The following is a 144,179-nucleotide window of genomic DNA, read 5'->3' on the forward strand; positions in this document are numbered from 1 at the left end:
GTTTCTTAGGAAGTATGGAGCTATACTGTTCACTCGGTGTTGACAGTACAGTGGACGCTATGCTTGTTTTAAGCCAATTGGGTCTCCGGGTAGGATCACGTGACTACAGTCTCCAAGCTAGAGATAAGGCAGAGCACGGCACCTGCCTAAAGGCCAAGGCGAAGGATAGCATCCACTGCACTTTTAACTTGGGTCGATCTTTGAAGAGAATATAAGTGACAAATCCTCTCGTTGTGCTCATTGTTGGGTTGCCCCTGAAGATCAGCTTTTGCGAGGGCGCTCCCCTTTTCGCCTTGAAGGAGGTGCGATTTGCTTTTCCTTTCTCTCCCTAAGCTGAAAGCGTGGAAGAAGGTGCGCAGTTGCCGTACCAATGAACCGGAGGCTTTCTTATCCCTCGACATCGCTGTCTGGGTGCGGGTGACGGCAGGAGTGTGATCATATGGTAAAGGTTTCACGGGTGACGTAGAAGCTTTTTTTAGGACAATTCGTCATGAGGCTATTCGTCGCTAGGGCATCTAGTCGAAAAGCTGGATTTTCTTTTTCTAGTTTATTTTTTTTAAGAAAGTTTAGGGGAATCGGAAAGTTGGAGTGGGAGGGTATGGAATGTGTATGCATAAATATGAAGTTCCGAAGCCTTCCAAGAAAGGTTCGAACAATGCCTTGTTGTTCGCGTTCTTTTGGAGTTTCGGAAAGGTCGGAGGCTGTTCTTCTAAACACGCGTGCTGTCCTGTATCCTGTATGGATAGTTCACGATCCTTTGTCCGGTTTCGATACTCCATTCACCTTTAAGCCAACAGTGCGCGGGAGGCTGTATGTTCGCCGGGCAAACAGTTTGAGTGGTTCAGCAAGTGCGACCTTTTTGTTATTTCTTTGTTAATTAGATTTCGCTTATCTTTTTTTCGGAGAGTCCAGAACGAACTTTCAAGACTTACATGATAAAGTTTATAAAACGTCTTTGTCATCCACATCCTTTTAGTTCCGAGGGCACGTTCGTACACCAGCCAAATGCTATAAAATAACTGGTCTAAGCGTTTATTTTGTCAGTCGCTATGGAAGTCATCAGGACTGAAAGAGGAGGGGAGATGCTGGTTTGCGAAGGATTTTCATATACTGTTAACCGAAGGTCTGAGCAAAGCATATACTGGGTATGTCGAAGAAGAGACACCTACTAAGATCATGACTGACGTCTCTAAGCATCGCGTTGTTACAGTCACACATAATCACAGTCATTCGGGGTTATTTGTGAAAGCTATTTTAAGGTCACAAATGACCACAGACAACAGGAACATCCTCGAGGCTTGCGCCAGAAGCATAACATTGTAAACGCAGATGTATAGGTGACATTTATTTGACGTCACTCGCTAGGTGCTCTGGCATTGGCCACCACGGTCGCCATCTTCGAGGTCTCTTTCTATCCCACGTACGCGTCAGGTGTCATCCTGCCGGACCTTTCAGCGTCGGTTAGCAGCATCAAACATCTCTAAAGTGTCTTTTTGCCCGAAACAAGGGGTTATTCTCAGGTTTTGGTTTTTTTGAAGCGCCGTAGGAATATCTTTTGGGTGTGTTTTAGTTCGTGTTTGTCGCTATCAGACTTTTCCACCGCGGCCGCCTTGCTCCATGCAGAGCTCCGTGTCGCGCGCCGTGCCCACAGCGGTAGCTCTTCAGCGAGAACTGTGATTTTTTCTACTTTGGGGCTTTACTTTGGGGTAGCACGGTGTGATCACTCTGTTTTGTTTTGCTAGTTTGGTTATTGTTTTTTTCTCTACCGGATTTTCTGTACTACGGCCGTGTAACTGTGTTGCTCCATTGCCTCCGTGTCGTACGTCGTGCCTTCGGTGTTCGCTCCTGTGAAGAAACATAACGTGCGCCTCACGGAGCGCGCAGCTAATGAAAAATGTGCTGCATTTTTTATTACTCAAAACTATTTCAAAACCGCATGCAAAAGATTTGGGGAGCAACGAGACAAGCGACGGCGACACGCTTCGCTGTCGCTCGCGCGACTAGGCAAACCGCATGAAAGCGACGAACCACCAACGCGATGAGCGCTAAGTTTTCTAGAAGTTCAAAAACCGAGCTACGCGACCGTGAAGGGTGAACCGCATGTAAGCGATTTCGCGAGAACGGCGACAGCGACGGGAGTTGGCGACGAGGGACAGAGTTTCTCACGGTCGCACGTCGCGTCATTCGGTTTTTAGATTTCTAGAAATCATCACTCATCGCCTTGGTCGCCTGCTCCCGTCGCTTTCATGGGGTTTGCCTCGCCGCGCGAGTGACCGAGCGACAGCAAAGCGGGTAGTCGTCGCTCGACTCGTCACTCACTAAATGGCTTACGTGCGGTTGATCCTTTACACACGGTACTCGGCGGTAACAAAGAAATTAAAACGGCCCGCCCCCGGGATAAACTGTTTTCGATATTCTGTTCAACCAAGCTTCTTCAACGATACGAAAGTAGCACACACAACCAGCGGACGACCGTGTACCCAACGCAGTCAAACGTCAAACCGCGACATCGAAGATGGCGGATCGCCGGTGGAGCTCCCTGGCAAACTCGAACCTGCAGGCTCAGTGAATACCACCTATATGCAGAGTTTCCGATGCAAAAAAAAAAACACTTTTCGTGAACTGACACCAGTGTGGTAGTCCTATCAAAATTACTGAAACATATTTATAACTCGGTTGTGTCGTATACCCACAGAAGTAGACAGCGTCTACTGCGAAAGTAGAGCATTTAAGCCAAATCTTAAACATTATGCTACAAATCAAAACACCAAATGAGAAAGAACCTTCGTTCGTAAATAATGATTTTAAAACAATAAACTCGAAAAACTGCGAAAATTGAACACGTAATAAGCTATTAACAGCGTGACGAATCGTCATCTGGACAAATTACCCTATTACGAGTTGCCCTATAACGAATGGCACTATGCGACGAATCGCCCTGCTACGAGTTCTCCTGCTACGAATTGTCTTTATGATGACCTGATGACTTCCATAGCGACTGCCAAAATAAACGCTTAGACCAGTTATTTTATAGCATTTGGCTGGTGTACGAACGTGTCCTCGGAACTAAAAGGGTGTAGATGACAAAGACGTTTTATAAACTTTATCTTTTAAGTCTTGAAAATTCGTTCTGGACTTTCCGAAAAAAAGATAAGTGAAATCTAAATAAGAAAGAAATAACAGAAAAGTCACACGCTTGCCGAACCACTCAAACTGTTGGCTCGGCGAGCATACAACTTTTCGTGCATTGTCGGCTTAAAGGTGAATAGAGTATCGAAACCGGACAGAGGATCGTGAACTATTCAAACAGGATACAACACAGCACGCATGTTTAGAAGAACAGCCTCCGACCTTTCCGAAACTCCAAAAGAACGCGAACAACAAAGCATTGTTCGAACTTTTCTTGGAAGGCTTCTCAACTTGATATTTATACATACACGTCCCATAGCCTCCCCCTCCCCCTTTCCGAGTCCCCTAAACTCATAAAAAAAATAGATAAAGAAAACCCAGTCTTTGACTAGATGCCCTAGCGGCGAGTAGCCCTATGACGAATTGCCCTACGCGACAAATTGCCCTGCTACGAATTGTCTTTCGACAAACGGCCCGTAGCCCCCCCAAAAAAGCTTCTACGTCTCCCGTGAAACCTTTATTATATGATCACACTCCTGCCGTAACCCACGCCCAGACAGCGATGTCGAAAGATAAAAACCCGTCGGTTCTTTGGTCCGGCAACTGCGCACCTTCTTCCACACTTTCAGCTTAGAGAGAGAAAGAAAAGCAAATTGCAGCTCCTTCGAGGCCAAAGGGGGAGCGACCTCGCAAAGGCCTATCTTCAGGGGCCATCCAAAAATGAACACAATGAGAGGATTTGTCACTTATATCCTCTTCAAAGTTCAACCCAAGTTAAAAGCGCAGTGGATGCTATCCTTGGCCTTGGCCTTGAAGCAGGTGCCGTGCTCTGCCTTATCTCTAGCTTAGAGACTGCAGTCACGTGATCCTACCCGGAGACCCGATTGGCTTTAAACAAGCATAGCGTCTACTCTACTGTCAACACCGAATGAACAGGATAGCTCCATACTTCCTAAGAAACAGCCCAACCCAAAATGTGACCCCCAAGGGGGAATGCAGGCACAAGCTGATCGGGGCGCGTGGCTATCGGGGGGGGGGGGGGGGGGGGGGGGGGGGGTGCACTGGTGGAGGATGACCATTGTCGGTGTACAAGTACCCTTGTTGCGTAACGGAGGGCTCAAGGGGAGGAAGTGGCCGAGTGGGGTAACGCGTCTCAGCTCGGAGCGTGGAGCGAAAGCTTGCGCTGGGAACCTCCTGGGCTCGATCCCCGCCGCCCCCGCCTGTTTCGATCTGGATGAGTTTCGCACCGGCACGGGTTCGTGTGATCACTACTGCGTGATGCACGTTAAACACCCGAGGTTAGCGGTTGTACCACACTGGCCAAATTTCTCATCTACAGCTAAGAGACCGATTACCGGTTGAGGCGCATCTCCATCAAGGCTGTATACACATAAAGAGCAAGCCAATTTTTTTTCGGAGGGCTCATCTTTCAAGAAAAGGGTGCATGTGCGCCCGATGCACCCGACTACACCCTTTTTTTCTTGGAGGTATGACAGAAGCTTTTTAAAATGGACCCTGACGAGTTTTGGAAACTGCAGTCCCTCAGCCTGGAACAGTTTCTGCAGCTCCATTCGCGCGTGGAACTAAGAGCCGCGCCACAAACCAAACAGAACACAATGATTCGCCAATTTTGTTTTTCTCAAGAAAAAAAAAACACAAACAGTTTTTTACATGTATCACACTAAACGCTTTTCAAGTTGAAGGGAGACTGAAGCGGTTTTATACTTGAGAAAAACACCAAAATAATCTTCATTTGGCTTCCAAGATCACAAATATCGAGATTATTTTTCAATTTGGTGCCCGGAGGCTGCAGAAATTATTTATTATAGTTAATATCAAAGTGCACGGGGCGTGGCGTCATACTAGGAGTTATCGGAATCCTTGCTCTAGCGCCTCTTCAGCACCTGACATATGTATGCGCGTGCACTCTTGCTCTCTACGAAAAGGCCACAAATAGACGTCACGACTGACGTCAGTGCGGAAATATACACCTGGCAAGCTTGCGATTGCAGGCGCTGCCCACACGAGCGACACGCGCTTGGCGACCCAAAGATCCTAGTGTGACGTCACGACTGGTCGGAGGATTTTCGGGTTTTCTCACGTTTTGTATAAATCTTCGTGGAAAATGAACGTAATATTAAAATTCACAGGATAAAAATACTCAAGAATTCTCCTCTAACTCTTTTTTTTTAAGAATTGTTTTAACTTCTTTTAAAGGCTCTCAGTTATTCAGTCTTTTCACTCCGCGCGCCCGCCGACTGAAAAAAATATTTTATTCTATTGTAGTAATTTGTTCTGTCAAAAACATAAAATTTTCGTTGCTCCTAAATAAGAAGAAATATGAAATCTTTTTTAACAGCTTATGATCAAAAACGAGGACAAGCGGACTCCGTTCATTTCGACCAATCGCCCGACGTCCCTCAATTGATGTCACGGTCCACGTCATTCATAAGCTGAATTTTTCCCCAGTCTCGGGCGTCGCTCTCATCGATCCCGGTGTTATTGTTGCTGGTTCTATTCAATTAATATGAGCGGCGCGCAAGCGCAACATCGGTCTTAAACTTTGTAAAAATTACCTGCAACACACTTTGCGTTCATACCAATCGTTAAACTGAAGTTCTTTTTTTTTTTTTTTTTTTAACAGATTTGTGCTTGAGTAATGACGAATTCCACTCGTCGTTTTGGCGCGTTACGGGATCGACAATTTTGGAGGGCGCGTTCGCCACTGGTCGTTTCAGATCAACCCGGTTGTCTTTCGCACGTCCTTTTGGAGCAGTGCCGATTCTGATTTAGGGTTCGGAACGCCCAGACCTCGATCGGCTGATGTTCCCGGAGCCGAGTGGAAGCCGATCTCTGGGAGACGTAACTTCCTGCCTCGCCGAGCATGACAGGAACGGCGGTCGACCGACGCCTGATAGAGCTTTCCGAAAATGGCGATAGCCCAGCGCGATGGGGAATGCCGGGGCGACAGTTGATCACTCCCGGAGGCCTGTCGCCTTCCGCTGGTGGTGTCGGAGGCGCGGTGGCTCCGCACGAATCGGATGCTCCCTTGTGGATTTAGGCTAGTGATCCAGAACGACAAGGTGAATGGTCGTTTGGACAGGCCTGAGACCGCTTACAATGAGTGAACACAGCTTTGGATACCTCCCGGTCTCCCTACAGTTTTGGGTGTCATCCTTAGGCATTACTGTATTATCACGGATGAAAAAGTAGGTTCATTTAAGAACTGAAAATGAATGTACAATAAGGTGAACTCGCACTCCTAACTATAGCAAAAAGAACAGCGTGCATCCCGTGATGGTGACAAGGGACCAATGACCCATTGTTGCCAAATTCAGCTTCTTTTGTACATGCTCTGAATTCTAGAACATTCCGAACATGAACGAGCGATACGTTACAAGATGAGAAGGTTATAGAAGAGACGAGAAAGATAAAATGAGAAATTTGGCTGGTGGGGCCCTAGCCCCGTGCCTTCCCGTGGGAGATGCGCGCGATGCCAACTTGGTCGTGAAAATGTCAATACAAATCACTTCAGTAAACGTAGCCCTCGAGAGCTGTTCTGACCTTTCCTAGCAGCAAGTCAGATAGCGCTCATAAAGTACAAGATTGTTCAATCTCAGTTTTACGTGTCATCACTGTTATTGAGTGTATGGAATCACACTTTTTTTTCAATCGGATCGACGAGGGATTTGAGGAAGCCATACGTCCAAAACCCCTGGTGTATTTTTCCGCGTCTCCGACGGGCCGGCTTCGTGACATTAGCATGTCTCGTTAACCGCGGCGTTTATATGTGGCCGGCTTGTGACGTCATATTACATACTTGTTTTCATGCAGTCATGTAGAAGCCACGTGCTCAGCAAGCAATGGCCACCAGAATGGTCGCTTATGTGATGTCAGTGGAAGCCATGTTTAGTCTCCACCGGGATAATCAAACCGCTAACGTCCCCTTTTTGACACGCTTGAATGGACCCTTTTCAAAAGTTAGTGTACCTACCACGTGCAGAGCCAAACTCGACGCTCTAATGGCGGCGCTACGCAGCTTCTGCACCCTTGGAGAGGCGAGCGTCTTTGAAAGCATGCCAGAGAAGCGGAGAATCCATTCTAACAAGTTGGTCCTTGTAAGTCGCTTTTGATTCACAAAATCGGGAGTGTTTGAAGGTGGACGATCTTGACCTTCTATCACCGTCATTAGTGCGGAGAAATTGGAGCTATTGAGACTGCCACGAGATGGCTCCGACGTTTGGAAAGGGTGAGTTGCGGTGTTAGTGCTCGTCTCGTGCAAAAGCTGTCTTTAACAACATAACAAATGCAACTTGCTGTCTACGGCATTTGACGTATTGTTTTCACTATCTCGCATTTTGTGAAATGTTTAGAGGGCGCTAGAACTTTTCACCCTTTAAAAGGGTTTGTGACAAAGCCATTCTTACATTTTCAAGTGTTTTTCTCTCCTTTACGCACGTTTTTACGACGGAAAATGTATTCGGCGACACTCATTATTTTCAGCGTTGCTACTGCTCACGCCGGTGATGTATTGATTCTATTTATTTCGACGCTTCTGCATGGCATTTTTTTAAGTGACGTAAAATCGACTTTTACTTTTCTCTTGGGCTTAAACCTCCGAGCTTTTGGGCACAATAAACAGTTCTCATGGAAATTCCGCACGCAATATTGCAGACGAGAAATAATTTGTGTTACGGCATGCATTATACCCCGGAAAGGCGTAGGGTTTAAATAGGCTTGGGCAGAGCCATATATGTAGAGAGTTCGGCCATTCGTCGGGAAGTATAGGAGACAAATGCGGAGGTGCCATTGGCCGAGAGCGGGCTGGGCGTGTTCCAGGGCGTCTTCATAAATTCGAATGTGACCAACCAGAAGCCGGAAATAATACCCTGGCGGTGGTCGTGAGAAACAAACCTGATAATTGCATTGGAGTAACTCTCAATGGCTGAAAATATGGTGCACGTGATGTTTCAATCACGCTCATCCGAAATGATGGTGGAAGAGGGCGACAAGCGGAACGATCGACATAATCCGTACGCCAAGCGCCGAGGGCTGGGAATCTGCCGTCCGAGCGGTCACAATCTGTCCCCGCAAAACAGAGTTGAGCAGCGCTTTCGGTTTTTACATCTTTCTGCATGATCATGATCAAAGCAACACGTGCATCCTATTTTCAACCACGAATTGCTCCTCCATTTCACTCTTACGTTGTTATTAAAACCATATACGAACATAGACCTTCGATCAGAACTGTTTCTCGCTACCACCGCTGGGGATTCTTTTCGGCTTCTGGTTGGTCAAGAGACCATGCCAAGCCCTCTTTCCGAGTCAGATGCACGCCGTGGCTCTGCCCGCGCCTCCCATTGACCAAACTCTGTACATATACGGCTCTGGGCTTGGGTAGACACACTGCATTGATTGTATTCATAGATTCCTTCATAGTCGCTGACAAATAAGACACGCAGGGTGTGGCTTAATATTATAATCTTGATTCTTGCTTCGTGATTGCTTCTTCCGTGTTCTTATCTTCTAATACCGCAATCCTACTGGAATAGAAGAAATATTGAGATGCTCGTCAGTCAGCACATCCTTCACTTAGGTTGTCAATGATTGTAGGAGCGACCTCATATAAATATATGCCGCTATATCTCCCGATGCCAGGACGGGTTGATTCAGATACTTTAATACGTTGGTATTTTAACGGGTATCTCAAATCGCGGCCAGGCTATATAAAGGTACCGCAAAATTCGGTTTCTTAACCCATCGCGCTACGACTTTCTGCAGCGTTGCCTACGGGCGCGGCGTATTTTTCTATAAACTTTGCAAAGAGTGAACTTACCCGAGGAAAAGTAAAGGAAGCAATAGCCTTAACTCCTATGGAAACCCAGCGAAGCCACCGGTCTTCAATCAATAGAGCGCCCTATTGTTTGAAAACTGGTGACTTCGCTACGTTTCCAGGGAGTCAGGCCTTTCTTTTACATTTTCCTCAGGTAAGTTCGCTCACTGCAAATTTCACCAAAAAAAAAATGCACCACCTGTGGGTAAACCTGCAGAACATCGTAGCGCGATAGGTTAAGAAACCGAATTTCGCGGTCGATTTATAGAGTTTGGCCGCTACTAGTTGCACCCGGTACTACATCCAAATGTCTTCAAAAACACAGGAAAAATAAAATTGCGACTAGGTTAACGCAAACCTAGTGATTATATGTTTTTATATCTGTGACATAGAAGTGGCGACCGAAATTCTTGTACTCTTAACCAAATATGGTAATTCTTTTTTTTATAGCGATTTGTCAAGGCAACTTAGTTTAAGCAGCGTTCTTAAGTATTGCCGGCTCCAAAGAAGGGTTTGGAGCCAGCAGTACGTAAGCCACGTTCCGCGTTCTAAAAAAGTTGTCCGTCTTTATACGCACTTTGACGTCATATGAGTTCCATGCCGTCTGCCAGGATCCTGGCGGTGTCGCAGCGGTGGTTGTAGGAGCCAAAAGTATCAGCTTTCAATAGTAATTTTTGCCGGGAATTCTAGCACCAAGCGCAAGGGTTGCGACATCTAAGAGCATGACACCTTGGCTCCTGTGAGGTCGTTTCTGGACACTTCGGGATAACTTTTAAGGCATGGGTGCGATAGGATCCTAAACGCAGCAGTCACAGACGAGTTCTAAAGGCAAAGTACTCCAGAGTTCATCCAGCTAAGGGCGTCACAAATAGGTAGAAAGAGACACCGAGGTCATTATACCGGAAGCAGTTGTTCACGTATTCAACGTCTGAGGTACGTCAGGTCTACGTAAAGGCCATGCACTTGGTTCTTCCTATTACACCTACAAATTAAGAGAGGATACAAATGTAGCTTATTAATGCGGAACGCAATTGCATTGTACGTGCACCGAATGCACAATCACGTAATATGTGTGTTTTGCCGAGTTCCAAACTGCCAGAAATCTTTTCACGTTGTTGGGCATTTGAGAAAATTACTTCTCGCGCTTTTCTTAGCCACTGTTCAGATTACGTGTAGAATCGGAGTTACCAAATGTATGTGACCGTCCCAAAACGAGGTTCCATTTATCATGGTGCCGCACAATTAGAGCGCCGAAGAGCGAAAAGTTTGACGGATATCCAAAAGGTTTTCGCAAGAACAGGAACGTAGGCGCGGTACAAAAGATTAAGATTATAACCATAATTATTAAAAACTTGGCAACAAGGTAATCTAGATTCTTCAGTCCCTTTCTTTTACGTGGTATGGCACTCCAATAGCATTTTGAAGTCTAGCGAAGTAGCATATCTTCTCACAAGCTGCATATTAAGAAATGCATTTGAAAGAATGAATAGTGTTAACGAAACACGACTGCAAGATGCCCCCCCCCCCCCTTTCTCTCTCTCCCGATTATCCGAATTTGTTTCGTTTGAACTATTCACATGAGTATAGGCTTGCTTCCCGTGGTTTGCTTTTATTGCATTACATTTCCAACGCCTTGTCATTGCAGAAGGGCTTCCTTATTTTTGTTGAGTTAATTGTGCTTTGTTTGTGAAAGGGAACTTTGCTGGGAGATCTAGGTATGATTTTTTTTATTAGAAAAACACCGTGACTTGTGACCTACGTTTTGTTTCTTCCTCTTTACCGAGAAGTTTGTTGCGAGTATGGAACGGTCGGATAACAGGAGCGGTTACGTTCCAGGTGTTGCGTATCCGGTTCTGATTGAAAGCAGGAGCGGCAAATCAAGAGGCGCTGTTCGACTTTATAAAGACTACGTCATTGACTTGGAAGATTCCAGTGTTTTAGGGGACCGTCTGTATTTTTCCGACGCTAGGTATGGAGAGGTGAATCACGAATTGGTAAGGAAAGATTACCTTTCACAAGAAAGCATGCTTCCGCCTTATTGATTGAAATTCACATGATTCAACTGGAAAATAAGCATTCCACCTGTTTATTCGCTCAGAAGTTATTTGATGTGTCCGCTAGTGGCTCTGGAGGTTTTCGTACATACGAAAATAGCGTTCAAGCGGACTTGTCTCCGCTATTAATAACGCAAATAACGCACATTAGTTTAAATGATGAGCCGACTCCCACGATTTCTTTTTTGCATTCTTTGAGAAAGTTTTACTTCCTCGATGATTTATGCAACCATTCACCCCAAAATTCGTTCTGCGTCTCGGTGAAATTCATTGAATATAATCATTTACTGAGTTTTTATCAAATGCCATAGTTTGCAAAAAAACAAACATGAGCGATTCCAGTCTGTGAAGGTGGATGACCAGCGAAGCTGTTTAGCACATGACACAGACGTGTCAAACAATTTTGAACAAAGGTACGTCCAGATTTATTGTCTTGATCGGTGGTCACCGTGAGGAGCCGGAGGAAAAAAGACACCCGCGACGGGACCGCCAATTCGGGAGAGTGGAAGGAACGGAAACTAGGCTCACAAGCGTTTGGGGCGACTACAAGGAGAGGGCGGTGCGAGAATAGACATAGCTGACGCGGGTCGGACAGCGCCAAATCTTTGAGAAACATTTATTATCTACCTGAGAGTCTCCTGATCTTTAAAATGGAGCCTATTGATAGCTAATCTACCGAAAATGCATATCCAATTGATGAGACATAAGCTTTTGCATAAAATGAAGCGATTTTGCACCAAATTCGGGTACTGAGTTTTTGTTGACGCACACGAAAAACCCACGAAACCCTAGCCATAAATAGCTTGGCTATAAAAATACCCGCTTAGCATTTCAGCTGCTACTATTATGAAGATCGCTTCGCAGTTATTTTACTCATAATATGTTGTTTTCAGATGGATACTACAGACATACGTAATAGTGTTTATGAAAATTCGGAACACAAGGCTTCCTTTACAATTACTGAAACAAATGTCGGAATTGAAATGGTATGTACAAATATTTTTGAAGTATAAATTCGTAAAGGAAAAATAAATACGATTATACAAATGTACAGGAGGTTATGCAATCTTTATTTATAAATCCTCTATTTGTTAACCACATAGATTTTCGCGAACATTTTATAAACCGGCCGTGTTTTTTTTAGTTTCGTAAAAATGAAGGTGTATTAAGGATATTGAAAGTTCATATCGCCACCGCGTTTGAAGAACATTATTTATGAAAACTTTACAATTGATATTTAGAATACTTTCTCCATAAATTTCTTCCTAACCAATTAAATTTTTAGTAAGGATGAAATATTTGGTTAGCGATTCAAAAACAGTCTGCAACGGGCAATCCTTGCAATATTTAGAAATCTTTCACTTTTTTTTAACAGGAAGGATACCTAAACTTTACACATGGAATTGAGTCATTGCGAATACATGACAAATCCGGTCGAATCCCTCACAGAATATTTCCGCTCCCGACGCCTGAGGAGGCGATCCACTTGGAAAGTAAGTGACAGAATCAATCACTACATTAGATATTTGTTGAAAATTCGTCCTTTAAAGGCTAGACTTCCCGAAGCAAAATTGATTAGAAATTTTGAACGTACGACCGAATAATTCCTTCAGCGTTCGCTTCGCGTGCGGTGTCAATACTGGTACGCTCTCAGTTTTGCCATTTATTCACTCGATGAATTAATTCACTTCCCGTTCTTTTCTATAACACATTCTGTTTAATGGGTGGCGAAATGAGCGAATTAATTGATTATCATTGGAAAATAAAAGGAGAAGTGCTTGAAAAGGCGACAGCCCCTCAGTATTTCCTTATTTTTTTTTTACTTGCACCATTTCAACGGCTCTTGTATTAGTGATCTGAGTATGTAATCCGATGTTCAGAGTATTCACAGTATCACAGTATGTATGATCTCAAATCGTACCAATAATTAGCACTTTCTGAGTTAACGGAAGAGGTCAGTGGTTTGGCAATCGAAAAAAGTTCTTATATCCTTATACTCAGGTTAACACACCTTAAGTGCGTTCAAAGTTACCGTTCTATTTTTCTAAATAGTTTAATTGGTAGCACTTGAAATTCCCGAAAAAATATGTTTCACCAAATGATTTTTAGGACGCCGAATACACTGACAATTATAACGTCTCTTATATTTTTACTTAATAATACTTACCTTTTAGGTAACACATCAAAAATGCCACTTCGTCGTCTTTTCTTTCAAACAAAAAGAGTTATCTACTTCATTTCGGCATGGTTCGGTTTTGAGGTGATGGTATTTAGATAAACACACATGCGCTGACATCGGATATTGTAACAATTTGAGAAAATTATCTTGAAGATATCTTAACCACTAAAATCCGCGAAAATGGGCCAACAAAAAAAGAAAAGAAGCAAAAAACTAATTGACAGCAAAACACGAAGTTTTCCTCTGTAATTTTGCTGAAGAAGCATGCCTTTGAAAAGTTATAACCTTCGACTTCGATTACTTTTTATATTCAGCATCACTGTGATGTTTACAGTTCCCGTTGAAGAACGTTCCCATGAAAGTCTACCACCAAGAATTAAGCTTATTTTGTTTTTAAAACATTTAGCATTTCTCAGCAGTCCTCTCAACCAATTCTACAAACTCCAAGGAGCAGGCTACAATTCTAGTTACATGCGCGGCATACATACTGGCCATTTTGTAACTATGATGCAATTTTATCTTCTCAGTAGAATCCGTAGTTTTTTCTTTAGGTTTTTGGTTTGAAATAATTCAGTAGACGTCAGCACGTGCTGCGCGAGTAAGTACAATTCGAGACCGCACTTTGATGATATAATGAATTTGAAAACTTTCAATTGGAGAAACTGTTTCACTATAACGAAAATAATCCCTGGAGAAGGGGAACAAGATTCTTTTCCAGCTAGCTTGCACATTTGCATTTAATTGCATCATAGTCACACTGTTTCACTATCTTGCACAGAAAACAAGATAAACTTTTCTGGCATCTTGCATATTTAAAAAAAAATGATTACACAGTTAATTCTAAACTTGCAGAGCACTGAGGACATGTCATGATTTGAAACTTTCTAGGTCACACTGCAGAGCCACCCACCGTGTGGCGACCTGAAATGTATGTCATGTTTGACAGTGTAATACACAAGTCCCTCAATGAAAGCAAATATATACAGGCTCGATACATCATAAGGCTAATGAACATCGTGCGTATGCTTTATAATTCTTCATCTTTAAAAATAATATAATAATGGACGTTTTCACTGACCAAACAAAAAGTGCTTATTGAGGCTTTCGTGCTCCGATTACTGACACCCGTTTGAATGCCTTATTTCTTCGACGAAGGTGAATGCCATCTTCAAGACGGTTCGCAAGCCCCGAATAAACCTCCAGCTTGTTGGAATATTCCGGTTTCAGGTGCGTATTCATTGTCCAAACCCCACACATTGGTATCTTTAAATTTGAAAGTCCTGTTATTGCCGCAAAGAGTGCAACATTATTGTAAACTCAAAATTTTTAGAAGAAAACAAATATTTTTGTCATATAAAGTGGACTTTTTTATTTGAAACATTTTGGATCAGATCGCGCTTTGCCAAGGGGACTCGTGTGAGTGGAAAACAATAACTATTTGTTTAACTATAAATTATTGGATGCCTATGATTTAAATAAGATTCATTTGCGTTATACCAGATTAATATATTTTACATCAGTATAGCAATAAAATAGTGCATTTAATCACTAGCTGTATTTTTGAACATGACAGATTGAATAATAAGTTTATCCAAAAACTGGAAATAATGAGGAAGAAATAATTACTGTAAATTTAAAGTGTGGTTTAAGTGCCTTTTTTTAGTAAACTTTGACTTTGTAGTACAAAAAGTTGGTCAGACGCCTGCTTTATGCTTGATTTTAGTGCGTTATGAGATATTTTGTTTTGTTTAGCGTTTCGTTGATTTAAAAAGAAAACAATGAATATACAATGCATCGCATGATAGAAAAATGGTAGATTATAAAACTATTTTGGGATTCTTTTTGTGGAAATGTGTTTATTCAAACTATTGTAGTGAAACAGGTATGATTTAAAGCACTATTGAAATCATGATAAAAATAAAGGTTTAAATCGTCCTGAATTTTATTCTGCACCATGCTTTTAACGCTCATGTTTTCTAGGTTGGAAATTGGAATAATTTTTGTATTGGTCAGCTTGATACAATGTTTTGTTTTTGATATGATAGTGCTGCAGAGCAGGTTTACACAATTGTACCGGATGCAAATATATGTTCAGTATAGTAATAATAATAATAATAATAATAATAATCATAATTCTTTATTTTCTGTGCCCACAAACAACTTTTCAGTCTCCACTGTGGTGCACAATATACTAAAATACAAATACCGCCAAAACTAAAATACCCATTACAAATACCACACACAAAGAAAAATCTCACTTTGGGCGAAAGACATCCATTCACAAACAAGGAAGGTAAATTCTCGAAGACACGTGAGAATATCAAGGAGATGTTCCTTATTGAATGCCAATTGAATCCGTGACAAAGGAGATACAGGGTACAAGCAAAATGGATAAAACGTTAATATATTCCGGCTGGCTCTTGATGGAACATGGAAGTTAATTGATCGTAGTGAATCCATTGACCTGACCTGACCATGAACAGCTTTATCAAGAAAAACAAAATCTCTGAACTGCCTCCTCACGGCAAGTTTATATAACGCAAACCAGTGAAGTAGCCTTTCATAATGATAAAAAGACCTCCTTCCAATATAGCGGTCATACACAATTCTTATCAGCCGCTTTTGTACACTTCCGATTTCTGTTGCCTGACCAAGAGATAATGAATTCCAGATTACATAGCCAAATTCTAACCGTGATCTAACTAGTGACTTAAACAAATGCAACAAACAAGAGGGTGATAAGAACCGCCGACATAACCGAGAAATAATGCCTAACACTCTTAACGCAGCATTAACAGTTATACACATGTTCATTGAAAAAAATGAACTGTCAATACGGACACCAAGATCCCTTACAAAAGATACCCAGGGTATCAAGGCGCCTTCAAAGTTGTAAGAAAAAGAAATCAGTTCACGCTTTCTAGATAGTACAATATGTTTAGATTTCTCGGAATTAAACGACAAGCGGTTTTTAAAGCATCAATTTGAAACATGTTCTATGTCAGCTTGAAAACGAGTGCAATCTAAACTGTCCTCACACTTAAAAGTAGTTTAACATCATCGGCAAAGAGAAGAATTTTTGCGTCACGAACACAGGAAACAATATTATTTATAAACAAAATAAACAAAAGCGGTCCCAGGATGGACCCCTGGGGCACCCCGGATTTAGAAACAAACTCGTCGGAATGGCATTCTTCAACACGAACAGAGTTTCGACGACCTTTTATATGACTAGAAAAACCATGCGCACAGGTGTGGACTGAATCCATGCAGAGCGAGTTTTTGTAGAAGTAAATCATGACTAACACGGTCGAACGCTTTCGATATGTCGAAATAAATAGCATCTACCTGTCCCCTACTGGGCACAATTGGCACTGAGAAATTAAAAAATGAGCATAAGTTAGATTCTACCGATCTTTCCTTTAAAAATCCGTGCTGAGCTTCAGTTATCATTGGGCTCAGGTAAAAGTAAAGGCGCTTATAAACTACTTTTTCAAATACCTTTGCAAGTCCACATAACAGTGACACCGGCCGGTAATTGTTAACCAATGTAGAATCACCGGAATTAAAAATAGGCACAACTACGGAGCATTATCAAATTTGCAGCATTATCAAATTTGCAAAATTTGATAATGCTGACAGCCAAGCGCCATCTATCGTGAGGTGAACGAAGCTGAGAGCCAGCTTCGGTGCTGTCTGCTGTCTTACTCACTTTTTACGATTAAATCGCTATGGCCGACAGCTTCGCCTGGTCGCGACGACCAACGAACGTTTATTTTTTTACATGTTCTTCTCGCGCGTCCCGACTTCCCGACTTCAAGCAGCAAGAAAAAACTACTTGAAACAGACCACGACGAACAAGAACGCTGGATCCACAAACACCCGAGAAAAGCCACGACGGTCACGAATCCACCGACTGCGACCAAGCGAGCTGCGCAGAATATAGGCCTAGCAGGCACTCCGACTCGGCGCAGCGTTGCTTCGACGGTACTTGGCCACGACAGGCTGCCCACGACCGGCTGGCGTGCTGAATGGAATATGCCCGCGCGACCCTTATGGACCCTTCCCGTATTATAGTTTAATCGCTAACCTCAATTTTAGATTAAAAGCTGAGGTCAATCTCTTGCCCTTGTCATCTCCTTGTTTTCCGAGGCAGTGTTGACGAACACTGTTGTCGAAAAGGGTCTCTCGTCGATTCTATCTTCTTGTTTTGTGTGATATAGAGCTCGAATGAACGCCGTATGGATTACCTTCGTAACACGGTATGTGCATTTTGTTATTAGTATGCCATTTTTATTCTTACACAACTGCACGTCACTGTCGAGCTATAAACGTTCGTGGGAGCTACGTGCAATGCCGGCCAACTTTCCTTTGCCGAGTGCCACGTCAGTATTGAGTTCAAATCGTAAAAGATCGGTCCCGAAGCGCTCACCAACAGCGCGAATACAGCGCTACTATCAAACGCGCTCGTCCGCTCAGAGTGTGAAAAGGTATTTACGTGGCTCTTGCTGACGCTGTCGTAGTTCAAACGTATTTTTTTTAACGTCGGCTCGCTCCTGCATCTCCGAGGCTGCGAAAAACGCCGCGGCGATTTGTTTACAGCTACGTCGCTTTGCGAACGACTGACACGGGCCACCTTTTACCAACAATGACAGTTGGGTTGACTTCTGGAGTCTTCACCGGAAGACTCGCCGCACTTCCCAACAGGCATTCCGGCGTATGAGACTAGTCCCATGCTGTCGCTGTAGCGCAACATATCTCATTGAATTTCGCTCAGCTGCGATGTGTCCATGGCTGTCGCGCCGATGAGAGGCGCCGATTGAGAAAATACGTCGGTGACATCAGCGCAGTAAAACCTACCGGCGCACCCCAACTCGCATCCGCTAACGCTCCCATTCTCCTACTGCCGAGAGAACTTCCGGTTCCTGTCCCAGCGTACGTCACGACCGTCAAAATTACGCCGCAGCTTGTTTTGCGGTCATTTGGAGAGAAAGAAAAAGTCGACATTTCGTTAATTTTTTGTGTAGAAGTTAATAAACCAAGGCGAAAACGGATGCCTGTTCGGCATTCCGTGAACGTTGAAGGTTTAATGTAAAACTTATCTTGCAAAAGGAAACAGGTCATTTCATGGTCCCTTTAAGACATCCGACCAGTCATACGGCTCCATAAGTTTGCACAAGCCAAGATAATTCCCCCGAGAACAACAATACGCTGCAGAACTTTTATTAACACGAAACCTACATGACAAGCAGCATTTTGTTTTGAAAGGTGAGTGATAAGCATGTACTGCACTGTTAACAAAAGTCCCGTCTATTTGGCGAATATTTGGGGTGAAAAACACGCTATTTACACAAATTACCATAAATTTACACGATGAGTAACGAATAATTCGTTCAGAAATCATGCGAGGTTGTAAAAAACGTGTTTTGGTTCGGTCATACACGCATAACCGTGTAGCCGACCTCGATAACACGCATCGCCCCCGGCGACGACCGCGGCATTGCCGGCTATCGAAGCACCGGAATGCTTGGGGACACACTTAGAAAGGACCGTCGAGACAAATGCCGCGGAAAGAAACATGTCTCGGAGACAGATATGCACCAAAAGCAATTGCGCCATGTCGCAGGACGTTGGCGAAACCCGCGCTTACCGTGCTCGCCGCCATCTTCTGGTCGATGGCAATGCGGCTTCCCCCCTGTCGCCCATGTTTGTATTTAGTTTAGGGGTCCTGATAACAGTTTCTTAGACACCACAAATAAAGTCATGGGTCTAATTATTCGTTCCAAAAAGTTAAAATGGATATAAAAAGCGTGTCCTCGATGTGAACACGTGACATTGCAGTTGGTTTCGTTTTTGCTTCAACCTTCAACTGCAAGCGATCTGGCCACGGCGCAAGCGCAACGCCGATGTACGCTGGAAGCAAGCGCTGGTTGGCTTTCGTTGTTTTTGTTTGACCGGAGAAAATCTGGCAAGTACGCATGGCGCCGCTACTGTTTTGGTTTGACGGGACGCGAGAAGCTTCGCATAGAGCTTCGGAGTTTGCGAGCACATAGTGAAGACGTGACCGGAAAAGTGCCCCTGTGATGTTCCTGGAAGGCGGAAAGTAGCATTCCTAATCGTCGTGTGTGCTTCGAAAGTGAAGGGAGTCACAGGATCCACGAGTTCGCAACCACAAGCCAAGGTTCACGACAGCGCGGCGTTGACTTCGGCGATCTCGTTCTGTTTGGTGCAACCCGGCGATGCGAAAAAGAGCTGAAATATTCGTCGTATGTGGTGCGGTGCTTTGTATTCCGGGTCTGTTTGAACCACGCTTTTAACACGGAGCGCAAATTGTTGCGTGGTGGAGGTTCAACGGGTACAGTCCCGTCGTCGTCAGCTGATCCGGTCCAGCTGGTCCGGGAGGACGCAGCGAGCGTTTTTAAAAGAATCTTCCTTCGTTCCGTTCCAAACTGTGGCAGTATCCCGACAGATACCGTGAGTAAGAAGCAGCGGGCGTTTTCAACAAAATTACGTTGTTTTAATTGAATAATGGACTCCGCATTGTTGTCTTAAATCTGGCGTTTTTTATGCTTCGTGTTGGACTGCGTTTGCATAGCGACGCACACCGCTCGAGTAGATGATTCGGTCCTGCAACAAGTTTGTTGCGCCAATCATGCGGCGTGAATAAATTAGGGCAAGGTTTCCTATTTGCCCACAGATGCCTGTACTGAGACCATTTTTTATGTTGTGAACGTAGTGCTCTTTCTTTATTTTGGAAGACGCGTTGGTGCATTTATTATGATACAATCACTTGAGAGTTGAGAAATTGGAGAGCGAGCAAGCTTTCCCAACTTTGTCTCTTTCTCTCTGGCACTGCCCTGTTTCAGTTTCAGTAGGCATATCTACTAGCAGGTACAAACAGCTCTAAAGCAGGTAAAAAACGGGAAGCTTAGGACGGTGGGGACTCCGTGTTTCGCGCTTTTCGCAAGGTGACAGGGTAAATGCTTTTGTAAGATATGCGGAATATGCAAGCGATTTTGTTATGCCCATCGTTTGCGTCTCTCCAGCAAAACGAATAAGATGATCTACTACAAAGGCGCAATCACAAGCCAAGATTTAAGATAGCAGTCGTTTGCTCCGGTGATCCGTGTAGCTGTATTTTACCCTGCTCTCTGCAACACCGTGTCATGAAGAAGAGCTGAAACGATCACGGTTTGTGCTGGCCTCCCGGTTGACAGAAACCCGCGTCGCCCGCATCGGCACCGAGTGCGCTTGGGCTGTTGATGTTCAAGCCTTTCATCCGCGGCTTGTCGCCAGCTCATCCTGCTGCTCAACGGTGAGGAAGTGACGAGAGTAACTTCGGAAGTGAATGTAAATCCTCGTTCATTCAGTTACCTGGTGTCAAAGTGTGGAAGATGTCCAACGTGTACTGAGGGCGGGAACTACGAGCGTTTTGCCTTGCTTTTATAACCGAAACCAGACCAACGAGATAACTGCCATGCGTACTCTAAAATGACGGAAGCAATAAGTTTCAACATGTCGAGTACGTCACCGGGGATGTAGGCGAGACGGTGCACACTGTTTAAACGCTTGCAGTATCCACGAGTGGTACCAGGAAAGCGACGTCAACAGAGAAGGAGCTCGCGATTCAGCTTAATGCACTGCTACGGGCCCGTGTATCTTCAAAGTTCGGGGTGGTGGCAGTACAAAAAAAAAAGACGCATCAGCGCCCCACACCAGTGTTCACGAATAACACCGGTCACAAACTCCCAAGCCCCACCGCTCTTCTCGACACGACATGACATACGACAACAAACTGCATCAAAACGCCCCAAAAGTGAAGGCGTCTGCTCCCGTACTGCAACTACTGCAACTAGCGGAAGTGAAGTGTTGGGCGGATGTCCGGATGTCCTTCACAAAAATATATAAAAAATGGTTTGCGCAAGGAACATTTTCATTTATTATTGTATACGTAATGACAAAATCCCAATCATTTGTTTTCCTATCTGATTCAAGCTAGTCGGACTGCTCATAACACTGGTCAAGCAAGAAAATAACAAAAATTTGAACTTTTTCATGAGCGGTTTAAGATTTATTGTTAACATATCGTTATTTATTGCAACGGACTAACATTATAGATTTTGCCTCCATACTTTTTAAATGCAAACAGTTCTAACACACGGCTGTCCATTGCGCCGTGTTTTGTGTATTCTTCTATAAATCTGTAATGGTCAGCGACCAAAGAGCTCACCCGCACATGTCAAGCTTATATGCGCCGCGGGGAGAAATGGATATCGAGTAGGAAGTGTCGGGCGTAGTGTCGGTTGTTGTGTTTGTGTACATGTCGGTGCTGTGTAGCTGTGTGCTGTGTTGCCTGCGTTGTATGTAGGGTTGCTGTGTAGTCGTGGTCGTTCACAGTGTTAACAGACTCGTCTTTTTTTTAAAAACAGGCTGCTAGAAAGCTCGATAGGTGGCGGAAGTTACCGCCCGATTCTAAATAGTTTGCTCAAGTTATTTATTCATGTGAGTTCGGCATTCGTTTTTTTTTTTTTTTTGTTTTGTTTAGCGGTTTGTCGAAGCTACCGACGCCGCCGACCGCCGACAACGCACGTACGTACCTTTGCAAGTAGCTACGTCCGCCGCTTGGAGACTTTACTGTGTATAAAAGACATCGAACGAGAACTAACGCGCCCTGTGTGCTTTCAATTCGGCTGAAAGTCGCGCGGCTCGCTGGGCTCGTCTCTCGCCTGTTCTCGGCCGCTGGCCGCCATGTTTCATAAGGAACACTCTCGAAACGGTTTTGCGGAAGGCAGACACGGTGTAGCGTGTTAAGTTTACACAGCACCTCATGAGTAGACGAAAAACACAGATGGCCTCGTGTAAAACGAACACGTTTCGACGTGTCCGCTATGGGACAACGGTTTACACGTCTGGGCGTGTTATTTTTGCTAACAGTGTGGCACTAACGGATTCGCAGTCGGAATCGTAGGATCAAATGGAGCATTTGATAAACATAAATCTAGCACGTTTCCATGACTATTCGCAAATGCGTTATACTAATGAAAATTTAAAAAAAAAAATATATGAACAAAAGTAACCAAGAGGTTTTCCTAGAAGTCACACTTGATGAACAAGAAGCAACACCGGTTGACCAATCAATTCCGGGAGAGTTAAAGTCACCGTATATCAGAACACGAAATTTAGAAAAGTTAACGTTTTTCTGAACGGTTTCAAAATGTTCTACAAATTCTACATCATCAAAAGAAGAAGGGAAATAATAGTTACCAACTAAAAAGTTAAAACCATCACTGGTGGGTATTTCTGCCCAAACACACTCGGCATACGTTTCCAAATCCTTCCTCCGGCTGCACTGAACTGAAGACTTAACGGCCACCAGTACTCCTTCCCCCAATTTCATGCCCGTGTTAGCATAATCCCTGTTTCATCGAAACACATCATAGGCTGGAGGAAAATAGCTGCTGTCGGAAATGCCGGCACATAGCCATGCCTCGGTTAAACATATGATGTAAAAAAGCTCAGTAAAATAATCGACACAAACTCACTGGACTTGGAACGCAAGCCCCGTGTGTTTTGCTAATGTGCCTCCAATGACCTAAGCATTCACAGCAGTTTCAGATCCTACCACATAAGTTCGCGAAATGTCCAGTTTCTCAAAAAATGGATGGAAGATCGCTCCCTCTGGACAAAGTTCTGATTTGTTCAATATTTCGAAATCAGATTGATTACATGCGACGTGGAACGATGTATAGGAATGGTATTTCGGTTTTAACTTAGTGACGCTAACAAATTTACGTTCAAGAAAAGGGATTATCAGATCCTCAATATTCGGCACAGATGTGTTCGTATGTAACCTGGACACAAAGAGTGCCCTCATGGGCGGTTGGCGAAGCACCGCGTCTACCTTCTCAGACTTGGCTGTGCCGGTTGATGTCGGTGAACGTCGTTTCCGCAACACAGGAGTCGAAGACAAGGAACTTGAAAAGCAACAGTGGGAACATCGCCATCCGCCAAGCTATCGTTAGGCTCGAGCGTTGCACCCTCACCCGAAGATGGCCGCTGCACCGCCGCCGCGTTCAATGGAGGCCATCTTGCCGATGGTTCAGATGAACGCACGGCCGCCGCAAAAGATGTGTGAGGTCCTGCAGCCAGAGGCAGTCGCTCGAGCGCTCTTTTGTTCAGCAAGCCAATTTCCGAGCTTTAAAAGGTATTTTCTGACTTGAGGCTCTTCACCTCCAGCCGTCAGAACTTCCGATTTCGTAGATATGCTGTGCAGCAGATGAACCAGGTCAGCCGTTTCCCAAGGACCCGACCCATTAGCAGCGCTCTCCGAAGGCGCACTCATCGTGACACATTCGCTTGGTCATGCCGGTCATCGTCGGTGTCCGGATGGTCGTTCGACGATGTTCGGCGAAACCTGGTACACTCGGTGCATTTATAGCCACTCAAACCGCTTTGCATTAGCACTTCGTATTCTGCTTGGCGTACGCCAAAACATTTGCAGTGATATCGTCGATTGCATCTGGACCCGAACAAGCCAAAAAATGTTGCTTAGCGTAGAAGCGAACGGAGTACTCACCGCACACGTCCGTCGGCATCTCTGTCATTTGCCACGCGTACTTTATATCAACAGTAAATTGGGATATATATAATACATAAATAATGAAAATATTAATAGTTAACATAGAAACTACCACAGGTTTAGAAATTTGTGTAAAATGACAACGGGCATGGCAGTAAACTAGATAAAAATGTCCGGAAGTGATTTACCCTTCCCACTTAGACAACTTTTTTCCTGAATTCGTGTGTTGGTCACGTGTCACAAAGTCACGGGACGTCATTTCTTCTTCTAAATTTAGCGGAGAAACTGAATTGGTGTTGAGGTCACGTGGCGTAAATTTTCCTGCTAAATCTAGGGTGACCACCTTCCTGCCGGTGGAATGCGGGACACCCTGACCGGGGAGGGGGGGGGGGGGGGGTTTAGTAAGAGGAGGACAGTATTTTCACGACTCAAGAAATAAGTATTAAGGGAAATTCACCAACGCGCACACCCCGAAATCCTGTGCTGTCCGAAAGCGTATTATACACCTGAAAATTGTACGCGGCAAATAAACTAAGTTTCACCCACACTGATATACTTTTGTTTATTTGTAATGGTATATATTTTATTAAAAGTATCTAGTTGAAAACATAAAGATCGACTGCACCAGACCCCAGTATGCATCAAAAGGAAATAAAAAAACAGTAAACATTTTTCGGCTTATTGTTTCCTGTCGATACTTACTCGTATATTAACATGCTCCTACACAAATATAAAACCTTATGTTGTTGTTTTATTGACCGTTGTGAATTGCAGGTTTTTTGCCTTCTGTGGCTGTGTTCAAAAAAAAAAGAAAAAAGCTTTCCACAACAACCCTTTCGCATGATACAGTATGATTTGAAAATACAATAGTTCATTTTTCAGCTTTTGGCGAGCAATTTTCGCTTGCAATATTTTGCCATCAAGGGGAGAGGCACAACGGCGCATGTGCGTGAGTCTCTTGCAAGAACTACGGTTGCTTCCCGCAGTGCTTGGCAAGAAAATTATATAGCATCGATATTCACAGATTTATCAGTGACCTCCGCGGTTCCCCGTTCGGAAGCGCCATAATTTTCGCAGTGAAGTTTACAGCAGTGTGAAATGCGGGACATTTTGAAGATTTTGGAATTTCTTGCGGGACGCGGGACACGAGCCCTCAATGCGGGACAGACCCGCGAGTCGCGGGACGGGTGGTCATCCTAGCTAAATCTAGAAGGCAAATTGAAATTTCGTTTAGGTAACGTGACCAAGTCACATGACATCACTTCTTCCGCTATATTAGGCGGAGAGACAATATGTTTTATAGGTCACGTGACATAAAGTCATGTGACGTAATTTCCCCGCTAAATTCAGTGGGGAAATAGCAGAGGTCAAGCAAAAGTCGGGACTCGGAATTCAGTTGTTCTGTTTTCTGAGTTGCATCGTGGGCGCGGCAGCAGTATTGTAGGCGTTACCGAAATACGTTAATCATCACAGCAGATGATATCAAGGCCATACGAATCATAGCTGTCGTGCATCTGTTGTGTTCTCCTCTACTGCATATATGTAACACTGCATTAGCAACTAATACTTTTCCCCACGGCATGAAAATTCCAAGAGTTGCTGTTTTGCACAAAGCCCAGGTTCTTTTGAGAACATTAATAACTATAGGCTCATATCCGTACTTAATTTGTTTTTAAAAGTATTAGAACATCTGATAAACTAAACGCTTATGCAAATTTTTGAATGTTAGAGATGTCTTTGTTATGCAACAATACGGTTTTTGAGAAAAATGTCAAAAGAAATGGCGCTACACATTATCAAAGAAAAATTAATCAGCATATTGAAAATAAACTATTTACCACTGGAATATTTTTACACTACAGATAAGCGTTTGATTTCATTCAACATGCCATATTGTTTTATAAGCTACCGTTTTAAAGAATTCGAGGTGTTGCTTTAGACTTGGTGCATAGGTACTTACTCGTCCTGTCGGTCACAATATACGTGTTTTAATGGATACCGGTCCAAGCCAGAACAAATTTCGCATGGGGTTCCATAGGGGTTTATTTTAGGTCCTCTGTTTTTTTTAATTATTTATATTAATGATATTGGTGCCTATCCCAAAACAGTCCTGAAATAGTTTTGTACCCCGACGATACAAGCTTATTTTTTTCTGGTCCATTTTTACGTCATCTAGAAGTTACTGATAACACGTGGCTCATCGAGTTATCTGAGTGGTTTGACTCTAATCAACTTCAGTTAAATATTACAAAAACAAAATATTTAATTTTTAGGCCACAAGGTAAACCTGACGATTGTGAAATTTTTTTAAAATTTCAAGACTCTGTGATCCAGCGTGTAAACGTTTATAAATTGTTAGGAGAAATTTAAGCTGGACGCCTCATATAAATAAAATGCATGCAAGCATCTTAAAATCTGTGGTACTTTATACAAAATTAGATTGCTGGTTCCATGCTGGTTAAAGCGTCAGTTGTGCAATGCTTTAGTTGCTTTCATCTCCATTACTGTTTATTAGTTTGGGGTTCAACAACAACAAAAAACTATTGATAGGTTGTTTCTTTTGCAGAAACAAAAGCAATAGGTTGTACAGAAAACCTTCAGCATACTGACCACACAGCACCGTTCTTTTGGAGCGCCGATCTTAGGCGACTGTTTCTGGCTTAAGCGGCGTCGGCGTAATCGTGAGGTCACGTGACCACCGTGAGGTCACCTGACACCGGTGACGTCATGTGAATTTCGTGAGGTCAGGTAACCCCGTAATATCACGTGATCCTCGCGAGGTCACGTGACTTTAGTGAGGTCACGCGGCCCCGGCGACGTCACGTCACCCTTGTGAGGTGACACGACCCCGTGAGGTCACGAGAGTCACGTGACCTCAAAGTTACGACGATGGCGTCGCCGTCGCCATCGGCGTAACCGTGACGAGTAGCAGGCAGGATGAGGAGGTGAGGAGGAGGAAAGAGTATACGCTCTTCTCAGTACCCTTCCCTCCGCCTCCTCAAGAGCTGCGCTCTAATTCGGTTTTACAGGGAGCTACACACTCTAGCAACAATCCGTGAGTCTACTTTCCCGCACAACACTCGGATATCCAATCAGCGCAACTTACGGAGGCAGCTCAGCGAATGATGAGACCGAAACATATGTTTAGACCAAAAGACGCAGTCTCAGTTGCGATATTAAGCAATGCAAGCCTGACGTTTTGCATTGATTAATGTCACAACTCAGACACGTTTTTTGGTCTAAAATTATGTTTCGGCACCGTCATTCGCTAAACTGCCTCCGCAAGTTGCGGTGATTGGCTTTCCGAGTGTTGTGCGGGAAAGTAGACGTCCGGACTTTTTTTAGGGTGTAAGGGGCTTTCATATTTTAAGCACAGTTTTCTTACCACTCAAAATAATTAATGACCCCACCCGTTTTTTTTTTTTTAGGCACTTTTTCCTAGGAAAAGTTGCAGTCGATTCGTTGTACCAGTGTGTGATGTGTGAGAAATAAAACAAAGATATGTTTGTCGCAAACAGATGGTATCCCTCTAATCGAATGAAAAAAAAAATGGTTTCGAACAAGCCTGAAAGGAGGGAGGGGAGGGGGGGGGGGCGGTGCTCGTGCGTGCCTGCACACATATCTTATATCTGATGGTATGTTGTGGCCCCGAACAATGTAAGAAAGGAGCGTCGGTCTGTGTTGCGAAGAAGGGTTCCTATGATTCGGTGAGGGTAACAAAGAAACCACTGATTTCCTTCATGACCTTGCACTATTTTAATGGCGCGATTACATAACACCGTGTAAATGAATAAGAAAACGAAGACATATGCCTCAAAGTGATAGTGCCAATCAAGAGCAATTGGCGATTTATCTGTCTGAATCAAAGTTACGCAATCGCTTCTGTTCGCGCCGTCAAAGACGTCGGTTTTATTTCGAGGTCACCAATCCTTTTCTATTTCAATTTTGTACAATCTTTATTTTTTTCGTGACAGATGGCGCTGTCAAAACAAATCTAGTTCGTTTCTTTTTCGTTTTCGCAAAGGTGCGTATGTTTCATTTAGCTTAGTAGACTCAATGCCAAGTATCGCGCATTTTTATAAACAATTAGACCTAGAAACATTATTGCGTCTAGGAAGTGCTACTTTTCGATGATAACCAAGCACCTTTTTCAACGCCGGTCTAATTTGTAATTGAAAAAGTAATAAAATATAAATATTTTCGTTTAATTCTTCATGTTTACAGACGAAAGAAGATGAGTATTTTGTTGTGGAGGAAGATAATATAGTCTCAGCGGCTGAGTCAATAAACGGCTTTGGACAATTCACCAAAAACACCACGTTCAAAAGGCCTGCCGATTTCTACCTGATGCTCTTTGGGTAAGCAAGATCACTTAATCCAGCCTGAGGTTGAGTTGTGCCGTGAGGCAGAGATAACATATCCTAGTTCCTTATGGCGATGCAATGATCCCGAAGGATTTGTGATAGATTGAGGCGTTCGTGCGACAAATTGCGGGCTTACAATAAATTAAGCACTGCTTAGATCAAATCTTTGGCTTCCATAACCCCCGAAATACGGATTGGCTTTTATTTCAACACAAAAGCAAACTTAATTTTTTTTTTTTTTTTTTTTTTTTTTTTACAGTAACGAGCACAGTTAGCTTTCAACTCGTTGCCGGAACAAGTGGCCACATGATCTTCTATTACGTATTCTATTTAGGAAAGTGGCAAAACCTTGGCGGAGGCCGGAGGGGTATTACTGCAGGGTGATTCAATGAGAGGTCAGGCTCTTTAAATCGACCGCAAAATTTAATTTCTTAACCTATCGCTCTACGATTTTGTGCGGCGTTGCCCACAGATGGAGTTTTTTTTTTTTTTTTTTTTTTTGTGGAACTTGCAAAGAGCGAACTTACCTAAGGAAAGGGTAGTGAAAGAAAAAGGCTTACATCATATGGAAACGCAGCAAAGCCACCGGTCTTTAAACAACACGGCGCCGTTTCGCAAGGGAGACAAGAAATTGCGCAAGCGGTCGCAACCCCAAATGCCGTCAACGGACGAGCATACGACGTCTTTAGCAGACAATGAAATGCAGTTCCGTGTTGTTACCGCGCCTGTTTTTGTTCCTGCGTCTGAGGCCGCCTGCGGAACGCGCGCCGTTTTTTAGTCGATGAAATCGTCTGCTAAAAAAGACGCCGGCTCTCGGCGCCATATGCTCGTTCGATTTCGGCGTTCGTTGCGCCATCTCTTGTCTCCCGTGCGAAACGGCGCCGTGTTGTTTGAAGACCGGTGGCTTCGCTCAGTTTCCATAGGAGCTAAGCCTTTGTCTTTCCTCACTTTTTCCTCAGGTAAATTTGCTTTTTGCAAATGTTCTAAAAAAATACATCATTTGCGGGCAACGTTGCACAAAGTCGTAGCGCGATAGGTTAAGAAACCGAATTTTGCGGTCGATTTAAAGAGCCTGGCCTCTCCTTGAATTACCCTGTAGAGCTGGGCTATTCACTTCACCGCAGTGATTAGACGCAAACTACTACTCAAATGTTCGTCTCGCTGTTTTTTCTCACGAGCCTAACTCGAGTGATTACGCAGTGCTCGTGTGTAATACTCGAGCCGCCTTCGACACTTTACCCCATATGGTGTGATCCCCGTAACTACGTCGTTAATTTTTACCAAGCAGAATAACATTTTACCATGACAGGGAAGCTCCTGTGCTAGTAGCGTTTCCTGGGAGTACAGTAGGATATATCGAAACTTTTCCGAAATGAATATGAAATGAAAGGAAAACCATTTCAGGTTATGGTATTTGAAAACAAAATCCCCTCGAAGGTGAACGCACATGATGCAAGGTCTTCCGATCTTTTCTGTTAATTTTTGGAACGAAATTTCTTAGAGACCCTCAAATACGCGACTGATTTCTCTGTTGCCTTTTCGTTCGACCGAAATCTCTTTCTAGTCAAGACATAATGGCTTTTGGGAAAAATATGAAGTGTGAGTCCTATTGGAAAGACCAGTTTGAAAATGTAACTGGTCAGACTGGTATTTGGACTGTTTAAACTGGTATTTAGACTGGTCATACTGGTCTAACAGGAAATAAACTGGTGCAACTGGTAGCCAGACTGGTATAACTGGTAACCATATTTATCTAACTGGTCACCAGATTGCCTTCTAACTGGTGATCAGATTGACCTGACTGGTCACCGTATTGGCCTACTGGTCACCAGATTGGCCGAACTGGTCACCAGATTGGCCGAACTGGTCACCAGATTGGCCGAACTGGTCACCAGACGCCGAACTGGTCACCAGACTGGCCGAACTGGTCAAACTGATAACCAGATTGATCCCTCTTTTTCACTTTATTCTTTGGCTTTCTCACTTTGATTTATTGGCTTTCAAACAATTACGGTATGATTGAGCGTTTACGTTTTACTAAGAGATTAATCCCCTGTGCCGCTTAAAATAATCTCAGAGGTATGACATTGCTGGAAAAAAATAAACATTCTGGGAATATTTTTTATTGCTTAGGCGGTCACCGAGAAATTCCGTACGTTCAAAACGACCAGTATAAAAGACGGAAACGCAGAGCTGGGTAGTAGTGATCAGGTTAGTGTGCTGTTGTATTGATATTTGTATCTGCCGTGTATGTGTATGTGCTCAAGTATGTTCAGCTGATACTTGTAGTAGGCGTATGGTGTCTACATTTGTCTATAATAAGGATTTCCGAAGCGCAGTGGTGGCGTGAACGAATGAAAATAATTTTTGTCGAACCAGTGTGACCAGTTCAACCACCATAACCAGTTCAACCATCATGACCAGTCAACCAGTATGACCAGTTGAACCGCCTTGACCAGCCAACCAGTGTGACCAGTTCAACCATTATGAAACTGGTCAAATTGGAGCAATAACCAAGTTTGAAACTGGTACCAGTTTGAACTGGTCTTTCCAATAGGGAGGGAATTCAAACTTGCATTCTGATAAGTTTATGTTGTAATCGGAGCTAATACCTGTCGTGTTTCCGATCAGGAATTGAGGAGCTCGAAGTTTAAAACAAGCATTTACTCAGCAGCATCGCAGATCGTTCCGCCTGGTTCGATCTCCCGCGCGTGAGTGTCCCCCACGTGCCTCGTGTATCCCGTGCGTTGCCGATGGCCCCATTGTTTGCTTGGCGCCATCTGTGAAGATAACGATACACGACAGCTCCCTTTCTTGAGAAACGAGTCGCTGCCTTACAAGTTGAGGCGCTGCGGCGGTCTCACTGCTCGGCCACTGCGTGTGGTTCGGCAGGCTTCTCTTGAACTGCCTGCCTCCGCATTGCTGGCATTGTTTCCCCGAGTCTGTGTCTGTAGGTGTGCTCTTGTGCGACGCGAACTTCCACCAGCTGTCTGCACTCTGTAAGATCTCGGACTATGTGCAGGTCCCACAACGGTGCCTTGTTGTTGGGCCCCTTGTCTGATGTAAACTATTGCACCTGGCTGCAAGAGGGATCTCTCTCTCACTCGGTGTCGAACATTGTAGTTCGCTGCCTCTTTTTTTCGGAGAGCTTTGTTCCGTTGTCGGTACCTGGATCTGTGTCTCCATTTTGGTTCGAGTCTGTCAGGTATTGTCGGAACATTCGTTTTTAATCTTCGGCCCATGAGAAGTTCTGCAGGTGAGTAACCCTCGGGACCCGGCGTTGCGCTGTGTGCCACAAGAACTTCAGCAACGTTGTCGGATTTCCTGGGAATGTTCTTGGCTGTTTGAACAGCTCTCTCCGCCTCGCCATTGCTTTGTGCGTAATGTGGGCTAGATGTCACTTGCTCTACTCCCCAGTCACTCAGAAATTGTTTAAATTCAGGTGGACTGTACTGTGGGCCGTTGTCCGACCGAATCATATCCGGGACACCGTAACGAGCGAACAGGTGATCGAAAAAATGGGTGACATGCTTCGTTTGTGTCCCATGAAGTTCTTCGAGTTCAAAAAATTGGGAGTAATAGTCAACAGCTATGATGTGATTCCTTCCCTCAAGGTGGAACAAATCAGTGCCAACTACTTGCCATTCACGTTCCGGGAGAGGCGTCTGCAACAACTCCTCGGTTGGCACTTGGCGGTGTCTCTCACAGGCAGGGCATCTGCTCACGAATACCTTAATATCCTGGCTGATTACGGGCCACCATGCAGACTCTCTCGCCCTTGATCGACATATGACGATCCCCTGGTGTCCTGTGTGAAGGCGTTTCAACACTTCCTGTCGTAGTGTGGGGGGAAAGACAAGTCTCGTACCTCTGAGCAGGAGCCCCTTTACTACTGACAGTTCGTCGGCCATGCTCGCATATTTACGTACTTCCGGCGTTAATGTTTCTGCTTTTGGCCATTTTGTTGCACAGTAGTGCATGACGAGTGAAGTCGTTGCGTCTTTCCGTAACTCGAGTCTGGTCCTGTTTAGCATCTCTGACGAGGCTGGCAGCTGCTGGATTGTCAAAAGTTCATACTCTTCGATGACTGAAACAAGGTTCTCACCAGAACACTGCAGTGGTTTTCGTGACAGCACGTCAGCAGTGTGCATGTTTTTACCGGGTATGTGCGAGATTGTGAAGTCGTACTCAAGTACTCTCATGCGAAACCGCTGGAGTGTAGGTGTCATTTCGTCAATCCGCTTCGTCGAGAACAAAGACACCAATGGCTTATAATCGGTCTCGATGTGGAAACGTAATCCGAGCACGTACATTCTGAAATGTTCGCATGCCCATGTTGCAGCGGGTGCTTCTTTTTCTACCTGAGCATACTTTTGCTCTGTAAACGACAGCGCTCTTAAAGCGTATGCATCTGGCTGGCATTTCCCTTCATCGTCTGTTTGGAGGAGCACGGCACCCAAGCCATACGACGACGCATCCGCTGCTATTGGCAGATGCTTTCGATGATCGTAGTAACAGAGGACGGGAGTTGTCGTCAAGTCTCGCTTGATCTCCTCAAACGCTCTCCATTGAGGTCCGTGCTAACATCAACTTGTCTCGTTGAGAAGCAGTTCTCTAAGTGGTTTAGTCTTTTCCGCCACTCTTGGAAGAAACTTTGCCAACTGATTGACCATACCCAGGAAGGATCTGAGCCCAGTCGTGTTCTCTGGGGGTGGCATCTGCCTGATGGCTTCCGTCTTCTCAGGATTGGCGGTAATGCCATCACTGTTCAAGACGTGTCCAAGAAACTTGACACTTGTCTTCCGAAATTCGCCCTTGCGTGGGTCGAGAGTCATTCCAGCTTCCTTGAGACGCTGAAACACGGCAACGAGCTTAGAGTCGTGATCCGCTTTGTCCTTCCCAAACACGACTATGTCATCTTGGTGGCAAGCCTGTCCAGGCAGTCCCTCCAGGATACAAAGCATTTCTCTCTGGAAGAACTCTGTTTCTGCTGCGATGCCAAAAGGTAGCCGCACGAATTGAAATCTCTCAAACGGCGTGATGAATGTAGTCAGATCTTGGGATTCCTCAGCAAGCGGTGTCTGCCAGTAGGCGGCGTTGGCATCCAGCTTACTGAACAGTTTGGCGTCTCCTACCTTTGCCAATTTTTCTTCAACTGTTTTCATGATGACTCTTTCCCTGATGACCTTCTGGTTTAGTTGTGTATAGTCAACGCAGATTCTAACCTCCTCATTCTTTTTCTTGGCGATGACCATGGGTGCACACTAAGGCGTTGCATGTTCAACTTGCTTGATGACTCCTAGCTTCTTCATTTTCACCAGTTCATGTTCCACTTTAGGCAGGAGAGGAACAGGTGCTCGTCGAGGAGCAGCTACTGCATAAGGTGTAGCGTTTGGCTGAAGCGTCACATTGTAGACTGTCTTCATGACCCTGAGTCCTGTGAATAATGTGCTAAACTCTGGTCTCGCCTCTGGAGACCTGTCTTTGTTTGCTGGGTTTTGTGCTTGCGTCTCCACTGCCTCCAAGTGTGCCAGTTCACCAAGAGCACGTATGGCTGGCCGTCCCAGCAAGGCCGTTTGGAGGTTTTCCACAACGAAAACCCGCTGGCGAGCAGACTTGTTCTGCCATGAAATGGTTGCGTCGAACATCCCTCTTGTCTTGATAGGAGTTCTGCCAGGTCCAAAAAAGTCTCTTGTCTGATTTTCGGGACTGCTTCATGTGGTAGCTGTCGTATGGTGAAACAGGAATGACGCTCACGTCCGCTCCTGTGTCGACTTTGAAATGAACGGGGCATCCATCCACGGTTGCTCTGATGAACCACGGCTCATGGTTGTCTGCCTTGCGGATTTCCCCGAGAAAAAGTTCTTCTGTGTTTGCCGTTTCCTTCTTTGAGGTGTACTGTTGACGTGCTGACAAACAAACAGTCGCATAATGCCCGATCTTTCCACAACTATTGCACCGTTTTCCCGACGCAGGACACTGTCTCTTAGAGTGCTGCTGTGGGCTGCCGCACCACTTGCATACGTTGTGCCCTGCCGGTTGTTCAACTGGTGGCTTGCCCGTTTTCCGCAGTGTTTTTTCATGGCTCTGACGTCCCTTTTGGCGTCGAAGCTCATCGACCGTTGCGCTCTGTTCTGCTGTTGCTTGACAATCTCGGAATTCCGTGCTTTCTTTGTGGCGGACTGGAGTGTAAGCTTGGAATCTAGCTGCAACTTCTCGCTGAGTCCCAGGTCCAAAAGCCCCACAACTAGGCTGTCGCGAATGAGCTCTTCTTTAAGCGGGCCGTATTCGCACGTGTCCGCGAGTTTGTGAACTTCTGTTATAAACATTTCGACCGACTCATTTGCTTCTTGCTTTCGACGATTGAACTTCGCCCTTTCAAATATTATATTGGTGCAGGGGATGAAGTGTTCCTCGAACTTGGCCTTCCCTATTGGAAAACCCCAATATAAACAGCGTATTATGGATATTGGTAAACAATATATTTTTATTGTATTACAATACGATATGGACAGCGTATTGGAAAACATTACATTTATTGTATTGTATTACAATAAGGGTTTGTTATGGGATTCCAATATCCATAAAACGCTGAAAACATTGGAATCCAATACCGTATAAACCCTTATTGGATCCCCATGTGTCTACGGGGATCCAATGAGGGCTTACGATTCCAGTGTACTTAGCGTATTATGGATATTGGATACCGATATATTATTTGGCTACTAATAAAACTATATTCGAGTTGGAATATCAGGTTCAGCATGATATTTCTTTGCAACACAGTCTCCTCTTGTGTGTATTTCTGAGTGATAAAATAAAAATGTTGCTGTTGTCAAATTATGAATAAAGAAGCAAAACACTGGGCTTATCCAAACCAAATATATTTACGATAATCCTGAACTGGAGAATCTGGCATTTACTGCAAGAGAAAGTTAATTGTTTAGGACCCTCATTCAAAAACTTGATGTTTGAAAACAGAATGTGAAATCCTTACCTTTTAATGAAAACCGCACCTGCTACACACTAAACTTTTTTACACCCCTTAGGGGTGTAAAGCACTTGTCCCAGGACGAGCACCCTTTGAGGGTGCAAACGAGCACCCCTGTACCAAAGCACCCTATAGGGGTGTGAAGTGTATAGGGTGCTAGGTGCAATGCACCCCAATCCAAGGGTGATGATGCTGATTTTAATGGGTGCTCGAGGATGATTCATTCTAATCGAAATAGACTTTTGTAAAACAAAACTAATCTTATTTACACAGATGATCTCGTTACAGATGAGCACTTAGCCAAGCCGACACTTTGTACAGGCAGGCTGGCACTAAAAGTGGACTATTATCTAAAATTAGTTGATTAACTTTTTCAATTACTGGTTCGACAGCTGTTTCGAACTTGAAGACAATCACCTCCTTAAACCAGTCAATTTTTTATAAATCCTGAAATGAGCACACAGGCAAAAAAAAAAGAGAAAATATAATTTCACCAAATGTAGCGGTCCAGAAAGTACTTTATCTCACTACCCGTTTTGTGTGCAAGAATCTTTCTCAATCGTTTTTCTAAGGTTAGTGCTCATTTCACGAAAAATAAGCTGGTCTAAGGTGACTGCCCCATTTTCACAATATGTGCTGGTGTCATCAAAGCAGACACTAAAAACTAATCCATGGATTTTATGCAATAAGTCCACTTTTAGCTGTCATCTTGCCTCTATAAAGTGTCTGCCAGGACCACTATAACTCAACTGTAAAAAGATAATTTGCATAAAACTGAAGTTGTATTTTACAAGAATCTGTTCCAATGAGAATGAATCACCCTGTATCTCAGCACCTGTCAAACTGGGTTCAGTATACCAGGTATGGCAACCAGAAAACCACGAAGTATGCAGACCAGATAAGTGATGAAATAAGGAGATGCAAAAGTACAGTGCCAGCATAGGACCTCGTTACAGAAACTGGATTCATTATTTGATATGTGTGCAATGCATCGGCACACATGCTACTTGAAGCAGCTGTGCCTAGATGCACTGTCCGATAATGAAGGCAAGATGTGCATGGCAGAAAAGGTAATATTTCAATGTGAATCTTAACTTATGTGCAAACGGAAGTTACAGGAAAATCTTGCGTGATTTAAGTTTTAGTTCCCACAAAATTTGGAAGGAAAATAAAAAAATATCCCAGAATTTGTTCCATGGCTAAAGCTTCTGAATTTATTAATTGCTTGATGGTCTTAATACTCGTATACTAGAAAAGATCAGTGGGAGATATTCTCAAACATCATATTAAATAAGGAGTCTGCCACCAATCTCAATGTGTCATTAAAAGTGTCCAATTGTCAAACTGCCAACACAGAAGTGTGATATGCATCACATGCATGATCAGCACTTGCTCATGCAAACTATGGAATGTGAGAAAGTGTATGGTACAAACATAAACAACAAGGAGCTTAGCTTGTTCAATCCCGATACTTGGTCCTTGCATCCCGCTCTGGCTCGTCGGTCATTTGCCTTGCATACGAGGTGGTTACGAGTTGTCATACTTGGTATGCCGTAGTACCGTTACACATTCGCCCAAGGCATGGCGAGTGGCATCAGCTGCATACAAACAGCATGTGATTAAGCTGCAAGTAAATAAAAGTTGTTATAAAATGAGAAACAGAAAACTGAAAGGAAAACTATATTAATAACTATTTATTGAGCTATTATGCGACCACAAAAAAATAATGAGGGATGTCTTCCACACACATATCAAAATACAATACTTGAGGCATTCCGTCAAATATCACAGCATATATAGGCCTAGATGCTAGTAAAAATCGAGAAACAATTGGGGGGTTTGAGTCAATAAAAGCCAAATTAAATGAATACTCATTTATTGAACTATTATGTGAGCACAACAAAATAACCAGCTATGTCCTCCATACAAATAAGCAAATATATTTTCTTTAAATATCACAGCATAGGCTTAAGATGCTAGTAAAAATAAGAAAAAAAAAACAAAAATCAATACAGATTACCTCAGTACATCACAATGGTTCTTGATAAAAATGACTATAACAGAAGAACAATCTAGATGCCTTCCGTTTCGAGTGTATACTTTTTGTTCCATTGCACATGCGACTTTCATTCAGGACCCTAAAGTTGCATAAAAATCAAGCTACACTTCCTTTAGTTTAGGACTTAAAACATTAAAACAAGCTACCATATTTTCCAGACTATAGTACACAATCCGTTGTATAATGCGCAAGGGTAAATTTCGGCTAAAAAGAAAAAGTATTTTCTTAGATAGTCTGCACTCGGTGTATAATCTTTGGGGAAAACTTCAGGCTGGAGAACTCCACAAAAGGGATATCTGCGGATGAATGTCAGGGGGCTTTCTGTGATCCGCTCGTCAGCCAATCGCAGAGCTCCTCAAGATTAAGCTTGACCTGAGTTGGTTGCTTGCAGGCTCCCAAGCAAACATGTCAGATGCGAGGTATCGAAAGCCTGGGAAACAGACTGACAGTAGGAGGTTGTCTTGATTACTTTATCCCAGCGTAAAATATCTAAAACACGGCAATCTGGCCTAACCAGTTTTGTAATAATGAACAATCTTGAAACAAAAATTGTAGAGTCCACACCTGCAGATAGACTGTACGATGTAAAATATCAACTTTTAGACATGTATAGTTTGTGCACTATAGTCTGGAAAGTATGGTACATTTATTTTAGTTTAGAGTTAGAAAGTAAAAAGTTAAATGGGTGCTGGTACTGAAATTTGACTTCACAAAACAAGGCACCAGAAGCACAGAGTGGGATGCTACAGACCCCAAAACACCACTCATGCAGCAGTATCTCAACTGGATGGGCATATTTTCGAAAAAGAGAAGAGGAGAATACAGATGTCGCAAGCTTTGTTCAATCATGCTCATATTTTCCAAAAAGTACTGCCATCCATTAGAGATACCGTCATATGAGTTATGTTCTAAGGTTTGCAGCATCCCACCTAGTGCTCCTGCCTGGTTTCGTGCCATCCAAATCTCGGTTCAGCATCCCTTTGGTACTAGAACGGTTGTTTGTCGGCCTCATTGATTTTACGCTCTTGCAACCTTGTTCAGGAATTTCATCACAACTGGCCTCGGAGTAGTGCTGCTGAGGCCGACAAACAACCGTTCTAGAAGAGCAACTGTGTTTGCTGCCTTTTTCAAGTACTTATATTAAAAAGCCAGTAAGCCACCATGATGGCAGTGATGTCGTCCTCTGCATTCTTCACGGACAAAAACCGCTGCTTATCGACAGCGAGGTACAAAAAGTCAGCCCCCTCGGCGTCATTGCCAGAGTACACGACGCACGGCATTGCCGGGATGTCTTGCTCCTGTGTTAGCAAACAAAATCAATGCAATGTAAGGCAGGCACCATGCGTGATAGTCTTCTCTAAATCATCACAGTTAATATATTACTATCTACCAGCGAGCTAGTCCACTGTTATTTGCTATAGTCACTTCATCTATGTTAAATATGTAATACCCCCACCCCCTGCAGGCCTGATTACACTTGTGCAGAACGCAACTTAGACAAGTGGCAGTAAATCATGCTTTCCCAGCACTGAAAAATATGCAAGATCGTCAGTGCAACAGGGACACCTGCATTATCTCTGCGATTAGTAAAATTTCGGCAATGCTAGCCAGAAGTCTGGTTCCACATAGAGACGTAAACGTTGCTTTGGCTTGCTCATTGCAAAAAAGCCAGAATCAGTCAACAGGAGCCCACATTCTCCTTGTATGATCTCCTGATCTGCAGTTACTTCACCTCCCATGTACATTTTGGCCAAAATATTTTGCTTTAGATGGTTAGAAACCTTGTGGAAACTACTTTTGGCCATGATATTTCCAACCATCAGTGTGTCAGGAAAGACAGCCACTGGATCTTTTGTACCTTTCTAGAAGAGTGTGCCGTGCAGTGATTAGAAAGCTTGTTTGTCGAAGTTGTAGTCAAACATGTGAAGCAGTGCCATCAGCATCATATTGGCTCCCCTGAGACCATGCGACTTCTAAACATCACCTCCAACTGCATAACTTTGCTAAACTCTGATCTAGATGAAGGCTAAACTAGGTACAAGCATGGAACATGGCTCTATCTGTTGTGCAAGAAAGGTGCTAGTTTGTAATGTACTGCATGCTTGGCTGCCATTAAAAAAAAAGAAAATGGAAAACTTTAATAAGATGGATACATTCACAATTGCATGCATATGGGCGATCCACGTCAGTTCATGCAATGGTTTTCCGGGTCATAATTTTGATATTTTTGTTAAAAATATATATGAAAGCCATGTTCTTGGGAGGAACATTCCGCTATATATGAACGCCGTAACGTTTTTTTTCGCTGAGATATAAAATAGAGAAGCTCGAGGCGTGGAAATTGAGAAGATTTCACTATGCTACTTTGCACAGTCGTCATTTTCTCATCGAAGCTTTCACGTTACCATAACTTTTTTAATAAATTTCACAAGAGATATACAACACATACCCAAAAAAGTAAAAATATCAATAACATATTTCTATGCAATCAAAAAAGTCAAACATGGCATAAAAACACGTTTTAGAGACATATTCACAATTTTTTTTGCAAATAAACTATCCTCTATAATACTTCACGAAACATATCAAAATGCGCGCCTTTGAATTATCCTTACGAATGTATAAAGATAATATGGGCCCATCCTTGTCTTCTTGTTATTAACGCGGAAATGCGGCTGATTTCACAAAATGTGTCAAGATTGGGCGTCGATATTTAAAAAAACTCCATCTTTTATTTTTTTAAAACTCCCCTTGGCAGTTTGCAGTGACGTGAACTAACCTGTGATGGCAAAACATTGAGTAACATATGACCTCCGAACGGGAAAAGCTGCGACAAACCTTCACTCAGAACGAGCCGACGTCTCGTTATAGCGGCTTTGCCGCATAACGTCCCCTTGATGGAAGCGTCAAAAGCTGGAAAGCGGGACTCTGTCGTAGAGAGCGGAAAGTCGTGCTGTTCCGAGCATTGCTTTATCGTTGTGTGACTATACCCCCCCCCCCCCTTCCCCCGCTCTGCCCTCTTCTTCCCGCCCCTTAACATGAGCAAGAAACGCCTGCGAACATCACTGCTTGCGGTAGTTAGTAATCGTAAGCACATCACATTGCCTTGAAACCCAAAGCTGTGAAGAGTCAGTTACGGCAAAATAAGGCGAGAGTAGTTGTAAGGAAAAATATGCATGTCAGTTGGTCAGGAAACATTTCAATCTAAACCCAGAGACGAGGAAAAACAAAAATAACGGACAGTGCGAAACGAACTCTCAAACGCAGCTGAACTTATTCACAACAAGAACGACAATAAATGCATGTCCACGCGGAAAGAAATAAAATAGGGAAGATCAAGACATGCGACCGCAAAGACTTGACCGAACCTAACCAGACAAACTAAATCACTCCAAGGTTAAGGACAGCAACGGGAACGGGCACCTCTCCCAAGGACCTGAACAGATGGGTTGTACCACGCTATGCGAACCGACCGAACCCCCAACCCTCTCTTCTATTTTGCTGCCGTAACCCCCTTCCCCAACACACACACACACGCACACGCATGCATGCATGCACGCACGCACGCACGCACGCACGCACACAAACTACACTCCAACACCGAAAACCCCAAAAACATTGCAATATAAAAAACTTTCAGAAAAGAAAAAAAAAAGAAAAAAAGACGGCTGACTATCGCTATGCTTACAGGAGACTCGGTGTCTTCGGTGCTCAATAAGTGGTACTACAAACAAACAACACCAGCTTAACCATGCGCCACGCACCGATTATATCTACAATGGAAGACAGAAGTTGATAACCACAAGGACATTTTTTTTCCGAACTCTGACCGGATATTCGGAGCCGGGAGAGAGGAATTCAGAACCCCTCAAATAGGCGTGTGCGAGGAGGTTTGAGGTTCTGTCATTTACGAAGCGAGTAAGAGTCTAGTGTCAAATCGAACAGCCATGGCCCAACGATTCAGCACCGTGCGATTGTTCTGTGTGGACTATCTACGGAGACACAAGAAGAAAGTGTATAGCGATAAGCACCTCGTATCGGTAGGGAGACTCAACCAAGTGCGGTTGGAAAAGCTACTGGCTCCACGGACAGTGAACGAATCTGACCTTTTATGCCAACATTGCTACAAATACCTCCAGAATGAGATTGCTTCTCCTCACAACGTGAGTACATCAGAGTCTTCTTTCCGGGACTCTGATGAAGTTCTCGCTAATGTGAGTCAAGAATTGTGTGCTGCTAGTCCGTCGGTAACTCCATTGAAACCACGTAAAACCATTAAAAAAAAGGCGCAAAGCGTATTTGAAGAAAAAACAAGCTCAGGTGAGTTCTTCCATTAGAAGAAAGCTGTCAGGCGTTTATGGCATGAAAACCGGCGAAGACAGTTGTGAGCACTGCGCGGAGTGGTTTGACGCATTCCGCGAAGCGCTGAAGGCATGCAGTTCCCACCAGGAACGCAAGCTATTGTACACGCTTCTGCCACCAAGCATCTCGAAAAGAAATATTGCGTCTGGTGCCAGAAGCGACTGCCTACATGATTGATCAAACGTAAAAACTGAAGCGTAAAGGTGGTGTATGGGCAACGCCTGATCCCTACATGGGGAAAAAGGCGAATGCCGAAGACGTGAGAGTTGCACTTGAGTACTACACACGCGACGACCTCGCACACTCTATTCAAAGCCCCAACAAAAAGGACGTCGTCAAAGCCATGATCAACGACAACAAGACCAAAGTCGTAAAAAGGTTTATGACCCGCTCTGTTAAGGAAACTTACCAGCTGTTTGGGAAGGACCATCCCCGTCGAGAACTAGGCATCTCTAAGTTCTATTCCCTACGACCAAAATGGGTAAAAAAGAGTCCCGAGCATGAGGTGTGCGCTTGCATATGTTGCGTCAATTTTCAGTTGCTTTTAACGGCAATAACAAATGCCTCACAGGAGACATTTACTGAAGACGACTTCAAGCGCATCTACCTCTGCAGCCCTCCACAAAACGATTGCTTCCTGCGCCGTTGCGAAAAGTGCCCAAAAATGCAGAGCATCTCGCTGCAGTCGCTCCATCTCGACGAAGACGAAGAGATCTGTTACGCGTTATGGGACGCCGGCGAACTCGTCAAAAAGGTTATGGACACTTCCGCTTTCCTAAAGGAACTGGAGTCATGGAGCGAAAAGTATATGAGGCATTCTTACATCCGTGACCTTCAACGAAGCCTGATACGTGACACAAGAACCGCCTTACCACCCAAGGCAGTGATGTTCCACTTCGATTTTGCGGAAAATTGGACAGTCATCTTCCCAACCGAAGTGCAGAGTTTTCATTGGAAAAAAACTCAAGTGTCTCTCCTCACATGTGTGGTTACGTCCACGCAAGGCACGGAAAGCTTTGCCGTTGTCAGCGATGACACGATACATGACACAGCTCACGCTCTTCTAGCCACAAAAGCCATAGAAGAGTATGTTGATGAACATTACCCGCTCTTTTCTGAAATAATTTTTGTATCAGACGGAGCGGCGGCGCATTTCAAGAATCGCTTCCAATTGCACGAATTATCTCGGAAGCCGTACTCTTTGGCAAGATGGATCCTTTCAGCCACTGGACATGGAAAAAGCGCTTGTGATTGAGTAGGTGGTGTTCTTAAACACCACGCAACGCTCACCAACTTGAGATCTTCGCTCAACTCAACGATTGTCACCGCTAAAGACTTTGTGGAAGTGCTGCGTGAAAAAGTAACAAATGTCTGAATGTTCCACCTGTCTGCGGAACGGGTTCGAGAGTTTCGTGTGGTGAAGCAAGTAGAGTGGGCCACCGTAAAACCTGTGAGAGGAATCCAGGCATCTCATCTGTGGAAGTCATCATATGCCGAGAGGCCGGATGTATACATGGCCACTTGCGCAACTGAGAGTTTTAAGCTTAGGTATGCATAGTTAGCGAATTTGCAGAGTGGGGCCATTTTGTTTTTGTGAATTGTAAACTAAGTAATGGTATTCCAGCCTAAAGTACATTTTCGTGTCAGTTATACTAACCCCTTCTGAAAAAAAGAATTTGAAAAATATAAAATGCATGCCATAACTAACGCTCAAAATATTTGGCGCTGTGCGGCAAAGCCGCTATGACAAAGACGTCGGCTCGCTCCGAGTGAAGCTGTGTCGTAGCTTTTCCCGTTTGGAGGTCATATGTTACTCAATGTTTTGCCATCACAAGTTAGTTCAAGTCACTGCAATGTGCCAAGGAAAGTTAAAAAAAAATAAAAGATGGAGTTTTTGAAATATTGACGCCCAATCTTGCCACATTTCGAGAAATCAGCTGCATTTCCGCATTAATAACAAGAAGACAATTAAGGGTAGACATATTATCTCTATACATTCGTAAAGACTATTTATAGGCGCGCATTTTGATATGTTTTGTGAAGTATTATGACAAATGATTTATTTGCAAAGAAAATTGTGAATATGTCTCTGAAACGCATTTTTATGCCATGTTTGATAGTTTTGTTTGCATAGAAATAATTTATTGATATTTTTACTTTTTTGTGTATGTGTTGTATATCTTTTGTAAAATGCATTAAAAAAGTTATGGTGACGTGAAAGCTTTGATGAGAAAATGACCACTGCGCAAAGTAGCATAGTGAAATCTTCTCGATTTCCACGCCACGAGCTTCTCTATTTTATATCTCAGCGAAAAAATTAGTTACGGCATTCATATATAGCTTAATGTTCCTCCCAAGAACATGGCTTTCATATATATTTTTAACAAAAATATCAAAATTATGACCCGGACCATCATTGCATGAACTGACGTGGAATCACCCATATGTGCCCCAATGTTGCCTAAACATTTGCTTAGAAAGATTGTGCGCAAGGGAGTTCATAAAAGCGCTAGGTTACATTTTGCAACCTATGCTAGAAAGGATAGTTGAGAGCTTACCTCCTCTCCAACAAACAGATGTGACAGTGCCATGGTTTCCTTGACATTCTAAACCACGATCATCGTAGCCGCTACTGCCAAGATGTCTGAAAAATAGTAGCACCGTTCCAGTATAAGGTTAGTAGAAATTCTCTACAGTTTTTATGCCCTTGGCGCCGTGGAGGGCTCGCCTTCCACGGCGCTTGCCTACATGATTTGCAAGGTCCATCGAAGTTGGAGCTTCGGGCACTAAAAGGAGTGTGGAGCTGGATGCAGTGCTGTACAAGCATACTTCTTGTAAGCGTCTAAAGCGCACTAGCGAAGACTCTTGGCTCTAGCCGATATCAGGGGCAGCAGAAGACGACCAAGACCATGCTAATGTTCCGAGCATGCCTACTTACAGCGCCCGGCGAGTCGAAGGCACAGATTGGCGAGCATTTGTTGCATTATGCCTGATTCACATGGTGCGAATTTGCCTGCGATTTCGCAATTGCGACGCCGTTCTTGCGGCACAACGCAGTTGCGGTGCGAATTCGACTAATTCGCAACTCCGTATTTTGCCAAACTTTCCTTGCGAACGGCCGCTCTTGCGAAGGAGACGGACAGCCAATCAAACGCGGCTCGTGAAAGGCGTCACGGTGGTCATAGCAACGTGGGAATCAAAAATACGAAAAATGCGTCACCTACGTCGTCGTCTTCAAAATTCGCTGCGGGGGTGGGGCGGCGGGTGTGCTTCTTCCATGTGAATATTTTTCGCGGGGGATGTAAGCTTCAGTACGGCATTAAAACGAACTGGCGTTTGCGTACCACGAGAGGGTTGTGGTTCCTTCCTTTGTAAAATTGCAGGTGATAACAATTGACGCTTCTGTTCGATCACTTTGCGTAAGGGACTCGTGGCATAGAAGAAAGATCCTTTCTTCAAATCTGTTTGCAGATGACGCGAAGGTCTGTCTAGAAACTGAGAAACGCTGAACAGAACCTTGTTATTAAAGCCATTTGATAAAAATCGAGCTTCACATTTTTACGAATAGTGAGAATAACTAATTGATATGTAAACGCGCTGGACGCGTGCTACGCGAGCGACACGCGTGTAAAATGGCTTTAATTACAAAGTGCCGATCAGCGATTCTCGGTTTCTGGACAGACCTTCGTATCAGATCCCCAAACAGATTTCAAGAAAGGGTTTTTCTACTATTCAATGAGTCCCCTACGCAAATGTCACACGTGCCACGCGTGACATTTGTCATTGAAATCCTGTGACAATTTGGTTTTGTGCATAGTTTGCGATTATTTCACCAACATGATTGTTTTGGCTTTTTTTTTCATCTGAAAACCTGTGTTTTTTTTTTATTTATGTCGTTTCCTTTATCTTCAGTGTTTTTGTCATGTTCGCAATCGCTAATATTGTTTTGAATTTTAAAAAAAGCTTAACATTTACGTTAGCTTGTTCATGCTGACCTACACTGAGGAAGTACAGAATGTGTTTTGCACGTCCAGCGTGTCGTTCATTTCATGAAAGTCGGCCGATAAAACGAATTCTGTGTTAAGTAAAGACCCGATTGGGCAGCGTAGGTCCAACGAAAACAGTAAAATAGCACCTTACCATGTGGGGAATCAGCCAGTACTCTGTCGATCTACTTTGGGCTATACCTGCCACAAAAAGTGTCCGCCAGTTTGTCCGTAAAAGGGGCAAAGACCACAACCCATTTTCTACAAAAAAAATTGACTGATTTGCAGGCAACAGGTCCGGGGTGGAAATGAACTAGAGAGATGACATGATGCAGGGGTGATTCAGAAATCAATTTTTTATTGCTGGCTTTAAATGTTGAAAGATAACAACTAACAAAAGACAAAAAAGATGCAATTACAAACAAAAAAAAATCAAGTACAGGCTCACCTTTTTGGCGGACATCAAATATGAATAAAGAGGAACATAACACGTTGCTGGAGTCATGGGGTGCACCGGCGCCAAAAGGCAAATATTTGCATTGTGCGCCGGTGTTGCAAGGCCGCCCACTCATCTACGCACGCCACCGACGATCCGAGTACCCCTTGTCAATGGCCAGACGAAATCGACCCCTACGTGACCCGGAAGCTACAACGCAAGGCACGACGAGAAGGAAACTCGCCGTGCCTTCTGTTATAGTTTCGTCGTAACCACATAACCCCCTACAGCCCACCCCACACTGCAGAGAGGGCAGATGCTACGCTTCTTCGGCGTGTACAAACACACTCCCTCTCAACACTACAATACCTCCAGCACGTTGCAGATCTACCTGAACCACCTAAATGCACATAATTCCGGAGACTACTCAAATAACTCTCACACACCAAGTTAAAAGGAAGCTGAAGCGGTTTTGTATTTGAGGAAACACACTTAAGTCGTCTTCATTTCACCTCCAGGATCTCGAATATCGAAATTATTTCTTTTTATAATTTGGGGCATGGAGGTTTCAGAAAATCATTTTCAGAGTACCACCGAAGGCCCTCCTTCCAGGAGCGTGTCGCCATAAAAGGAGTTCTCGGAATCTTCCTTCCAGCAGCGTCCACCAAAGCTATGCACGCGTACTCTCGCTATATATTTTTTAATTTTTAAGAAGGGCAGAAAAAGGTGTTAACACTTGTGCCAGTACGGGGGAATACACCTGGCAAGCTAGGGATTGCATGCGCGGCCCTCGAGCGACACGAGCTTTGCGGCCGAAAGGCCCTCTTATGACGCCACGACGGGTCGGGTGTTTTTCGTGTTTTCTCGCGTTAAGTTACATCTTCGGGGAAAACGAACGCGATATTCATATCCACGGGATAAAACTACGCTAGAATCAAGCTCTATCTCATTTTTTTTAAAGAAGTGTTCCGGCTTCCCTTTAAGGACTACGCCTCAGCTCAGGATCTTGCAGAACGTGCACTGAAAACACACGTCCCACTTATTCAACCAAGGATCTCAGAGGACTGTTTCACTCCTCCACGGGCGGCAGAGTAAAAATTACGTCCACCCCTAGTTAAGCACATTAATAGCGTACATGAACAGGGAGAGTCCCTAATTTCATCCCCCTCCAGTAGCACCGGTCTTGGTACAATACAAATGTTTCACTTTCTCTGTTCAAAGTCCTAGTGGGCCTCACACGGAAGCCGTCTCACACCAGAGCGCCCGTTCAAAAGTAACTAATTCGCAGCGGCAGAATATTGTTGTAATGGTGGCCTCAGCTCCCTGTTCCACCGAAAATCGGTCAGACGATCCTCACACACAAAAACTTGAAAACTTCGTGATTTGTCACCATACCGCTGACACTACTTATAGGATTTCCGTCCAGCGCGGTTCCTTTGCCATGACACTGCAGCTTCCTTTACCAAGTACCTGCGGTACAGATCTCTCACTGCGGTGGCCACTATGTTGCATTTTCGGACAGATCGGTCGACGTGCCGCGATCTCAGCCTCGGTAGGCGGAGCAACGCGTTTGCCTGTTGAGAGACCTCCTTGCGCCACTGGCCATCAACGATGTTGCCGAAGTGGTCGACTTCAATCAGTATTGGCATTTAGCATGTGCAACTTTTCGTCTTGTAGGTAGTTGTGCAGTACACAAGCTGCGCGGACGACTCCAGTGGCGTGGTCTGGGAGGAGGTCGATTGGCCTGCGGAAGATGCAAAATCTAGTAGCCTAAATTTCGAATGCGTTCTGGACGCACCTTCTGGATATGGGACAAAGACAACACTGTGATTTTTGTTATTATAATGCAAGTGCAACAATTCTAAAGGTTACCTCGCTCTACACAGTCGATAGTTGAATATTTTTAGATAATCGCTGAGGTATCAACCAGGACAGGGCCTCAGAAAGTCCGACCTCAGTTGAAATGCCTCGTCTCCAACGAAGACGGACGCGGCGATAACATGGGAAGATGGCAGCAGATTTGGTGGTGGACAATTCAAGGCAGCTTGACTGAGGCACTGTCCTATCCTTGATGCCTTGAAGACGCCACCATCACTTTGGTGGCCATACGCTCCAGCGTCTGTGGCCATAAACCTCGACTTGCTGTCCACGACGGCCATCAGCACTACAGAGTAGGTTACCCTGAAAAGCCGAATGTTACGTCACTTCATGCGCTCTTCCAAAACATTATATGTGTTAAAGTAAATTTGTAGACCCATAAACAGCACCTTGTAGTTATAGTACAGGCTTCAAGAATCGGCAAGGGCTTCGATATGTCCGTGTTTTCCGTCAACGTTCCCCAAACAATGAGGAAAATTCCGCCCTGTCTCAAAGCCCTTGGCAATTTCCCTTAGTCTGTGATTCTTGATGGGAGCTAGAAGTACACCACAAAGTTCACACATGGTTTTACGTTGTTATTTAAACGCCGTTCATGTAATCTTTACCTATAATAATACTGGTAATAAATGCATCCTCAAATATGAGAAATACTTGTTGACGCTTAACAATTGCGAATACTTTTGTAACTGGATCTGAAAAGCTGTGTCTGTTTTTTTTTCTCCCTCGCTCCTTTTTTTCTATGTTCACCTGGAAACTTTCAGAAGCATGTTTAGTCAACTAGCCCAGTTCCAGGCACACACCACTTACTTTTGTAAGCTATTATAATATGCCCAAGTCAGGCCGATGTCAGACTGCTTATACAAAAGACAAAAAACAGTCTGCAGACATTGATCGAACGCGACTCACTGACGCATCTGTGTTTCATAAGCCGCGTGCCAGGCTGCTCCTTTCATTGGTTGCCGTGCGACATAAAAAAGCAGGGATGCTGCGGTGCCTCAAATTACTATTTGTCTGCAAACTGTATTCGTAGGATGCCTAATGTGTGACCCCGTCTTTCGAAGGTGGCGCAGTAATAGCATTGGGGCCCTCAACATCCTCAGGTCTGCAGCCCTCTCTTCCCAAGTTCGTCCCTAGAATCATAAATCAATGGCTCTCTGTTGTGTAAACTTTTTGAGAAACCATTTTTGACAGTACAGCTTTCAACATGATTCATTTAGATATTTCGGCTGCGAATAGTTAGGAGCAGCTGCAAAGGACAAGTTTGCTGCAGTGATTTGTACACCCCCCCCCCCCCCCCAGGATGTCTTAAGCAATGTATATAAACCTAAAGCCAGCCCCTTCTAACACCCCCTTATTTATCTCCAGGTTGGGGGCGACACCCCTCAGAATTTTTCGACCAATGCATCTAGACTTAAGGCCACCCCCTCCCAACAGCCCCCCCACCCCCCGAATAATTGTACCACCCCCTGATTTAGAATTTTGGATGATTCCGTGGTTTGGTAGTGTGTAGAAAAAGTACACCGGGGCAGGGGGGGGGGAACTTGAATTCATCAATTTCCCAAGACCACCACTGTGAGTCTTGTTGTTCGTCATGATCTACATCTTTAAAGGCGGTATTTAGTGGACGCCGTATTGGCACGCATTGTTCGCAGCTAGAGCTCAAAAAGAACTGGTACGTACTGCTGGCAAAGATAAACAATCTTGACGGTGTCAAATATACGTTGCAGAAGCGTTGTGCAAATTCACTAACAGCACGTGCTCTCAACAGCAACCGGCGCAAGCTATGGCCCCCAGTGAATACCACACGACCGGAATACCACCTCCATTTTTAAGTGTTTTTTTTCATTACGAGACGCCAGCGACTCTTTCACAGCATGCATGCGACACTAATGATACGGTTGGTTTTGGATGAGGCGCGTTTTTATTGGCTGTCTTTTCGTACCGTCGCAGCGGCGCTGGTGACGTCTCGAAAGATGTTTGACAATTGACGCAGCTCCGATTATTTCATAATCGCATTGAACCTGCCTGTTTGCCGCAACAGCGCCGTCGCAACTGCGAAATCGCAACTAAAATCGCTCCATGTGAAACCGTCCTCTTTTCCACAAGTTACCAAAAACAAAATCAGATTTCTTTGCTTACCTTCATGTGTTTTGGGCGAAGCACCTTTCATATATGTGGACATCTCTCATGCACGATGGATGCCCCTGTTGACACTCCAACCTTGAATTGCAGTGCAAGATCCTGCATTGACGTTGCCGATGACAGGTACCTGAATAAAAACAAAACATTGCTGTGTACATCAATGTCTGGAAGCCGAGAAACTAGTAATGAGTTCGCCATATACACCAGTTTAATTGCACCTCGTATTCACTCCAAACAGTGAAGTTTAAAGAGAATACCATTTTACCTCAAAGTGATAGCAAGCCGCACCCGCGACGAAATGGGCTCTTTGACGACATATTGCTTCGTAAGCTTTGTTTCCAGGCGAGTGTGGAGTCTTTCAAAGGCGTTCCGCATTATCCGGTAATATCTTCGAAACTGCTCCGGGTCGCTGTGCAGTATAAAGAGGGTCTGCAGAAAAAAAGTATTCCAGAAACCTGCTCGCAGAAAAGCACATGTCGACTTACCAATGAGTAAAACTCCGATTCTTTGGCTCTGTTTTGCCAGCACGGCCTGACCCGCCATCACCGCGGGCTGCCGTCTAGGAGCAGGAGTTTTTTTTCCGCAGAAGTAGGTATTCCTTTTTACAGAGCAGTCTGAACTCGTCATCAGCGGCCATCATGATCTATGAAAGTCAAGACGCGCTGCTACTTGCCATCTTTCAATATGGAACATCGTCCACGTGACGAAGCCACCGGGACAACTGTTCGCCTTGCGCGACATGCCAAGCAACGCAACAACTAGCTTCCTCAAGCAGTTATGAGCTGTGACTCTCCCGGTGTCCTTGTCGCGTTCGTCGTACTCGTTGTTTTCGTCGTTTTCGTTGATGCGAATGCAGTCGATGCAAACGTCTGAATCGGCCCTAAATATAAGTATACGGCGTACTTTTTACCAGAAGCTAATAAATAAATCTGAAAATTTTATAATTTTGTTAAATATCGAAATTAGTATCGTCAAACGAATTCAAGGCTTCCAACCATGTGCTTCGCAAGTGCGAAAAATCGCATATGTTCTCAATCAATGTGAAAGGAAACGCGAAATTTCGCATGTGCGGTTCATCGCTTCACCGATTTCGCAGGAGAAAATCGCACCATGTGAATCAGGCTTTAGTCCCATAACCACCTGTTGCACAAAATTAAGGAGCTTGGTTCTAAGCAAAGTTTCCTGCGATCACACAGGTGTAATCGCAGCCACTGCACAGCTGTGACAACTGCTCAAGTCACCTTTACTGCTGAGAGCTACTGTGGTGCACCCCCTGTTCCACCGCTTCATGGCGGGTGTGTTGATGATTTGATGTTTTCGTTGCTTTCAGATGTTCCTTGTTTATCTGCAATATTAAATAAAAAGTACCTTAATAAATAACTGGAGCAGCTCCCTGATTATAATATTCATTTTGCTTTAAAAAAGACATAGCGGGTCTGACCCATCGTAGTTGCTTCATGAGGCATCGCCAATGCGTCGCAAGTCACGTGCATTCGGCATTATGTGACGCCACTGCAGCACAAGCTGGTTCTGCCTTGATCAATTAAAACATAATGCACTAGTAACATAATTCTCTCCTTATTGCCTAGGTTGCCCAAACCACCAATACAGGGATTCTAAGGATTCTTTTTATCTGAAGAAGCTGAAATGGAAGGTCATAAATAGTGACAAAAAAAATGCTCCTTCATCGTCTTTTGCCCAGTACAAACTGACATGTCTAGCTAATTGCTTCAGGGAGCCCAACGACGTCACAACGCACAAAATGAAAGCAACTGCATGGCAACTTCATCGGTAGTGGATTATTCTTTCCGTCTTGTTTTTCTGTATTATTGTTCTGTCGTGTGTGCATTCAATTTTGTTATCCTCTGCCTGCATTCCTCCAGGGCAATTTCTCGGCCACTAATACATATTATAGATTTTTGGATCCAATTAATTTGAAGGATATGAACTCCAGCTTTCCCAGTGGCACAGAGGCATTGCCAGCGCCTGTCCTACTCAAAAGATAACGAAAGCCCATCCCCTCTCCGCTTTCCCCCCCCCCCCCCTCCCCAAAGTCTTCCATTTTGCTGGGGCCTCTTCTCCCCCATCCCCCTCATACAGCATTTTGTCATGGGTGCCGCCGAATCAAGATTTTGGTTACGTGCCTGGCTTGCTCCCATTTTTTTGTTTGTTCATTACTGTAGGATTTAACTGTAAGCACAGTGTTAACGCAGAGTAAAAAATAGCAGCATACTCTTGTTGGCTAGTGCTGATGATTGGGCCAGTTGGTAGACAATTATTAAAAATAAATTGTGAAGAATACGGGAACAGAGCATACGGACATGGCACAGCACTGTGTTCATCTCCTCCTCCTTGTCTGTGCGACTCCCATTCTTTGTTTCTAATAATAATTCATTTTTAATGATTTTCTGTTTGGTATCATCTGTATGGGGGTTCACTGTAACGACCCACCTGCCATTGCATTCACTTTGGGGGCAGCTCCCTCTTCCTTATGGTGCCATCGTAGAGGAAGTGCAGGGTGGGCGTCACTCTCACCCTTGTGGTGCAGTTCTCCAGGTTCCCATAGGTTGCAAGCTGCCAGCCAAACTGAGTCAGGCCTGCGGGAAATGTCAATTCCACTCTTTTAGACGTAGACACCCACGTTTTGAGTGTACCTGAAAAAAAGCTTTAATAGAGAGGAAACAAAATAATTAGCCCTTTTTGAATGCATCTTTTTCTTTCGCTCGGAACATACATAAAAGTCACAAGCTACCCAGGCAGCACACGATATTGGGCCAACGTTGGAATTGATGGGACAAAGAATGGCCCAACAATGGCCCAACTGAGCCATGTGTTTACCAATATTGGAATTACCTGGGCCAATAATGGACTATCATAGCCAATGTTTTTCCAATATTGGATATATGCTGGCATAAGTAATCCATTATTGGACTGCCAAAGTCAATGGTTTTCCAATATTGGATATATGCCGGCATAAGTTATCCAATATTGGACTGTCAAAGCCAATGGTTTTCCAATATTGGATATATGCTGGCATAAGTAATCCATTATTGGACTGCCAAAGTCAATGGTTTTCCAATATTGGATATATGCCGGCATAAGTTATCCAATATTGGACTGTCAAAGCCGATAGGTTTCCGATATTGGATATATGCTGGCATAAATTGTACAATATTGGACTGTAAAAGCCAATTTGGATTTCCAATTTTGGAAGTATGCTGACTTGTGCAGGTCATATTGCACTGCCAAGGCCAAGGGCTTTCTAATATTGAATGTATGCTGTCATATGCTGTTCAATATTGGAGTGTTAAAGCCACAATTTACAGTATTGGAAATACAGGTATGAAACTGGGCAAAGCAGCTTTGGAGAAATTTTGGGAGCAGAAAAAAACTATTTTCATGAGCTACTTTTAGTTTTACGAGAGTCTATCGCACTATAAAGTCATATATTAAACTCGAGTGAAGTCTCAAGAGGGTTGCTTCGACTGCCAGTGCACATGTCATCAGTGTAGGCAGAGCAACGACGTAGCAATCGCGACGCGAGAGCACACTGCGCCTCGATCTGGCCGGCCGCGCTCGCTGTGCGGAAATGTGAGCGTGGGACTCTCGAGCCCCGTTAGCTTCCTGATGCTGCAAGACGCTACTTTGTTGTCGCGAATCATTTGCCCTTCGAACGGTCGCGAAGCCGTTGCGCCCGGCGTACCCTACGCAGCATATTTCAGAAACCGTTCGCGCAGCATCGCAACCTTCTTACTGCGAGCGTCGGTGATTCATCGTGTGTTGAAAGTCGGACGATGTGCTGTTCGAGGTGTCTTTTATGTGCAACTCTTTCGTAAAAAAAATTGAAGTTTAAAAACGCGAACCTAACAGTGTACAAACAGTTATATATTTATAGATATATTTGTGTACATCGTGCGCAAAAAATAGTCGCGCTTAGTTCTTCATTCTAAATTATACTGTAAGTTATACGACGCAAAACATACTGTCGTCACACTTGCCCCGTTTAGAGCCACTTTTGGACTGGACAGTTTTTTTAGAAATTCGAAAGCTGACCTTCAAAGAGCTGTCCTGTTAAATCGGTAATGACAGCAAGGTAGACGCTATGCGTGTTTAAGGCCAATCCTGTCTCCGGTTAGGGTCACGTGACTACTGTCTCAAAGCTGGCGATAAGGCAGAGCACGGAACCTGCCTAAAGCACAAGGTCACGCATAACTTCTACTGCACTATCAACCTTGGGTAGAAGTGACAAATTCTCTCGCTCCGTTCATTGTTGAGATGCCCCTAAAGATAAGCCTTTGTAAGCGCACCCCACCCCCGTTCTGGCCTGCTTGCTTTGTACTCCTCTCTTTTTTCTCTCTCTCCCTAAGCTGAAGGCGCGGTTGCTGTGCGTACTCGCCGGACTTGAATCCGCTCTCTGTGCGCGGGTAACGGCAGAAGTGTGATCATGTGGTTTGACGGATGACACATTACCCGTTGACAAACTCGGAATGCCTGCGTCGCAAGGACCGGACCTAGTTTCGCGCGTGATGCGGCTTGCGGGGTGCAGGCCCGCTGTGGATTTCGCTTCTGTGGTAAATGGTATCTCGTTCGAAAAGTCCTACCCGTGTCGATTTCTTCAAAGAGGCCCAAGACATTCTTGTGAACAGTTTAGTGTCCGGTTCGGCAAATGGCAGCGTGTGCTACATTGTGTTGAATCTTCACGGATCACTTCCTTGTAGTTTTTGTGTTTAAATGGTTGTTCTGCAGTACCCGTGTTGACATATACAAGTCGGATTACATCTTTCAAGTCCAGTATTTTCAACGTAAGTGTGCTGCAACCTACTTGATGATCATTGTCCGTTCTTGAATGGGCAATCTTCCGGATAACCTCTAGAATTGGGCATTGCCTATCTCCTGGCAGCTGGGAGAATAATTTTGCCGCAATCTTACCGACAGTCGCCTGCCATTATCTGTCTGAAATAATGTCACAACCGCAGGTAGAATACTGACTGTTTTATTCTACCTGCATTTCGCAAAAACACGTTTCGTTGCCACCTTTCTGGTCGACATTTTACGTTTCATCGACATTTGTTACGCGAATTGCGCGCTGTAGGGGCATTTCGTCGCGCGTGTATTCCTGAGGCGCGTGCTCACCGAATTAGCCCACCCTTTCACGCCGCTTCATGCTAATCTGAAGCGGTTCATTGCAACAAAAAAAGAAGAAAAGAAAACATATTTTGAGTTTTTTTATGAAACATCGCGTGTTGATGAAACGATCTGTCTATGAAATGTAGTTCGATGAACTGATTGCACCGCCAATGAGGGGCGACTAGTGGTAGAATTTTGGCGAAACAATTCTGTCAGCTGCCGGGAGACTGGACACTACCCAAGAATTACCCCGGTTGTTGCTTGCTTTGCAGTCTTTTTAATTGTATCACAGCTGAGTGTACCTCTTCACATATTACGAATTGCTGAGATTGTGCTGGTCTACAGAATAAGCTGTGTGTAATAAACTGTTAAGAGATTTCAAAACAATCCCTTGTGTCTGTTTACCTTCCTTTTTGCAAACAACTTGGCGAGGGCACTTGCAAAGAGCTGGGCGAGTGCAACGATGGCCAAAATTCAGCATGACGGCCAACACTGGATCGGGTCGCGCTTCCAGTGTTGTCCAATATTACGCCGATCTTCGCCAATGTGGGAGCACCTTGGCTGGAACCATGGTTTAGCGATGGCCCAACATTGGCACAAATGATGGGGCCGACATTGGCTGGAACGATGGCTGAACATTGGCCCAACATTGGCACCAATCGCTGGGCCAACATTGGAAAGGGTAGCGCTTCCAATATTGTCCAATATTGAGGCCGGTCTTTGCCAATGTTAGGCCAATGTCGGACCGACATTGGTGTGCTGCCTGGGTATTGTACATTCAGTGGTGCGGCTTAATTTACGATGAGCATTTTTTATATAACTTCAAGCATTTAGAGAAAACATACAATATAATGGGTCGGACATAAATTGTTCCTGTGAACTATCCTATACATTTACACATTACCTGATATCATGAAAGCAACAGAGCAGGGAAGACTGTACTGCATGAATTACACATGATTTATAACCAATTAGAAGTTGGTATTTATTTCATTTATTACTATTGGCTATCATTTTTTTACAGAAAGAATAACTGGGCGAGTCGGTACGTTGGTAGTCTTTCAACACCATCGAATATTCAGGAGCGTGCCGCTTCGGCATACGCGAAGAGACAGCGCGTCTCTGCGGCACAGGCATAGGCAAGAAATCATGCTGCTCGCTCTTGTAACGTTTTTTCTCGCTCCCGCTTTACGAAACGAATCGGTGGCGAGCGGCTGTTGAGACCACACGGCAGAACTAGCATGACCTGTGATTGCTTGAACTGCCGTCAGACTGCACTTGAACGCTCCGCAAAATGCGTCATCGGACGAACGTCGTAGAACGGCGCCCAGAACAGCCTCTCGGCTCCGCCGCACACGAATCTTTCTCACCCTGCGGAGCAAGCCATACGTTTTGAACAACGTACGCTCTTTTTAATTAACGAAATAACTCCGGCCAGAAGCATCGTTAGAATCAAGCATAGCTTAGCAAGCACATGGTACACGACAAAGTTTCAAAACAGCGACGCAGTTCGCAAAAACAGAAGTGCTCACCGGCGTTTGCAGCAGTGTTGATGGACTGTCCGCAACTTGCGTTGGTAAGACGCAGCGTCTCACAGCTCTCAGTCATCCCTTGCTACGCTTGAACACGTTATTCGTAAGGAAGATATCTAAAATATCGGCTAAAACGTAAAAAGGAAGCGATCCTCGAAGCCTCCCTAACTTCCAACGGCTGCCAACGGTAGCTGAGTGCAATAGCGATGGGCCTTGCGCAGTCTTCAAAAGGCTCTTCTTTTTTTTTTTTGGAAAACAAAACTAAGCAAATAAGTATTATATTACTATTAATAGTGTCACTATAATGTTGTAGAAAGTTAACAAAAATTTAGCCTATCTTAGGTTTTATCTAAGTTTTAGGTTTTCTTTTTAAACACGAAACCGAAACTATAGCTCAAGCACGTTTCGTTCGTCGTATTCATTTCCGTGCGTGCGTGCGTGTGTGCGTGCATGCTCCCGTGCTCGTGTGCGCGTGTGGATACGTCCGCGTGGTTGCTTGTGCGTGCGTCTGCGTCTGCGTGCGTTTGCGCGTGTACATGCTTGCGTACGCGCGTGAGCGCGTGTATGTGTGTGTGCGCGCGCGCAAGCATATCTGTTTATGCATTCTATTGAACTACGCTAGCAAGAAGGCCAATAGACCGATCTCACCAAGCGTTCCACGCATGCGTGACGCCGCCATAGCTGTAGTTTGTAGGAGGCAGACGCCAATTCACGAGATAGCTCATGCCGCCTCGTGCTCTGCTCGCGCAGAACTCTAGCAGGGTTGTCGCGTGTGCAGAAAGACTACAGCTCCCACGATGCATGTCGGCAGCGGTGGCGTACTCAAACTAGCTGTGGGATCGGTCTATTGAATGTCCCTGGGCACTGCAAAAAACAATAAATGATTTTATTTTTATTGTTATTATTGAAATATGCCAGCGTGAAATCCACTGATTCTTCCTTAACTCTGCAGTAAATACTAGTTGATTGATTGATTGATTGAGCTTTGTTTTTGCTGGTCGTAATTTGAAATAGATGCCGATCGGATTTTCGGAGTATACAGATTTTGGTTGATTAGCCATAAATAAAAATAAAATGAATAAAAAAATATACTGTGGTTCATTAAATAATTTAATGTACGCTGAGCCTAGTTATATAAACTGAAGACGACATACAGATATCTATCGCTTCCTTTTTTTTTTCTAAATTATGCTGTTAAAAATAAAGAACACCCTTGACCCAATAACTGAGCACCGTTCCAACACCCTTCCAGCTCTCAGCACCCCTCACAATGAATCGGAAGGGTGCTCGCGCAAAAGCACCCTCGCGCTCGTCGTGAGGGGTGCTAACCCTGCAAGAAATAGGGTGCTAGACGGCTAAGTGAAGGGTGCAAACCCCCTGCAGCACCCCTAAAGGGTGCTGTAGCACCCTTAAAGGGTGTAAAAAAGTTAAGTGTGTAGCTGTAGCCATCTAGAAAACTGCAAAATAAAAATTTGTGATAAGTTCGCAACAAGTAGCAATCCTTCACTAAGTCGGATAGATTCAAAATTATGTGTGTTTGATTGCGGAAAAATAAGCTTCAATTCCACTGCCACCGGTCATTCTGAGCTCGGTCAAGTAAATATACCTATCCGCTCGTCTGGCTTCACTATTCCTGCTTCACACCTAACTAAAGTATCTGGAATGCTCACCTTTGAAGAAAAACAAACTGGTGTTGCTTGCTTGTAGGCCGTGGAAACTGGAAGAGAGATTTGCGATTAGTTGCGTTCAAGTAGCAATTACATTGAGTAGCCCCGTAAAGTACACTAAGTCGGAAAGATTAAAAAAATTACATGAACGGGATATAGATAACCTCTTGCGACGTAACTGGGCACACGTCAATGTCGCTCGCGTGTATAACAAAAAAATAAGCTTCAATGCAGGAGCCCCCAGTCGTTATGAGCTCCGTCAACTAAAAATGCTGTAACGGTCGTCTGGCTTCAGTATTCCTGCTTCGGTAATCTGGAATTCTGACCTCTGAGGAAAAGCAAACTGGGACTGCTGGCTCATAGGCCGTGGAAACCGCCAGAAAGATTTGCGATTAGTTGCGTCCAAGTACCAATTTTTTTGACCAGCCACCTACAGCACACTAAGCCAGATAAATTCAAAATTATATGTGCATAACATAATATGCCTCTTGTGACAAAACTGGGCACATGTTTTGTCGCCTACAGCAACACTGCAACCCGACAGACAAGCGGTACGGCATATTTAATTGACGAAGCTCAGAACGACTGGGGACGCTTTTATTAAAGCTTGTTTTGCTGCAATACACACGTGTATTGCAGCAAAACAAGCTTCAGTGAAAGCGTCCCCAGTCGTTCTGAGTTCTGTCAATTAAATATGCCGTACCGCTTGTCTGGCTTCAGTATTGCTGCTTCAGAGCAATCTAAAAAATCAAAATCCTCACCTTTGAACAAGAACGAACTGGTGCCTGCTGGCTTGTGGGCCGTGGAAACTGCAAGAGATTTGCGATTAGTTACCTCCAAGTGACAATTTTTTTGAGTAGCCAACTACAGCATATTTAAAATTATATGCACGGGACATAGATGCCTCATGCGACGAACTCCCTTCATCATTGTTTTCTGTTAACTCTGCTCATCTTCACCACTCGCCTCCAATTTCTGCGCTACTTCTTTAATCTCGATTCCCTGGTTCCCAAAGGCCATGCCATGGCTTGTGCCAGTCACGAGTCTGTCAGCTCTGCAACCGGCGCCATTGTGGCAAAGACGCCACAGCACCTGGCGCTGGATGTGTTCTCTTAAAGGCCGACGACCAGACACGAGATTCTGCAAGGCAGAAGATCCTCCTCGCTCTGGGGGAGGAGGAAACGGGCAACGGTGGACAGGGTAGAAGGACCGAGAGAAGGAAGCGAGGGAAAAGTGGAAAGCGCAAACTGGTCGTCGGTCTTTAATATTTTGAGCATGGCTCAAAACAGGTGGATGGGTGTCTGGTATGCCCTTTGCTTATTTCCGGATCGTTCCGAATCAGAGGGTAGGTGCTTCTGTGATCTGGGCGCATGCTCGGTATTTTACAATAGTTGAAATTGAACTCTGCAGGAATCTTGAAACATAACAAACATAATGTACACGCCAAAAGGCATAGCAAATGAAACACTTACCATCTATCTATTTTCGTTTCTTGTCCGCAAGGAGCTGTCGTATATGTAGCCTCCCTTGCTTAAGCCGCTCCTCCCTAGTGTCCCCGTTGGGTCTCATCCTGATGAATCATCGGTGGAGACCTGAGGTGCGGTCAACATCAGATCAGACCTTTTTGAGACAGAACCATATACTTGCTGAGAGGAAGTACACCCAAACGAATCTCAGGCATGTCATTTATAGTGCGTTTTGAAATGAGATGCATGATATAAAATGAGGTGTCAATACTGACGCACCCCTTTTGCGAACCTAAACTTTTGAAGGCCTTGCCCCCCTCGCTAGGCGGACAATCACATGAATCCTGGCATGTGGATGAAATTTTTACCTTAACACCCCGACTCAATGCCCATCCCCGAATATTCGACCACCACACTTTAAGAAAAAAAAAAAATTTTTTTTTACAAAACACAGAGTCATCGACCACTTCGACAAAAGCCTGCACCAAGCATACTCGTACCGTGGCTTGTTTGCTCCGTGCCGCCCCCAAGTTAATTCGGGCCAACAAAGTTTTTTTTTTTTTTTTTTTCAAGTGGAACCCACATTCTTAGTTTCGGTTTCACTTGCAGAGGCAGGTGGATACTTTTGCAAAGCTTCCTCCTTATGCGCTTCCGAGTCAACATTTTTGCAATGGCCAACCCCCGGGCTTTCATTTTGCGCTCCTTGACAAATGCTGAAACTCATATAGGCGGACAATAGCTCGCCTTGAAAATACTTGCTCTTGGTGGCCGAGAAGAAACATGTTATCCTGATTGGCAGCCATTTGCTGCAAAGAATACCTGCACATATCCTAAAGAACCCAGTCTTAGTCTAACGAAAATGCTTTGGCCGGACAGAGACACAAGAGTCTGACACAAGACCACTATAAAGACAGAAAATAGAGTGCCTGTGAGGAATGAAACACACAACACAGAGGCATCAATCACTCACCTTGAAAATACTTGCTCTTGGTGGCCGAGAACAAGCACGTGTTCCTGATTGGCAGCCATTTGGTGCGAAGAATACCTGCACATATCCTAAACAACCCAGTCTTAGTCTAACACAGATGCTTTGGCCGGATCTGATACAAACCACAAAAAGCAGGAAATAGTGTCTGTGAGAGATAAAAACAGACCCAGGTGGAGAGGCTCGTTCTGTTTCACCTTAGTCAAATAGTGTAGCTCATTTTGCTAAAACAATGCATATTTGCTAAAAAAAGTATATATATTTTGCCCCATTTAGCACAGTTTACTGCCAAGGATATTTGCACACCAGAATAAGTCAGACTTAGTAAGTTTTTTTTTCTTCTTTTGATGAGCGACAACAGAATCCTAAACGGGTGATGAAACAAAATATGAGCCCAGCAAGACAGGCTAGTTTGCCGTGTGCAAGCACAGTGCCTCGGCCGACAAATGAGATTCTATTCTTGGTCACTTGTCATATTTGGTGGGAATAGTAAAGTGAACGAAAATAAGGCAATCTCTCTTGCAGCTGACAGCTGCAAACAAAATTCATATACCTCGATGAATAACCTGGAAATAAAATTGTGTGGTGGCCGAGTGGTTTCAGGTGTCAAATTTCAAACTTACAGACTGTGTAGTTCTGGTTTAAGTCCTTTAAGTCCTCCTAATCTAAATTGTTTTTCTTTTCTCAATTTTTGAGGCACTAGCACATAATTTATATGCTAATTCACCTTTAGAAGCATTTTAATTATACTCGGCGGCTTCCTAGTGCCCGTAAGAGATTCTCAGTAAGAGTGGCTTCTAATTGTTTTTTCTTGCTCTCGCTGCTGCTTGCTTCCTCACCCTTAAAAAACTGACAACTCGACACAAAAGTAAAAAAAAAATGTGTTTCAAATGTGATGAAGATCAGCATTTACAAGTTGTACCCCTCCTTCATGCCCCGACCATACCACCATACCATACCTGAGTGCAGTGACGAATGGTCCCAGGTGCGGTGACGTGGCCATATATGGCCTTACAGTGTGTAAGGCCATATAAGGCTGTAAAGCTGTAGTGTAGCATCATGAAGCATAGGTGCTGCATGAGTTTCATCACACTGTAAGGCCATATATGGCCTTACAGTGTGATGCGACTCATGCAGCACCTATGCTTCATGATGGAGATAGTGTGCGAGGTGCGACCTGCTAGAGCTGTGCACTACAGCTTTACAGCCTGCAAAGGGTGGGAAGATGCCCGTCCCTTTGCAGAGCTCGCAATAGCTCACCAAGAAGCTATTGCAAACATTAGGGAGCCACAGAGTGTGAATAAAAGCACTTCTGAATGTGAATTAGTGTGCAAATTATGTGTCTATACGTTAAATCTAAAAAAGCATATATATGTATATGCATATGTATATATATATATATGTATCAGGGATGGGCAAAATACATGCAAATATATTGAAATACAAATACAAAAATACTTCGTCAAAAATGTATTTAATTACAAATCTAATTACATTTCCAAAAAAGCATTTCAAGGGATATTGAACCAAAGAATTTAGTGTCCATAATAAGTGGCGCACGTTCTTTCCACGAACCAGCAGCCGCCGGTGTGTGCGAGCACACGCAACGAAAATTACGTCAAAGACCTTCATTCTCGCTTAAGAGGACAGTGAAATGCGTGGGATTCGGGCCAAAGGAGACTAAAGCCAGGCTTTTCATCTCTACAAGTGACAGTTATGTGCTTGTTAGACCAACTAATCGCTTACCTGTTACACCAGACATCACTGTGTAGATGAAAAACTTGTCTTTATTCTCTTTTGGCCCGAAGCCCATAGATTTCACTGTCATCTTAACCGCGAATGGAGGTCTTTGACGTCATTTTTGTTGCGTGTGCTCGCGCACACCGGCTGCTGCTGGCTCGTAGAAAGAATGTGCGCCACTTATTATGGACACTAAATTTTTTGGTTCAGTATCCCTTTAAGTACAAGATACAAATACAACCAAATGTGTCTGGTCTCTTCCGAATACATTCCTCAAAATTAGCGTCAGCGACTTCAGGGCACCTGCAACGGGTTTCTGGGTATCTCGTTTTAATTTTGTATCGCACACTCGGGAGTTAGTGTGCGAGGCTCTAGTAGTGTTATAGAAATATAATCACAAAAAATGTAATCAGCTTGGACGTAATAGGTTAAAAAAGTACAGAGCTTCAAACAGCTTTTTTTTTGTCGATTACATTTTGTTATAGACCAACAAAGAACTGAGACGACCAAGACGCTCAGCACTATCTAGAGAATTTTTTATTGTTGCAACTCGCACCAGTTACGAAAATCTGGACAACTCGCGCATTTAGAATGTTCCAGGCAAAAGTATGGATGAAAATCAGGCTGGAAAGCATCACAAGTGGTCACACGCACTTATTTAGCCAGTCCGCTAGTGAACGTCGATTTCATCACTATTCTTGCCCTGGACTAGCACCGTAATCATAAAGTCACTAAACGCTTGTGCTTGATTGAGAGACACTGCATTCGGTGCAGAACGTAGTTTTCTTCCTACTCTGAACACATCTTAGGTGAGCAAATTGAGTCGTGACAATAAATTTGAGGGATGTATTTTCGCCCACAAAATTGTATTTAATTACAATTGTATTTGAAATACCCATATTTTAATATTTAAATACACACATGAAATACATTACCCAATTTGTAATTAAATACAAACGCAAAATACACAATGTATTTGAAATACGTATTTCAGATACTTGTATTTGCAATGTTGCCCATCCCTGATATGTAGATATGTGTGTCTGTGTGTGTGTGTGCGCACGTGCGTGCGTGCGTGTGTGCGCGCGTATGTGTGTGTGTGTTTGTGCGTGTGTGCGTGTGTGTGTGTGTGTGTGTGTGTGTGTACTAAAAAAAGGCAAACAAAAAACATTCCCCACGTGGTTTCGAATTAAGAGCTCCACTGCCCTCGATTTCAGTTTACTAAGGCCCGCTTCAGACGTGGCAACTTTTCCAGCAATTTTGAGGTTGCTGGCGGGTTGTTCCCTAGGTTTTCCCAGATCAAAACAAATTGTTGAGATCGGGTTCGGCTCGAAATGGACGAGCAACTCAAGCAACTAGGAGAAGTGTGAAGCGGCAGCAGCCAATCAGGAATGCAATATTTTCACGTGACATCCCTGTGGTGGTGACAATGACAGCTAAAGACTTGGTTCTGGTTTGAAATGGATCGTTTTTGGAAATAAACCGTTTCAAAAAGACGAGTTAGTATTTTCAGCACAATTTAAAGATATAAAAACATGTTTTTTTACGTAACTGTGCATCTAAATAAAGCAAGGAAAATAAAATTTCATGATGATGATGGCAAGCTCAGTTGTCATCATCATCACCACCACAGGGGTTTCACGTGAAAATATCACATTCTCGATTGGCTGCTGCCGCTTCAAACATCTCCGAGTTGTCCGAGTTGCTCGTCCGTTTCGAGCCAGACCAGATCTCAGCAATTCGTGTCGATCTAGGGAAAGCTATGCAACAACCCACCAGCAACCCCAAAATTGCTCAAAAAGTTGCCCCGTCTCAAGCGGGCCTAAGACACTCTATTGTCTGGTACAGAGACCATTTAGGAATGTTTTGGTGTTTAAATGTTGTACTACCCTTTTTACAAAAACAACAACAGAAAAACACATTTCAGAGGGAAAAGTTAAGGAAAGGGAATGTACCATGATGTTCAGTGAAGTTCGGTGACACGACCCGGGACTCGAGCAGGAACACTGTTATCCTTGGTGTGGCCCCATGAGACTGTCTTGCGGTCTTTGCTGGGGCTTAACTAACTGAAGTACTTGTACCAAAACTAGAAGAAACATATGTGAATAACACTCATTATTCACAAGAAAATTTGTCAACATCCAAAATGACCCATGGAGAAAATTATGTGAGGAATTTTTCGGCTACGTTAGCCGAGTCTCCTATTGTGGCCAATGTTTCATTGCAACTCTAATTGTACTGAACAGTTATAGGGTATATTACAAAGTGCAATTTGGTTAGTATGAAACTACAACACACAAAACAGCAATCTAATACAGTATGTTGAGGTATCTCTGAACAAATTTTAGGGTTTCATAGTGCCTCCTTCAGATAACAGATATTGAACAAGAAGTATGTGCACCAAGGAGTGAGCAAACAGTGACTTCCAATTAGTCCCGCGACATGTCGACAAGGAGTGCGATGTGTAGAAGGTCATCCAGAAGTATGCAACCAAGATGAAAAAGCAAAATATAACGTTATCAGAATAAGATCACATAAAAAAGGCTCCAGAGCAGTGAGACAATCTACAATCTAGGCACAGTAATGAGTCAACCGACGTACAGCCGCGATTCCCTTTGCGTCGATTGAGGTGAAACGTGACGGACAAAAAAATAAGAAACGCGTTTTTTTTTTTTTACATTACGTGCTTTGTGCAGCCGATAGCAGGGCGGTTGGGCGGCGTCACAAAAATTTGACTCACTCGCTAGCGTTTTTAACTTCGTTCGGCGTCAGTCGGCAGCACAGATTAGTGGTCGGCACTCATGGTCTGCCGGGAGAAAAAAAAGTACGAGCTCAGAGCCGAGCGCCGATCGCGACTTGCCTAAAGAGAAGCTCCGGTAACAGTTCGGCGACTCGTGAGCTTCAAACAACGCCTCTTCGAACGAGCCCGCGAATCCAATGCCTCGAACGGTCGAGGCGGCAAGCACGCCGGAAGGAAGGGGGCTGGAGGCGCTCGAGAGGTACCCGAAAGAGACGCGGCGCTGGTTTCTACGTCTATTTCGCACATGAGATAAGAAGATAGCAAAGCTAGGCGAGTGTAACACTGACTGACGTTACATTGGAGTACACGCAGTCGAAATGACGCCTGCAACAGAGCACAGCTAGAGGCTTTCAACGGGGGACAAGAGCGTTAAAATAAGCTGCGATTTCAAAACATCATGTCTCTTTTCTGTCCTTCGGTGTTTACTTTGATCAGTGTATACCAAAGCAAAGCACTCAATGCTGCAAGTAATAAAGTCGTGTATACGTACCTTTCGAAGCGATTGAAAGTGCGTTGGTTTCGCTTGCAGCTCACGAGCAAGGAGCACTGTCTGTCGGTCTCGCGTGCTCGCCATGCTCGTCTCGACGGATCGCGCGCAGCAGTGCGCATGCTCGGCGCACGGCGGCACGGCGGCTTGGCCAGGCTCAACTGGACTCGGCGGCCCTGCTACGTAGTCAGGCGGCTCGGCTCGCTCCCTTCGAACTCCAGCTGGTGCGCGCGCTGGTTGACGACTTCTCAAAAAACGAGGCTGTAACGTATCGTTTGACGCCGCAAATGCACGTATTTTCCACGTCGTTTTTTTTTTAACAGTGTGTGAATCGGTGTGATGAAGATAAAGAGTGGTGGGTGAAATGTGTTCGCATGTGGTCGTGGATTTTGCTAACGACGTAGGATTACCCCGAAAGGTGGGTCAATATCGAGAAATGTGCGCGTAAGATCTGTCAAACCTATTCACCCGCGTTATTTTATCGTGCGCAGCGAACCGACATTGTCACGGATCGCGTTAGATTTGGGTTCGAACACCGGTAAACCATTTTTTGTTGCATTACAACGACTGCAATAAACATTTGTAAAACGATCACTTCAATAAGAACGTCGTTAATGGACTTTTTCATTGAAAGGTAGGTCGCGGGTGTACCAGAAAGTTATTCTGAATGGTTTGGTGGTTATCCAGCATTTCAAGCACGCAAGACTGTGTCTACTGTGTGCCGTACCAACAGCTTTATATACTTGCACTGTCAATCAATGTTCATGTTTTCGCAAGACAGAACGTTCGTGTTAAAATATCTTTCTCTCGCGTGATGCCGTGTGGTAACTCGTGCAGTTTTACGATATCATTCACGCGATGTCACATATGTGGGCATAGCGATATCCACATGTTGCTTCACGAACGCTGAATATCGTGTTACGTTTTCTGTTGTTGGTAACTTGGTATCCGTTCTGAGATATATGCACGCGATATCATATTGGGCCCGTGATCGACGACCGATATTTATATATCGTGTGGCCGTACAGAATGTCCATATCGGTCACCAAAAGGCACGCGATGTCGTATTCTATTCCAATAACCACGCATTATTGGGGTATTGTGCTCCAATATGGTGTTGTAACCACAAGTTCTAACGGGATATTGTGCTTCGATATTGTGTTGTATACCAATAACCGCAAGTTCTATCGGGATATTGTGCTCCAATATGCTGTTGTATACCAATAACCACATACTATATCGGGATATTGTGCTCCGATATGAATTCCCATCGTGCGTATCGGGTTAATCGGATAACAATAAGATTTTATTGGTTTCCATCAACTTCATTGGAATACAATATTTCCAATAAGCCGAGTTCATATTGGACTTTTTCAATAGGGTTGACAAAGGCATACTCCGTGAGCTTGGCATCTGTCAACTGTAGTGATGCCAAAATGTCCTCGGCTCCTTTTGCCATCGCGTACAGAAAGGTATTCACCTGTGTTTCCGCGTCGCAGAGGTGAAGACCTGACACTAAGCGGTAGCGCTCCCAACGTGATATCCAACGTTTCCAGTCGGTCGGGTCGCGAAAGTCCAACTTCTCAAGAAGCTCAATTGCGAACGGGTTAAAGAAGTTAGCAACATTTTGCTGCTGCGTCGCAGTAGTCCTTTGTGCGGGTTCGGTACTAACTTCATGTTCGTTAGGCATGTTGAAACTTGGCTCACCGATCACCGGATGACTGCTTGTTGCTGTCGAAATCCCGTAGTTCCCGAAGAGACTGGTCCCTCAGATCGCTGTTCAAACCGCCGCTGCCACCATGTCGTGTTTCCGATAAGGAATTGAGGATCTCGAAGTTTAAAACAAGCATTTACTCAGCAGTATCGCAGATCGTTCCGCCTGGTTCGATCTCCCGCGCGTGAGTGTCCCCCGCGTGCCTCGTGTATCCCGTGCGTTGCCGATGGCCCCATTGTTCGCTTGGCGCCATCTGTGAAGATAACGATACACGACAATACCGAATGCAGATATTTTTCTACGCATTAAGAAAATGCGACACCCATCTTGCGGAAAGCTTTCTGTTTTGAATTCAATTCATTATGTAAAATGTTATCTACTTGGCGACAAGAGATGCCCACGGCTCCCTATATTTTACGGACTTTTATTCGGCGACATGCAAAACGTTTCCTCTACAGTGTCTGATGTGATGACCGTTTCACCGTGTAGCGAACCTGATTCGTCGCTTAATGTGTGCGACAATGCTGGAGCTTCGAAACCTCCAAAACTCACTGTTGAAAACGAAGTCGATAAATATCAAGGGCATCAAAGCTGAATTTATTTTCGTTTTTGTCTTATATATATATATAAATATACCCAGGCAGCACACAGCATTGGGCCAACATTGAATTTGAGGTGGCAAAGAATGGCCCAACAATGGCCCAACTGAGCCATATGTTTCCCAATATTGGAAACACATTGGACAATAATGGACTATCAAAGCCAATGGTTTTCCAATATTGGTGATACGTTGGCATAGGCTGATCAACATTGGACTGTCAAAGCCAATAGCTTTCCAATATTGGATATATGCCGGCATAAGTTGTCCAATATTGGACTGTCGGAGCCACTAGCTTTCTGATATTGGCTATACGCCGGCATAAGCTGTCCAATATTGGACTGTCTAAGCCAACAGCTTTCCTATATTGGATATACGCCGGCATAACCTGTGCAATATTGGACTGTCAGAGCCAATGGTTTTCCGATATTGAATATACGCTGGCTTAAGCTGGGTAATATTAATCTGTCAAAGGCAAGAGGTTTCCAATATTGGTGATGTCCTGGTATAGGCTGGTCAATATTGTACTGCCATAGTCAATGGCTTATCGATATTTGTGTCGCCTAGGCTATAAACCCGCGACCCTCTTTTTTGCATTGCAAAGGTAGGAAATTGGAAAAGAGTCATTCATGAGCTCGCTCGGGCGAGAATTTTATTTAGCCAACTTCATGGGGCGTGCGTCGCCGGGGCTTTATAACCACTATCACAAATACGTCCTTAGCTGCCTATAGGACTATTGCAGTTTTTTGCCGGCTGCTCTCCCTTCGCATTGCCTTACCTCGGCGGTGACAACTTAATTCCGTTTTTTAGATTTAAGTATTTTTGTCTTTTCTCATGTATTTTGTATGTATACGTAGCGTTAACGTCTTCTCTTTTTCCGTGCCCCTGCCATGTTTGTATTTCTTTGTGCGTGCTCCATTTTTATATCTAATGTTTCTGTGCATATTTAGTCATTGTCGACGCAGGTGTCAACAAACATAAAGCCACCGCTTACGTCGCAACCGAAGTGACTTCTACTTTTAGTTTTACGAGAGTCTATCGCGCTATAAAGTCATATATTAAACTCCAGTGAAGTCTCAAGAGGGTGGCTTCGACTGCCAGTGCACATGTCATCAGTGTAGGCAGAGCAACGACGTAGCAATCGCGACGCGAGAGCATACTGCGCCTCGATCTGGCCGGCCGCGCTCGTTCTGCGGAAATGTGAGCGTGGGACTCTCGAGCCCCGTTAGCTTACTGATGCTGCAAGACGCTACTTTGTTGTCGCGAATCATTTGCCCTTCGAACGGTCGCGAAGCCGTTGCGCCCGGCGTACCCTACGCAGCATATTTCAGAAACCGTTCGCGCAGCATCGCAACCTTCTTACTGCGAGCGTCGGTGATTCATCGTGTGTTGAAAGTCGGACGATGTGCTGCTCGAGGTGTCTTTTATGTGCAACTCTTTCGTAAAAAAATTTGAAGTTTAAAAACGCGAACCTAACAGTGTACAAACAGTTTTAAATTTATTGATAAAAAATATATTTAAATATTTATAGATATATTTGTGTACATCGTGCGCAAAAAATAGTCGCGCTTAGTTCTTCATTCTAAATTATAATGTAAGTTATACGACGCAAAACATACTGTCGTCACACTTGCCCCGTTTAGAACCACTTTTGGACTGGACAGTTTCTTTAGAAGTTCGAAAGCTGACCTTCAAAGAGCTGTCCTGTTAAATCGGTAATGACAGCGAGGTAGACGCTATGCTTGTTTAAGCCCAATCCTGTCTCCGGTTAGGGTCACATGACTACTGTCTCAAAGCTGGCGATAAGGGAGAGCACGGAGCCTGCCTAAAGCACAAGGTCACGCATAACTTCTACTGCACTATCAACCTTGGGTAGAAGTGACAAATTCTCTCGCTCCGTTCATTGTTGAGATGCTTCTGAAGATAAGCCTTTGTAAGCGCACCCACCCCCGTTCTGGCCTGCTTGCTTTGTACTCCTTCTCTCTTTTTTCACTCTCTCCCTAAGCTGAAGGCGCGGTTGCTGTGCGTACTCGCCGGACTTGAATCCGCTCTCTGTGCGCGGGTAACGGCAGAAGTGTGATCATGTGGTTTGACGGATGACACATTACCCGTTGACAAACTCGGAATGCCTGCGTCGCAAGGACCGAACCTAGTTTCGCGCGTGATGCGGCCTGCGGGGTGCAGGCCCGCTGTGGATTTCGCTTCTGTGGTAAATGGTATCTCGTTCGAAAAGGCCTACCCGTGTCGATTTCTTCAAAGAGGCCCAAGACATTCTTGTGAACAGTTTAGTGTCCGGTTCGGCAAATGGCAGCGTGTGCTACATTGTGTTGAATCTTCACGGATCACTTCCTTGTAGTTTTTGTGTTTGAGTGGTTGTTCTGCAGTGCCCGTGTTGACATATAAGTCGGATTACATCTTTCAAGTCCAGTATTTTCAACGTAAGTGTGCTGCAACCTACTTGATGATCATTGTCCGTTCTTGAATGGGCAATCTTCCGGATAACCTCTAGAATTGGGCATTGCCTATCTCCTGGCAGCTGGGAGAATAATTTTCCCGCAATCTTATCGACAGTCGCCTGCCATTATCTGTCTGAAATAATGTCACAACCGCAGGTAGAATACTGACTTTTTTATTCTACCTGCGTTTCGCAAAAACACGTTTCGTTGCCACCTTTCTGGTCGACATTTACGTTTCATCGACATTCGTTACGCGAATTGCGCGCTGTAGGGGCATTTCGTCGCGCGTGTATTCCTGAGGCGCGTGCTCACCGAACCAGCCTACCCTTTCACGCCGCTTCATGCTAATCTGAAGGGGTTCATTGCAACAAAAAAAAGAAGAAAAGAAAACATATTTTGAGTTTTTTTATGAATCATCGCGTGTTGATGAAACGATCTGTCTATGAAATGTAGTTCGATGAACTGATTGCACCGCCAATGAGGGGCGACTAGTGGTAGGATTTTGGCGAAACAATTCTGTCAGCTGCCGGGAGACTGGACACTACCCAAGAATTACCCCGGTTGTTGCTTGCTTTGCAGTCTTTTTAATTGTATCACAGCTGAGTAGTACCTCTTCACATATTACGAATTGCTGAGATTGTGCTTGTCTACAGAACAAGCTGTGTGTAATAAACTGTTAGGAGATTTCAAAACAATCCCTTGTGTCTGTTTACCTTCCTTTTTGCAAACAACTTGGCGAGGGCACTTGCAAAGAGCTGGGCGAGTGCAACGATGGCCAAAAATCAGCATGACGGCCAACATTGGATCGGGTCGCGCTTCCAGTGTTGTCCAATATTACGCCGGTCTTCGCCAATGTGGGAGCACCTTGGCTGGAACCATGGTTTAGCGATGGCCCAACATTGGCACCAATGATGGGGCCGACATCGGCTGGAATGATGGCTGAACATTGGCCCAACATTGGCATCGATCACTGGGCCAACATTGGAAAGGGTATCGCTTCCAATATTGTCCAATGTTGTGGCCGGTCTTTGCCAATGTTAGGCCAATGTCAGACCGACATTGGTGTGCTGCCTGGGTTTATATATATTATGACCACTGGGCGTTTGAATTTATTTTTGAATAAAAATGCACGAGACTGTTTCACTTAACGCTTGTCAAAACTGGACTATTGAATAAATCGATTTGATATTTGCATTCAATTCATTTGAAATAATTAGATTTCGAAAAGCTTTCTCTCTATCTTTGTACAAGAGAAGGTAAAGACAGCGCACGGACGAATGGCATAAAGAACGCAGGACGAGCGCTAGAACAACGACCTTTAACAAAAAACCGAAAAAAAGCCGACTTGATCATAAATACCAATGCCATATTCTAAAATTAGCCGTAGCAAATTTTTGTAAGGAGGTAGTTTTTTGCTAGGTGAAAAAGACCCGAGGAGAAGTTGTTTTAACCTACAAAACGTGACCTGCAAAGCTTTGATATGTTTTTCTTAGGTCATCTGTATCATTCGTACTACTGGCAGATAAGTGTTCCACTCACATTATGCAAACACCAACTAACATTTCCATGTTTTCTTTAAAAAAATACATCTTTCTTTTTATTTTGGTATAGTTCTGTTATTAGAAGGCGGTATCTAGTTACACACATATGTGCTTATATGTGTCTTACCGATATGTGTTCTAGAGAGGACACATATGCGCTGATATCTGTCTTCTCTTTGTCTTCGGCTTTCTCTCAGCTGTATTTATTTTACCTAGTGATGAACAAACTCGCCTGCATCGCCCCTTTTGCTACCCTTGTACTTTGGTCCGACTCGTGCCAGCAAGCTTGTTTAAAGAGCATTTCAATCCAAAATTGTATCATGCCCTCTCTTTTATGTGCCACTTAAATTGACTTTACGGCAAGGCGACAAGAGACGTGTAAAAAAGTTTTGTTGCCCCTCGAAACGGGGGGTAGAGGTGCATAATTTCAGCTATTACGCGCTGCATGCTACAAGTTATTCAAGTATTATTTCCGAGGATAGCAAGACGCTCTATTTATGCGAATCTTAGTGATCTCATATTATCAGTATTAGGCTGTCGTGACAGCACCTCTTTTACGTCCCCATCACCGTGTAACTCACCTGCCGAGTCTCCATAAGTGTACCTTTCACGGCTTTTATAAAAAAAGATAATGTAAATCCTAAAAAAGCAGAAACTATATGTTTCTATACATACGCCGTGTCACGTGATTAATGTTCATAGCAGCAGGGATGCGCATAATTAGTATTTTCATATTTGCATTTCAGGCGCCGCTTAGGGACACGTAACGAGAAGACTAAGAAATTGTCTCCTAATATTCTCGGTAAGAGGGTGGGGTCAGAAGATGCTCCGGACCACACATTTATGCTGAATCTTTAGAAAATCGGAGTTTAACAATTTATTTTTGAGAGATGTCTAAGGAATAACGAATGATATACGCCGTTTCTGCTAGTTAGTAACACGAATTACTGAGTGGGATTTTTAGGTCGGTACCCGTTTCCACAGAAGATGGCCTTTACTGAATAAAATTAACATTGTTTGCTTTGAAGCAGTTGGAGAAAGTCAAGTTCAAATTGTTTTTAAAGCACGTTTTGGCCACTTACTTCATATATAAAATTTGACGAGAAGGATGGTCGTCAGACGATGATCATAAAAATCACATTCAACGAATATCTCTTGAACATTTCACTTATATTCGTGCTGAGATTTCTACAACACCAATCGCGAACATCAAAAACAAATTATGACCTCCAAACGAAGCTCTAACCGTACAACCTGATGCAAAAGTTTTAAAACTCACTGTGTGGAGATTCCAAAGTTAGAAGGAATTTTTTTTAAATTGTACACTGGCAAAGTGAGTCCCATTTTCGGTAGCCGACGTCACTCATTTTGATGCGTTGCTGGACTTCGTCGACTGCCCTCGTCTTATCGTGAATTTCCTAAAACTGTTCATAACATTTGAGTCAGCAAGCTCTTCCGAAAGTTTGGCATCAGGTTCGAGCACCGAGCGCTTCATTTGGCCAAAGACTGAACGTTTAGTTATTCGTAATTTAGCGTTGCGGTGAAAAACGTAACTGTAGATGTTTGTTCGCGTGTTTTCTTTTTTATTGTTGCTTGTATCTTTCTGAAAAAAAATTTCCCTGTAAGCACACCGCCCAACTTCCAGATACGGCTTGTTTCCTTGGCATTCGAGACTTTTGCACAAGCGATCATGCCTCGGCTAATTATTTACTTTAAGTGGCTGAACGTCTTGTAATTTTAAATACCTGCTTTTCCAAAGAGGGGAATTTTCAGATTACGCGTATTCTTCCGGCTTAAAAAAAATTACTGAATATATTTGGAAAGCAACAAATGGATTTTATTTCCAGGTCAAGCCTATTCCGGAATGGTCTGCGTGAAAGGCTGGAATGTGGGAATTTCCACGGAAGCACCTCCTCTGTACAATAGATTCGCCACAATAGCCCACGAAATTGGGCATTTGTAAGTATCTTCTCGTTTCCTTTATAAACACACGTGCTCAGCGTATCACCCGGCATGGGGTTCACCTTTAGTGAACCCCAGGCCTTTTATCATCGCTATGGACAATGCGATATGGGTCGATAAGAAGCGTTACCATAATGAGCCTTGCTTTGCCTTTCTTAATCTTTCTCTGATTATAGTGTTGAGCATTAGGTGGCTTTCCTAGCATGAACATTATCTTCGCAGGCTCGGGAGCGCGCACGATGGAACTGGTCCATTGACAAATGTCCAAAATCATCCAGGTGCTCTTGACTGCAAGTACCCAGAGAAATACATTATGGAACCTGTAGGGCCTCGTGGACCACCTTTCGCGTTTTCGAATTGTAGTGAGAAGGGTATGCAATTTGTTTTGAAGTAAGTATCTGCTTGAACTTCTTTAGACGCAGGCATCATCGAACCTTTATTATTCTTTTGACCCGTGACATTTCCTATACTATTATGTTGGAATGTATCGCGTACCAGTTGACGGGGATGTTACTTCCAATCGTAGTTACTTAAATCGCAGTTCACCTAAAAGGTAGCTGAATCCACCAAAGGAATGACAACGCTAACAGCCTTTGCATAATACGGGCACCCTGTTCCTTAAGCTGTCAGCGATAGTTGAAAGGAACTTGCAGCTCACCTGTCATTGGAGAGGCAACGAGGCTGCAAGTTCACAACAAAAATCCGTAGTATTGTGATTGTGCTGGTTATTCCCGACATAAACTAATTATGGTCATTATATCGACTTTAAGAAACATCAAAGCGTTTACCAAAACGTAGCTGAATCCATTAAACGTGACAAATAATTTTTCTTTTTAGGGCCCTAGTACATCCGTCGGTTGCTTTGTGTAACCGAACTCAACCAAAGAAACATTACAAGGTTGATTGATTCGACGCCCTTAAGGCCCGGTCACAATGACACAACAGTCGGACAACTCTATTCGGCAACACGAGAAAGACGCATTTCCGGTGATTCTCTTATATCGTGGCAACAAGAACAGCAGGGCAACATGTTGCTGCCAGCCGGAATCCGTGTTAACCGATTTGTGTTCCGACCACCCTATCACACCGCGCTAATGGCGGGCCCAACGCTTGGAACACTCCGCCATCTTGATTGTTTACCTTCGTTGGTGTGCGGCGAGGCGTCGCTGGAAATGCGACTCTTCAATATGCTAGAGCATTTGAATGGCCGGAAATTGCCACGGCACGACATCGACTATTGACTGTGGTTAAAAATCTTGACACGGGGAGCATTTTCCACCCTTTATTTTATGAAGATGTTATTCATTCGCTGAAATCGATGTAGCCCTATACGAGGAAAATGATATTGCCGATATATGTTAGGAATTTACGGCATCATATAGGGTGTTTCTGTTCAGTTTTTTTTCTATTATCCAATTCCTATTTCTACTGTAATATTGAGTTAGCACGTGCAGTTCCCTAAAGCGTCTTTTGTAGCCTGGTGTTGAGCTGAACTGACAGTGCTTAAAAACTGCGACGCCGACATGATCGGCCTTCATAACAATAGGTAAAATTAATATTTTTCCACTCTGTATACTTGCTTCCGCCTGCTACGTGACCACTTCATTCCCCAAAACGTGCTGGGATTTTAGAATCAATTCAGGTGTCTGGTAGCGGCTGCTTCAAGTGCCAAGCAAGCAGGCTAACATGTCGCGTTCTTTGATGGCATTTGTAAAGTACGACGAAATCAACAAAATGTGTGTTAATGAACTAAAAAAAGCGAAAAATTTGATATTTATTGAAGACCTACACGGCCTTATAACAACTGACTCGAAATAATTTGGAATGCAGTTGACTCCTAGCACACTTCCAATTCCTTTCACTTTACTGATTCTTAGGGAAACAAGCTGGATGCTGTTGACGACTGTGAACGATTTGGTAGTTTTTTTAGTGAAATGTTTTCTGATTAGTGAAATGTTTTTTGACGAGACCTTTCCCTTGTTAGTTTTTTTACCTGAAGATAGTATACTAACTCACATGGCTCCAATTACTATCTGTGCGACTGGTATTCAGAAACTAATAGAAAATTTTCGACCAAGTTCAGCTCCAGTCCCTGATACTATTTCAACGAAAGTGCTTAGGCTCTGCAAATAAGAAGCTTCCTCTCTTCTATGTTTACTTTTCCAACAATCCTTACGAATTGGTAAAATTCCAGCAAAATGGAAAGAAGCAAGGGACACCCCACTTTTTAATACCGGTCAAACGAATGAGTTGACGAATTATAGACCAATCTCTCTGACAAGTGTACCTAGTAAGCTGATGGAGCATGTGATGCTCTGGAATATTATGGATCATTTGTCGGACAACAACTTGCTCTTTGTAAACCAGCACATTTTCCGGCGGTATCATTTTTGCGAAACCTAGCTGTTTGAATTTGTCCCAGACCTTCATCAGAGCCTTCACTCTAAAATTTACTGAGGCAATTTTATGTACTTTAAAAGGTATTTGACCAGGTACCACATCAACGAATTTTTCTTAAATTACGCGCTTTGCAAATAGAACCATCTGTCATACAGTGTAATTGAACTACCTCATCGACCGTTCGCAAAGTGTCTGCTGTGAACTCGAATCCTCATGTCACCAGAAAGTGAAATCAGCAGTACAACAGGGAACCGCGCTGAGCCCACTACTTTCCTTTTGTACGTAAACGGCGTGTTCTCTACTGTCCATCCACCATCCGTTTTTGTGCCGATGATTGTTTGATTTATAGAAAACCATCTAGCATTCATAATAATATTGAACTTCAGAACGACTTGATTACAATTAAAACATGGTCTCTATTGTGGCAAATGAAGATAAATATTTCCAAAAACAAAATGTCTAGGTTTTAGTACTAAGCGAAGTACAGCAGAGTTTAACACACACTCTCTTCGATGGGGTTTTTAAATATGTGCACACATACATATATCTTGGGGTTCATGTCACATCAAACTTGTCTTAGAAAGCCCACATAAATCGCATAAGTGTAAAAGCAAATCAAATCCGCTGCTTTCTAAGTCGAAATCTTCGCATGGCCAACTGGGAAACAAAGCTTGTAGCATATACCGTCCTGATTCAATCTCGACTTGATTGCGTTTCTTTAATATAAAAAAACAACATCAGTTTTATTTGACAAAAAATAGAATTAGTGCAAAATAGAGCCACACGCTTCATTCTTAAAAACTACACGCGCACAAGCGTCACCTCACTAAAGGAAAATCTGGGAGTACTAACTCTTGCACAAAGAAGAAAATTCTAAAGACTTGCCTCATTGCATACTTTGCACTACCACTGCCCATCCAAGAGAGAACTGAATTGCCGGGCTGCACCACATATTTCCACGCGTACTTACAATTCGCAAAAGCTTCATTTGGTCACTCCACGAACAAACCTTTTTAAATTATCCCCATTACAGTTGGCCACATACGAATGCAACTCACTTCCTGATAATATTGTAACCATTGTGGGAACCACGTGTTCCCCGCATCCCTATCTAGGCCTAGCTCAGGCAGGCCGTGGGGCGTCGCCACGTGGGGGCGCGTCCCTTATGCGAGGGCGAAGCCGTATTCCCTGGTGAACGGCTTTCCCTCGCCCTTCTCGGGTGATTTGCCTAAGGCACACCCCTCGGGATCATGACATGGGCGCGTCCGCCCCTCCGGGGAGGCACCTACATCCGACCCACCTCGGGCGTGTCCATTCCCGCAAGCTATACACCAACTCATGTTTACAAACAAACCGGAGCGCCCCTAGCGGACGCCACTGGCGCCGCGCATGCGCGGTGGATGCTGGGCAAGAAGCACGCCGTCGCCCATAAACAAACCATTGAATTGCGTTGTTTTCGGCGTCGGCGGGAGCCCCCGTGCTGTTTTCCGCGTAGGAATTGTTGATTCTACATCCTCCTAACAATGTCTGACTACTTGAGCGGCTTCAGCAAAATTAACGAGGCAAAACTTTGCGTGAATAATGTGACTTGCGGCGATTCATTTCACGTGGACGCCGCAGAATGGGCGCTAAAGCCTGACTCCCACGATGAGATTCTGCTTGCTATTTTCAGTCGCGACCTCGCTCGGGCTGCAAAAGCGTGGACCGTACCGGAGACGGTGGACGTCGATACTGAAAACTGCAAGTAGGATCGGGCATTAAAAATCGGTGATGGCCACTGGTAACAATGATCAACATCTTCTGTATCTACTATTTACACTTAGCCTACTTATCCCAACCAACCTTCAAAAGTGTTTTGAGGTTGGTTGGTTCTTATCGCGATTACCGGGTCAACGTGTGGTCTACGGGCCGCTGTCGTTTGAACGGGCTGACGACAAAAAGCAGACAAGTTTGAAGCAGCAGACGACAGTTCGAACGCTTGCGCAATGGAGTGCGGGCAAGAAGCACCGCGTCCCGCGTCAACAGACCATTGGAATGTCACGTTGTCGGCGTGTGTGTGAGTCTGCATACTCTTTTTCGCGTTGGAATTGTCGATTCTACGTCCTCATAGCAATGTCTTACCACTTTAATCGCCTGAGCGAAATTATCAAGGCTCGTTACACCTTAACTTTGCGCAAATAATTTGACCTGCGGCGATTCAATCGCGTGAACGCCGCAGAATGGACGCCAAAACCATGATGAGATTCTTCTAGATATATTCGGTCGCGACGTCGCTCGTGCAGCAAAAATGTAGAAGGTAGCGGCGATGATCGACGTCGCTACTGAAATTCGGAAGCGGGAACAGACCACGCGTAACAAGTCGGTGATGGCTACCGACTTGTTACGACTTGTTAAGTCGGATGGGCTTAAGTATTTTGAGGCCTGCAATTACTTCTTATTGCAATCACCGGGCCAAAGTTTGGTCCACAGGACGCTTTTTTTAGAACGAGCAGACCACAAAAAGCAGACAAGTTTGAAAGAGCAGACGAAAGTTCAAACGATCAGGCGGCCGTGTGAGTTTGAAGACGCGTACTGAACCCGCGGTGGCCCGAACAACTTGGCGGTTTTCTCTCGTTCATGTTGGAACAAAACAAATACGTCTGGCGACCACGAAGTGTTGCCCGCACAAGCAATCGTAGCTCCTTTCCACGGCTACTATTCACGTACCCGGACGAACGGAGGGGGCAGAAACACATGAAAACTGATCTTCAAACCTTTCCAGACTCTTTTGGTACGGCCCCCGTCGCAGCATTTTGACGAGAACGCAGGTTTTTTTCGGGTTTCTCCGAAAAGAACACAAGAATGCATGTCTCGCACGGCGACTTATGCCCACCGCCCCAGACCGGAAGTGCTTTCGACGCGCCACCACCGCGGCGTGACGTAGGAGAGTTGAGTTCGTGTATATAAGACGGCCCTGATCCAACGGGCAGGACTTTCGCTAAGGGAGGCTCTGCTCGACGGAGCCTTCATATCCTTATCTGATCCTCCCCCTCCGTGATACTGTCAATAGCGGCAGCGCGGACTCCGACTGGCGATCCTGTCAAAAGAGACAGCGCCGTCATCTCCAACATTGTTGGCCTTCGGGCAAGCGTGTGGCATCTAAGTCAAATAAACAAGTCTTTATCCGGACCCAAGGAACCTTCTGTGTTTCTAAGTGGTACCTTCATAAAAGGGCCCACATCATCCAAGAATCCTCTGGTTTCAGAGCTTCTCTTACCATTCACTTCAACGCATAGCAACCGTAACACCTGTTTTCTTGTTTTATTTCTTTTCTGTTTGTGTTTTGAATAATGTTTTACTTGCCCCCTTTATGTAAAGCCCGATGGGCGCCTTAAGGGTATAATAAATGAAATAAAATTAAATTAAATGAAGAACCATTATCATAGGGGTCGTTTTAATGCTTTCATTTTTTAGCCTTTGCTTTCTTGCGTTATTTTAAGAATACTTTATCAGCAGTCGAATGTAAACATGCCATTTTATTTCACTAGCACCAATGTGAGCTGGTCTCTCGGTAGTTCCAATTGCAACACCAGTCTGAACGTTCACGATCGCCTCTGTGAGCATTTCGACAAGCACTTGCCATAATTATGCAGGAAAAACATTCATAAAATTATTTAAGTTGCTTGGCAGCCTTAAATATTTTTGGGTAACGTTTTCCAAGCCTTTACCTCAGTAAGCTCATAAGAAAGCGACGTTGATAGGAAACTAGCTCTCCCATTAAAGCTATCTGTGTTGTCTTGTTGTCGACCCGTAATTCGCCCAACCAGTCATCAGAGCAGCACACGTTGTCCAGCACAAGTTGCTTCTGTTTTTGTTGCCGAAAGCTGTCATACCAAGGTAACTTTTTCGTTGTCATCCATGCTGTGCTACTGTTGCCGCGATGTGACAGGGTTGTCGGACAACATGGGAAGGCAGCAACAAGTTCCACGGTTGTTGGACAACATGTTGTGTTGCTGTTGCCGTCGTGTTGCCTCAGTGTGGCAGGGCCCTTAGAATGTTTGTGGACACGCATTTTGGATAATCACTCCGATTAAGGAGGCATTAGTATATCGGCTGCCTTATGCTAATGAGAGGATACTTTTCTCTCTTCGTGTGTGTTCAATAAAAATTTAAATGTTGTATTATTAATTTAATCTCATGAATCAGGAAAACATTATTTTTGAAAATATTCCCCCGAGAAGATTAACAGGTTTGACAAAGGGCAAACAGATATCTCCAAACACAGTTAATTTCTCCTAGCTGTGTTGAGATTTGTGTTTATGCTTTGTCACCATTGTTCTTTTTCAACAGCGATTTTTTTCATCATGCTTTTCCAGCTCGCTTGCACCTTTACATTATTTTCATTATCATAATAACCTTAATATGCAGGCCACTTACCCTTCCATATTGAAAAGTCTCATTTGTCTGAGAAATATCTCCGTTCAAAAAACACATATGAATCATACAAGATATCAAAAGAACTATATAAGAAATATAAGAATCATGTGAAAAGTTTTTCATACGCTCCTATATGTCTTATATAGCTCTTTTTACGGTTCCTATATGGGTCTTATTTGTCTCATATATCTTTCATGATTCATATGAATTTATTGGACACAAAATTGTTTTCGTACAAATGGCTTTTTCACTAGGGTTGTTGGTGTTCGACCGACGGCAGCTGATAAAAAACGTTTGCTCTACTGACGCCTAACTCCTGATTAGTTCTGTTGGTAGAGAGCTCCACTAGAAATAGAGATGTCCCTGATTCGACACAGGGACCAGGCGGATGTTTTCTGTCGCAAACCAGTCACCTAGCTCTGTTTGGAGGTTAGTGTGTTTCCTGAGTCCCAGTTGTTCCTCATCTCCAGGGAATATTTTCATCATTCTAGTGCAGCTCACTTGCACCTTTAGATTAATTACATTATCATAAAAACATCCGTATTTCTCCCATTACACACACCCATATTTCGATATATTATTATTTTCAGACATATAAAGATCGATTCTTGTTTATTTGCAGGCTACGTGGAGAGCAATGCTGGAAAACACAATCCGACTATGACTTTTTTAACGTCACCAAGAAGGTTGCCGGCCGTTTCGTCACCGCGGAGAGGTTTTGTCGACAGATAAACCCGGAGCGATACTCTTCGGCCGTGAGCATCACTCTCCTTCCCCTTTGTATACCTCTCCTCTCTTTGAAATCCGCTCCCCTAACTCTCGAATATGCGCGCAGCATGCTGAAGGTCTGTCGAAACAGGACACGTTTTGTGCAGGCACAGCATTTGCTGTCGCTGCAAAGGAATGGTTTCCTTCCGTACCGGTCACTTGCAAACGCTGTTTTTTTTTTTTTTTTTTGGTTTTTTCGCTGGGGGAATGTTATTCACGACTTGGGTTCTTGAAGAGAGGTTTTAATAGTGGTCATAACGTGGATCTGGAGTCACACCTTCTGCTGGCTGTCGTCAAGACCCCACTGTTTAAAAATTCAAAAGCGCAAACACCAAGGAAAAGAAGAGGGGACATGACAGAGCGCTTGCTCCAACCGGAAGTTTAATGCCTTCCCCGAGGAAGACATAAAAGAAGAATTAGGCATGTGAAGGTAAAAAAGAAGAAAAATTATTGTTATAGTTTATAGATGCATTAAAAAATTTAAACTAAATCTGGCTTTACCCCTTGACACTAGCGAAAAAAGAATGTAATAAAAATTCAGAAGTATAAACAAAATCAGCGCTTCAAAGATAAGGTGAGAAAACATTGAAGCGACCCGCGTTAAGGAAAAAGGTCGAGGTATCTCATCTCTTCCTCGGACAGCGCTATTGATGGTGCGCTTATGCAAGCTCCCCCGAGAGACAACATGGTTTTCGCTTCATAGAGTTCTCTGGAACTTTTTTTTATGGTAATGCTTGAGGATCTTAGTCTGTTGGAATATCGGTGTGCAGTAAAGTTTGGACTCTGCTTGATGTGGAGGACTTGTTCTACTCGGTCCCTCACGCAAGAATGTTAGAAGCAGCCAGTGATTGCATAGAGGCTAATGGAACTATGTCATTTCAAAATCGATGTGGTATACCATCCGAATCTTTCATGGAACTCCTTAGGTTCTACCTCACATCTACCTTTGTGACTTTTAGCGGCAATACTTACATCCAAAAGAAAGGGATTAGCATTGGCTCTTGTGTAGCACCTGTCGTATGTGACATTTTTCTTTCCACATGTGACAGGGGAATAGCCCAAAGCCTTCCCACAAACCTTGTAGCACGTATCGTGAGATACGTCGATGACTATCTCGTTTTACTTTCCATCGGACCTGACAAATATGATTGTGCTACATTTAACATCATAAGCAACACTTTCATGACACAAGCTCAAGGACTCAAATTCACACATGAGTTACCTACTAATAGCAAGCTTCAATTTTTAGATCTACAACTGTCCTTTGAAGAATCACACACTTGTTGGACTTACGCACCACGGTCCAAAGAAAGACTCCTACCTTTTGACTCTGCCCATTCTAATATCATCAAAAGTGGAATAGTGCAGAGTTGCTTCAATGCGGCCCTGCACAAGTCCTGTGTGCACACGGATAAGTGTAGTTTCGAAGCACATGTGCAAAAGCTGCAGGATTCTGGATACACCAATTCATTATTGTTTGATGTAGCAGAATGTCTGACTACCCCCAAGGGAAGAGGAAAACGAAATTGCGAGAAGAAAACGCGGCCGGCAGTGATACCCCACTTCCACAACATATCCCAAACTTCAAACAGATAGCCTCAAATTATGAAGTACCAGTGGTAATACCAGCTCCAAACAAACTAAAAAAATTGTGTCCTAAGATTAATTCGTAAACTGAAAATAAGAACAACTGCACCGTCAAGCTTACGCACAAGTACGTCAACGGCAACATCAACGTAGTGTACGAAATTCCATTCACATGTGGGAAAGTCTACGTCGGACAATCTGGGCGCTGTGTGAACGTGAGACTTCGTGAGCATCACCTTTCTCTGCAATCATCACCATCGGGACATCTCGCCATACATGCCCGGGACTGCCACTGCACACCCATATTCCAACAGACTAAGATCCTCAAACATTACCATAAAAAAAAGATCCAGAGAACTCTATGAAGCGACAACCATATTGCCTCTCGGGGGAGCTTGCATAAGCGCTGAATCAATAGCGCTGTCCGAGAAAGAGATGACATACCTCGACCTTTTTTCTTAACGCGGGTCGCTTTAATGTTTTAACCTTATCTTTGAACTGCTGATTTTGTTTATACTTCTGAATTTTTATTACATTCTTTTTTCGCAACTGTCAAGGGGTGCAGTCAGATTTAGTTTAAATTTTTTAATGCATCTATAAACTATAACAATAATTTTCCTTCTTTTTTATCTTCACATGCCTAATTCTTATTTTATATCTTCCTCGGGGAATGCATTAAACTTCTAGTTGGAGTAAGCGCTCTATCCTCTCCCCTCTTCTTTTCCTTGGTGTTTGCGCTTTTGAATTTTTATGCAATGTGTAGCCAACTAACCCAACCGTTAATTTTGACCCCACTGTTATTGGCAGTCGCCAATCTTCCGAACGATAGTGGACGATAGTGGGAAGGCGAGGAGGAAAGGTTTGCTGTTTGTATGGTTGATGCCCTCACTGAAAACGTAGGCGCCCGCAGCAAACTTCACGCTTTTTAAAAACGTGCCCACTTCGTTTTTTTTTTTTTTTTGTCGTGCACGGCATTTGTTTTTTGTTTAGGCAACCCTTGAGTCGTGCGCTAATCAACACGTTTCCAATCAGAAAAGCTAGCTTTCATGTAATGCCGCTTATGTCCGTGCTGTGTCATGAATATACGTCACAGCTCAGGCTCGCATAGAGCTACGCTCTTTATGGTTGGAAAATACCGTCTAGATTTTTTGTCTTTGTAAGAGAGAACAAAGACTTGTTTTAAATTTGTTGATTTACATTACCTCATACGCCTCTTAGGTATTGGATATATAAGGACTAGACCGTTGGGATATGAAACCTAGACATAGACGTACGTGAAATCGCTAGACATGTAACGGAAATAGAATCTACTGCACAACACATTAAAAATATTACAAGTACGACTAAAGTTTAATGTTTTCACCCAGTTGGGGATCTTACAGGCCCATAGGCATAAAATATGTCCACACCTCCTTATTCGCTGACCATCTATCTCAATTGAAAATGCCATGGCTTTCGGAGATCCTAAGACATTTGCTGTAGAGTCTCTGGTTATGAGCACGCATGTTCTATTTAATTTGTTATCTAAATTAATATTAAAAAAGTAATCAAACTTTTGTCCCACAGCATATACTTAAAGTTAACCACCTTTCTTGCTACAAATATTTTCAGAGTATGAAGAACTGCGCCATAACGTGCCGTAATAATGTGACCACCAAAAACGGTTACAACAAAATAAAGGAAAAAATTCACTTCGCTCCATTTGGCTACCCATGCGGGAGTAATGGCGAGGTAGGATATCAATAATACTTTTTTTTTAAGTTTTCAAGCACCTGGGTGGGCATGGTTGTTTCCGATGAGTGCAGAGAAGGGAAACTGTCAGTTAGGGGAGCTACAGTGCCAACAATTTAAGAAACGCGTTAAGTGCCGGGTACTGAACATCTTACCGTTGCTCGGTAGCCAATAAGATCTCGGCATCACTGGTTAAGAACGTCGAAGAGCCGATCACGCTCTCAGAATCAAGACCATAATGGTCCACACCCTGCGATCTTTCAGCTGACAGCAACTCTATGTGTGCTTCAAGAACGGCTTACCAGTATATATTCTCCTAGGGAACATTAAGTAGACAATATTGACAGATATATTTTAGTTAGGTCGACTCTTTAGAGTTGCAAGTAATATCCGGCTCCAATCAATCTTCAGTGATACACAGCCTGTTCTTTTAGGCTTTCTAGATTTGTTTTCAAAAAGGCCGTTTTGCTACAGTAATACAGTCTGCCATCATTAAAAGTGCAAAACTATAATGTCGCCCCAGGGACCTACCAAGTAAACCTGGGTCACCCAGATTGGATAGATTGGACAAAAAAAGCTGAACTTCTCTTTGTTGCACCATCACAGGAAGATAAGCTCCCTTACTCACGATTGATTAGAGGTTTCTTTTTTCCCACCCTCCTCTTCTCTGGAGTTCCCTCTGGCATTGTGGAAAGAGTGAAGGAGTTCATGAGAGGAGCTTACTGTGCAATTTTTAAAACCTACGTTTCTCCGAAACATTTTTAGATATAATTTATGCCTTTTTTCTAAAGGGTTATGGGGCGGGTCAACCAAAAAGATGGTTTTTCAATTTATGGTAAAAATCGGACAGTTAAAATTAGGCATCCAATGTAACAACATAACTAAGCCTCTCACAGCTTTGCAATATAAGCGGTGCATCGATATTTTTTCTTTAGAACTGAGATAAAAATTCATATTTCACATCTAGCTTGAAAGAAAGATACAGATATCAAAAGTTTTCTTTTTAGTATCTGTATCTTTCTTTTCACTGCCCAGTTCTGTCTATCTCCGCTTTCACATTGAACAGAGAGGATCACCAGAACGAGCAGTCTTTCGAACTGCGTACAAGATAAACAATACAGCAGATTGACAAAGCGCCGCTTACCCATTTCAAGCATTCTTAGTCTGATGCTAATTACCAACCACTCTTTGACGTGAAGCTCAAATTAATTGGAACTGTGCTATCTGATGACTCGTTCAAAGCAACCAAACCTATTCGGCATACCACATGTTGCTCGCACACACATTATAACCGGACGGAAAACAAATTGCCCAATCGTCACAAATTGCAAACAGCTCAAACCTACGTAAACGTGATATTGACGCAGGAGGCGCTTTTTCTATGTCAGTATATAGTTCGTATACGTGTATGTTTGTCTTGTCTTAAGTTGTTCGCCAATGTATACACAAATGTACTACAACTAATTGTATTCAGACATATCTTCTTGCTAACCTTGTCAGATATATTTGTTGAATTCTTATTTTTAACGTAAATTATGCTCCAAAGACCGAAACCAGACCAGTACGAGTAATTGAGAGATCCTACTTTAAAACCTCTGCGTGGTGCTCAGAATCGCGTACCAAGCATAAATTGACGGCTGGCTAATGTTCCTCGGTGTCTCGCCACGACAAATTTGAGAAATCTGGGATGAAAATTGTTCCCTCTTTTTCAGCGGTGCTGGTTCGGAAACTGCACAAATATTGACCACGAGGTCTCTTAAACCGTTACAAGGTGGAAACTTTTAGTCTCAAATATCTATGCCTTTCAAGAAGTATTAATAAAAACATTTCTTTTTGTCTTTCGCATTGAGTGTTGTATGAGAAAATAGCCACCATAAATATATGTATTTACAATACCTTTTTACAATAAAATGCCTATCAGAACGTTTTATGTACTTGATTTAACTTTAGCTGCAAAAATAACACGAAACACGAAATACAGGAACTAGACCTAACGGGTCGTTTTGCTTTAATTTTATTAGAATTTAAAATATTCTTAGCGGGAGTCCAGGTCCTGATATCTGCCGTGCTACAAATCAATGAAGAGCGAGAGCACTGTAGCAACTTGTATCAGATCAATCGAGTCAAATCTATTTTATTTATCAATTGCCACACAATGCACAACAGCATGCACATCTAAAGCCTTGGTTTCTGGTTATCGCGTATCTTCTCTCACATGTCAGCATATTTCGTCGCCATTGCAACCCAACATTTTCATCATGTTAAAAAAAGTAAATTGAGCAAGAAGTAAATCGAAAGAAATGCTATCGAATTTGAAAACGTCATAGGTAAATTTAAAATACAAGGTTAGTTCTAGAAAATAAACCCGGTTTTACTTTCTGCACAATAAAACTACGTATCTTAGAAATTTAGAACTTTGTGAGTAAAGCGCATTCAAACGCATTCAAACGCCGCTGTGTGTTGGGACCTTATTTGTTGTCGACACAGTTTATTGCTAATCGCGTTTTAGTGGCGCTGTCACATTACGAAGATCACTAATCGTTGCGTGTCGTTGTAGCGCACCAAGTGAGACAGAACACTGTGAGAGACTGAAAGCAGAGTTCAATCAGCTTTGCTAATCCAAGACCCGACACAAGTGTGGTCCTGCTCGAGGAGTCTCGGTGTGAAAGCAACGCAGTCTTGGGCTCGCGCAGGGACGTGTACCGGTGTTTCAGTACACTACAGGCGCATAAGCGTCTCGGATGAAAAGCTGGATGGATGTGCAGGAAAGATCGCGGCGTGTTAGACGAGGTCTGACAGAAGCTTTTTGACATGAACGCGCAGGAGTACCAGAAACTGCAGGCGTCAGCCTAGAACCATTTCTTCAGCTCCCTTCACGCCTGGAACCAAGAATTTCGCGAAAAACGGGACAAAACACAATGATTCTCCAGTTTATTTTTTTCTCAACCGAAAACAAAAACAGCAGCAGCAAGATCTTATGTTGAAACCATACTAAACGCTTTCAAGTTACACGCCTCTCGGTTCTTCAGTCTTTTCCCTCTGCGCGCCCTGGACTGAAATAATATTTTATTGATATAGTTGTAATTCGTTCTCTAAAAAAAAAAAAAAACATCAAATTTGTGTTGCTAATAAATAAAAGATGACACGAAATTTTTAAGGAACTTACAATAAAAAAAAGAGGAGGTGCGGACTACGCTCATTTCGGCCAATCACCGGACGAGCCTCAATTAATGTTATGGCTCACCCATAAGGTGGATTTCTTCGCAGTCTAGGGCGCCAATCCTATGGGTCCCGGTTCTGGTTCTGTTAAATTAATTTTTGCGACGCGCACGAGCGCCATCGAGGGAAAACTTCGTTAAAATTATCTGCAAGACGCCTGACACCTATATCAGGCATTACCCTGTTGAAAAATCTCGATGATGAAAGATGATGGAAAAAGCCTCATACTGTGGTATTGTGGGACGTCCTATACCTACACAAAATCCGGCTCCACCATAGAAGATTTAGGCGGAACCATACACACGGACGAAACCATGCTGGCGTGTCGTGTTTTGGGACATCCTATGGGGACCTAGTGGATTATGACGGAACCATGCAAGCGCACGGAACCATGAAGGGTGCCGGAACCATACAAGCATAACGTAGTAAAATGACAATTTCTCGACGACACCCGGTCGATCCAATCCCTGCAAGGAGCGACTAACTTTTTCAACTATTCAACCCATCATCCTCTCAGTTATCTGTTCTCATATTCATTAGGGTCCTCATCCCACCTTTTTATCCCTTAATCCTTTCCCCTGTGCAGAGTAGCCAGCTAGGACAAAAGTCCATGCTTACCACTCTGCCTTTCACTTATCACTTTAATAATAATAGTTAAAAAAAAAAAACGTAATATGGGACACCCAATACCAGTGAAAGGGCGATGCCAACATGATGGAGCTATGTGGGAGAATTCACCCTCATCGCTCCACCATACTGGTATCGCGTTTTTTAAAGCGAAAGCATTAATTGTCTCAAGGAGCAACCCGACGTCATCAGCTTTGAAACCATGCAAAACGGCACCTTAATGAAACCACGCTCAAAGCTAGCCAACGGCACCTTTTACACTTCGGTCCCATTGGCCGCTGCGCTTCAGTTTGTGTGATGTAATCCTGACTGTGTCATCACACTGTTGTGTTATCACTGATCACTGCGTTCGCTCGCCTCTTCTCGGTTGTACGGCGCGTGGCAATAAATACGGCGCATGGAGTAAACCAAGGGGTTCGTTCTGCTGTGAACTACGTTACTGTCTGGTCCATCATCGCGCCGCAGGGCACACGACAGTTTGAACGATCGTTCACCCAATGATGCGGCGTGTCCACGAGGCAGCGGTTTCACCGTTCCACGCCCAAAATCAGCTCGATGAACGCCGCAGGTTAAAAAGGGGAGCAAAGATCGGCGTGCGTGCTTTCGCATTCGTAAATAAATTTGCAAATCTAACTTTGGCTAAAAGGATAAATTACCTTCACAAATATATGCGGGGTACTGTTTCACAGCGTCTATTCGTGTGGTTAACAAATTTTGAGGCAAATCGGCGAATATGAAAAGAAAACTACCGAGTACCAAGGAAAGACGAAGGATGCAAACCTACAACAAAAAATTTAGAACTAACGGCAATGGGCAGCGAACTCTGGTGATGTTCTCGAAGTGACTTCCTGCAATGGGCCTGCGCAGATCACAGAACATACCCGCTCAGAGGTTGCAGCCATAAGGTGCTTCATACCATAAAGCTCCAGAAGGAGCTTAAATTGGATGTAAGGCGCCTTTAATTTCTCTGCAAAACGGAGAGTTTAATAGCAAGTATGCATCCACGAGGCGATATATCGTGAATGCGCTGACATTTAAATGCATCACTAAATCAACAAATTGTTACTGTGGCGGGTAACACAAAAAAACGGAAGCATTATTCCAACACCATCCGAGCTTAAATGGGGGGGGGGGGGTGCCACGATTTCCGATCTTCAATCAAAAACTTGTGGGCGTTACCCCCTGACACTTCTGAAGTAAAGAAGAGAAAAGCGATTTCGCCTCCGTCTCCTAGTCTAAAAAAAAAACTATTGACATTTCTAGCACCCCTTAACACACACACAGTCTTCAGGGTCACACCTGGTCGCACTCCTAGTGACGTAACTCGGGGTGCCGTGTAGGTTGCCGTGTGCTCTCTCGGAAGACGCGTGCTCTCCCTCTCTCTGCTGACATTAGCGGGCGTTATTCCGCAGCTTAGAGCCGGGCGAAGTCACGTAAGCTTCTCGCCCAGACTTGTGCTCGTTACTTGAACATTGTAATGAATTACAATTACAAATTACCGGGCTTCAGATGTAATGGATTACAGTTACCAACTACTTTCGCTGAAAAGAAACCGATTACTTTACTCGATACGTTACAAAATATTTTCACTTTACTTTTCCCGTGCACTTATTCAAAAAACAATAAAAAGAATTTTGAAAATTTTCCAAATGTTTCGCAACACTTCTTTTCATTTCTCATTCGCCAGTCTTGTGGTAGTCCTTGTAAAAATAAAACATTGTATTTAAGGGAATGAGTGTAGGTGCACTCCGTTCACCTGTAAGCTGACATGGCACCGAAAACTGCAACCAGCATCCCGCTAGCTTATGGCCTTCAGAAATGATCCCTGCAATTCTGCAGATAAAGCAATTGGTGCGCATGTTCAGTACCAGCGTAAACCTCCGCTACGAGATTTGGAGCTAAAGAAGCGATCTGCGAAAGCTGCATTTTGACTCGGGGGCTTTGCCTGTCTTTCACAAGTAAAGAAAATTTGGTTCTAACGATACAATGTATAGCCAATTCAGAATGCAGGTGTGCCAGCTTACTTTGATGTGTTCCCGTAGATTAGTTTTTTGTTCTTGCTGATGACAATGTTTTATTGGCGAGCAAAGTATGCACTGAAACTCTAGGTTTCCGTTCTCCGTAATGCCCTGAATTTGGAACATCACATTAAGAGATGGCCATGGAGACGACGCACACTCTATGACCGAAAACTCGACCAGTCAGAAACAAAGTGGCGGTTACGGGTTATCGAGCGTTCATCGGTTCTCACTTTCATACCAATATTCGTGAAAGCCTGTGGAGGGGAGAGAACAGAGTGCAAGAGAAGCGGTGGCCATCGGTCTCACAAAAAAATAAAGGATCGCATCACTTTTACAGGTTCACTCTTTCTTTGTCAGGGCTACTTAGATGGCCTAACCCCCCCCCCCCCCCCCCTCTTTTATGTTGACAGTTGACATTTAAGTGAGGAGTGGACTCGACCTCCGTGCCCAGACAAGTAAACCAAAAGAAGTGTCGTCCGTACCCTCGAAGACGATTCTCTTAGCCTCGCGCCGGGCGCTTTTCAGCCGTGCCCCTAGAACGTGCTAAGATCGAGTAGCGCTCATTAAAAACGAAAAGAATTCGACCCCTCGCGCGAGGCTACATCGTCTGTTACGCCAGTTGTGAACCCGCGAAACGAAGGCGTACGGAGCCGCGTTTGATGTCTGTGCAGACGTCCAAGTTGGATAGGGAAAAACGGTGTAAAAGACAAAAAAAAACAAATGAACACGAAGAGCCTTCTCTTTGCCGGGAGAAGAAGAAATACACAATGAATGGTGACGGAGAGCCTACTTGACGTTGTTTCACTTGATATTTGTCTTGCGTGCATTTGTACGTGCCTTGCTCGTTTCTCTAGTGGTTTTGACCGGCCATAACAAGAATCGTGTTTTCTTTTCGGCTGTTCTCCCCTTCCTGACGTTTTGTATTTTGTTGAACTTGCCCTTTTTATGCTGGTGAATGTTCTGCTCGTATGGGCAGTTACTGTATTAGGCTCATATTTTCAAAAAGTAACAAGTAACTAGAGTAATCCGTTACCACTATTTTGTAACGAAATTACATTACAAATTACTTTAAAAAAAGTAACATGGCAATTACAAAAGTACTTTAAAAAGTAACAGATTACTTTTTATCCGTTACTTTTTTGACGGATTACTTCCAAAGCCTGCATGTTCTCGCCGCAGTTCCTTCGGATGCCGGTCGCGGCTGCAGGGGGGGGGGGGGGGGGGGGGGAGTTTGACTTTTGCTTGGCGACTATGCAGCTGAATCGGGACATTTATTAACAAGGGCGATGTTTTCGCTATTATCTGGGACACAATAAACAACGAAAAAAATGACGAGATGAAAATTTTTTTAATCTTAAATCGTTGCACCCCTCCCCCCCCCCCCCCCCCTTTAAAGTTAACCATGGCGGATGCTTCAAGCCAATATTGCGAATTCAGTGCAGAAAGCAAGCCATGTGACCTCCCAGTTGGACGCCACGGTACGTCGAACGTGTCACGTTGTTTTTGCTGCTATGGATTGTAGTGACAAAAGTGGCCGAGCTTAAAAAGTTACGAAGTGTAGATGTTTGCGAGTGGGGCCCTGGCCTAGTCTTCAGCTACATTGCGAGGTAAGTACTCAGACGTTCCAAACGGGATGTTTTCTGCCTGTAACCACACGAACAGCTTGTGCCTAGCGATTGTTCGAGTTTAGTAATGCTCTCGACAGTGTCTTTATTTGACAAGCAACTTTATGAATGTTTAAAATGCAGGGAGACGGCATCTCAATGACTAATGACGTGCGATACGTAATTGAATAATGATATATTAATTAAATGCAAAACAATTATCTGGCAGGCATTATATTTTCCAACAGGCTGGGTCGACTGCGCATTTTGTCGAAAGAGTCGATGCGTGATAAGACAATACAAAGAAAAATATGTCTTAGAATTCCTTTGGCACCCCCTAAAAGAATTGTTTTTGAAGCTGAGGTAAACAAGGTACTTGATTTAAAAAGAGCCTCAGCTGTGTAAAGGCGTATGCACTATAAAGGCACTCGCCTGGCCTTTTCTCCTTAGCTCCGTCCATGTTAAGCCGAGTTAGAGAATAGAAGTTACACGCTGACCGACAGAATGAGAACGGCATAGAGAAATCTCAGTTGTTCCGCCACCAGCCCGCCTGCTGCCTTCCATGACGTTTCGGCGTCTCATAAGCCTCGAGCGAGCCCATTCCTCCAAAACATGCTGAAAAGTACAAGCAGTACCGGAGGACGCCCGGCCCTTCTGTTTTTGTCATTGTCTATTCTACATATTTGCGGTATATGACATATTTATAGTATGACGTAACCTGGTAACATGCAAAAGACGACCTCAGCGAACAGTGGTGTTTCTGTACCAGTGCTAAAATAGGATGTTTATTGTGTAAATATACACGTTTCTAAGGGATAAAAAAAGTATTTGGACAAAAATAAAGCTTCTTGAACGTAATATTTTTGCCCCTTTTCATTGCATTCTACGGTTATCATACCTGCAGCATGACTTAACAGGGCCGTGATGTGTTAATGAAAAACATTTTTTTAAAATAAGTCAAGTCTGCTTAGAGCGAAAATGAGATGAAGGCAATTGTTCGTTTATTAAATTAGATTTGAGTCTTTAAGGTGACAACTTTTGCAATAATGTTTCTCGCATATGAGGAATAATTTTAGCTTGATAGCTTTAGGAAACAGAACATGTCCACATACGCTAGGCAGCTTCAGCAAAATTTGGTTTAGCCTTGGTATAAACATTTGGCCCTCAAAAAATAAACACCACTTCCTTGACTCGTCTAAAGTTCCGGACACTGTGAATCAGCACCCGTTACCGTGGCCAACACCCCAGGTCATCGTCGCAGCAATCAGGGTCCCATCCCGAGGAAGATACACCCATGACGACCACAACAGTCTCCTGTCCATCGAAAATGTCGTCCATGGCGTGGTCAACATTCTTAAGTACCGCTTCCTTATCAACCACATGCCGCACAAAATTTGCTAATTTCTCCGCCGTTACTTGATTAATAGCTTCTTCCACGAGAGGTCCCAGTTGGGCCACATTGATGTCCTTGTTAAGGAACGCAACATAACCCTTCATGTCGCCCATGACAACTCGATCGGGTTTAACTGGCAATGGTAAGGTGGGAGTCTTAAACGGGTACTACAACCAAATTTCGGCGCTTATTTTTCGGTCTAAACGTTTTCAAAGGATTAGTATCACATCGGACAAACTGATATCTTGTTATAAAAGACACGAAAAGAAATTTTAAAACAAGTTAAACGATTAGCAAAGAGCACCTGGTGGATGCCGCTAAAGCCCCATTTTTAATGTCCGTCTAGGAACCTTGACAGGTAATGACGGTAACTTTTCCGCCAAGAACTTTACGTGCTTTTAACCTGACATCATCCCGACAGCTCTACGTCCAGCAAAAAAGAAGAGGGGAGGGAGGAACACCCCACTCCACGGGACTCTTTTTTTGTGTCTCCCGGACGTTGCTATACTACCGCTACAAGAGTATAGAAGGTTAACCCGTCACTCAAAATTTACACAAGCAGATTTGCGGTTAGTTGCGGTAGCCCGGAGTTTGGCGTGCTTCGACCACTTCGGTGGCTGGAACGGCTAGGGCATCCTGACGACGTCAGCCTAGCCGCAGCTTTGCTCATCTCGAGGCAGTCTACCACACGATTGGGCCGGCTGTGACGTGCTCTCCACTGGCTGCTCTCCGAGCGCTTGCCAGAGTGGACCGTATATTGCAAAAAGAAAAGCCGTCAGGCTCAAAATACAAATTTGCGATTGTTATTTACGGATATTGTGGATCACATTCAGCCTATTTCTGAACATGACAGGTATATTCCAAATTCTGTTGAAGTATCCCATTTAGACAGTGTGGCCGGCTGCAGCAGCAATCGTTTCAATCCGGTACTTTTTTTCGGCGTGCTTGGTCATGGCCACAATCTTCAACCGCTCTGCCTTGATCTTGCCCGGGCTCCAGGCCGCCCCGTTTGCTGACAGCTACGCCTCACTGTCTTTCTTGAGAGTTGACATCCTCGGCATTTTCCCCAGCTTCACCGAATGTTTTGGGAGCGCATAATCTCTCACTACCACACTCGCTAGAGGTAGCAGGTGGAGCAGTCTGTCGACGAACCACTTTTCGCAGTGCTTTTCGCCCATATTTTCATGGCAGTCACCACTTACCTTTTTTTGCGCGGTACGCTTCCCCCGCAACGTCAAGGAACCCGTTCTTGTTGACAACATGGGTGACGATCAGCCTCCCACCTTTGCCACTGGGGTTTTTAAACACGGTGGAGAGTCCGGAGCGCTTGGCCTCAAGCGCACCTATCACGGTCACGACGGCTCAGACTGTCGAGTGTGTCTGCCTGGCGTTCACCCACGTATCATCAGTGTAGAAAATGGACCGACCCTGTCTTCTAAACACCTGCATCTGTCGCAGGTACTAGCACCGCCACAGCACAATGTTCGCTGTCTCGATCAGATGTCAGTTGCGAAAGCGGCGCTTAAATCTAAAACATAGCTTTTCGAGAATCCGATGGAGGGTTGCTTTAGACAGACCTGGTAGGTTGACGTCGTCGCCGAACCTTCGCTTAATCTTGGCGATCGTCGAAATTTTGTTATCAAGGAAAAAACCGTGAACAATTCTTCTTAGAACTCCGAGGTCAAAATCGTCAAATTTCGTTTTTCTCGCGCGGCCCTTCGCTGCCCGAGATGATTTTGTTGGTGAGACGCCTTGCCCCTCGCGTTGTACTCACTAGCCTATTTGTAGAGAGCTGGCTTGCAGACACCGCTCAGCGCTGCCGCCCTTCCGGAGATGGAATCGGTGCTAGCACTTTTCACGCTTTCTTTCTTTAGCTTACCGAGCACGTTTAAAGCTATCTGCTTGGCTGGCGTGGGATAAAAAATGCTTTTCCGTGATAGCGGCTCGGGGGAGAGCCGATGTCAGCCATGGCAGCCATGGCGGTGAGAAACACAACGAAATGCGTCTTCCGCGGCACCCCAAAACGGTCTGTCGACGGATCTCTATCTTGGGGTATATCCCCTTCAACAAAATATTTTTTTTTGCGTTTTGGCGACGCATTTTTTTAACCCGCGCTGAAAGGTTTGCGCAGATTCCAACGTCGGAGGCAAATTGGCCACTTAGCAGCAGAACTATAGTCTTTAACGAAAAACAATATTGAGACAATTAACACTTTATTCAATTAAAAAAATAATTTAAGACCTTTCTAAAAATACTTTTTTTAATATTTTTTCGCGCCTAAATTGTCAGACACCGAAAAATATCGAGAGAAAACCCGACTACAACTTTGCACTATGTTCTGGTGCGGACTGCGCGAGCCTGTTGACACGTCGTAGCTTCCACTCTACTGCACAGTTTTAGGGAGACAGAGTATTATAATGAGATCGGTCTATTTTAATTCTTGTGAGCAGAGTCGATCACTGGCTAGGGAATTTCTCACATTCACCCCGTAAACGATTGGGCGTTGGGTCAAGGCAAAGGGACAAAACGACAATATTTTCAGCTGTTTTTTTCCCTCCCGTACGCTGTTGAGGGAAGATAAGCACAAATGAATTCTGTGCAGAACAGGCATGCACATACGGTTTGGCCGGTGTTCAGCTTTACCCGTTTTTGGTCGCAGCGAATAAAATTTGGTCAGTCCTAATTGGGTGTCCGGTTTGGCTTTCGTAAACAGCTGGTAGGCTTCTCGGATGTAACTGGTCATTAGCACGTGACAAAGGCTTGTTGTTTTCCACCCTTCAGAATGTTTACAAAGTCCTTTTTGTTGGAGCTCTGCCGGAACAGTCGAAATCATTGTCGTTGTAAAACCGCGTGGCTGACTGCACCATGTCCTCGTCTATCTTAGCGCCTTGGTATGGGTCGAGACACTCTTATGCTTCAAAATGTTCACGAAGTCCCTTGGACCTTTTTAGGTAATAGCTCAATGCCTCCGGAATTAAACGTTTGACCTCGTTAAGAGTTACGCTTCACGGCGCGAGCGTCAGCAGCTGGCATCTCTCCTGATAAGACGGTGCTTTGACAAAGGCTTTTCTAAGCTTTGCTCACCACTCCTCACAGTAAAGGCAGAAGGGTTCAGTGACAGATTTTCATTCACTTGTTGCCGGACTATCTGTCGTAGCCAACTTTGTGCGGTCTGCTCCACGACCCTTGAATTTCCCGCTGTCTTCTTGCCGCATAAGAGTGACGGCTCTGATTTAAAGGCAGACGGCATCCGCAAGGGTGTTGTGTCAAGCCCTTCTTCAGATATGTTTTCGTTAATGTCATCTACTACTTCATGTTCTTCAGTGAAGCTTGCCGGAGAGCGTGAAGATGGGTCACTCATTATACCGGCAGAACGTCGCTCACCGGTGCGTCAAAAACAGTTCTGGCAGAGCATATCCGTCGACGGAACAGCAGCAGCTTTGGTAGGAGGCAGGATTCTTTCCAATGCATATACCTTGAGGTCGGTTACTGGCCGAAAATATCGGTTGCGGTATATCACTCGCTAATGTCCCTCAAAGCAGTCGGCATTTCCTCTTGACGGTAAAAACTGCAGCCATGACTGAAGCGTGGACGAGCGAAATTCGAGGGACCACATACTCCCTAGTTCAAACCCATGTGTTAGTTCTCGCCGCGTTTTTTTGCGTGCTTATTATCTCTCTTCTTCTATTTTTGACTTCCTATGGATTTAGTATTGACGATTATGTGAATTTAATAGCTGAAAAGAATCACGGAGGAGAAAGGCGCTGTATAACTTTTCATTAAAAAAATAAAACCCTGGAATAAAAATTAAGCAATCTGATTGGGACATGCGTGTCAAAAGATAAGTTTTACGCTGAAAAATATGGAGCAATATTGACGGTGAAAGATTTATTTGACATTCTGCGGGCGAAGCCTATGACGTCGTGGATCATACCGGAATGAGCATCTCGGTCGTGAAGGCGAAGCCGATCCACCTCTCCTCCACGCGCCCGAAATACCAAGAGAGAAAACAAGTGGAAAGGGAGTGACTGCCAACTGAGTCGCATCTCGCGCAACATTGCCTTTTGTTTTTTCTTCTATTTTTTCGAGTAAAATGATTTTTTGACACGCGTGTCCTAACCAGATTGTTAAAAAAAATTGTTTTTTTTTCAGGGGCCCTTTAAAGAAACAGAAGTAAGATAAAAATAGAACCAGGGGATAAACTAGGACAGCAAACATCACGAGAAACGTACAAAATTAGATAGACGAACTTAACGAGATAAACGCCGACAAAGGGTTCCTTTTAAGTGGGGTGCTTGCGTGCCCCAGACAGCAGTTTCGCCGGGAACTGTTAAAAAAAATTACACCATCTTCCCGAGGGGAACCATGGGGTGATGCGGAGCATCGCGGATCGTTATTAACGGTGTTATTAACGGTATAATTAACGGTGTTAGTAACGCTGCTGAACTTCACGGTCCCGAACCTCAGGTTCTGCTGCTCGACGTTCTCAAACCGCCGCTGCTTCAAGTTGTCGTAGTTCAGCATCCGCCGCTCGACGTTGACGAATGGACGCCGCTTCTCGTTGCCGTAGTTCAGGGTCTGCCGCTCGCTTCAAGCGTTTGCGCTCAGCGTCGCGTGCCCTTCGCTGCTTTGTCTTCAGTGGACGTTGCTGTTAGTTTGTGGGGTGGTACTGACGCTTGCTTGCGCTAACCCACTAAACGACGGGACTGTTGCTTCCACCACACTTCATCGTAAGAACGGAGTGAAGTGGAGTCAACAGCGGTGAACTGAACGCGCGCAGCGCGCTACCGCTGCTTATATTCACACTTGAAGGAGAGAAGACTAGAGGAGGGGAGTTGCGCGCGCGGTGTGAGTAGAAGCGAACGCACGCGAAGTGCACGCAGCTGGTAGAGAGAGAGAGTAACGCGCAGCTGTTGGAGAGAGGGTGCGAGGAGAGTTGCGCATGCGTAGTGTGAGTGCGGACTACGACGCCGCGGGACATAGACCCGAGCAAGAGATGCTCCGCATCTAATATACGTAGCGGCTATGATGACATATGCATTGCGACCCATGCGTCAATATGGTTCCGCGCATTCATGACATCTGCATGATAAAGTCAAATGTCGGCTCTGTTCGTCTCCTCTTCTAGACAACCTTGACTAAACGGAGCCAGGCAAAGTTTGCGCAGTGAGGTTCTATGGTGAGAGGAGGACAGTCGGAAAAGGCGAACCGGTCCGGTACACAGCCTCGGTCGGAGGTACGAAGTCAACAAAGCTTATCGCAGGGCGCAGTCTGAGACCATCATTGATCTCCCTCGCGCTGAATAAAAGGGACCAGGAATTGAGTCAGTTTGATTAACAACAGGGTGCTACTTACAAGATGATTTTTGATACCCCGTTGGATGTAAAAAAAAAACTGTCTGTTTAAAATTTTTATTTTTTTTTTATTTTGAACACCACTTTTTTGACAAAAACATTAGGTGATTGTCAGAAATATTTTGTTTGTGATTTGTTGAACCCTGTAAACAAATTACAACCAGATATCCAACATTCTTGGTAAAACGTCGGCTGCTGCTTTCGGAAGCTTTAGGTTTTTACTTCCAGCTTCGCTCCTGTTTGTGTTTTATAGAAAGTGGGGTGTCGAGAAGCTTCTTCAAGCCCTAATATTTTAAGGCAAAATTATAGATATAATAAAATTTCAATCACTGTTAATTCTATCTATAACGGCTTTTGCAATAAGGTGTTAGATTTTTTTCAGAAACCAGGCTATCGTAAATAGCATAGCTTTCCTATGTGCAAGTTCACTTAATCGCACTCTGTTTCAGTGATTTATTTGGTAAGAACATTCGCCCGGCAAATCTCGAAGTAAAAAGTCTAGCACGGGCTGCTCTGAGACTGCAGGTTCAATTACTGTTAGCATAAATGCTTCATTTTGCCCTCCGTAACGTGCCTCAGATGTCGCAGGAGTTGTTATGAACATATTTAAGAGCAAACTTATCACGATAAACTGGCTTCTTAAACCATCTGCTATTAATGATGCCGCCAGTACCATTCCTGCGAAGCCAGCATAGTTGAGCTAAGGATTGAGTGACGGGCTTAAAATTTGAATATTTAACCTGTTGTCGCCAAAATATAACAGACACTACACCCAAGACTTAAATACTTTATTCCTGTGCCTAATGGGCTATGAAGTTCAAGTGAAAAAAACAAAAAAAAAGCCTTTTTTTAAACATTGGCCTCCAAATTTGCATATTCTTAATTTTTGTACACATTTGGGGCGAACAAGTTTGCCTTAAAGGGATTGTCCGGCGAAAACCGGAAGTAGTTAACCTTTTGTGCTGATTACGTAGAGGAGGCCTCAATATACATGTTTCTTATTTTTATTTCACTATATGATGCTCCACTATTCGTAAAAACTGATATAAGAGTAGATACGATACTGCACATCAAATTTCGCCGATATCAATGGCCGTCACCTGAAGCTGCTACGTGACGTCACGAAACACAAGAAATCGTCGCATGTAGGCTTGCGTGTAGGTATCGCAGGCTTTGGAAGTCAGTCGTCGATCGGTATTTTATATTTTGTTTCTTATTATATGGCCTGTTAGGCTGTACCCTGTCGAAATACGCCTCTTGTGATGAAATTCTGACGTGTGTGGGGAAAAAAAAGACCGCGTCTCTTAGCGGGATATTACTCGAAAACAGCCGTGTGCTTCGAGCGAAGAAACGTTGGAGCGAAGGAGGTTGGAAAAATATGCTGTACCTGCAGTTTTCGTGCACACGCAACGGCGACGGCGACCGATCGAACGAGGAACGCTTGCCAAGAGAAGGATGCAGGTAAGAGTGCTTTTCGTAGCTCTGAAAAAGCAATCAACCATCTTCCCAAGTACTCGTTTGAGAGGTTTTTGCGTGAGCTGTGGGAGCATGCAACGCGAACGGGAATGAGCGCAGTAATGCCCCCTTGAACGAGCGCTTCTGCTGTGGGAGTAGACACCAGCCAAGCCAAAAGTATAGGTGAAGGAATCAGCGTGGAAGCTTTTGACCTCGGATGGCAATCTTCATAACGGACGAACGCTACGATGACAGCACGGTGACGAGGATTTTATGGTTTGTGGAGCTCGGTAACTATCTTGGGGGAAAGCGCGTACGCTTTTCATTCAAACTTATCGTTCAGTGGCTTCACGGCAGACATTTTACTTAGGATTGAGTGATTTACAAAGCTATGTGCGTCGTTTTATTTTCAATAGCGACTAGCCCGGTCGTTTCTAATGAGACAGAGAAATCGGCTCACAAGCGTCAGAGCATGAGTTCTTGAAATATATATTGATAAAAATAGCACAACTATTCACCGAAGCTTGACTCCCTGACATATCATCTACTGCCATGTCAGGAGGGTGCGCTCTGTCTCTGCAACGAATATTGAGAATGCACGGAGAGAAACCTGAAAATCAAAAGAGACGCATATATTTAGATTTTGCCGGCAGCCGGCACGGCAGCCCATGAAAAAAATTGCTGGCAGTGGTTCCCCATTGGCTGGTTTTAATTACCTGACTACTGTGGGCATAATGTTGCGGTTGATAATTAGGGTTGTTCGTTTTCGGGTGAAACCCGATTTTACCCGATTTTTACACCCCTAACATGTTTCAGGAGAATTGGGTTAAACACAATTTCTCCCCGAAGTCCAGAACCACATAACCAATCTATTTATTTTTACGCCACACGGAGTTTGCGGTGCACACACGCTATCTACCCTACCTTGGGACAGCAGTGACCTATAGTTCATTTCGCAGGCTGCTTGCAGCACTGTGGACGCTACACGGCTCTCAACGAACCGCCCACCTACATTCTACAGAGGCCGAACTCACCGCGACATTCTACAGAGGCCGGCTGAAGAAAAGCGACAATAGGCGTTGGGGCCTCGGAGGGACATTTCCGTCCCCTCACCGTGCAGTTGGAACCGGCTCGGCACGCCACATAGCTTCGGCCCTTCTGCACGCAGCTTGTGAAATGCACTATCAATCCCTCTTCGACCGCTGTTAAGTGTCGACGCCCAGCAGGGTCTCGGGTAGCATGGCCGTCTCGCTGGCGGTCTCCCTTTCTCACGAACAACGTTCGAGCCAGTCAGTTCTGTAAACAGATCGGGACGACTTAACAGGTTTATTCCATAGCGAAATATCTGATCGAAGGTGACCGTCCATCGAACGGTCGGGGTTCTTGTTGACACCTGAGGGGGAGGAGGATTCCGTGGGCGGTGCTTCCCTTGAAGCGACGGACGTCAGTCGGAGCTGGAAAACCCTGATGTCCTTCCGATTACCAGCTTAAAACAGATCCCCAATTTTAACACGTTGGCATTAAGGAGCTCGTGATACCCTCCAATAATAATTAAAAAAAAACAAATGTTTTACTGAGTACATTTGTAGATTTAACCCGAAAAAACCTGAATTTCGGAATGTTTCCACCAAAAACCCGATTTCTCCCCGATTATCAGCGTGAAAAATAGCTCTCGATTTTTACTCCCCGAATTTCCAAAAAAATATAAAACCCGAAAATGAACAACCCTATTGATAATGTGCCGGTAGCAAGCAAAAAGAATGCCGGCTGGCAGCTCTGGTGAAGATTTTCAGTAACACTCATTCATTCTTTGCGTGTATACATATCATGCCAGTTTGCTTACTGGGACTGTGTGAGTTTCCCAAAAACACAACATTCCAAGATAGTGTATTTATCTTTCACTATCAATAAAATATAGAAGTAGAAAGGCGGCAAAGGTCAGCAACACAACGAAGGTTAAAACTTGCTCATGTGTGTATTTTATGGGTTTATATTTATTAGGCCATTTGGACAGCGTGAGTATTCTGTCACAGCAGAGGATCATCTCTTACACGCTGTAGATAGAAACAAATTGACGTAGTGCATACGACTGCTATCCTGGGGCTTCTACCATTTGCAACACAATATAGTACACAAATTAGCGATCACGAGTGCAATGTCTCCGCACACGAAGCTCGCAAATTTGTGGTACACTAACCTAAGCCCCCCATGAACTGAGGAGCAATGTAATCTAAGTCCCAACCCAAACCGCCCCTCCTCCCCCCCTCCCCCAAGAACCGTAGTACTGTAACACAGTTTTAGACAAACCACAAGAGGCGGCAAAACCCAACCCGCAGGTATTGCTGCCCGACCAGCGACAAGGCCAGCCGGCCAATAAGAGGGCACTGATGTTAGTTCATTTAGTGCAAAGGTGCAGGCGAGCTGGATAAGAATGAAGAGTAAAAATCCATTTGAGAAGGTGAACCAGCGAGAAACACAAATCTGCAAAAAACAGCCGGCAGTTTTTTTTAACCCAAGCTGCTATGCCGGCTGCTGGCAGAATATGCACTCCCAATAAAGATTAATGTTACCTTGATTGTGTTTCCATGTCAGCAGTTTGTTGAGGCTGTTTTCCTCGAAGGATTTGAGAATGCATTCCCAGACATTGGACACCCTTCGATAACTTGTTTTTAAGTTACAAAATCAAGCAGCTGATGGTTGTGATCCCACGCACTGCTCTTCACCAGTTGATTTAGCCAAGGTTAGTGGCATATGGAGTACTCTTGATTGATGTATTAAAAAGTAATGTGCAACGAAACTCAGTAGTTTCAAGGTAATAGCAAATGACAAAATAGAGAGCTGGGCGATTTGGTATGAATTTATTCTGGCTGCAACGCAAAAGACGTGGATTGAGGAAGAAGACAGGACCAGCACTGCCGTGTCTTCTTCCTCCGTCCTCGTCTTTTCATGTTGTAGCCAGAATAACAAATGGTTACAAATGATCTAAAGCTAACTATAGCCCTTAATGACAAAGGAAGTTTGTTGTCAAGTCATTGGGAGCCAGGTGGTAAGCGTTTCGATCCTGGCAACCAGAAACACATTGGCTCATTGTTGCTGGTATTGGCCCCGGTTGATGAATGCGTTTTTGTTTTCATAAAAGAGTTGCATGCGAGCAAACAAAGAATTTTTGTAAAAACAGCGGCTGGTTTCAGGTGCTCGGAGGCTGATGCTCCTACAGTTGAAGCTCACTGGCCCAACAAGAACATCACTCGACTCGTCCTCTTGCACCAATGGATGGCAGCTGCAGTTTGGATGGCTACGCATGCTACTCCTTGCTGTTGGAAGCAACCCAGGAAGGTAGAAGACTTTACTGAGTAAACATTTTGTAGTTAGTAGCTATTACGCATTTCCGAGAAAATTCCACTGCATTCTGCTCGACACTATGAATAAACAAGTCACATTCTAGGCTCATGGCACTGTGCTAAACTTGTCTGTATTCTTGATAGGCTGCGTACCACCTCCATGGTGCAGCCATGCACACACTAAATAGCTCCACTCTAGCGGGCATTTTTTTCTGAGGAGCGCTTGACTGGTGGGATACATTTGTATTACTGCTGATCTCGGGACTCGCCCATGTGAGGAAGACGGAGGAGCCCATCAGCGCAAGTCAACTGCCTATATCTATATCTTTGTCACCGTAGTCTCAGTGAAAGGAGGGAGAGGATTCTGGAAAACAATCAAGCTCAGAGATCACTATTGATAGGGCCGGATAGTATAAATAAATAAAAATAACTACGAGCCATTTTTACAGCACTTTGATCCTGTCTGCTTCATGTGGATGAGTCCCGACGTAAGCAATGGTTATAACAAGGGTTCCGCGTTTTCGGTTTCTGTGTTTTCGAAATTCGGCATACTTTTTTGGTGTTTATTTGAAAATTCAATTTTCGTTTTTGTTTCGGCGTTTATTTATGCCCACAAAAGTATCGGCTTTTTTCGGTGAATATAAAATAAACACCGATGAACACGGATCAGATTATCCTTGTAGCTGAGATATTTGCGATCACTAAAAGAATAAAGGCACAGATACATTGAAAAAGAGAGGGACACTTTATTTGGCATATGTGTGCAACTGTTACAGAAACAAAGAAACACAGAAGTACAAACAGGTCAGATGTGAAGCCTATGCCCAAAATCATGGAACTTCACTTTTTGTATATCAGGATTACCGTGATTTTATTATAGTACACACACACATGTACTTTCCCAGGATCTCCTCATTGATCCGCACTCTTTCATTCCTTTTAATATGACACTGACCTTCAAGAATGCCCTCTCAACGCTGACACTACTGGCAGGTTGAGGAGATGAAGCGCTGCCTGAGCCAAAATCAACCAATCAACCGATTGTGACCACCAAAAGAGACACGTTGCGACGTTTTGAATCACAACACAACATGCAGAGCTTGCATCTAGTCAGTCTTCCTTGCAACGAGTTTGAAAACACGCTCGTACATGGCAAAGTCATGGGGCATTTCGGACTTCACGTTCCGTCGTTCACGCGATCGATATCGACGTTTCAAATCACCAAAATTGCCAGTTCCGTGCCGATACGTGTGCGTGACCCACGTGCTTTTGGTGTGTGGGCCCGTACACGCGTTTGCGGCGTAATCCTTCGGTTGCTGCGAATTTTCGTGTATTTATTGTACACTGCTTGCCTTCGTGTGCGCATCTCTCTCATTCTTGTAACTATCCCTGCTTTGTTTGTGTGCCTGGCGTGAAGTGTATGTCTGTCTTTTTCTTTTCGTTCGCTGAGTAAGCTCGTGTAAGTATCCTTCCTGCTGGCTCCAGTTCGTGTTGGCGTCTTGCCCGTGTCGCTTTGATTACAGTTCAGGTCGCCTGTTCATGGGGGGCGGCAAGCGGTGGGCGTCGCGCCGGCACAAGACGAAGAACAACTTTCGACGAAGTGGAAAGCTGCCGAGAATCAGGTGGGTGGCACGTACTATTACTATAGGATATTGGCGTTTCATGATCCTTTACATGCGTAGTAAAACTAGTCCATCTCTTTATGCCTCGCATCTACGTCGCATGATGACGTCGAACACCGGTCTCCACCATGCTGGTGGTTGACTCGACGGCCCTTCGACTGTAGCAATTACACCGTACCCCGACGATCGTCCGATCGTTTCGTCGGCATGCCCCCCGAGACAGAGTAGTCGTCAAGTTAGAGAATGTAGGAGCGGCAGAAAAGGGATGCGGACGCATTTCATAGCGGCGAGCGACGGCACTTTACCGTTGTTTACGTTTGCGCACGCCTTTGCAGGAAGGCACTCACTTGATCGAATGACGTTTTAGCGAACGTCCACGTTTCACCGAATGACATCGGCTTTTGCTCGTTCGTGGTGTATATGGCCTTTGGCCTTCGTTACATAACGCCGTTTCCACGCTTCGAGCGCGCCTTCGAAGCTCCCTGCCGAGTCCGGGCGAGTGTCGCGCCGCGAGCCCGGCCAGACGGAGCGGTCGGCGGCGGCTCCCCCGTGCAAGTTCGCCGAGACGCCGCCACCGGGTCATCGGTTTGAGCCGTCCGCGAGACGGTAACCTTTGCAAGGAGCAAAAGCATGCAGGCAAGCCGGTTAGGAAACATCCTAGTACAAACCCTGAGACAATGGGAGTTGTCTTATCCGTTATTTCAATTATCCTTGTCTCGGGGTTTAGATTATGACGGTAACATTGCGTTGTTTACCAGTATTTCGCAAAATCGTAACAATTTTTTCTACAAGAGACACCTATACTACGCGTCACTAGTTGTGTGCAGTGCAGGCGAAGCCAACGCCAGTCGAAGACAGGAAGGGCGATCACTAGGAAGGCGGAACGGGAGAGGATGGCACTGAAGGGTGAGGGGAGAAAGGGAGAGCACTAGGAACGTTAGAGAGGAGAGGAGGTTTCTCTCTTCTACCCCAGCCTTTCTAGTGCTTGCCCTTTCTCCCCTCTCTTGGCGTTGCCTTCGCCTGTACTGCACGTAACTAGTGACACGGAGTATATAGCTGCGCGTCAATCTAAGGGGCGCGGTTTTTTCTTTCTTTTTTTAGCGGCATGGCAACTTTTCGCGTCAAAACTTCGTCGGTGGCATTTTGAAACCTTCTGCTCGCAGCGCAATCGCACCAATGCCGAAAACTTTCGCCCGTACTGGATAAACATCATTTTGAAACCTTCTGCTCGCAGCACAATCGCACCAATGCCGAAAACTTTCGCACGTACTGGATAAGCGTCATCATTCTAAGCTCAGCACGTTTTTCCAAGTTCACGTGTAACACAGCTAGGTACCTTTGTTGAAAATATGGTGCATGTTAGCTCATGTTCCGGCCGTTAGCGGCATCCTACGCCTTGGTAAGCGCATCCACGCGGTGGGGAGTCAACCGCCAGTATGGTGTGGGGACTCGTACTTCCCTGGCGTGACGTCACTTGCACGGCATTTCTGAACATAGCTGAGGAGGAAAATACGCCCAAAAAAGTTGACTATTTAAAACCATCCAGATTTAATAGGTTGGGACATCGAAAACATTCAAAATGTTGCAATTTTTACATTCGACCTTGAAGGAGCTAGAAAGTTCGGAATGATTTTAATCCTCGTTACAAAAAAAAAGTGCAAACGACAAATTCTGACTTTTAGAATTGTGTAAAGCTCCGAACTTCACAAATTAGCCAAGGCGATGTTGAAAATTGTGAACTTCACTAATTCAAACCTAGGTGCTGGTCGAAAGTTGCGAAGTTTGTGAGTTATTTCAAAAATTTAAAACCCTTGCGAACTCGTACACTGGGAGGATGACTACCACTGACTCAGCACATATTAATGCATGATTGTTGTCAGGCTATTCTAACGTCATGTTCATTTTCAGTGTTTTGACGTCACCGTTGGACCTCACGGAAAATGGTGCTGCTCCGGAACCCGATCCCTGCGGTAGTTCGACAGGGCTTGAAAAAGGGCCTGCGTTGGAAACTGCTGTGTCCAGTGCGTCGGTTACGTCCAGCCCCTCTCACCCTTTGCTAGTGGAAAACAGTGGTACCTCACCAGGATTCATCCAAGGGGAGCCTGCAGTGGAATCCGGTGGTTCAGAATGGGGACCAGATGAAGAGCTACCTGACCTCATAATCGCTGCTGCGTCGGTGCCAGCTCCTGCACCTGAAACAGCCACGATTTCAGGAAGGAGGATTATATCTCCAGATCACTTCATTCGAGCGATACGTGACCTTGACAGGCATCACTGTCCATCATCCGATGCAGGGAAGTTTGTCTACAAATGTGAAAGACAAGTGGGACTCTGGTCAGAATTCACATTCTCCTGTGATGAATGCCATGAAGTCAAGACTGTCACCACCGACCCAATTGTAGAGCCAACATCTCTCAAGGACAAGACCAAACTTGGTGTTAATGATAGTGCTGTGTGGGGCTTCACAAGCATCGGATCCGGTTACGCCAATCTTGATGAGGTGTTGTCTGTCTTGGAAATACCTTTAATGAGCAAGGGTGCTTACTGCAGGCGTGAAGAATCTCTCGGCAAGGTAAACTACCCTGCTACTGATTACTACCCACCATATCCAATAAGCATGGGTTTAGAACTCTAATTAGAGCACGGCCTCAGGAAATTGGGAATCGCCCTCTTCACTTCAGGAAAAATGTTTCCAATAGCATTGTGTTTCACTTTTCTACAATATAGCAGGGCCACTACAAGAAGTACAGTGATACTCAAAAGTAGCGGGTGAAAGAATGATGTTCTCATTACTGTGCAAGCAAGTGAATCATTTTTGTCAGGAAACAGTTATCAAAGGCACCTTGATAATATTTGCTTCACACAACAGGAAATCATATGCAATGAGGCTTCAATTATCTAGTAGCCATCCAGTGGGCATGAAAGTTTTGAAAATCTTGTGTCTGAAACATAATTTGTGTTTGAATGGCCAGCACCTCCACTATCCTGGGTACTTAGTATGAAATTGTGAGAACCATATAAATATGGCCTGACTAGATGTGTCTGCTTGCAAAGACGCTGCTCAGCGGTTTTTATTTTTTTATTTTTCAGAAATGGCAAGAACTTCTCTATGATGATATGCTCCAGGCAGGCAAGGAGGAGAAGCGTCTTGCTGAGGAAGCTGGCCACATCTCCGAAGACGGAACACCTTACATCACTGTTGTTGTTGATGGGGGATGGTCTCACCGAAGCCATGGCCACAGGTACTCTGCCAACTCTGGCCTTGCAGTGATTATTGGTGCAAGAACAAAGAAATTACTGTACCTAGGTGTAAAGAACAAGGTTTGTTCAACATGCGACTTCTACAGCAGAAAAGGACTTCCAGCAAAGGAGCATATGTGCTACAAGAACTGGGACAAGAGCTCTTCAGCCATGGAGTCTGAAATTATTGTGCAAGGATTTCAGCAAAGTGAACAGATGCATGGGGTACAGTACCGCATTTTTATTGGAGATGAGGACTCTTCAGTGCACCAGCAGGTGTTGTCTCGGGTCGACTATGGGGCGACTATAGAAAAGCGAGAATGCGCCAATCATGTGGTCAAGTGCTACACCTCGCGTCTCTATAGTGTAGCCAAGGCAAGCAAAGGCAATTCCCGACACCTGAGTGGTCCAAGGATTAAACGTATCAAAAATGGAGCACGAAGAGCAATTGCCCACTATGCCAAAGAACTCAAAAACTTTGAAGGAACTGAAACTGAAAAGAAGCAGAAACAAAGGGAAATTCCAAAAGAACTTGCTGAAGACTTGATCAATGGTCCTGGGCATGTGTTTGGATCGCATAAAAATTGCAAAGCATACTTCTGTGACAAGTCCAAGGGGGACAACGTCTTCGACCAGATACCCGATGTTCTCAGAATTCAGATCCTCGCTGCTGCTAATGGAATTTCAGACAAGTCTTCTCGTCTCATCACTGATGACACAAGCAACCTTGCAGAGACGGTCATGTCTCTTGTTGCAAAAATGTCGGGGGGCAAACAAGTGAACAGAGGTCAAAAAGGCTCCTACCAACATCGTTGTCATGGAGCAGGACTTAGTTTCCAATCTGGGAGTCAGTGGCATTATGCTGCTAAAAAGAAAATGACAATGAAGAGCCCATCTGCACCACTGAAAGCATACACACAGAAAATGTCCAAACTGCGGGATGCCAGAGTGCTCAGGAAGAGACGATTAGCTGAAGAATTTTCTCAGCTGGGACCACAACCTAAGAAGCCGATGCCCAAAGGGTCAGCTCAACACCATGGACCAGCCTGTGAGAAGCCTGATCTGCCACCTGAATTGTTCAGGGAGAGGCTTGTCCTCACTCTCGAGAGCTTACAAGTGAGTGAAGCTCGACGCAGTGAACTTGAAATTGCAACAAGGGGGCAATCTACCAATGCTAGGTGGCATGCTGAAAGGAAGACGCGGCTCACAGCATCATACTTTGGCAAGGTCTGCAGACGGAAGGACTCTACTTGATGTGCTGCAGATGTCAGAAAGATTCTGTGTGGGGGGAGTTTCACGAGTGCAGCTATGCAATATGGTATTTTGAATGAGCCAGTCGCACTTGAGCTCTACCGCGAGAAGAGAGGGATTACTGTGCAGCCATGTGGAATGTTCATTGATCTAATCTATGGCTTCCTTGCAGCATCGCCTGATGGTTTGATCGGCACTGATGGCATTGCAGAAGTGAAGTGTCCAGAGTCTATGAGGAAGGAGACAGCAAAAAAGGCAGCAGCGAAATACAATGACCGTAAGCATGAGGGAACAGATCCAAAACTTTCAAGAACACATTTCTTCTACTATCAAATCCAGGGACAACTTCACATCACAGGCCGCAAATTTTGTGACTTCAGAGTCTACACTGAACAGGATATTGATGTCCAAAGAATAGAGAGAGATGATGAATTCTGGCAGACAGAAATGGAACCGTTCCTAACCCGGTTTTATAGGGAGTGTGTCCTTCCTGAAGTAGTTGACCCTCGCCTTGAAAGAAGCATGAAGATCCGAGATCCTCCTTACATTCTCGATGCTATTGCTGAGAAAAAAGAGAAGTCGAAAAAAAGGAAACGCTCCGAATCATAGGCCTACCAGTACTTCAGTGAGATGCTAGTTACACTTTTCTTCGATCCGTCCTCTCCCCATTTGAACCGTCTCCTCACTTTGTTTTTGCTGCCTGATTGAACCTCTCTCCCAAGGAAGTTAGTTGTGCCTTTCCGGGTTTACCCGAGCTGCCTTCTAGCTTTCTCTAGCACTCCCAAAACATTCCTGTCCCCATTTGAACCGTCTCGTCACTTTGTTTCTGCTGCCTGATTGGACCCCTCTCCCAAGGAAGTTAGTTGTGCCTTTCCGGGTTTACCCGAGCTGCCTTCTAGCTTCCTCTAGCACTCCCAAAACATTCCTGTCCCCATTTGAACCGTCTCGTCACTTTGTTTCTGCTGCCTGATTGGACCTCTCTCCCAAGGAAGTTAGTTGCGCCTTTCCGAGTTTACCCAAACTGCCTTCTAGCTTCCTCTAGCACTCCCAGAGCATTCCTGTCCCCATTTGAACCGTCTCGTCACTTTGTTTTTGCTGCCTGATTGGACCTCTCTCCCAAGGAAGTTAGTTGTGCCTTTTCGAGTTTACCCGAGCTCCTTCTAGCTTCCTCTAGCACTCCCAGAGCATTCCTGTCCCCATTTGAACCGTCTCGTCACTTTGTTTTTGCTGCCTGATTGGACCTCTCTCCCAAGGAAGTCAGTTGTGCCTTTCCGGGTTTACCCGAGCTGCCTTCTAGCTTCCTCTAGCACTCCCAAAACATTCCTGTCCCCATTTGAACCGTCTCGTCACTTTGTTTTTGCTGCATGATTGGACCCCTCTCCCAAGGAAGTTAGTTGTGCCTTTCCGGGTTTACCCGAGCTGCCTTCAAGCTTCCTCTAGCACTCCCAGAGCATTCCTCTCCCCATTTGAACCGTCTCGTCACTTTGTTTTTGCTGCCTGATTCGACCTCTCTCCCAAGGAAGTTAGTTGTGCCTTTCCGGGTTTACCCGAGCTGCCTTCTAGCTTCCTCTAGCACTCCCAAAGCATTCCTGTCCCCATTTGAACCGTCTCGTCACTTTTTTCTTGCTGCCTGATTGGACCTCTCTCCCAAGGAAGTTAGTTGTGCCTTTCCGAGTTTACCCGAGCTGCCTTCTAGCTTCCTCTAGCATTCCCAAAACATTCCTGTCCCCATTTGAACCGTCTCGTCACTTTGTTTCTGCTGCCTGATTGGACCTCTCTCGCAAGGAAGTTAGTTGTGCCTTTTTTGGTTTACCCGAGCTGCCTTCTAGCTTCCTCTACACTCCCAAAACATTCCTGTCCCCATTTGAACCGTCTCGTCACTTTGTTTTTGCTGCCTGATTGGACCTCTCTCCCAAGGAAGTTAGTTGTGCCTTTCCGGGTTTACCCGAGCTGCCTTCTGGCTTCCTTTTGCTAAGGAGAGTCATGGAACTTGTTCAAGTGTTGCACAGTAACCCCCGATATCTAACTCTTGGAGGAGCCTGACCGCTAGAGAGCGCGTCTCCCAGGTGGCGGATAGGGAGGATTCCCAAGTGGGAATGGCACAAGTGCCCGTGGACCAACAGGCCGTACGTAATGAGGGTGATCATTTATGTGTTGCTTCTAACTACAATTTTTTTTTTCTGTAGTATTGAATAAACGTTATAACCCTTCATTTTTCTCTTGTGTCATCATCTCTGTCAACAGCTATCTAGTGTCATCAGAATGCAAATATATGCATGCACTTACTGAAGTTGATTTCACTACTTCACGCTGTGGTAATGTGCTGATCTACCAGCTGGACGGCGCTCGCGTGATATTTTTAAAAATTTTCAAGAATGTACTTGCATGTCCAAAACTATGATAGAATAGAAGTGAATATTTGGATGCCTGCAGGCATAGTGGCTCTAAAAACAAATTGCTAGGAATGTCCTCTGATTTGCTGGTTCTACGCCAGGTGCTGCAGTCTGCGATTCTGGCCACCCGAATGTGTTTTTGCTTTGAATAAACAATAGAACCCAGCTGATATTTTTCTTGTCACCTTTACTCTCGAAAACTATCTAGTGTTTTCAGGAATTCCGTCATAAATACTACACAAATGTGAGTGCCGTAATGCAGAGACGAATGAAATTGTGTGCTGTCACGATCAAGATATGAAAGCAAACAACCACTATTATCTCTCACACGAAAAAAGAAACGTTCCTGAGGTCGCATGCAAACGTGAACCATCCCACAACGATCCCTGCAACTGAATCCAGGACTGCAGGCAAACCTAGGGCGGCTTCTTTGCGGGCAGTGCCGTAACGTAAGAAACGAAAAAGTAGTGAAACAGTATGGTGTGAAAAGGGCTTTATTATGATGGCGAATCCACTGGTCATTTTGTAGCAATCGTGAGATGGAGCTGAGTCATGGATTGCATGTCGGAGCACGCATTCCGCCAGTGAAAACCAAGCTGTCCTCCGGAAGACGTCGAGCGAGACGATCACTTCACCACCGTTTAGCTTGCATTGAAAAACGCGGGGCGCGTTTTTGTTTTGCAACGAAAAAAAAAAAGCAAATAAACGAGGCGCAAACTTTATTAATTTTTTTAACTTTAAAAAAATGTATTTAAAAAAAAATAACTTTTATTCATTTACTTTTCGAAGTGGCCTGAACGGGATACAAAAGGTGACGTCGACTTTACTGTACACGGTCATAATAACAAGACAAATTTTGTCACATTCTTCTGCTAGAAAGATAAGGGCATATATATTTTTGGCCGCAATGCAGCAACAGAGATATGATTTCCATATTAGCGTTCGAACAAAGCCTTCAATGCTAGCACTAACCAACAGATTGCAAACGTGACATGCCGCCTAGCGTGCGGCGCGTTTGGTGTTGGCCGCGGGCGAACTTGCAATCCCCTAGCAGACTCAATGGCAGTTCTGGGCCCGACAATAATTGGTTTTGTTCGGTATTTCGACGGTTGTTACTGCTTTCGAAAGTTTATCTCATTGTATTCCACGCTATTGCGACCGGAGAGAATGGTTGTGCGTTTTATAACGCTGGTTTCTAAACCGGCGGGTCGGTCCGAAATGTCGTGTGCTTCAGGGAGTGACACCTGTGAGGCTTTATTTTATTTTTTATTTTTTTTGACGGTGAGCAGGTGCGATCACATTATGATAGATAGTTAAATGGCTGAGGCACGTGTTTCGAGTGGTCCGAAGGATGGCTTACGGCAATTTCAATGAGGCCTTTGGGGCGGCTAAAATCACTGGATGGAGCAGGGGGCTCTGATCAAGACGTGACTTTGTCGCAAGACGTTCGCAGCGTTGCCATATTGTTATACAATCGTACTCGATAGCAAAATGCTAGAATTGCAATCACCGCCAAGTTGCACGAGTCCGTCAGCGTTGGCTGCATAAGTTGCGACTGCAATAAAATCTGTGTGCCCCACGTACACGCTTCTGCGATGAGTGCAGCGTCTCCGACGAACATTACAGTCGGTATCGCTACCGCAGCTTCGCCGGGGTCAGTTGTTTCAGTCGTGCCTCCCTCCAAAACACATGTGGTTTTCTGACATAAAAAAAAAGAAGACAGACAATTCTTGATGGACAGATGTTTTATTAGATTTTTCAGACATCAGGCTCCCAGGGCTGAGTGCTAAAGGAAAAGAAAGTAACACGCCGGCCGTTCCTGAACAATACGCGACCTTACCAAAAGTACACCGCACTAATATGAAAAAAAAATTTTGCCAGGAGAGCAGCATGGAGATATTATTTCGAAATAACACAGAACAAGCGAACGTGCAAGATTGCTACCACTGACCAACCAACCACCTTACGTCACTGTGAACATTGCCCTTACTCGAACTCGTAGCTAAGAAATAATAAAAAAAAGTAAGAAAACCGCAAGCACCAGTTATAACTTGAACTTGAGCACACCGATGGAGTGGGAAAAATAAGGAACTTGCGGACGTTCGAGGACTCACACTCAAAAAGCACCAACGTTGATCGCGCCAACAAGCACAAAGCACAGCACTAACCAACTCGCTTCACTCACAGGATAAAAACGTGGCACTTCGTATTATTCGGACACAGGTAACAATACACACCGCTTGAACTTGAGCAGACACATTGCTTGGTCCAATGCTAGCCCTAATCGACTTCACTCACTCACAAGATGGAAACGTGAATACTTGTATCATCCGGACACGGTTCGAAAAACAACACGCACCGCTTGAACTTGGACACACATAATGAACACTTGAGCGCACACACTGATCACGGGACATACAAAAGGCCGATTGTCGATTCCCCGCGAACGCCGAAAAATCACCGTAGGCGAGATAAACCCGCGAGCGGTTGCGTGCTGCGATGTCGCCTGACGGATGGATGAGCCAACACCAACTCATGTTTACAAACAAACCGGAGCGCCCTTAGCGGACGCCACCGGTGCCGCGCATGCGCGATGGGGGTGTGGGCAAAAGCTCGTCGGCGTCGGTGTGAGTCCCCCTGCCCTTTTTCGCGTTCGAATTGTTGTTTCTACGTCTTCCTGGCGATGTCTGACTACTTGAGTGGCGTCAGCGAAATTACCGAGGCTCGTTACACCGCAGAACTTCGCGTGAATAACGTGACATGTCGCGCTTCATTCCGCGTGGACGCAGCAGTATGTACTCTAAAGCCTGATTCGCATGATGCGATTTCGCTCGCAATTTTCAGTCGCGACGCCACTCGGGCTGCAAAAGCGTGAATCGTAGCTGAGATAGGCGACGTCGATACTGAAAATCGCAAGCAGAACCGGACCAAGTGAATTAGGGATAACAAGTCGGTGATGGTCACTGGTAACAATGATCAACAGCTTTTTGTATCTAATGTTTACATCGAGCCTGCTTACCAACCTTCAAATTGAAGTCTTTTCAGGCCTGCACTTACTTCTTATCGCAAGTGCCGAGTCAACATTTCGTCTACGTGCCGGCGTCGCCTCAGAGAGCAGGCGACAAGCAGAAACGTTTGAAAGAGCAGACGACAGTTCGAACGATCAGGCGGACGTTTGAACTTGAAGGCGCATTGAACGTAGTCCGCAGGGGGTCTGTACAACTTGACGGTTTTCTGGCGTTCAAGTTGGAACAAAACAAATAAATCTGATGACCACAAGTATCCGTGAATTCAACCCAAAGTGCTTCCCGCCCAAGCAATCGTTGTCCGACGGCGTCTGCTTTTCCCTTTTCACGGCACATATCCAGATTCTCGGACGAACCGAGCACGTGAAAACTGACCTTCAAATCTTTTTCGACACTTTTGGTGCGGCCCCAGTCGCGGCGTTTTGACGAGAATGCAGGTTGTTGTCTGGTTCCTTTCAAAACAACGCAGGTATACACGTCTGGCATGGGGGCTTCCGCCCACAGCCCCAGACCGGAAGTGCGACCGACGCGCCACCACCGCGCTGTGACGTAACAGAGATGAGTTCGTGTATACTTCGTTTCAGCTTAGGTCCGAGCGCGGCCGATATTATGAGCCGAAGGGCCAATCAAACAGCGAAAGAGGCACAACGTCATGGCGTGCTTTCTGCAGTTGATAGGACCAGCCGGTATTCGCCGTCTCTCCGTGCGTGCTTCTCCGCCGGCTAGTCATATCAAGTGCAGACAGCACGCCATGACGTTGCGCTTTTTGCGCAGTTTGATTGGCCTTTGGGCTCATAACAGCGGCCCCGCTCGGACGTAAGGTGAAACGAGGCACAGACGTGCAGGTTTTGCATGGCGACTAGAATGCCACAGCCATGACCAAAGGCCGGTTCACACAGTAGCGACCAGATGCGATACGTGTGACTGCGATTCCATGAGAGCAGATCAGACGCCAAGTATTTTTAGGGGTGTTCTTTTTTATACATATACAGGGCTCTGCGTTCACTGCACGGGCACGCGCAGCCACCTCGTGTGTGTATAAAAAAGAACACTTCTAAATGCATTGGGCGTCTGATGAGCTCGCATGAAGTCAGTCACACGTATTGCAGCTGGTAGCTACTACGCAAACCAGCCTTGACACTTCATCGAGATGGTGGTACTCCGAACTTTTTGCAGCTCACAGCAGGGCGACGTGCAGTAAGCCCACGACGGCGTCCATGCCAACCGCGCTCCAGTGGACCAAGTCCTGCCGTCCTCTGCCAGCATACCGCCTAATAGAAATGGTTGTTATAATTTGATCAAATTGTGCAAGCCTTTTATGATTCCATGATTTCAGTAAAGCTAGAACAACTTACCTAGCATACATGTCAAATCGCACTTTCGTCCGCCGTACCACGAAAGGTCGATGGATCTCCACTGGCATGGTGACACCTACAACGATCGGTACAGTAACGAAATTAGTGGCAAATTGTCGAACCGGCGAAGTTCCGCACTTACTGCTTCCGCAGTGAGTGATCCAGTGGTTGACCCTGTTGACTGTTTGCCAGCTTCTTCCGCGACGGTGATGCAGCGCAATGGGAGGCAGCGTCAGTATCACCACCTTCTGCGCATAAAGTGTGAGCCACCCTAGTAGGATGGCCAGGTCCGAGATTAGGCTGCACGCATCACATTCGCCCCGCAAATCGTTGGTCCCGATCATTAGGATTACGCGCGGGGCGATAGGCACTTCCATCACCACATCAAGCAGCTGGCTTGCTGTGGCCCCGCTCACCAACGTAGAGCTCACTGCGACAGAAAAGGACGTTCAAAACAAGGATATGTCATGACATGGAAGGAAAAAAAAAACAACAAATACACACACAGAGGATGGCATACATGCATTAGGCAAGCCTACGAATTATGAATCCCGGAGAAAAGGTCACCGGAGTAAAGCTCACCGGAAACCCGGCGGATGCGGAGAAAAGCTCACCAGAATTTCGATAGGTGCAGAGAAAAGCTCACCCACGATTCTGCGAACCGATCTAACAATTTTTCTTCACAGCCTGTCGCTTCGTGACAAAACGCTCAGAGTGGGTGCACGCATTTCATTGACGCCGTTCAATCAAGGCCATTTCATCGAACGTCGTTTCATTGAAGCCGTTTCATATAACGCCGTTTTATCGAACGTTATGGTTTCTGGCCGGATTGTTTCTCGCCTTTGTAAATAGTTTTTTTTTCTTTTTGCATAAAAACTAATATTCTGCTCCGTTTTTTTTGTTTTTTTCTTTGCTTTGTGATAAACCAATGACCCCTTTCGGAGATGTAGAACAAGACGGACTTGTCACTTTGTAGGGGGCTGTCTCCATGTGGAAGTAAGCAGCTTAGAAAAAAGACGCGTCGACAACTTTGTTGTTCTCATGCATTCTGCAAAACTGTGGACTCTTCTGCTTCTTCATTTTTTTCTTAGAAAGTAAGCCAGTCTTCTGATGAAAACACCGTGAGTGCGCGGGCGAACTGGTGGTAGGTAATCATGGCGTCCTAAGACTGTGGTGCAGAAAATTAAAAAAAAAAAAAGTCTAAGGAACGGACACAGAAGGGAACGTCTGGGGTTGAACGCGAACACTTGATTTTAGAAATACTTATACGAATATGAAAACAAAAAAGCGCAGAATGAGCGGAAAGCAAAGTGCGACATATAAACAGAAAAGAGAAATCAAAGCCCACAGTAGGGTCGCGAATATTGAATATCAAGTATTGATTGTTAGATTTCGCAGATGACCTTTTCCCCGCACTCGTCAAAAGGCAGATGAGCTTTCCTCTGCATCCATCGGTTTTGACGTGAGCTTTTCTGCGCCGCCCACGAATTATACGTACCGATTTGCTGTCGCCTTAGTCCGGAGCAGTGTTCCGCTAAACGCAACAACATGGAGTCGCCGATCAGTTGGTAGCCGTTTAGCGACGCTGGGCCGTTGGAGAAGATCATGTCTGCGACAGATACAAAGTTTGTAACACTGTGCACGAATTAAAAAAATCTAAACTCTTACGAAAAATAAATCTTGCTACTCACCTCTCAATTCACGCTCGAGGAAGAAACGGAGAGACCTCCAACTAGAAACTAAATGTATCCATCGTATATTGTTTATATAGGTGAAGGGAAGGGAAAAGGGCGAGAAGGTGAAAAGTCGAGAACAAAGAAACACCTCCCAAGCTTTCAAGTGCTTCTAAACACACATACGACAGCCTTAGAGGCTGTTAGGAAATAGACAAGACTACTCAAGACAAGACAGGAACCCAATACGTTCATCTATTCTTTTTGTGTGTATGTTTTCCTTCTAACTAATAGGAATATTTTACTTTTTTACGAAAAAGGTCGAGAGATTGCGCCCAGTACTGTGAAAGCCACTTGTGGGAGGGGGAGGAAAGTCGCTTTTGTATAAATGTTGAGTGACGGGCTAATCTTCAAGGGGCACACTAGCGACCAGGATACGGCGTGGCGACACACAAAAGGGGGCACTTTTCTAATCCCCCCCCCCTCTCATCTTCACCTGATTGTGTAAAGGTGCGTTCACACCGGCGATGCGATCTAGTCGCGCGATAACTTTTATTGCAAACGCGACCATCGCGGCCAAAAAGCGACCCGATTTGAGCAGTCGCTTGCTGACCCGACTTTTTGTGACGCGATCTCGTCGCGGATCGGCTGAGCCAATCAACGGCGTTCGGAGCGAGAGTTTTCGAGAAACGACTCGCCAACGAAGGCGTTGGCCTCGCTCATCGCGCACGCCGGTGTGACCATCTAATCTTTTTGCGATGCCATCTAGTCGCGTCGCGCGACTGCTTACATCGCCGGTGGGAATGCGCTCACCCCTGTACCTTTGGCAACACTGCGCGCTGACAGTGAGGTGGAAGCCGCACGCTCCTTAGACCACTCAACCGAAGCCTTGCGACACGCGGTCACCCCCTCTCCGCATACTCACGCGGAGACAGAGAGGTCAGCTGATAAAAGGCAGGCAAGTGATTGGTCCGGCGAACACGTAGCTCGCATCGGGATGCGGAGCGCGACTCGTAAAACGCGTTCTAGTAGACCGTTTTGGGCACCGGCTCCGAGTGTTGTGTAACCGCAGGACAGCGTCAAGCACATGTGTGCTCAAGTTTATGCGTCCGGATCTAGCGTCTGATTCAGTGTCGGCTAGGATGTTTCTTTTGGCTGTAACTTTCTACAAAAAAAAAAAAAAAAACGTTGTCCTTTTTTGCTTTGCGCCCCGAATGAAAGCTGACCGCGTTCTGGCGATGATTCAACCGACCAGTTGTGTCCCCCGGCTCCCCGGACCCTTTTTCCTCATTTTCCTCCAGTTCCGTGTCATTTTTCTTTTACATACGTGATGGCCGTAATATTCCTCCGGTTTGCAGCCGGAGGAATATTTGGTCGATGCAGGACGGTTCATCACAGGCCGACTGGTAACAGGCCCGCTGCGGAACATGCGTCAAGGAGAATTCGTCACAAGGGCAACCGCAATAGTTCGTCCTCTAGAAAATGCTTTTTTTTTTTTTGAGTGGGGGGAGTGGTCAACCTGGCAAAGCCCCTACAAGGTCAGCATTGCTAATCGATCGATGGTGAACAAGCTGAAAAAAACGTAGCTCCGGGTTCAGTTCTGATCGAGGAATGCTGCGGTTACCTGGGCACGATTATTTTCGAACGCGTACTTCGTTCTGAAAGATGGAGGTAATCGCAACGGTGAGAAGGAACAGTGCACTGTGTTTTCGGAGTTGTCTCAAAAGATCGCAACCCAAAGCAGAAATAACGTCTCATACAGCCAGTCTTGTACGCGTTACTGAAAAAAAAATTACCGATTACAATTACAATCACTCTATTGAAAAATGTGACTGATTACGAAGATTCGCCCTCTAAGGGACGTGCCCCCGTCGCTGCACCCGATGATTAGATGTTTCAAGAAATTTTAAGTTTGTGTTTTCTGTTTTTTTAGGTCTCGTACCTTCAGAAGCTACATAAAAAAAAATGAAAATGAAAGAAATAATGGGAAACAAAAATAAAGTTTTTTTCTTATTAGTTCCGCTACTCCGTTGAAAAACGAAGTCTAATAAATTAAAATTAGTATTATAACACTGCTGTCCTCGCCTATTATTTATACTGGTCAACCAGGCGGTGTTCGATGAAACAGCTCCGATGAAATGTCCGGTCCCAGTAATACCTCACAGCCACTCCTGATCAGAGGTCCCAACACATCTGGCAAATTGAATGTAACGTTACCACTATACAGAGGGAACAACACCGCTTCCGTTATTATTATTATTATTGTTATTATAATTATCACGGTTATAGCTATTACAAACACTCTAAATTCACTACGTTAGACGCCACCATCTTGTTGTAGGATTTCTTTTTTTTTATTGTGCCCATGTGACTTCTTTTACACTAGTTCTTACTGGTGTTTCATCGTAATTCGGGCATTGAAATAACTTTTGCTGCCGATCCTACCATTTTTTTTTGCCCTTTTTCAGCAAAGGGATATTGTGCTGGCATTACACACGAAATAAGAATGTAGCCACACCGTCCCAATCTCAAACTACAGCACAATGGCCTGACACAGCTGTAGTGCAGCAGTACGATGAGCAGGTTTGTATTTTCAAAAACGCCATGAAGCTATCCGGTGTAAAAATAAAAGAACCGCCCATGGCCAGTGCGTACAAGAAAAGGCAGTGGTGACAGGAAGCGCAGGGCGTCTCTTTCGTACGGCCGGCACCCAGGGCGCACTCATATTTACCCTGTTGCTCTCACGAAGTCGGGAGACGTTGACGCATTATCGAAGGTGTACCCTTTTTCACACATAGGTGTGCAACGCTGGAGAATGGGGGCGCGTGGTTTTTTGGAAAGCGCTTTCTACCATTTCTACGCGCGAGTGCTCCTGCAACCCAAGCATTGTGAACAGTTACGCACTCGCGCCTGTGCCTTTGCAAGCCCTGCACACAAATTGTCCAACTTCGAAAAAGCATAGTTCAAAATTGCCGGTCCCACTTTTCCATACCGCTTCAAAACCCCATCTCGCTCAGATCACTTGGCAGCCGGACAAGTTGGGGCAGGGGGTCTCCAGTTAGGGATTATCCGGTACATTGTCCTCCCAACAATGAACGCACGCGCGACGCGCCAGAGGGTGAACACGTGAAAGGAGGGGTGTAAGAGAGGAGAGGGAAACTCAAGGTCGCAAGCGACGGGAAAAAGGGTTTCGAAATTGGCGCGCAGGTTCCGCAGCGTTTCCTCACACGGACAGCCAACGCCGCCCTGGTGGTTCAACTAATGTCTTGTTCAAGATGGCCGCCGTGGTACCGCAGCCTTAAACCATAACGTCGTGATGGCACCCGTGTATCCCATACATTCGGACACGTTTCGATGGACACTGTCGTTCCACTTTTCCGCCATGGCTCAGCAGTACGACTGGAAGGTCAAAGTGACCTTTTCCAGTTAAAACTAAATTTTAGAAAATGGATTCGACATACTTTTATCAGTTTAAATAAAAAATGCCGAACCTAAAAATTGACCTTTTACGGTTAAAACCGGATTCCGAAAATGGATTCGGCATACCTTTATCGGTTTAAACCGAAAAATCCGAACCCTAGTTATAACATAAGCTGCCATTCAAGCGCTCCTTAGAAAAAAAAAAACACCCGCTCATGTAGGGCTATTTAGTATCTTCATCACTGTACACCTTAATCGGTGGCAACACCACAACATATTGATTTTGACTCCCAAGCAAACGTCAATGTTGGCAGATGGACGTTTTTTTTCAATCCATGGCATGCCGAGCTTTGCTCAAAGGCGGGCACGCAGCGCAGCATGATCCTTTTGAACGAGGCGGAGGCATGTAGTGACAGAGAGAAAATGTTTATTAAAATGAAAACAGCTCGGCTGGCTCTTCAGATTTACTATGTCGTGGATCTACTGGATCGGGAGTGGCAGTAGGTGGCAGTTGGAGTACTGAAAATCGTAAAAACAGAATTGTAGGAACAAAAAGCATTACAACTGTGCAATTGCAGTGTTAGTGCAGTTGATAAGTGCTACCTGATTTTGAGACATTGGGGTTATTAGGAATTGGGTGTACCAAGTTGTGAACCATCATTCTGCACAAACTTCAAATGCTACCTTATGGCAGTAGCTGTATATGCCCCATATCCCCAGCCAATTGGTGGTGTGTGACTGTGATTGTTGCGACGGTGTGGGTTGCCTAGGCAGCAACAGTGGAGAGAGTAGCGTGTGAAGCTGCGTGCGTCTCGTGTGACAGGGGAGGAATTTGGCTCTGTATCCGGCGGCTTGCAAAGTGGCAGAGGCAGCTCTTCATCAGCAGGCTGAGCAGGTACCTCAGCAGAAAGCAGCGGCTGCCAATGCATGGAGAGTTCGGCGGATGGGCTGCCAAGGCTGCAGTGTTGCGGCTTCGATGAGCTCAGCAGATGGACAAGCAGCGAGAACAGTGGTGAATGTGTAGACTTTCTGTGAACTTTACCGTGATATAGGGTTGTGATGTGTTTGTGTAGTGAGGGGATTCCACGACACACTCAGAACAGTGTAGAATGTGTGAACATTCTGATAACATCGTAGTTAACTTATATGCGGCATATAGGCCTGTGATATGTGTGTGTGTGGTGTGCTGATTGTGTAAAACTGTATAGGCTGCTCTGCTTTCATGTCATTGTTATTGTCATGTCAGTGTTATTGCCTTCATCACTCGTGCGACTTTCAATGAGGTGTCCGTTATTGCTGTATGGAAAAAATTGCTGTTGGTTGTCTGTTATGACAGTTAGTTGTGCCAATCTGGTCAGCTTTTCATTTATGGCAATTTGTTGGTTTGATGCAGTGTCATACTTTGCCATAAGGTTTGCCTGTGTCATTATTTTTACCCTAGTGACCATTTGCTGAGCTTTGGTCTCTTGTACGGTTGTGGGAAAATGCTTTTGCAATCAGATTTTGTGACTGAAAATGCTGTGGGCTTTGAATAGACATACATATCTTGCAGTTTTGTCAAATCTTTTCCTCAATGGGGCAATTATTAACATGCATGATATGCGGAAAAGTAAAGTGATGTTATTTGTTCACAAAAAGCCCCTACGATTTGGTACATTTTATTCATCCATAATCTGACAGTTCCCATGGCTTTTGAGTAGACGTCCATACTTAGTATCTGCTTGTCATAAGCATAGTTTGAGGTAAGTGCCGTATTGTTTATAAAGCAGGGAATTCTGCAACGTGGGAAAGTTTCACAGAAAAAGCAACCCATGTTCAAGTCAATAAGCTATGTGCCCTATTATTTGCAATTATAAATTTATTTTGTGGTGCTTAATTGTGGTGTTTAATTGTTTGATAACATACCGTAAAATATTGGGCAAGCGCCCATTTAAAATTTTGAGATAGTAATGAAAAAATGGGGGATGGGCGCTTGTCCGGTCATCAATTCTACGTATAAATATACTGTGCATATTTTCTCAGATCTTACAAATTTGGGTGTGGGCGTATGCACGGTATTTTACGGTACTTAGTAAAGTTACTGGCAAGGTAACTTTGAAGGAGCATTCAGGTGTCCTCCCTGCTGCCATTTGTAGTGTCATGACTGCATAAGCATACTTGTAGCTAATGTGATGCCACATGCAGTCAGTGCACTGTAAAAGGCAATGCGCATGACCAGGAATTTCTGACCGCTTCCTTTGAGGTTCTTGTCACGTCGGTGATGATAGCTTCTAGCTCAATTTGCCTTTTAATTGCACTAAACATAACATGTTAGACGACGTACTGTGCAACAAACAAGACGGCAACATACTTGGAAAACTCACCTATGGCCACGAAAATAGTTGTTAAGACGGTGATGGAAAGGCCTCCCGTATCTTTCTCAAGACGCAACCTGGCAAGCGGTGGCGATTTGATCTACCGCAGTAGCGCCACACCCAGCTCACGAACACCCGGTATGCAGTGTACCTCAGCTTTCTGCATGGAAATAACGAGCTTTATTACAGAAAGTCGTAAAGCTACTATCACAGATTTCTATGCGCTGAGAGTCAAATGAGGATTTCTTGACTTATTTTGATCCTAGTAATGCATCCGTATTCCCAAATATTTGCACAGGCGAGGTGATCTTGGTCCTAAGTTTACATACCTGTTTTTATCGTTGGTCTCCATAGCTGTAGGAGTGAAATGCTCCATCATCAGAGCATGAACCTCCAACGATTCTCGATGAAGGCATAGCACCCGAAACAGATCGTTGCGGGTGATGCACCCCTCCCGCAGCAGTGGAGCCATTTTCTCGATTTCCCCACAGCAAAGGTCTTCGTCTGGCAGCGTCGGCCGACAAGAGCTACAAGAGCACCTGTATAAATAAGCAGTAAATAACTGGCGACAAGACATCAAGACCAGATGAACTGTAAATAATTTCAGGGACCACCGAAAAGAAACATCAAGTTTCTCGCTCCTGCGCTCTGGCAATTTTGCAATCCCAGGTATTAGAACAATTGCACCAAATTAAAAGGAGATGGCACCGGTGACAACAAAAGTTTTTTTTTAGAATTAGTCGGAAAAGGCATAAACGCACACACCATTCTGCCTCCGAAGAATCCGAGTCCACATATCGACGGATCGGGAACGCGGCCGCGGCCCTTTCCCTCGGAGGCGATGCCCGCGGGTCGAAGGCAAACGGGGATTCGTTGTCATAGTCAAAATCCTCTAATATTTCTAGATTGTCACTAGACTCTGACGAATCTGAAGAATCGCAGCGACGCTCCATTTCCACGCGCGGGTGATCACACGAGTACCCCGTCGCTGACAGACAGAATCGGGTTACGCACGTGCGAATGTTTGCAGCGCTTTTGACATCATTTCAAGATGGCCGCCCTGTCAAGTTGCAGAATGGTTTCGGTTTCGCCGCATAATTGTTTTCAAATAAGGGTACTTCGTCATGATCCTCAAAAGAATATGAATAGCTAAACGGCTAAATTCAACTTGATATAGCCCCCCTTTCTTTATTCCTATTTGCTTGCAAAATAGTTTATCTTGGTGACAGGGCAATTTCTTTTCAGATATAACTGTTTCTCTACGCTCCAGTTTTCGGGATATTGCCGCGTGCGATCGAGAATATACGCTTCTCCGTTCATCCAGAAGATTACGCTCGGGAGAAGATACCCTGAGCGTAAACGATAAGAAGGCCAGAATGACGTTTTCTAGTCAGTCTCGCCCTAGCTTTTTCGGAACATAAAGGGCCGAGCGCGGTATTGCCGATTCATTCACCGATTCTCTTTCGCGATAGCCAGTTACGTCGACGCGCCGTCGCCTGCCGCTGCCAACGCTCGCTGCAGCCGCAAGAAATATAATTATTGAAAATCATCTAAATTGAGGATAAAGTTCCCTTTTATTCCTATTTGCTTACAAATTAATTTCGGTTCTGGTTACGGTTCCCCCCCTCTTTCCATTGAGATATAATTGCTGCTCTACTCTCCAATTAGTCATAAATGGCTAAATTTAGCATAACACTTTCCTCTATTCCTATGTTTCAAAAATGGTTTCGGCTTCAGTTACACCGCATAGCAATAATTCTGCAGATATCACTGCTGCTCTAGGCTAACATTCTCATGATCGCTCAAGAAATATAATTGGTGATTTATGTGAGGAAACACATATTTCGGTCAGCATAATAATCAGCACTCAAGCTTGGTACTTCCGGTAATGAAGGAGCAAACATGCTCGGGAAAGAACCGTCTATGGGTCCATAAATTTACTGGCCAAGCACCTGCGACCCTTACATACACCGTCAAATATTGCACAGAAAGAAAATCTCGTGGTTGATCTGCAAACTAACCGGACATAATCACCATCGCCTTCGTATATTTTTTACAGAAAAATAGCTACAACCCTTCATAGTGTGTAAACCCTTTCCGTCTAGATCAGCCACCTACATTATATCGAGGGTTGGGCAGGACTGCCAGGGTGCGATCCCTGTGGCAAGTATTTCACCGCGAGCACATTTGTGGGCATGCTCCTGGGTGTAGACCTCTCACAGCCCCCTCCCTCCTCTGCCCGAACCAATTTTAAAGCCACAACCTGGGACCAGTGGATTGCACCGCAGCAAGACAAACATCGGCTATGCACACTGCTCTACGAGCACATAAGGCTATTACCGAGGACGACCAAGGGCACACACCTGGAGCATCAGCTGCAGCGTCAGAATGAGATAACCCGGACGAGGATATTATCGAAATAATGGTTAATTCATTCATTCTACAATTTATATGGCATGAAAGCTGAAAATGGAAATGAAAATGCACAAGTAGCCTTGTGCATTATTTTTTTTACTCCCAAATGCGCTCATGTGATTTTCTTGTCCCCACACTCAACCAATGACAGCCAGTGTGCGGCTGCTATGCCTCTGCAATTTACGTTTTCCATCGATTGGCACGATCCTCTTTTATATTCGTTACCTTTGTCGATGTCATGCTGACATTCCTATGCATGTCATACACACTTTGACACACTTGCAAAGCATAAACAGCCAGCTGCGATTAATTAAGCGGTCGTCCCAAACTTCAACTGTCTTGAGCACCATGCTGTCTAGAGCTCCAAATTTATCAGGTTTAAACACTTGTTTGATATAAGTAACCAGAGTTGCAACATTACACATTTCAGATAAATCTTTTATAAACACGATCCTGCCTAATTTTATCTTTCGATAGTTGAAGTCCATCAACAACCGAAAAAAGTACAGACAAGTTCATTTCAAAACTGGCTTCACAATCAATAAGTTTCAAATAACATTATTTTGATTATGCTACAAAGACAACTATCCTGCCAAAAAGCCTTTGAGAGGAAACAAGACAGGTCTAAACAACACAGCAACAATGGGAGAATTTTCTTCAGAACAGTTCCAAATTCAGAAAATACAGCACATATCATCAATTCGCAATAAACTCACAAAACTGCAGACAAGACATAAGAATTTAAAAAATTAACGATTCAAAATTGTCATAACTGTTCGACAGAGCTTTTCATAGTAAACATCACCAGAGGAAAATGGTGCCAGAACCGAGAGTTCATTCCAAATGCTCAATGAGTCAATGCAGTTATTCTGCTAGGGTTTAACAAATTTCATTAATAGCACAACATCCATCAACTGTGCTTGAGGTCAATGCTTGTGAAACCAATTTGAGCTCTTCGCAACACCTGAAAAATATTCCCAGGGCACAGCTTCCTTTAAAACAACACAGAGCTTTCCATTAAAAGAAGCTTTCGTCAGTACCCCCCCCCCCCCCAAAAAAAAAAAAAAAAAGAAAATCTAGTCTAGTCTATTGCTAAACAGCAAGACATCACGCATGTTCGCATCGGCAAAAGAAGTAAAAGTGTCCTCAGAGATGAAAAGCATGGCGGCCTAGTCCTTTGTCCACCTTGGGTGATCGGAAGTAAGAAAACAATAAGGTTTCTGAATCACACCTAGTGGCAGAGCATTCATGTTCTGGAAATGCTGAGAAACCGAAACTCAAGATACTTGACGCTACCAAGATGGCCACGTGCACGGTGCTGTTAGACCACCAAGCAATTTTGCATATGGTCTATTGTAAAGATAATGGCAAAGAAACATGAAAAATCAGTGTGTTGCTAACCGTCAACCAGTTCGGACGTGTCATACTTCTCGGCCCACACTCGTAACAGAGGCACAGAAAGAAAGCTCAAGACTCTAGCACCAATCCAGGTTATGTCAAAGGTGCAAGTCCACCAGTGACTGCATCCTAGCCGACTGACAAAACCCACTTTACAAGATTCGTTGCCTCTGGTAGCGCGAGCGGTGGGCAGCAACAGCACTCTTCAAGTCTGGCCTCTCCGCCTGTGTGCTGCCCAGGGTAGCCCTTTCCAGTCTCGGGAGTGATGCCTTTGCTGTCTTGAAGGTTGGATACCTCGTAATCCGTTCGAAGACTCCCGCCAGAAGCTTCTCGATGTAGCCTAAAAATGTTGTATAATAAACATGCATGAGTTATGTATCACAATGTCTAGAAAGTAATTCCTAGGACATTGCAACAATCTCTTGATCTGCAAAATCTGAATTTTCTACTACCAGGCTTAAAGGGGCACTGAATATGTTTCTGAGCCCGTCTGTTCTTGGTGATAACTCACTCTACGGGCTCTAGGCATCCTAAAAATCAAAATCTTACAACCATACGCCACCTATTTCCCTATCAAAAAGGTAAAGAAAGATTGTATTTCTCAAGCGTACCATAGAATCCAAACCACTGGCAAGCCTGACCGAATGCACTTGTCAGCCAATTGTGAGCGATGGCTTCCCACGCGCATTGATCCGCATGCACGCTGCTTCTGACCTTGTTGATTCCATCCCCAGTGGTTTCACCATTTCCACTGTCGTAAGCACCTAATATCTCATTGTTGGAGTTAGAAATGCTACAAACGTAATCATGTTCTACTGATGATAAGAAATTGCGGACAGGATCCAAAGGAGCGAGAGGGAATATGATTTTCACAAGTATTGCAAGCGAATGCTCCGGGAGCAGGCGGGCGGACATATCACCTCCGCAAAAGAAGGCAAGGGAAAAAGCCGATGATGATTAGAAAGCACGCAAAACACAAGGACAAAAAGAGGACACCTACAAGGACAAGTGCTTTTTAATCATCATGAACCGCTACCAACTAGCCCAGCTTTCAACCCCGTTGCGGGGAGAAAGTAGTTTCTATATATTTCTATTATCACGGGCTTAGTAAACGGTTTTGTCATGTGAAACGTTGAATGCATAATGGTATCCACTACATTTGTGTTTCTCAAATGGGGGTCCGCGAAGCGCTGGCTCATCAGACAAGCCCGGCATATAAAGTTGTATTTTTTTCATATTGACATGAAACGTTCCAATTTTCGGGTGAGTTTTCTCGAGTGTATGTCAATCAGAGAAGTCTACTTCACACTAGCCCTTATTTCTATTTGTTTACTAAGTAATGATCATAATTAACCTAAACCTTTCCCTTCACCTCGCCACAAACAGAGTCCTCCATTATATCCGCCGATCCATAAGGAGTCCGTGAAACATCGATGATTGAGAACCACTGCGCTACACTATATAACAAAAGCAAGCATCTTCAAATACCTTTTTAGCAGTTTTTTTAAACAACCTTTTCATCTTTGTGTGAGCCTGTTCAGTGAGGACATTCCCAAACACACCTGTTTTGACTAGTGAACCCTTCACATCGACACTTGCCTCGCTTTGTGGCAGTAAATGATGAAACAATCTAGTATTTATGACAGCAATTTTGAAACTGCAAAGCTGATGCAACTGTGACGTTGCTACACAATTATGTAGATATGTAAATTATGTCTGCATGTATTGGCTGCAATGCCTCTAATTTTCACATGCAGTTTGTAAATGTAACATACCAAACTTCGTGTCTTCCTTAACAGGGACGACAGTCCACTGTTTGCGTCCTCTTGAAAACTTCAAGGCACACATGTCCTGGCCATCTTCTTCGATACGGGTCTTTCTGTCTGCATTGCAGTTAAAATGCAGTGCTGCAATGTACTGTACGTCCTGAAATCAACACCAATGTACAATAAATTATAACAGTCTTGATATTGCAGCGCGCAAGGCTGAGAAAGCAACGCTCGGTCACGGTCCTCCAGAAAGTTCCCGTTTATTCATGTACCGCACCTAACTTCTATCATTTACCCCTGCTTTTGTTTTCTAGAAAGTGCGTGTTCATTCTCGCCCCGATCACGCGACGCTCGAACCGCTTTCGCCGAATCTTCGAGATAGCGGCGCACTCTAGATAAGAGGCCGCCCGCGACCTTGTCGAGTCAGTCTCGCCCCAGCGCTCGATTCTGCTACCACGCCGACTTCGACGCCCGCGACGCTCTGTTGTTATCTTTCTTTTGTACCCTTTTATTTTGGCACAAGTTCGCCACATTACACGTTTATTTCTTCCTGTTTATTTGTTATTTTTGGTCACCACCCGTGACATTTTGGTGGAGGTGCGCATGCCCTTTCAGCGCTCCCCTCCGAGTTCCCGCAGTGCAAGTCCGGACCCAGCCTGCCGAGGACCGAGCGAAGACCAGATTGAGACCCGATCCAGTCGCCGCACCCAAGGTCTACCCCCGGAACACGGACTTCTGCCACCCCGGACCAGGCAGCCAACGAGGCCGACGATGGACAACCAGTCATCGCAGAACCCGTCCGCCGCCGCCGTCGTATACCTTCCCGTCGCACCCCGGACTCCGACGCCATTCCACGGGGAGGTCCACGAGGACGTTGAAGATTGGCTACAGCATTACGAACGAGTGGCCCGCCATAACCAGTGGACACCAGAGCAGTGCCTTCAGAACGTCTACTTCGCTCTGGAAGGCACGGCGCGCACCTGGTTCGAGAACCACGAAGCGTCGATTTCGACGTGGGAAGAGTTCCAGGCCGAGCTGCGACGCACCTTTGCCAACCAGCAGCGACGACAGCGTGCCGAAGAACTCCTTCAAGCAAGACACCAAGGGCCAAACGAGAGTGTGACAAGCTTCGTCGAAGACGTTCTCCGCCTCACGAACCGCGCAGACCCAAACGCTCCCGAAGAGAAAACGTTGCGGGTCCTAATGCGCGGCGTCAAAGAAAACATCTTCGGGGGCCTCGTGCGGAGCCCGCCTACGACTGTCCAGGGTTTCATTACTGAGGCCACCAACATCGAACGTGCCCTTCACGCACGGGCCTCACACTACCAGAGACTCCCCGGCTTCGCTGCCCTCTCGCCGTCCAGCTGCAGCATCCCGGACATTCGCGACATCATCCGGGACGTCGTCCGGGAAGAACTCAGGAAGCTGCTGCCTGCTGCCAACCAGCCGGCTTCGCTGTCGATTGCCGAGGTGGTGCGCGAAGAAGTTCAGCGCGCAATTCAACCGGAGACTCCTGCCAGCGTGGCCGCAGCCGATGAGCCGACGCTGACCTACGCCGCAGTGGCCCGAGGACCGTCGCCAACTGCTCAACACTACCCGGTGGCGCCACGACGAGACCCATCAACGCAGGCGTACCCCCGACGCAACGACGAAGTACGTCAGTACGACCGCCGAGAACAGCAGGCGCCAAGGAAAACCGACGTGTGGAGGACAGCGGATCGACGACCCATCTGCTACCACTGCGGGGAGGCCGACCATATCTACCGTCGTTGTCCCTACCGGCAAATGGGCCTGCGTGGGTTCCACCCGAACGACCCACGCCCGAGGTACGGCGAACGCCCTCGCGACATCGAGGAGTACCTCCGACGTTCGCCCTCCCCAGTGTCGTCTCTCCGCCGTGAAGCCCGCTCCCCTTCCCCACGACGTTCAGCCTCCCCAGCGTCACGATCCCGCCGAGAGAGCCTGTCTCCCCTGCGTCGTCGGGAAAACTGAGTGCGGCAACGCCTGGAGGTGACGTTGCCGAAAACGACGGAAGCAAACAGCCTCCAAGAACGCCGGAGCGCTCCCACTCTTTCGACACCCCGCATTGCATCGACGCGCCTGCAACGGTGTCCAACAACCTAAACGTTGTTATCGATGGCCAAAACGCATCGGCACTCGTTGACACCGGGGCAGACTACTCAGTATTGAGTGGGAGGCTCTCTCGCCACCTTCGAAAAGTCACGACGCCGTGGGATGGACCGCAGATACGAACCGCCGGAGGACACCTCATCACACCTGTCGGAAGGTGCACCGCTCGCGTCGAAATTCACGGCGAGACGTGTCCTGTGAAATTCGTCATTCTACAAGACTGTTCCAGAGACGTCATTCTCGGCATGGACTTTTTGTGTGAATACGGCGCCGTCATCGACCTTGGAGAAAACAGATTGACGCTGCGGACACCTGTTCCGCCTTCAGAGAAACTCCAAACTGCGTCAGCCGCCGTCCGAGTCGCTGCCGACCACGTGAATCTGCCGCCGCGATCAAGTGTTGTCGTACCTGTCGTGACCGATGCAGCTACCCGTAGCGAAGTTCTTCTGGAAGGTAACCTCCAGTTGCTCCTGGGAAGAGGAATAGGCGTCGCACGAGGAGTAGCTGAACTTCAGGATGGCCGCACTGTGGTCCTCGTGACGAACGTCCGGAATGAAACGCAACACCTCACGAAAGGTGCAGCCGTTGGCCACGTCGAGGATCTCCGAAACTCCGCCGAAATCGCCGCCATTACTGATGAATCCTCGCCACCTCAGCAAGACGGTACGTCGCCAGCGCAACTCGACATCGACCCTAAGCTTCCGGACCCAAAACGACGGCAGCTGATGAACCTCCTCGCCGAATACCGTGACTGCTTTGCGACGTCGTCGAAGGTACGCCAAACAGCCGTTGCGAAGCACCGCATCATTACCGAGGACGACGCGCGCCCTGTGCATCGATCACCGTACAGAGACTCCGTTAAAGAAAGGGAGGTGATCCAGGAGAAAGTTCAAGAGATGCTGAACGACGACATAATCCAGCCATCAAGCAGTCCGTGGGCCTCTCCAGTCGTACTGGTTAAGAAGAAGGACGGAACGCTTCGGTTCTGCGTGGACTACCGGCAGCTGAACGCGGTGACGAAGAAAGACGTCTACCCACTCCCCCGAATCGACGACACGTTAGACCGGCTGCGCCACTCTCGATACTTCTCATCGATGGACCTGAAGAGCGGCTACTGGCAGATCGAAGTCGACGAACGGGACCGAGAGAAGACAGCTTTCGTCACGCCGGATGGGCTGTACGAGTTCAAGGTAATGCCCTTCGGACTATGTACGGCGCCAGCAACTTTCCAGCGTGTTATGGACACCGTACTGGCAGGACTGAAGTGGCAGAGCTGTCTGGTCTACCTCGATGACGTCGTGGTGTTTTCCAGCGACTTCGACGAGCACTTGCGACGACTCCGAACTGTTCTTCAAGCCATACGGACCGCTGGACTCACCCTCAAGCCGTCAAAGTGTCGGTTCGCCTATGACGAACTGAAGTTTCTAGGTCACGTGGTTAGTAACGAAGGCGTTCGCCCCGACCCAGAGAAGACTCGCGCCGTCGCGTCATTTCCAGCGCCGACAGACAAGAAGGCCGTGCGAAGATTCCTTGGACTTTGTGCCTACTATCGTCGCTTTGTTCGGGATTTCGCAAGGATTTCCGCACCACTCACAAACCTCACGAAGGACGCCGAGAGGTTCGAATGGGCCGAGGAACAGCAGCAGGCATTCGACGAGCTGAAGCGACGACTCCAGACGCCTCCGGTTCTTGGACATTTCGATCAGGATGCGGACACCGAGATTCACACTGACGCAAGTAACGCTGGACTTGGCGCGGTACTAGTTCAAGTACAAGAAGGCACCGAACGAGTCATCGCCTACGCAAGTCGGACACTGTCCAAGGCAGAGAGAAATTACTCCACGACTGAGAAAGAATGCCTTGCGGTCGTCTGGGCAATCACGAAGTTTCGTCCGTACTTGTACGGAAGCCCGTTCCGCGTAGTCACGGACCACCACTCGCTCTGCTGGCTTGCGAACCCCAAGGACCCGTCCGGACGCCTCGCTCGATGGAGCCTCCGGCTACAAGAGTTCAACATGACTGTGGTTTACAAGTCAGGACGCAAGCACAGCGACGCTGACTGCCTGTCCAGAGCTCCCGTCGAAACACCTTCCGACAGCAGCGACGAGGATGATGACGAGTGCTTTCTAGGGGCAGTGAACACCGATGACATGGCACGACGTCAACGAGACGATCCGGAGCTGCGAGCCTTAATCGAGCACCTGGAAGGGCGCGGCGGTACCGTACCCCGTGTTTTCTCACGAGCCGTGCCGACCTTCGCCATTCGACAAGGTGTACTCTACAAAGAGAACTTCGGGGACAGCAACTCGCCGTGGCTGCTGGTAATCCCGACCGACCTTCGAGGGGAGATTTTTCAAGCATGTCACGACGACCCGACGTCCGGACACCTTGGATACAGCCGCACACTGGCCCGTATTCGTGAAAAGTATTACTGGCCCAAGCTCCCCAAGACCGTCCACCTGTACACACGATCATGCCACGAGTGCCAGCGACGCAAGAAACCTCCGACGAGGCCGGCCGGACTCCTGCAGCCTATTTCTCCTCCAACTGCACCCTTCCAGCAGATCGGAATGGATCTACTTGGTCCTTTTCCGCCTTCGACGTCGGGGAACCGCTGGATCATCGTCGCCACAGATTATCTCACGCGGTACGCCGAAACGAAAGCTCTTCCTTCGGGGACTGCTGTGGAAGTTGCCAAGTTTTTCATTGAGTCCATCGTCCTCCGGCACGGCGCTCCAGAAGTTCTGATTACAGATCGCGGATCATCCTTCATGGCACAACTGACCCAAGAAATCCTCCGACTCAGTCACACCAGCCATCGTCGTACAACTGCGTACCACCCGCAGACAAACGGGCTGACGGAGCGACTCAACAAGACAATCGCCGATATGATCTCTATGTACGTCGACGTAGAGCACAAGACGTGGGACGAGGTGCTGCCCTACGTCACGTTCGCCTACAATACGGCGGTTCAAGAGACCACTGGATTCACCCCTTTCCAGCTGGTACATGGTCGGAAGGTAACGACCATGCTGGACGCCATGCTGCCCCATGAGCCATCTGACAACGAAAGCGACGACGCCCAGGCGGTTGCTCAACGCGCCGAAGAAGTTCGCCAGCTCGCCCGACTCCTGATTCAAGACCAGCAACGCGTCGACGCCGGCCGCTACAACCTTCGTCGCAGGGACGTCCACTTCCAGCCCGGAGATAGGGTGTGGGTATGGACGCCCATCCGTCGCCGCGGCCTCAGTGAGAAACTGCTGAAACGGTACTTTGGACCATACAAGGTACTTCGTCGCCTCGGCGAGCTGAACTACGAGGTGATGCCCGACGGAACACGAACATCGTCACGCCGCCCACCACGACCGGAGGTCGTCCACGTCGTGCGCCTGAAGCCGTACTACGCTCGATAGGACTGTGGACCTTTTGTGCTCCAAAAAACTCTTTAGTTTATCGTTCTTTTTTATTTTGATTTGTTTTACACTGCATCGGGGCGATGCACTTTTAAAGGGGGGAGTAATGCAGCGCGCAAGGCTGAGAAAGCAACGCTCGGTCACGGTCCTCCAGAAAGTTCCCGTTTATTCATGTACCGCACCTAACTTCTATCATTTACCCCTGCTTTTGTTTTCTAGAAAGTGCGTGTTCATTCTCGCCCCGATCACGCGACGCTCGAACCGCTTTCGCCGAATCTTCGAGATAGCGGCGCACTCTAGATAAGAGGCCGCCCGCGACCTTGTCGAGTCAGTCTCGCCCCAGCGCTCGATTCTGCTACCACGCCGACTTCGACGCCCGCGACGCTCTGTTGTTATCTTTCTTTTGTACCCTTTTATTTTGGCACAAGTTCGCCACATTACACGTTTATTTCTTCCTGTTTATTTGTTATTTTTGGTCACCACCCGTGACAATATCCTGTATAATGCAATGCCCACCTTACCTGCAGTCCTTCGTAGCAGTAGCCAACAGACTTGGAAGCGAAGTGAACTAAAACACCGTGAAATGCCTCCAGTGAAAATGTCTGCTCGTCTGAGGAGAGCTTGGGTATGTCCCGGAGGAGATGACTGGAAAGGACCACCGATTCCAACTTTTTGAAGGTTTCGGTTCCTATAAGAGGAAAAGTATTAATGGATAAACATTCGCAAAACTAAATTCTGCTGGCCAAGGACTCACCCTCCTCAATCCAGAGTCGATCCTGTACTTCCCCATGCAGACACGCAGGGTGCAGCGAGTTGGGGTGATGGTGGACATCACAGATGTGTCGTGTGATCGATGTCCACTTTGCGAGGATGAGGTCCCCATGGTTGTCACTGGTGCGGGCACACCAGTAAAGATGTCTGGTGATGGTGTCCAGCCACCTTGCTAGGGCCTTGTGCTGTGGCGACTTGGCCAAAGCTACAATCTTCTGTTTGATGCCTGTAAATATTATTCGCTTTTGTATTTCCATGCATCAATTTAAGGGGAAGCTGAAACTCTTCATGAAAAAAATGTGTTAGAGGTGAATTCTACAGTATTTATATCCCATGAATCTGAATATCACGTTCATTTTCCCGGAAGATGTAACTAAACACAAGAAAGCGCGAAAAACCTCTTACCAATCATGACGTCATACAAGGATATTTGGGCCGGTCAGCGCATGTCGCTCGCGTGGGCATCGCATGCAATTGCAAGCTTGCCAGGTGTATATTCCTGCACTGACACCAGTCGTGATGTCTCTTTTTGACCTCTTTGAAAACAGCAACAGTGTGCGTGCATAGGTTTCACAGGCGCTGAAGATGCGCGAGAGCAGAGGTTCCAAAAACTCCTTGCATGACATCACGTCCTGGGAAGGAGGAGCCTCGGCGGTACTCTAAAAATTAATTTCTGCGGCATCCATGCACCAAATTGACAGATAATCTCGATATTCGTGATCCTGGAGGTCGAATGAAGGCCACTGAAGTGTTTTTTTCTCAAATACAGAACCGCTTCAGTTTCCCTTTAAAAGCAGGCTTAATCGAAGCACTGTTCCCAGTATTTTTAATACTAGGAGCAGCACTTGGGTCGGGCCTGCGGACCAAAACCTTTTTGATGCACTTGATGTTTAAGTATGAAAGTCTATGTCAAAGAGCTTATGCCGAAAGATGTACTAGGTCTGTTCAAAAAGTAAGCGACCCGAATTCGTTCCGCAGAAACAAATGAAGTCTGGACAGCATCCTGTGGTGGGAGGGTGGTTGGAACATTAAAGGGGCCCTGCAATCCTATTTAAGAGTCTACCTTTTTTGCAGTTTCCGTATCTCTTGTTATTCGGGCAAGCCAGTGGGCACGGAGAGAGTAACTAAATATCAGTGCACCTAATTTTAACCGGACAATGCAGAAGCCTCCTGCACCTACGGGGGTGCCCCATGGTACCAAACACACACGGCATGTGACGACATCGTGATGTCGGTCCTGACCAGCTCCTGCCTTACTCCTGGTCAAAGCAGCTAAAAGCTTTTTTTTAGTCCAAATACAAAATATAAGTGGCGCAAACCATTTAAATGATTCGTGGAAGTAGTTTTTGTTCAGTATTTTAGGTGAAAAAAGAAACAAATGCAGTTTATAAAGTACAAAAACAACAAATGACCCGTCGACATACCCACCACTTCAAGGCCACTTCACGAGTGTGCGCACTCGGCCTTCCATGTCACTACGTCACACACAAACTAAGGGAGCGGAAGAACGACATTCATGCTTTCACATTCACAACTCAAAAGAAGTGCTCAAGTGTCCTAGGACTTTTTTTTTCCTTTTCTACACATTTCCCTGGGCTAATGGAGCGTGCAACTGTTGGTCCCCCAGCCGGATGATCTATATCTGGCGGAGGCACATTTGCAGCAAAAGGTTGTCTGGGGCTTATCTCGGGGAAGAATACTTATCATTGTTCACACTGTCGTGGGCCGGTCGCACTCTTGCCCTCAAGACCAAGCAGAAATGAGGCTTGAAAACTGGCAACAGAGAGCAGTGCAGGCACAGAGAGGGAGGAGCAGTGGTCTCATAGTCCAAGATGGTAGAAAAGGGGGCACAAGAGCCAAAGCAGTGGCATCCACATAAAAAAATGGCTCTGGCCAGAGAGCTTGTTTTGGAAGTATATGTCGGTAAAGAAGGGGACTTGTAGCAATTTTCTCATGGGATTCACGAATTTTGTTTTGATATTGGCTTACCTTTGCTGACATGCCAGAGGTCGAAACGGTGCTGGACAAGGGGGTGCTCCCGCTTCATGTAGGCACTGACTTGCACATGCCTGTCAGTCACGACCACTTCCACCCTGAGACCCAGCTCCTCAAGGTGAAGCAAAGCTCTGGTCAGCCCCTCCAGCTCCATGTGGCAGCTCGATTTCACTTCGGTCGACTGAACAACACCCAATAAAGAAATGCAATGAACAGATGTAGCCCACAGTAATAATGCATTGCATGAATTAACTCCCTATCTAGCTGAAATTATAGAAGCAAAAAACTATAAAGTTAAATAATACTGACAGCATAAACAGAGGGACGTACAGAACAGCACATCTTTGGACGTTCAACACAAATTGCTTTATTAGGTGCCGGCATCCAGCCAAAGAGACCAAGGAGAAGAAGGAGAGTGAAAAGCAGGAACAAGGAAGGGTCAAGGCGGTAGGGGAGGATAACGGTGACAGACAAAAAAATTACCAGCAAAGGGAAAAAAAATACAGAAAAAACGTGAGGCAGCCTGGTAACTACATCAGCGGATATTTCTTGTCAAGCCCAGCAACTGCAGGCAGAGATATGCTACCTCTATTGTGGGGAATGAAAGTAAAGGTGCCGAGACATTTCAAGATGCATTACCCCCCTCATGGTGCATGCACGCCATTAGTATGTAAGTTTGGAGCTTCTGAGACCGCCACAGGATAGCTCAACCTTTTGAGACGTTGCCATTAAGACCAATTTATAAAGTTGAAGAGAAGGTTGGCAAGCTTAGATAAGTTCCAGAGAAGGAAAGTGTATGAATACACACCATACTAATCCTCGTATGACAGCATGGTTTTTCTTTCGAAACAACTATTTCAATACTTTGAATGAACAAGCAAAGCACATTGCATAACACCAACATCCAGAAAGGATGCTCATGCCTAGTCCATCCGCCTCTTTTTTACATTTTCTGTCCATCTTATATTTTCCTTCAATCTCTGGACTCTTTCATAGACAATCTTCATATAGGTAGTAACTCTAGGCCTGAGACATACCTACACAGCCTTGTCATATTAGACAAGAGCATAATACAAATGGTGCAAAGCCTTTGTGGTACCCACCTTTACAAGCTCCAGGTGAATGATTCGGTTGAGGGTCGTCTCCAGCAATGAATACGTCCCATAAAGGGCAGAATAGCCGGGTGAGTCCGACCGACCATCACCGGCCAGCCGCAGTGAGCGCCCTCCTAGGCTTTGAACAAGATCTTGTTGTTCAGCTGTCCATACCTGTTGCGAAAAAATGGAACCTTGTTCAAACAAAATAAAAAAAATATCTAGGTTTATAGAAACTCATGAGGAATTTAAACAAGAGGGCAGGCAACACAAAAGAGCTGCACTACCTTCCTATTGGCGGCGTGTGCAAACTTTGCTATCATCATTATCGTTTGTGATGTCATAGATAGGACAGACTGGGACAGACCACAGAGATTTTGGATCTCTCGGCTCGTCAGCTCGCTTCATGCGACGTTTGGGTAGCGTGCCGCGAAGCCTCTTTCACTATTGTAATATTTGGAGTGGGGCATTTTACGAAAGCTTGAAATTGTGGCACACGTAGCCGTGCTAACAAACATTTTTGGCACAGAGCTGTCTAAGCGCATGGGATAGTGGTGTGCTGTTCTTTACCCCAGTAGAAAAAGCTGGACAATGAAAATACGCTTTACCCCACTACAACATCTACCACGGCGAATAGGGTGTATATTTTTATTATGATTCAGACAAAATAAAACTGAGAAAGGAATATTTTCATCAAATTGAAAATAAGAAAGTGAAATTCGAGAACTTCTCGCATGTGGAGCAAACACTTCAGTGAAAGCGACTTTGTGTGTCCTGTTGGTTGCAATGTGTTCAGTGAGTACTGGTCTCTTATTAGTCCCGAGCCGATTCCTTTTTTAATTTTGTAAACCAGTAAATAAACATTTCCTCAAAAGAACTTGTAGGAAGAAGCGGTGGCTGGCTTCTGGAATCGTTTCAACTAAATCCCTGCATATTCACCTAGTCGATGCGAAACATGCGAGACACCCTCGCGATTGAAGTTTTAAAGGGACACTGACCGCCCCCCCCCCCCCCCCAAATATTTTTTTTTAAATGTTTTGTCCAGGCGCTTTATTATGGTGTCGGAGGACAGCCCAATTAATAGTTTGCAACAGAGTAGCGTATATTTTTAATAAAGCCAAAAGATGCAACTGCTCGAAACCGAAACCCGCGCACGGAGGTCGGAGAAGTGAAGAGGAGCGAGTGAGTGGCGGAAGTCACGTGGCTACACCCGACTGGGGCTTTTTTTTTTCCCCCCTCTGCGTAGCAGACGACATGCATGGCGGCGTAGCGGGAACTGTTTGCCGTGCGATTCTTTTGCAGTTATGTTTGTTCCTCTCGCTGTTCTGTACTTCAAGATGAGTTGTTTCGTACACTGAGGAGTTGGAGATGAGTAGTGAGTGCCCGTGGTAAATTTCCATGATTGGCTCCGAAAAGAATACACCCAAGATGTTGCGTGAAGAGCTGGCTCACATGCCCTGCGTCCGAAAAAAAGTGGCATTCTGCGACAGAGTTTACGAAAGATCAACGGGATCGGGAGTCGGGACTAATGGCTGGCTGCAATTCCTGTAGAACATTTACGGGCACCTCGGAAAGCGGACGCTCCCTGATTTATATGCTCCTTGTATTTTGTGGAAAGTAATTACATTGAGTTCGCAGGTGTCAAAAAGGAAATCCCATACCATTTAGTTGAGCGACGTTTCATCCACAACATTTGTTTGTTATTTTTTTCTTTGTTTCTTCAGTCACAATTGTAAAAAAAAAGTAAACATCGCAAAATGCTAAAAAAAAGAAAGGTACGCTTTCACTGGGGATAGAACACGGTCCTGCCGCGTGTGAAGTGGACGTCTTTCCACTGAGCTACTAGGGGAACTCTTTCATCAGTAATAATGCAGCCGATAAACTGTAAGTTGGAAAGTTTGCTGCCGAAATTTCCTCCAGCAAAAGCACTCCCGGGTCGAAGTCGGGAAGCACCACACATTGGCGACATTTGCACCTAGTAAAGAAATCGTACGCGTGCATATTCAACTCGAAGTACGCATTTCGTGCTCGACGTTTGCGCGAGCGGTGTCTTCAGCCACGAGAAGGGAGCGACGGCTTGGCGACGTCTTTGTGCAAATCGGCTTGGTGGTCGGGCGTGTCATACGGGATGAATAACAATTCTTTTGATCAGTCCCACATTTCTCTCTTAAAAAAGCAAACAGAATTTGCCGGTACCGCGAGCGACAGTTCTGAAGTAGAGGTCTCACGCCCGTCGTCCGCTGCCATCGCCGTCCAGACCGCGAGTCCCACAATACGCGAAACTATGCACGCACAGAATGCTTCCGGTTCTCTGTGGAACTTTTTTTTTTTCAATCAATGTATTTGCAGCTTTTTAGAAGCCACCAAAATTGTGTTTCATATTCTTTTCTATTTTTAATATTGAGTGTGTGCCTCCAGTGACCAACGACTTTGATTAAATTTGGTGGTCGCGTCAAAAGCTTAGAAAACGGCCCATGACCACAGAAAAGACAGTGAGCGAGACTCGAACCGGCCAGTTCTTTATCGGCAGCTTTTGGGTGAAAAGAAACCGAATTTCGATCCACAAATTGCGTTCTGGGTAGTTGGGCTCTCATATGCCATGTACAACTAAAAACCTCGGTGAGCATAGATACCGTCAGTGTCCCCTTAAATTTAGTAAGTCAATGACACTTAAGCGTGCCAAAAAAGGAGGAGTACACATGCTATAAATTATTACTGTTGGTATGTTTAATTTTTGCGGACCCAAATGCGCACAATGCGTGATGCTCTTCTCAGCAAGCGATTTGAAATTTGTAGACAATTCCTAGTAAAAAGCGGATAGAACAAATTAATCAATCGCCTCATTTTGCTGGGCCATGACCGACAATTAGAGAATTTATAAAATATCTGTTGTTCTTTCGAGCAGAAGTCACGATGTGACAAACTTCTTTGTTATGTATTCAATTCGGGAGGAGCTAAGCGTCAATTGCTGACAAGCATTCGCTCGGTAGCAACTGTCGAGTCACACTTGGACAGAAGCGTCGGTATCGGCAAGCTCAATTTAGCTAGAACAAGTGTGCGGCGCTTAGCATCACAATTGTCCGTAGGTTTACAGCTAAGAAGACAGCACGTCATTTACTCTGGTGAATGCAAAACCTTTTTCTACAGCAGCCTCCACAGACTAAAAAAATAAAAACCAGAGACGCTGTAAATAGCCCTGACGCATGCCATGCAAGCTGTAATGTGAGGCTCCGGGCTTGTTTTTGAATGTTTTAGAGTTTTTCTAATATAAAAAGCAACTTTGAGGCTCTGTTATTCACTAGACAGATCACTCACAAAAACGTCATACATGTTTCTTTAGTAAATAAACTGTTTTAATCGGCATAGATGCGAACTAGCGTAGCCACTCCGTGCTTTGACATAGTGCGTCGTCTACTCGCATCCTACCAGCTCAGTCACAGGAGGATGTCCGCGAGGTGGTGCCACCAAAACATCTCGTCGCCAATACAGTTACTGCTTAAATTGCTCAACATGTGAAGGTTAGCACAACCTAGGCAACTTACATCCATCACTGCTGGGAGAAGGTAGCACCTCTGGTACTCGTAGAACTGCGAGGAGTGGATATGGGCGACACCCATGATGTCAAAGAGGCGGAGCATCTTCGTGGGGCAGCCTCTACTGAACAGGATTCCAGAGCACATGAGGATGTTGCCCTCTGGCTTCCCATGACACCTGGGCTGGCTCTCCCAGATGCTGGAGTGGCCAGCACTGCAAGTGATCGTGGCCCGCACCATGGACCCAATGCAACGAAAAGAAACTTCGGTGGCCATGGAGAAGCAGTCAGGACATCGCTTTAAAAGCTTCTTCAGGCACGACTCAAAGACAATGTATTTGTTGGCGCCTGTCTGCTCCGTCCCCGGCGATGTGTCTGTTTCCGAAGTCCTTTGAGATGAGAAAAGAAACAAAGTTAAAATACTATTAAAAAGAACAATTGATGTCACCTGCAAGTCCCTATCAGATGAAGTGATTCTACTCAACTCTTCATCCTCCGAGGAGTCTGGACGGAACTCAACGTCATCTCTGGGGTGTTGGAGGAGACCCAGAGGATCCCTGTAAAAAAACAAAAGGTTTAAAATGATTATCAGTAGAGTAAAAAGGGCCCATATCCAGAAGTTTGTCGCTCCTGTGGCTCAAGGTCAAGGCACCTGGAGTCTGACAGAAGCTTTTCGCAGTGTAGGCACCATGCAAACCAAGCTCTTAGTGGGGCATTGAAGTGTGGTGGAAACTACGTGCTCCTTGGGCCAGCCACACGCTCGTCACCCCACGGGTACTATGAAAGGCTCGGTTGTAACACATTGACGCTATTGATACCGCCACAACGCTGACAACGCCACCAACGGCAAAGCTAATAACCACGCCAGCCTTGCTACGTCACGAATACGGGGAATTTTTTTTTTCTGTTTTTGTTTGCGCCGGATATCCCATAATGCATCGCGCTCTACGTTTGCTTCTCTTCCGAGCGCTTGCTTGAGTGCATCGTTTGGAACGAAAAATATAGCGAGTCGTTCAGAACAATAACATGTGATTATCATTTACGGTTATTACTCGTCATGCCCGACTTATTTCCGAACGAAATTTGATTATTTCATTAAACTTGAGGTTTAAACTTGAAGTTTAATTATCCATACCAATTCGCTCGTTCTGTCCTTTCATTATTTCAATTTTCATTTCCTTTAAAATTTACGGGTGGTTAGAATTAATGCACAGTACTTCGGTAGGATGTGTCATTGGTCCCCGATTGATTTGGCACAAACCCTCCACATTTCATGTCCTACTCAGAAGCCCGTCTTCCAGGAATGCATGTTCTGAATAAAGTGGACATGTGTCAGCAGGATTGC

At 45.1% G+C, this 144,179-nt stretch overlaps 4 protein-coding genes and 1 pseudogene across 5 annotated transcripts; 2 read left to right on the plus strand and 3 right to left on the minus strand.

Moving 5' to 3' along the window:
* Positions 1-7,356: 7,356 nt before the first annotated feature.
* LOC120848651 (venom metalloproteinase antarease-like TtrivMP_A) lies at positions 7,357-86,729 on the plus strand. The gene is made up of 15 exons (XM_040220663.2): positions 7,357-7,378; positions 7,566-7,652; positions 10,799-10,956; positions 11,910-12,002; positions 12,392-12,509; positions 13,530-13,571; positions 14,084-14,211; positions 14,351-14,422; positions 27,999-28,132; positions 72,852-72,907; positions 73,953-74,064; positions 74,290-74,457; positions 81,506-81,638; positions 84,850-84,969; positions 86,682-86,729. The coding sequence occupies exons 1-15, from the start codon at positions 7,357-7,359 to the stop codon at positions 86,727-86,729; spliced, it is 1,491 nt and encodes a 496-aa protein (XP_040076597.2).
* Positions 86,730-105,286: 18,557 nt separating this feature from the next.
* On the plus strand, positions 105,287-111,695 carry LOC115321048 (annotated as a pseudogene).
* A 4,997-nt stretch (positions 111,696-116,692) lies between these two features.
* Positions 116,693-117,214, minus strand: LOC121838505. Its single transcript, XM_042294786.1, has 3 exons — positions 117,013-117,214; positions 116,871-116,946; positions 116,693-116,786 (listed from the first exon to the last, which is right to left on the minus strand). The coding sequence occupies exons 1-3, from the start codon at positions 117,212-117,214 to the stop codon at positions 116,693-116,695; spliced, it is 372 nt and encodes a 123-aa protein (XP_042150720.1).
* Positions 117,215-122,306: 5,092 nt separating this feature from the next.
* LOC121046892 lies at positions 122,307-130,031 on the minus strand. 2 transcript variants are annotated; one of them, XM_040501596.2, is made up of 5 exons: positions 129,906-130,031; positions 128,287-128,470; positions 124,647-124,856; positions 124,327-124,477; positions 122,307-122,482 (listed from the first exon to the last, which is right to left on the minus strand). In XM_040501596.2, the coding sequence occupies exons 1-4, from the start codon at positions 129,976-129,978 to the stop codon at positions 124,348-124,350; spliced, it is 597 nt and encodes a 198-aa protein (XP_040357530.2). In that variant the 5' UTR covers positions 129,979-130,031; the 3' UTR covers positions 122,307-122,482; positions 124,327-124,347. The 2 variants fall into 2 exon arrangements, 1 of the variants encoding a protein (XP_040357530.2); XR_006078449.1 differs by lacking the exons at positions 128,287-128,470; positions 129,906-130,031 and adding an exon at positions 125,083-125,206.
* Positions 130,032-135,918: 5,887 nt separating this feature from the next.
* LOC121838506 lies at positions 135,919-138,362 on the minus strand. Its single transcript, XM_042294787.1, has 3 exons — positions 138,203-138,362; positions 136,197-136,439; positions 135,919-136,130 (listed from the first exon to the last, which is right to left on the minus strand). The coding sequence occupies exons 1-3, from the start codon at positions 138,360-138,362 to the stop codon at positions 135,919-135,921; spliced, it is 615 nt and encodes a 204-aa protein (XP_042150721.1).
* Between the last annotated feature and the right edge of the window lie 5,817 nt (positions 138,363-144,179).

Source organism: Ixodes scapularis, unplaced genomic scaffold (assembly GCF_016920785.2).
Source record: "Ixodes scapularis isolate PalLabHiFi unplaced genomic scaffold, ASM1692078v2 PGA_scaffold6__148_contigs__length_123643588, whole genome shotgun sequence".
NCBI lineage: Eukaryota > Metazoa > Arthropoda > Arachnida > Ixodida > Ixodidae > Ixodes > Ixodes scapularis.

What these genes read in the sequence shown, in the direction of transcription:
- LOC121838506 (XM_042294787.1), bottom strand. Translation starts at nt 138,362, where the DNA reads ATGGAGCTGGAGGGGCTGACCAGAGCTTTGCTTCACCTTGAGGAGCTG. An exon ending in CCTCTGGCATGTCAGCAAAG is followed by an intron (nt 136,440 to 138,202) that starts GTAAGCCAATAT and finishes TAATATTTACAG; the next exon opens with GCATCAAACAGAAGATTGTA. An exon ending in TCGACTCTGGATTGAGGAGG is followed by an intron (nt 136,131 to 136,196) that starts GTGAGTCCTTGG and finishes TTCCTCTTATAG; the next exon opens with GAACCGAAACCTTCAAAAAG.
- LOC121046892 (XM_040501596.2), bottom strand. Translation starts at nt 129,978, where the DNA reads ATGTGTGCCTTGAAGTTTTCAAGAGGACGCAAACAGTGGACTGTCGTC. An exon ending in TACCAGAGGCAACGAATCTT is followed by an intron (nt 124,857 to 128,286) that starts GTAAAGTGGGTT and finishes TTATTTATACAG; the next exon opens with GTGCTCTTGTAGCTCTTGTC. An exon ending in GAGACCAACGATAAAAACAG is followed by an intron (nt 124,478 to 124,646) that starts GTATGTAAACTT and finishes ATTTCCATGCAG; the next exon opens with AAAGCTGAGGTACACTGCAT.
- LOC121838505 (XM_042294786.1), bottom strand. Translation starts at nt 117,214, where the DNA reads ATGATCGGGACCAACGATTTGCGGGGCGAATGTGATGCGTGCAGCCTA. An exon ending in GATCACTCACTGCGGAAGCA is followed by an intron (nt 116,947 to 117,012) that starts GTAAGTGCGGAA and finishes CGATCGTTGTAG; the next exon opens with GTGTCACCATGCCAGTGGAG. An exon ending in CGATTTGACATGTATGCTAG is followed by an intron (nt 116,787 to 116,870) that starts GTAAGTTGTTCT and finishes CATTTCTATTAG; the next exon opens with GCGGTATGCTGGCAGAGGAC.
- LOC120848651 (XM_040220663.2), top strand. Translation starts at nt 7,357, where the DNA reads ATGGCTCCGACGTTTGGAAAGG. An exon ending in GGCTCCGACGTTTGGAAAGG is followed by an intron (nt 7,379 to 7,565) that starts GTGAGTTGCGGT and finishes TACATTTTCAAG; the next exon opens with TGTTTTTCTCTCCTTTACGC. An exon ending in CGGAGCGATACTCTTCGGCC is followed by an intron (nt 81,639 to 84,849) that starts GTGAGCATCACT and finishes AAATATTTTCAG; the next exon opens with AGTATGAAGAACTGCGCCAT.